The sequence below is a fragment of the Nelumbo nucifera genome, chromosome 7 (assembly GCF_055504915.1).
Source record: "Nelumbo nucifera cultivar China Antique chromosome 7, China Antique-T2T, whole genome shotgun sequence".
Taxonomy (NCBI): domain Eukaryota; kingdom Viridiplantae; phylum Streptophyta; class Magnoliopsida; order Proteales; family Nelumbonaceae; genus Nelumbo; species Nelumbo nucifera.
Window position 1 is genome coordinate 7,434,472 of NC_142655.1, and position 144,179 is coordinate 7,578,650.

Below are 144,179 nucleotides of genomic sequence, written 5' to 3' on the forward strand. Positions count from 1 at the left end.
TCACTTACAAGGGAGGTGTTTTAGTTTTGGGTTTATTCTTTTGGAGCTGCTCAGAGGTAAGGGTATATATTATGATATTTACAAGAGTGTCTTGGCATATTTGATCTTGTCAATGCTTCAAATAAAGAAAGAGGAGGGGAAACAAGTTTTTTGATCCATTCATCTATGACAAGTAAATTAAAATAGCAAGAAAACATTAAGGTTAGCTATGTTTGGTTTGAAGGAAAAGATAGAAAAAAAGAAAGGAAAAGCAAGGAAATCAATACAAGGTTTATAAAGATAATTTCCTACCTTTTCCTTCAAAACATAGACTAAGGGTCTTGAATCTTGATCAGGTTTGCTTGAATGAATCACCTAAAGTGAGGAGGCCTTCAGCTGAGCATATATCATCTTGGCCTGATGAGATTGATCTCACTGTGACTGGCCTATGAAGTGAAGTAGAATAATTCTTGAGAGCTGCTAGAATAATGGACAACAGTGTGGTTTTCAGCTTTCTCTTGGACATTCTGCAATGGCTCTGATATTAGATGGGGATTTGGTTTAAATACTTCTGAATTCTAATACAACCAAAGTTACATGTGCCAATCAGCAATCGACACGTGGCCACCTCGAAGGGTAACCTCATCTTTTTATAGAGTATTTGCAATATTTTACCCTTCGTCTTAATCCCTTGGGCTCAGTTTCGAATGAGTACAAATGCAAATTTATAATGTAAAACCTTATATATTTTGTATGTATTTGCACCCTACAAATTTACATTTACACGGGCATTATGATCGTGGCCAACCACTCAGAATCATTAAATGCTAGAGTAATGTTCAGCCATGTATCCCCCGCTTTAATAAAGCTAGCATTCAATTTGACCATTGTAAAGCCATTACAAGATGTCCTTCATGGCACCATTAATAAGGCCTCTTGATATGAGAGTAGTGTGGGACCCTCATCCAATTCACCTTGAAAGTTCCCAATTTACCCATTTTGCCATCTTTGCTAACATCAACTTCTATATTCTTTAATCATAATAGCTTTGTTAATTTCCTAAAAAGAGAAATCTAAGGAAGGCATAGAAATTAAAATAAAACCCCACATTTCAAAAATCTGCAAGTCTTATATTTAGACCCCGCTCACATTTCGGTAAATTACTTATTCGGGTAAATGCACTTACTCAGGTAATTGTTTTTCAAGAAGGATTTACCCGGATAAGTATATATTCTCATGTTCTTTTTATTTCCTATGTAAATAAGGTAATGATCATTTTATTCATAAAAATCCATTGTTACAATGGGCATTTTTGTTCCTTTCAAGTGTTGGAAACTTTCCCCCACGGTGGGAAAGTTATTTACACCTAAGAGATGGAGGGTAAGTGATACCTAAGAAAATAAACTTTCCTTGATCCCCACATAAATCTGAAAAAAGAACATGGAATTTTTGGTCAATGGGATTTTGATTCCCATTGACCAACTTTCCCCCCTCTCAAAACCCATAAAAAGAACACCCCCTTAATATTAGTTTTCGTCTGCATTGCAATTGTTGTGCCTCTCAAACATGTATAAAATAAAGATTTTGAAATTCTCCTAATATTGTAATTGTCAATAATTGTCACAGTTGTATAAACTTTGCTAACTTTGCTTTTTTATTGGTTACAGTTACATAAACTTCATTTTTTTAGTACCATTATGTTTTTTTTTTGTTACTTTGTTCAGCTCTTTAATTAGATCATTTCTTCAGCTGGATCATATAAATTTATACCATCCTCTCTCAATTAACCAGCTTCAAATCTCAGTATAGGATGCTGATTGTGATTTATCAGTCTTCAACAATTTCCAACATGCCTTTGGTGAATTGATACTTTTGTAGCCAAGCAAAGTTATGGATCATGTGGGTAAGCGTGGGTAAGGTTCTTATGGATAGGAGATCCCAAATGGCTTGCCACTGATTGTTGTGTTGAGCTAAGATCTCCTACAGTCCTACCCATTAAGGCTATGTTTGGTTTGAAGGAAAAGATAAAGAAAGGAAGGAAAATATAGAGAAACTTATATAAAATTTTTAAAAATTTTCTTACATTTCCCTTCTTTTCCCTACTTTTTCCTTCAAACCAAACACAGCCCAACTGTTCCCACATCCCCGACCCACTTGACACTAGACCGGCATTTGGAAACAGTTTGTGGATAGATCCCGAGTGTATGCATTACGTTCGGCATCTTGTGTTTTTCAGTTTCTTGGGCCTAGGCCTTATGATAGACTGGGCATTGGGCTGGGCCCGTTATTTTGGGTCTTTTGGTTATATGGTTTCTTTCGTTTGGTTGTTGTTTGTGCCGCCCCTCTGGCGTGTACAAAACTTGTACAAAGTTCATATGCATTTGCAGTGACCACGCTACCAGGATCATTGATTTTTTTTTTAGGCGTTGCATAGGACCTAGGTAATGACCATGACAAATTAACATTTCTTTAAATGGAATTAAGATAAGCCTGATGTTGTGATGCATGCAACCATAGATCTGCAATTCTGGGTCTGCGTTGCATGAATGTACACCGACGCATGCATAATAAAAGAATATAACTATAATTTTAATAGTAAAAATGAGCTATGACATACGAGTGGGTGAACCCTGTGCAGCTGTGCTTGGTCATACACCTGTGAAAGTGTGAATTATATTATAAATGAAAATAATAAAATGATAAAAAACCAATAAAATGTTAAGAAAAATACAAAAATATGGACATGTCTCTAATATTAAATTATATATTAATTATATTTGAACAAAATAAATACGATAAATGAGAATTATTGTTATTAATGTCTGATTAGCCAGTTTCAACTTGGAGGTTCAAGACATTGGGTTACACTTGCATGCATAGATGATCAGTCATTACATTAATAGGGATCACAATTTTTCTCATCCCCGACGGGGACCCAATTTTCCAGATCTGATGGGGCCAAGGATGGGAATGGGGATTGAGGTCTCCGCCCCCGATTATATATATATATATATATATTAAATGCTATTTATATTAAATATACTATTACATTATTTATATTATATATATGTATACCAAAACATATTTAAAATATTATTTATAATTTAAAATTTTTATTATTTAAAAAAAATACTATTATCTGAAAATATTTCGGAGATTCGGGTCCCCACAGGAAACCCATCCTTGTTGGGAATCAGAGATGGAGGATAAACTTTATCCCTGATTAAAATCGAGGACAGAGATGAAGGTTAATTTAAGAATTAGAGACGAGCCCCACCCTGAACCCGCACCATTGCCATTCCTATATACGAATGAGCAATTAAGTGCAGATAGAAACAAAGTTCAAAAATGTCATCATGCATGCATCGGGTAATACTTACTTATCGTATTAATGGGTCATCATCGATACACTAAATAATAGAGCTTTGGGAATTTGACCTATTTCAGGGGCTACACAGGCCTAAGAAACCTATATTTGAAAAAAAAAATAATATGTATACCATTCCATTTTGTTTAGTACCACTTTCATTAATCTATTTCTGAAAAAAAAAATTATGTATACCATTCCATTCTGTTTAATTCTGTTTAATACCACTTCCATTATTAAACTATGAATGTTTAAATAATTTCTTATTACGTTTATCATCCATCATATTTTTATGCAAGAGTTTTATTTATTTATTTATGGTATTCAGGTAGTATCTAATTATCTATTCTATATAAGAGAAATTGACATTAAAAAGCGTTCACTAAGTCATTAATGGCATCGTGACATTTCTAGCTAAAACATTATGTACCCATGTAATATGATAATCACATCTAACTATATTAAATTTGGTTGCACTGGCTCCATATACAATATTCTTTATAAGGAGTGGGAAGGGGAGAAATTGTTTCCCTAGAATTTTATCATAAATTAACTTATTAACCATAAGATTGAATTTTGAGGGCGCCCACCGCAAATAGTCAGCTTGCTTCAAACTCATGAAAAGCAGCTTATTCAACACCAATCACGAGTGACTTTGATGCAAATACAAGGCTCTAAAAAAGGCAAAAGACTAAGACCTTTAGTTCTTCTATAAATTAAACAACCATCGCAATGGGAATTTTGAGGGAGCTAACCTCTAAGTCTCTCTTTATACTTTTCTTAAGTCAGACATTTGGTGAGCTTGACCTCGATCCTTTTACCCCACCCATTTGACATTTCTAGGAACACAAGGTCTGTTTGATTGGTAGTTAGAATTGGAATCCTTTAAACAGTGTTTTTGAATTGTTATTGACTTGAACAGTCGGACCATTCGGCCAGAACCATTTAGGCAACTGGTGCCATTTCACCCTCAACCTAGTCTTTTAGCTAAAAACCATTGATCACTGGTCAGCGATCCGTTGACTTTAGTGGTCGAACTGTCCACTCATTCGACCCATTCAACGGTTTTGACTATTTTTTGTTGTAATTATTTATTTTATTTTTTCAATTGGAATGGGCCATTCGTTCGAATTAGATAGTTGAACCATTGACCAGAACGATTCTAGTTCTGGGTCGGTTTTAAACCCTGCCTTTAGAATTGGAATCAGAATGGTCTATTCTTTCCATTTGTTTGGTCTGGACGAGAATCAGAATTGGAATCGGCTAAAATGGAATTCTCATAAAGGAGAGGGAGGAACCATTTCTTCAAATGGGGAATGCTATTCCACCAAACCAAACTGTTGGAATTGGAACCCTTATTCCTATAAATTAAATGGACCCATACTATTTATAATGCATTTGTTGCGTGTGTTCTTTTTCTAATATTCCTTGTCATGCAAGGAGGCTATCTGCGTATGTGCTTTTGTAAGAACTGTTAAAAGAATACCTCACTGATGCTTCAGCCAAGTTTTGTTTGATATTGGTGGAAAGTAGGCTTCTGGTTGCCTTCAGAATCTTTACGTTACATGCTTGAGGCTAAAGGTCAAACCCAAGACAAGGGCCCGTTTGGAAGGGCTTGTTAGTGGATCTTCCTAGTGTGGAAACTGTGGATCTTACTTTCCATGGGCTCGAAATATGCTATCTTCAATGAAGTATAACTAGGATGCCAAGCTTCCTTGGTCCAAAGATTCAAACCATGAAGCAGCACATGGTAACAAACGTTTGTTATACATGTCATGATCAAAGATCATGGAAAAGAAACAAAGTAGCTGATTCTTCATCGTCTCTTTTCTTTTATTTATTTATTTATCTTTTATTCTATTGGTTTTTTTTCAGTGGCCTCTGTAATAATTAATAACACGATTTAGAACTGACTCAAAACTGATTAAGGGAATGGATTTCGAGCAGTCCTAAAATGAAGACGCCGATGATTCGGTAGATGAGATGGTCATTTGACATCCCTCAAAAAATGGAGGCACAGGATCAAAGGTATGGTTAATGGACCTCTTGTGCACCATGCTCCATCTCTGCCCCTTAACCCCTCTATGCCATGATTTATAAGTCCACATATTTTCAATGTTCAGCCATAATATATGTGGTCATTCATTTCCCGTACTTACATGTTATCATTTATGGGAGATGTTTCCAATGTGTGGTTATAGTGTCTTATAGATAGTAGATCTGCACGCACGTGCCAAAAATAACCAACACATAGACAACCATAAAGGTTGAAAGCCCATGAAAACCAAATTTTGGATCTTATTCTGACTTTGAAACAAATCCCTTTCCTTGACCCCGATCCCTATCAGGGATAAAAATGATCCTCAATCCTGGATCCCCAACAAAGACAGATTTCTCAATAAGGAGTCAAATCCTTGACATTTTTAAATTACTTTTTTAAAAAAATAAATTACTTAAAATTAGATTTTTTTAAATATAAAAATATTTAAATATTTAAATATATTTTAATACTATAATATAAACACTATTATATACTATTTGCCGAGAACATTGCCATCCCTAATCTAAAAAAATTAATCGTCCTAATTAGCCATGAGGATTCCCAAACAGATCCTTAAGATCATTGCTTGGATTGGGCGCAGGTCAACCCTGAACTGAAGGCCCCTAAAACAACTTACGATGTGGATCTCCTTAGTCCTTACGAGACGGGTCTGACCCGGCCGTTATTAAATTTCCATGTATCTCCGATGTCATACATATCTGATATCCCACTTCCCAATTTAAATTGCGTCTACGAGTTTCAATGCTTTATAGGTAAGGGACAGTGGATCCGAACTTCGGAGCTGTCAATTCAATGAATCGAGAGTCTGACTCAGAATCCTTGCCGCTAACTCGGTATATCACGAACGCATGTATCTGAATCCAACGGTTCACGTGTTATGAGAAAACAGAATGAATGTATGTTTGTGTACAACATCATTTCGCCCTACCGTCTCCTTTTGACTTTTTCCTCTTCAAATATCGCTGCTACATAAACTTTTATCAGTAGGATCAGAATCTTTGCCTTGTTTTTCATAGATAGAGACCCAAAAGGAAAGCTCTGCTGTCTTCCCACGTGTCATATGGACCCCACTATCATTCTTCAGGCAACCTTCCTTGATTGTCGGAAAACCAGAATCCAACCTAACCCTCCCTGAACCTACCCTCCTCGTAGGGGACAGTCACAGCTGTCTTTCCTAGATATGAGACGTTAGATTAGAATCTTTCATTTTGTGTTTTGGTGGAATGGACGGAGAACCCAAGGATGGGAATATAAAAGATTCTAGTTCAATGGGTTACATATGAGAACTCTCAACGTGGCTATAGAATATTGTTTACTCTATCAAATCTTTAGACAAAAAGATTCCAATCCGACGGCGCTGTGTTAGCCTGTTGACTCCAAGACGAAGACCTAACCCGAAAAACCAACAGGAACCCAAAGAAACCCAACTGGCAACTGCGCGCGTGCTTTTTGTAGTTCGCAATTTCTTCTCTTCTTCTCTCACTGTTTTCTTCGCCCTCCAACCACCGAAGTAACAACACCTCCAAACGCAGTCTCTCTCTCTCTCTCAAACTCTGTTTGGGCGAGTGAGAATAACAGCGATACCACCAATCGAACGAGACGGCCATGGCGATCTCCGCCACGCTCAATCCGGCACGCTCTGTTGGTTTCCCCAAGCTCAATAACCACCGTTCATCCTATGGTTCTCCTTTCACTACCCCCCGCATCGCTGCCACTGCCACCAATGCAGCCGTCTCCGGCTTCCCGTTGACGTGGCAGGTGAAACAGAGTCGGAAGCCTATGGTTTTAGTTTTCTCGGGCGGTAACGGTGGCAATGGTGGAAATGGCGGGAACTGCAGTGGTGGTGGCGGAGGAGGTGGTGGTCATGGTGAAGGAGGAGATTCCGGCGACAAGAACAAGACGGAGGCGATTTTGGCGCTAGCAGAGATTGGGAGGCCTTTGGATAGTATTCCGTCGGATCTGGCTTCGGCGATTGAGGCTGGAAGGATTCCTGGAGAGATCGTTTTTCGCTACTTTGATCTGGAGAAGTCACCGGTATTTCGGTGGTTGCTTCAGTTTGGGGGGTTTAAGGAACGGTTGTTGGCTGATGATCTTTTCTTGGCTAAGGTCACCATGGAGTGCGGCGTTGGCATTTTCACTAAGGCTGGTGTTCTTCTTCTGCTAGATTCCTTATTTCTATGTTTTTTTAATAAACTGGTTGGTTGATCATAAATGCTTACCATATGGGTTCCTTTAAATAATCTTGTGAACCAGTAATGCGTCTAATGTAGTGGCTGTTTTATGGGTCATCCTGTACGAATGGTAATTTCTTAATTTGGAAGTAGATTTCTGAAGCTTCTTTCTTCTTCTTGGTTTTGAAAGTTTAGCTTTTCAATGAAAGTACTATTTTGAGCTTCTAACTGGTTCATTCTTATAAGGGGGATGCTTGTGCTGACAGAAGTCTTGGAGTCAAATTGTAATGGGGAAAATCAGATTAGGCTGAGCTTGTTTTCATGCAAAAATGGATTAAACTAAGGTTTCGGCTTTAGAAGAGGCATAAAAGTAATTGCAATTTTTACAAATTGAGAACTTTTCAGCCTATTTAAATTAACAAATGGAGCCTTAAGGAACTGGAAAATTGAGTTGCTTGTTGAATCTGATAATAAATGGAATAATGTAATGAAACTGGTGGTGGGGTCAAATGTTCTATGCTTTGGGGTACTAGTATTTGATTACCAAGAATGTATGTGGGGTATCCTTGAATTTTCTGAAATATTTTTCATTTATGGACAGTTCTTTAACTTCAATTGCACCCGGGTACCAATAAGAGTAGGTTCTTTGTTTTAGGAAATATAATTGCAATGCATGAAATATGTGAAATATGTCAGGCTTATGTACTTGGTTGCATTTGGTTTTCTATTATTTTCTGTGGTCAAGATTATCGACTGTTGTTTGTGGAATCCCAATGAAGGATTTCTATTTATACCATGAAGATGTTCTTGTCCTGACTGCAACTTGGATACTATTACAGAAGGAGAATGAAACTTGCAACCATCTTAAGCTGATACCAGAAAAATAGCCTTTTTTTAATAAAGTGGCAAATATATGATGCTTGTATATCCATTTTCACACTTATAATAGGCTTAGGCTTTCAGTAAGTGGGAATTGAAGCAACTATTGCCATATTATTGATGATTTTGCTATCCTGTATATATGTTCTTATGTAGGTTTCAAAAAAAGTTCTTATGTATTGATAAATCTTCATTGCTGAAATAGGCAATGGAAAGAATGTTTTACAATTTAATTTGGTCAACAGGCTTCTGAAAAAAAGGTCAACTTGCTAGGTAGAATTTTGAGTATAGTGTTGAGCATGCTTTGTTGTTATAGTGTTTCATCAGTCTTCACTTCTTCCAAAGTTGACCTGTGAAACTGATGCCTCCTATTCATAAGTATTCTCAATAGTGTTTATTGAACAACTTATTTTTTTTCCTTGTCACTATTTGTTTATTGGTCTAAATTTAAGTTTAAAATATGTAATTTTAACTGATGAGAATGAAAATTTCCGGTGAATGAGCTTAGCCTTGTGTTGTTGCTTGAATGTCATTTCTTTTGGATGCTTTGTTGCTTAATTGTGAAGTTATTTTGGACTAAATTATGTCTTGAAGACACCTAATCATTTTCTTTTCAACTTAGATTTTATGTTTATTGGTTTTCAAGCATGGACTTTTGCTCGCTGACTGATATGCTCCAGTTTTTTGGTAATAAAATAAAAATTATTAATAGACAAAAAAGAAAGGATACAAGGAAGCCTGGAAGGTGAAAAAGAGAAAAAACAAAACAAAACAAAAGTCCAAATCCACCAACCCTATCTGACATGACCACAAACAAACTGAGAAAAGGAAAAAAAAAACAACTCACCACCCAAGACTGGCTCAAAGCAAGAGAGATACCTCCAAACCAGAATTTGAAAATGCACCTATAACCCTAGTCCTTAAAAAGAGCCAATGAGTCAAAGAAGCCATCAAAACCTAAAAAACCAGACCAAGAACTCTCTTCTTCCTTAGAATCCTCCAAGGTTTCAATAGCCTCTTGTGTGGTCCAATCCCACAAAGACTCCTTTTCAATCTAGCAAAACGTCTTGGTGCTTACTCTTCTTTCTAAATCTTCTAACTGCAAAAGAGTTCTCCCTAACCTTCATATAGATAGCTATCCAATTCCATATAGTTGGGACAAGGCTTAGATGATGATGACTTTCATAAGGATTAGTATATTTATAGTCTTATGGGCCATTACTTGGTGTAGGTTAGGACCATATCCAGTCTACCCCTCCCAAGACCCCTGATAGCTGGGTGCTGGGACCAACATTGGATAATGGCCTTTGTCACTTGTTAAGCTTAGCTTTATGTACCTTTTATGAGGTTGACTGTGCCATAATTATTTTGCTCTAAAATGTAAGCCTATTAATGCATTTTATTAATTAGTTTTCTGTTATCATTTTGTGTTCTTTGTTTGACTTCTTTTTTTACTGGTATTTTATTCTTAAAGTTCCTCCAATTATAAAATCATAATCTGTTTGAGTTATGACTCCAGACTGCTGCAGAGTATGACCGACGTAGAGAGAATTTTATGAAGGAGTTGGATTTTGTCTTAGCTGATGTGGTATGCCCTTTTCTTAACAGGAAAATGAATTCTTAATTTAAAATTTGTTTGGTTATGTTTATGCTGGACTTTGTTGGACACTTGAAAAGTTCTTACAGGAATATTATTATGCTTGTATAGCAGAGGACATATATAAGTTTATTAAATTAATTTAGAGGGGTAGGTCCTGTATTAGAAGAATGTCTATTACAATAACCCGACTTCCACAAGGAAGTGTGTGAAATAGGTTAATTTTCTTGGATGACAATTTACTTGTCTGCTTTCATTGGTAGAATAGATAATTGATTGTATTAGATGCCTGTGTTTTCTTCTTCTTCTTTGTTTTTTTTTTTTTTTTTTTGAGAAAAAGTTAACCAGATTTGATTAGAAAAAAACGGAAGTACATGAGCAGAAGTACTACACAGAGGAAAGAGAACTCAAACGGCAGAAAAGAAAAATTACAAGGGGGGAAGCCTGTGTTTTCTAGTTCTCTATTTATTCCCTTACATCAATAGGTCTTTCACATTTGTACCCTTAATACAAAAATCTACTTCTATAGTTATTACCTCATTGAATATTACCACAGTGTCAGATTCTGGTTATTTTGGTCCTTTGCAGTTTAAAACGTCAAAATATGATTGTCTTTTTGTTTATATAAAAAAATGTGGATCACTTGTATGTAAGAGTGTCAATCAGACAAGTGTGCTCTCATTGAGTAAGCCATGGGGGTCCTACCATGTTTCTCATTCATTTGAGTGAAGATAGAAAAGATTCAAAATATTTTTGTTGCCTGACTTTCTTTTTTTTTTTTTTTCAAGCTAATGAGTAATAAACACTGTAAAGTGACCATAGCTTACTTAGTAAGAGTGCTCATGATATGGTTATCTATATGTAATGGAATTTGGGAATATAAGAATATGTAGGTAGATTTTTGGCTATGTATTTGGGATTCTATAAAGGGCTGATTTGGTTTTAAGGAATTGAAATTTGGTGACTGAAGTGTAGGGGTGGATTATATGGAACCTTGGGGTGGGAAATTGGGGATGAAGGAAAAAAAGAAAAAATTGGCAAAGAAGAGGAAGATGTATACATCGCCTTACCATTAATTGGAAATCTCAATATATTGATTAGAACATGACTTTATTCATCAATTTAACTCTGAATAACCAAGAAAGTACATAAAGAAGGTTTAATTAAAATAAATTTTGTGAAAACCCCAATCCTGTCTCTAGTAAAGTGGCTATAGCTTCTGAAAATTGCAAATCACATGGAATATGCGAGATCTTAGTTTTGTTAATTGGTTATGGAATAACATTTTTAATGATACCAAACATCACAATGATGAGACAAAATTTGACCCCCTAACTGCGGAAGCAAAAAATTATGGAACATTGGAACTGTAATTGGGAAAAGGAGTTGACAAACAGAGTGTACATGGTGCAGCCTTGCTGGCATGATTAACCTAATGACTTGGAGGTATAAATACAGAATCTGAAAAAATAATGGGGAATAAATACAAATAGTCCAAAACATACAGATTTGTATGCATACAAAAAGCCCTTATCTTGATAATTGTTCTGGGTTTTGTTCATTAGTTGAAATGATATTTTCTGAACTGATTTATTTGTTAATATTATTGATAAAAAACTGGTTTATTTATCTAGCTAATGCAATTTGTTTCTTAGTTTATGGCCATAATTGCAGATTTTATGCTTGTCTGGCTTCCTGCTCCCACAGTTTCTCTTCGGCCACCTCTTTCAGTCAGTGCTGGATCTATTGCTAAGTTCTTCCACAGCTGTCCTGATAATGCCTTTCAGGTTACTGTTTATTTATACAGATATCATTGAATTAGTTTTTTTTTTTTTTTTTTTTTTTTTTTGGGGGGGGGAGTAAGTCATTGAATTAGTAGCTGTTTCTTATACAGTTACTTGATATTGGAATCATGTCTGCAGGTTGCATTGGCTGGAACATCCTATTCATTTTTACAGAGAATAGGAGCCATAATGGTATTGTTGATATATACTTTACTGATTTCTTTTTGAAAAATGTATTAATTGAATTAAATCACAGATATTTAAAATATCATTTCCAAATGCATCGTCTTAACTTGTGGTATTGGATCTTTTGTGCAGCGTAATGGAGCCAAGCTTTTTGCAGTTGGAACCGGCGCATCTCTGGTATATCAGTTTTCTTAGGAGACCCTTTGATTTAGATTAAACCTTTTATGTGGTTTTAACCTCTGGAAACTGATATATTCTTCTGTGAGGCTTTTATCCTTTGTCCTATTAATTTTTTTTACTGTTGACTTTTCATAATGTTTTTAAGTTTTGAAGCATATTAGCTTGTAAAAACGGAAACATAAGGATCAGTTTGGAATGAGTACAAATACAAATATGTAGGATACAAAACTTAGTATTTTGTATGTATTTACACTGTACATATTTATATTGTTTCTGTATTGAGACTAAAGAATGCGGAGAAGGAAAATAGGATAGGAATATAAATTTTGTTTTAGCTTTTGTATTTTTTACTGGTATTTGATCAGGATTTTTTTTTATCAGCATTGATCAGGAAATTGTATTAGAGAAGAAAAGTGAAGTATGAAACAAAAAGAAAGGATGAGGGCATATCAGACCTTCTTGAATTCAATTTGCAGATGACACAATTCTATTTTGTGAAGGAGGGGACATCAATAGGATTAGAAACCTGAAGCTCACCATACAACTCTTCAAGCAAATGTCAAAACCTTAGAGTAAATTTTGAGAAGAGTTGTATAATTGGAGTCAATATGGGCGAGGTGGAGGTTTGTGAATGTGGAAACATTCTGGGGTGTGTAGTTTCCAATTGGCCCTTAAACTACCTTGGTTTACCATTGGGAGATAATCCTCAGAAAGGTGAATTTTGGGCCCCTGTTGTGGAGAGGTTCGAAAAAAGACTCGCCAACTGGAAGAAGAATTATTTATCTCTTGGTGGGAGGATCACTTTGATAAGGTCTACTCTTGCCAACCTTCCTGTCTATTTCCTTTCAGTTTTTAAGATTCCGGCTAAGGTGGCTAGTAGGCTGGAAAAACTAATGAGAGACTTTCTTTTAGAGCCAGGAGCGGAGAAGGACCATAGGGTCAGATGGGATGTGGTATGTAGATGCAAGAAGGATGGGGGTTTAGGAATTGGGAATATAAGGGTTAGGAACTTAACACTGTTGGGGAAATGGCTGTGGAGATTCTCATTGGAGAAAGAAAGACTGTTGGTTAAGATAGTGGAAAGTATACATGGGCTGGCAGGCAATGGATGGGACTCTGGGATCTTAGCAAGGACTACAAGAGCTTCTCCTTGGAAAGCTATTCAAGCCATCTTTCCCTTGTTCTATCCTTGGGTCAGGTATGAATTACACTCAAGTAACCTCATTAAATTTTGGGAATATGTATGGTTGGGAACTCTTCTTTGAAAGATCAATTTCCAAGCTTCTTTGCTATCTCTACCCTTAAAAATGAACCAATTTCCTCCTTTCTCATTCCTTCTAATTCTCCTTCTGGGTTCGGTTGGAATTTGAACTTGAGAAGAGATGTCAGGGACACAGAGTTAGCCTGCATTTCAACCTTATTATCCATTCTGGAAGGGATCTTCATTGAGCCATCGAAGTCAGATAGTAGAATATGGACACTCACTCCCTCGGGCTCCCATTCCTGTGCCTCTTTCTTCAAGGCCCTTCTATCCCCTTCTCCTGTTGGAATGTCGTTTCCTGTTAAAGAAGTATGGTGTCAACCTATTCCTCCAAAGGTTGGGTGCTTCTGTTGGGAAGCCTTTCTGGAAAGAGTTAATACAGGGGATCTACTTCAAAGAAAAGACCCAATAGTTGCTTGTTTCCTCACTGGTGTGTTCTTTGTAAATTTGATGGTGAGTCTGGATATCACTTATTAATTTCTTGCTAGTTTGTTAAAGTCATTTGGGAATGGTTTACTTCTCTGTTTGGTTGCAGGTGGACTCCCCCTTCGGATGTGCAAAGCTTATTTACTTCCATCTAACGGGTTAACTGAAAGGGCCAAAATCATGTGGAGATGTGGTAGGGCTGCAGTGTGTTGGACTGTTTGGGAGGAGAGAAATTTAAGGGTATTTTCTGCTGAGGAGAGAAGCCTGGAAGTAATTCTGGAAACTATCCACATTAGGGTGATTCACTGGTTAAAAACTTTGGAGCTGTTTGCAGTGTTCTCAGTTGATGAGATGGCCAGAAAGTGGAAGGAGATTGTGAAGTTAAGCTCAATCAGGAAGACCTCAAATTCCTGTTGGACACCTCCACCTCAGGGATTTACCAAACTGAATTTTGATGGCAGCAGCATGGGTAATCCAGGGCCCTCCGGAGTTGGGGGAGTAATAAGGGATGAAAATGGGAACCTGCTAACTATGTATTTTGATCCAATTGGGGTGGGTGATTCTCTGAGGGCTGAGATCCTAGGAGCTCTTGAAGGGATTCAAAAGGCCAAGGAAATGAACTGTAAAAAACTGATCATAGAAGGAGATTCTGAAATTGTATTAAATTGGCTAAAAGAGGACAGTTCTACACTCTGGAAATACAGCAACGAAAAGAGGAAATTCAAATGGCTCACCAAGGATATTGAAATCCATTGTACATGGATAGTGAGAAGTGCTAATGCACTGGCAGATGGTCTAGCTAGGCAAGGGGTGAACAGAAACTCAATGTTTTGGGCTGTTTTGTAATTGTTTCATGAATTCGGGTTTATAGGGTATCTGGAGGTTAAGATTTTTTAGCTCCTTATCTTGTAATTTAGCTTTTCCTTCTTATTAATAAAATTCACTGTTACTGAAAAATAAAAAAAAGGCAATCCTCCCCCCCCAAAGAAACATACCAGTCACTAGCCTATTTTTTGGGGGTGAAGATGGAGGGGGGACACGAATACAGCTCTTGTCTGTGAAGTCCCTCTCCTGCAAATGAATCCATAATAGCATTTATTCTTTTTCTTTTGGATGATTATCATAGAATTAGGAGCAATGACAAAATCTTGGGGTGATAAGATTGAGAACATGGGTTCAAATCTTTGGGGGAGCCACTTCTGCAAAAGAATGCCTAAGGTTAGATATGTATCCAGTCCACCTCTCCTTGGTTCATATTTGTTGGCATTTCTTTATGGTTATGTTGTTAGGGTGTTCTTTGTGGAACCAATATTTAGAAAAAGTCCTTTGAATGTTTTCTGTTTTGTATTAAGGCCTAAGTTCCATGTTTCTGTTGCTTTTAATATATTCTAAGGTATTTTTGATGTGTGTGTTTGTGTTGTTGAGGCTTCATCCAATTACTATTCTACCTACATTAGATTCTCAAGTTAACTTCTTTGGACATGATCAGGATTTTATTCATGGGGAAAGTATATTGTTTCTAAAGTGAGTGATTAATGCTTCTCTATTACACATGGCTGTAACTTTCTGTGCATTTCTGATATTTGAGATTGATACAATTCCCTTAATCTTATCTATAATTATTTTGTTCTTTAAAGCACTTTGACTTACAAAGTTCAACCCTTTTTATTTATCTTTCCCAATTTTAGATCATTTTGACATCATAAAAAGGTATTTAAGGCTCGAATTGTGTAAATGCAAGTACATGATGAAAGTTGAATATTTTTCTTCCAGGTTGGTACAGGTGTAACCAATGCCTTGATAAATGCAAGAAAGACTGTTGACAAGTCTTTTGCTGATGAAGCTGAGGATGTCCCTTTATTATCAACCAGTGTTGCCTATGGTGTTTATATGGCCGTTTCTAGCAACCTTAGGTATGAAGAATGCCATTGTGTTTGCTTTGTTTTATCTATGCTATGTCATCTTGCAATCCTTATTTTCAGTTTTCCTTCATCTGTAGTTAGAGCTTTTGCCAATCATTTATCATTCTATGTGGCCTTGTTCTAGAAACCTCGTATTCTTGCTGTATGGGTAGCAATTTCATCCAGGATCACAATGTGATATGATTCACATATAAGATTGGGTAAAAAGGAACATTAATTGGTGGATTTTTTCAGTGTATTATTAGAAATGATTGTAAACTTGTAAGGGGATATATTTCCTGCCTTGAAGACTGTCCATGTACATCCAGAGAGGCATAGGCAAATATATAATTTAGCTGCACCTGGATGTGGATATGCATCAGGTACAGATTATGATCTAACACAATTGGACTTGATTCCAAAGCTAATGGTCCTAGGACATAGCTATGACAGACTCCTAGCTGAAGGTGGCTGGTTTAAAGCCTGCCAGAAGCAGGCACTATATGTATGGGTACATATTCATCACGTGACATAAGAATGGTCTGGGTTCCAGGAAATGCTCAGTTATAATGGATTTGTGGTTGATTCCTTTGTAGTTGTAGTTTATAGAGCTGATTATATATACATTTTTTGTTCAACAGGTACCAAGTACTGGCTGGTGTTATTGAACAACGGATTTTGGAACCCTTGTTACACCACCACAAGCTTTTACTGAGTGCAATCTGCTTTGCAGTCCGGACAGGCAACACATACTTGGGGTCTTTGATGTAAGAAAATCTTACTTCTGAAATTTCATCACAACCGATTTGAGGCTCTTTTTTGCAGTTTCTCACTAACAGAGATGCTTTGTTTGAACAGGTGGGTGGACTATGCCCGTTGGGTAGGAATTCAAAAAGTCCGCGAGTAAAACACAGATCAGAGGATTGCATTGTTTGCATTATTTCTTAGATTTTCTCTCTTTTTCCTTTTCAAGTGGACACCAATTTTTGCTGAAATTTCATGAGATCAAGGGAATGGTTGATCTTTCGTGTGTCTGGCTTTGAGCATATTTTTTGTTGCATAAATTAGCTGTTTCTTGTAGTATTAGCATCCATAAAAGGTCATGCCTGTGTTGTGAAAGTGGGGGGAGCTTGTGTTGCGGCCTTCACATTTTGACTACCGAAAAACAAATATTTTTCATTTTGATAGTTGGTTCTAATTATTTCTATTGACCCCCCCCCCCCAAAAAAAAAAAATAAAAGTAGTATTTATATATATATATATATATATTTCAGTTGTTTCCTGTTACCCCCAAAAATACGCTAGCATCTACCTGGCGTGCAAGTGCAATTATGCTGACATTTTTTGGTCGTGAATGAAACTAGACAGCTGAAGAATTAACTGCACTGCCAAGTATCAGACATAAGAAAAGAGATGGAAAATCAATGTGGGTACAGAACCACACTTTCAATCCATATATCATTCATTTCTTTTAAGAAGAGTAAGAATTAGCAAAAACTAAAACCAGCCAAGGAGTTGGATAGGACAGTCTTTTGGGTATCCATATTAGACTTTTCCTTCTTGAAGACGAATTGGACAATCGCACAACTCACTTCTCACTTTTCCAATGAGGGTTTCTTATTTCCGCTGATGGCAATGGGCTAATGGGCATTGGCATAAATAAGCACGTTTCTGTTTCTGGGTTACATAGGATAGGGGGTGTTCGGTACATGAGTTGTGTGTAGCCCACCAGCACCAGGGTTGGGGTTGGGGGGGTTAAGGGGATGATGGGGCCGATGGGCTGCTCCCCTGGCAAGGCAGGCTCTCTTGTGCTACTGAGCTCATGCGCTGTACCCTGTCACTAACCCCAATGATATGATTCAAGTTCAATATGAATCTGACACATAAGATTCAATTCAAATCCACATCCATTTGAAGCCAAACAGAATGTGCTAAAGGCATATTTCTCATTATTGAAACTTTTTCCTAGGATTTACGTAGTATAAATTGACATCAAGGGGCTTGTTTGCCTTGTGAACACCTCAAATAAACGAGTTACATGTGACAGCTCAAACTAGAGAAATATATTAATTATTGGGATAACTTTTATTAGAAAGAAGGAACCTAAAGCAAATTTTAATTTTAAAACTAGCGGGGACCCATGCAATAATGAAAGATAAATAATAGAAAGGGTCATTTACTAAAATACCCTTATAGTTTCATAGATTTACTAAAATCTACCTTATAGTTAGTATTTTACTAAAATACCACTTATAATTTGCAACGTATTTAATCAATCTTCCATTAGATGATAGTGGAAAATGACAATGTTGACACTAATGTTCATTTAAATAAATTTAATCAAAAGAAAATAGAAATAAAAATACCATTCCTACCCTTAATAAGACACGGGCAACCACTCTATTGGCTATATTTGGCCAATTTTGTTTTCTGTATAAAAAAGTGTTAAATGTATTTTTGGAATAAAAAATCATGGGCCTAATGGCAAAACAAACAATCCTTAATGAAATGTTGACTAAGTAAATAAGTTGTAAAATATATGAGATGTTTTAGTAAAATGAAAACTATAAGGTAGGTTTAAGTAAATATATAAAACTATAAGGTGTGTTCTAGTAAATGACCCTAATAGAAACACATAAGAGTATACAATTGTTTTATATTTTCAACTTTTTAAATAATTTATAACTATTCATATTTTATATACTACTTTTAATAATTTTTTTATAATACAAAAATAACAATAATTGATTTCAGTTAGGTTTATTCATCAAACTAATGAAACTAACCAACCCAATCAACTCGACCCGAGTCGGTCGGTTTTCTAGTATTTTAGGTCAGCTTTGGTTCAAAAATTTTCCAATTTGACCAAGTTGGATCAGTTTCACTTTGGCCATTTGTAAACCGACAAAAATCGAACAACCTAACCATGGATATATATAATATTTTATATTTTAAATATAATTTTTAATATAAAAAAGTGAGAAATTTCCTATATTTCTTGGTCTAAAATGTTTTATTTCATAAATCTAATTTTTAAATTTACTTTTTAATAATTGTATTATAATTTTTAAAAATAAATTTAATTTTTCAGTTTAAATCTTTTGAACTGACTGACCTTTTGTGAAAACCAACCCAAACCGATACAACTTGAGTGGATTGGTTTTCACAAAAAGGTCAGTCAATTTTAGCTGACCAACTCCCCAACATGACCAGGTCAATTTGGTTGGCCAAATAGCCTATGGCCGGACCAAACCAACTCATGAACACCCATAATTGTAGCTAAACTAATAGTCTTACCTCTGATAAATAACAATAGTTTAATCTTCAATAATTATTGAAAATTTATAGCGAAAATACACAATTATTGAAAATATATTAGTAATGAAAACATACAATAATTTCAAAAATATAATAAGTACTAAAAATATATTAACTTAGTCAATAAATAGTATAATCTCAAATAATAGTTTAATCTCTAATAAATATTAATTAAGCAATGAGTTATAACAGAAATACAATAAGTACAATAAATTAAATTAAAAAAATTCAATAATAGTAGTTTAATCTCCAATATTTATTGAAAATTTTCTGTTAAATAAGAAAACAAAATAATTATACATAATCATTGAAAATACATCTATCACAAAAAACAATAAATAATTACTGAAATACAATGAATATTAATTTTAATATATATATAATTATATAATAAATACATATTAAGAGTTTAAAATTATTATTAGTAAATGTTAATTTATTTGAAAGCTATTTTCTCGAATTATTACTTGATACAATAGAACATAGTTATTTAGAATATTATGTAAAAATATTAAATTATTATTAATTACAATATTATCTTATAATTATTTTTCTACTTTTCAGAATTTTTTTAAATTTATTACATAATTTCTTTTTTAACTATTTAAAATCTAGTTATGTTAAATATTTTGTTATTTAAATAAAATAATTTGTAAAATATTTAAATTTTAAAATATTAATTATTTATTGAATTTAATTATCCATAAAATCATAATTTATACTATTATTACATAATTTCATTATTAATTTTGTATTAATATTTTAGATTTTAAATATAATTTTTAATATGAAAAAGTGAAAAAATTCCCATATTTCTTAGTTTAAAATGTTTTATTTCATAAATCTAATTTTTAAATTTATTTTTAATAATTGCACTGGAATTTTTAAAATTAAATTTAATTTTTAAGTTTAAATCTTTTGAACTGACTGACTTTTTGTGAAAGCCGACCCAAATCGATACAACTTGAGTGGGTCGATTTTCACAAAAAGGTTAGTCGGTTTCATCTAACCAACTCCCCAACTTGACCAGGTCAATTTGGTTGGCCAAATAGCTCACGACCAGACTGAACCAACTCATGAACACTCATAACTTTAGCTAAATTAATAGTCTTATCTCTGATAAATAACAATAGTTTAATCTCCAATAATTATTGAAAATTTAAGTGAAAATACACAACTATTGAAAATATATTGGTAATGAAAAAATACAAAAATTACAAAAATAAATAAGTACTAAAAATATATTAACTTAGTCAATGAATAGTTTAATTTCTAATAACTATTAATTAATCAATAAGTTATAACAAAAATACAATAAATTAAATTTAAAAATTTCAATAATAGTAGTTTAATCTCCAATTATTATTGAACTTTTTTGTTAAATAACAAAACAAAATAAATTTATACATAATCATTGAAAATACATCTATAACGAAAACAATAAATAATTACTGAAATACATTAAATATTAATTTTAATATATATAATTATATAATAAATACAAATTAAGAGTTGAAAATTATTTGTAATAAATATTAATTTTTTTAAAGTTATTTTGTCCAATTATTACTTGATATAAGTGAAATTAGTTATTTACAATATTATGTTATAATTAATTTTCTACTTTTTAGATTTTTTAAATTTATTACATAATTCCTTTATTTTAACTATTTAAAATCTAGTTATGATAAATATTTAAATAATCTATAAACTATTTAAAAATTTTTGTTATTTAAATTTTATTTATTTAAGGATATTTCATTATATTAAATATTTGAAAAACATTTAAATTGATAATCCAAAAAAACATAATTTAAATTGTTAGTACATAATTTTGTGATATATTTTGTAAAAATATAAAATTATTTTTTGTATTTTTAATAAATATTTTAAAGATATTATATAATTTTGTTAGAATATTTAAATAATTCTTAACTTTTTTAATCTAAACTTTTGATGAGGGCGGATTTGGCAACAACTAGGTGACACCCAAAACCACTTTGGCAACAACTTGCCTTAGCCAAGTTGATGGTGTTCCACCTAGCGGCCTAGCACGGGCGTGACTTGGCACAGGCGCGACTTGGCAACCTAGCCCTGGCACGACCTGGTAGCCTGGCACAGGCACGAGTTGGCAGCCTGGCACAGGCACGAGTTGGCAGCCTGGCACAGGCACGAGTTGGAAGCTTGGCACAGGCACGAGCTAGCAGCTTGGCATTGGCGCGACCTGGCTCTGGCGCGACCTGACAGCCTGGAACAGGCGCGACCGGGCGGCCTGGCCTAGGCGCCGACCTGAAGGCCTAGCCTAGGCGCGACCTGGCACAGGGGCTGACCTAGCGACCTGTGAGACGTGCTCACTGACAAATTTGGCATGCATATCCTAACACTCCCACGATCCTTGGAAGTTGGGCCACATGCCGAACGATCCGGAGGGTGGTCAACGTGCATGGCGGTTACCTCCAGGTATCTCGAACCACTTTGACGACCTCGCAGAAATCTTGGATATGGTGCGTGAAGCCCACGCCAAACAATGCCTATAAAAAGGCACCAACCCCAGAGGCAAGTAAGCAAGTAAGCAAATTCTAGCTCTCATACTTTGTGATTTTTAGCTCGTAGTCTACTATGAGAGTATTGATTTAAGCATCGGAGCGACCTCGCCGAGTTAGCCACCCCGGGTCCTCTGACATTTGGTTCCTTGCAGGTCTCTAAAGAGTAACGAAGCTCATCAATCCAGCTCGCCGCCAAGCAGCTCGGCACTTGGTCAGCTTGGCACCTCCCAGGCAGCTCGACTCCTCATAGGTAGCTCGCCACCAGGCAGCTCGTCCCTAGGCAGCTTGCCACCAGGTAGCTCCACTTCGACCTGAGTCATCGGCCACTTGGAAGCAGACCAAATGACAAGGAACTTAGCACAAAAAGTCGATCCATCAATTGGCGCTGTCTGTGGGAAACACTACAAAAAACTAAGTTCTCATCATCTAAAAGGCTAAGTCCTCAACTTTTAGAAACTAAAGCTCTCACTTTATAGTTTCCATTTTTTATGAACTCAAAGATTGCAGGAAGTTGATGGCCAACAGACTAAGCAACTCTACCAACTTTATTTCAACTCATATAAAACCTCAGCAGTCCTCTTCGCGAGGTACCCTCTACAAAGATGAGCTCTACGTGGCTTTCACGGGAGTAGGTGGCCAACAGACTGCATGGACACCCTTGCCGGTCGAGCCTTCCAAGGCTCTCGTGCGAGTTGGTGAGTGGGTAACCGACGTCACTAACGAGGCTGATGCAAGACAATCGTTGCTCTACGGCGCCGACTTGGCGGCCCAGACGCGGCCTGGCACAGGTGCGGCCTGGCATAGGCACGACCTGGCATAGGCACGAGTTGGTAGCCTGGCCCTGGCGCGACCTGGCGGCTTGGCCCAGGCGCCGACCTGGCGGCCTGGCCCAGGCGCGAACTGGCAAAATGATAAAAGACTTCCTCACCATATAAGACCCAATCGCCTTTTCGGCATGGGCAAAATCAAAGATCAAGGAGAGTGGAGTACGAGTCACTCCCAGAGCCTAAGGGCTAAAATACCACATAAGACCCAACCGCCTCTTCAACATGGGCAAGATCAAGGAGAGTGAACTACGAGTCGCTCCCAGAGCCTAAGGGCCAAAATACCGAACTAGCGAAGACCTCCTCGCCATATAAGACCCAGTCGCCTTTTCGGCATGAGAAAAATCAAGGAGCGGACAGTGAGTCGCTCCTAGAGCCTAAGGATTTGAATCGACGCTTACGAGCTCATCGAATTATTCATTCCAGGCAAAAAGGAGAAATCTATTCCCTTCGCTGAGTTACTTTCGGCTCGGGAGTGGGGGGGCAAATGATGAGGGCGGATTTGGCCCTCCAACGATATTGTGACACATGGCCCCTTAGAACAACTAGGTGACACTCGGAACCACTTTGGCAACAACTTGCCTTAGCCAAGTTGATGGTGTCCCACCCGGCGGCTTAGCATAGGCGCGACCTAGCATAGGTGCGACCTTGCGGCCTAGCCCTAGCACAACCTGGCAGCCTGGCACAGGCACAAGCTGGCAGCCTGGCACTGGCGCGACCTGGCGGCCTGGCATAGGCGCCAATTGATGTATCAATTTTTGGTGATGTATCAATTTTTTGGGTAAGTACCTTGTCATTTGGTCTACTTCCAAGTGGCCGATGACTCAGGCCGAAGTGGAGTTGCCTGGTGGCGAGCTGCCTGGTGGTGAGCTGTCTAGTGCCGAGTTGCCTGGCAGCGAGCTGGATTGATGAGCTTCGTTGCTCTTTAGAGACCTACAAGGAACCAAATGTCAGAGGACCCGGGGTGGCTAACCCAGCGAGGTCACTCCGATGCTTAAGTCAGTACTCTTATAGTAGAATGTGTGCCAGGCCGCCAGGTGGGACACCATCAACTTGGCTAAGGCAAGTTGTTGCCAAAGTGGTTCCAGTTGTCACCTAGTTGTTCTGAGGTGTCATGTGTCACAATATCATTGGAGGGCCAAATCCACCCTCATCAACTTTCTTTAGATAGATATAGATAAAAAGTAGGGAGAGGATAAATAGGAATTAGAGATAATTTAGGAGATAAACTCTCTACTAAATTAGAGATAATTTTGGAGAAAGTTGGGGGGTAGTTTAGGAGAAATTTTAGGAGAAGAGATTATTTAGGTTCTTAGAAAGTGCAACTCATTGGTTGTTTCAAAAATGACATGGAATAAAAAAAGGAAATAAAAAGGAAAAATTTTTTTGACCACTTTGTTTTATATATATATTAAGAAATAATTCTTAGTCTGCCTTGGACCTGGCTTTGGGCCTAAAACTGAGTCTGATATTAAAAAGCGGAAACTCGACCTATGATCAATGGCCCAATCCAGTTATTTTGTATTTATAGTGTTTGAGCCTAGCTTTGTGACAAAGTAGTAATTAGGGTTGTCAATTGGACTGGATTTGGTCTAATCCAATCCAGTCCAATGCAAGTCCGTTACAAATGGACCAGGTCCAATCCAATCCAATGAATATTTTGGATAATTTTGGATCAATCCAATTCAATGTCTGGACCATCCAATCTGTCCAAATTTGTTTTAATTTAGATTAATTCTAATCCATTGACACCTATATTCCTATCTTCTATCAATGGATCAGATATTGGCTCAATCCAACCCAATCCAATATAAATTCATTATGGATGGAATAGGTCCAGTCCAATCCAATAAATATTTTGGATCATTAAGTCTGCACTGGTCCAATTCAATTGATTTTGGTTTGGATGGGGTCCAATCCGAAACCGGTCCATTGACATCCCTAGTAGTAACTAGTTTCTTGGGCTCACATCAACCCGGCCCATCTACACCCAGTTTCAACTAGATTGAGCTAATAAATTAGGTTATTTCTTTCTATTACTTTCTTAAATCCTAACATTTCCTAGTCATTTTTTCCCTTGTCTCCGTTCGTTTCAACTGGATTGAGTTAATAAATATGCTTTTTTTTCTCATTTTACAAGGAAATTTATGCATTCATTTCCATTTACAATGCAATAAATTAGAAAGGGTAGAAAGGAGCAGAAATAATATCTGACCTTATTTCAACCGACAAACTTTTACACCCATTTTATAGAAAAACGAATCGAACCACAGGAATTCTCTGTGTGTTCAAAAGTTGCGTGTTTATGTCTGAGAGAGAGAGAGAGAGAGCGCTCATTTTTATATAACAATGGCCATAATCTCTACATCCTATTCCCAATATTTGACTCAAAATGTCACCTCCCATGACTAATTTCTACCCAATGACATATCCACATGAAATGCCCATTACTTTGGTAGACAACATCATCCCTCCCACCAACCATGTAACCAGTCTTGACTTCAGAAAAGAGCCGTGCTTGACTGGTTGTCTCCTCAGTCCTCACCAAACATGTATGTAACATATTCTATATAAATAGTTCTTTACCATCAAAGATTAAATAGAAGAAAAGAAAAACTTTCTTCTACTTGGGGCTTGCTTGAGAATGTTGATTTCACTCTAATTGAATAATTTATTGCTTTGTCTCTTAGTGGATAAAGTAATTAAATAATAAAATATTAAAAAAAAAACTCATTCACTAGAATAAAAATAAAAAGCTATACATCTTTCTGTTCATCAACTTTATCTCAAAAGTTAGATTGAGTACTAAATTGTCAAATATTTTAATATTTAATTATTTTATCCACTAAATAAGTCATTCCATTCAGAATTATCATTATTGATAATGGAAATGGGTAAAAGTACAAAAAAAGAAGAATTAATATCTAATCCATTACTCATTAAATGAGTCTTCAATGGTTTAACCAGTTGGGTATTGAGTTATTGATTGAATCAACAATTTTCATTTTGCAAGCAAGTGGCTTAGACTTTAGAGGCTAAATGACCCCAAAAACCTGATTGGATGATGGATCAACTGGTCCAACTGGGCGATTCAGTAGGTGTTTGGTACCGTACCGTGGTTGTTTTCAGTGATGTATTTTCTACTGGAAACAGCAGTGCAATACCTCACTAGAAACGGCCACAAAACAGTTTGGCAATGTCGCTGCCATGTAGGATAGCATGCAATGGTTCACCTATATTGGAGAGATGTTAAAAAGGTTACATTGGCATTTGACAATGTTGTTATCATGCCACATCATCATTGCGAGAAACACTAGCTTTTTGCTTGAAATACCTTTTTAATGTTTCAAGTGGTTATGAGTTACACTGATGTCTAGTTATTTCTGTTTTCGCTCGTTTCTCACTTAAAAAACATTCTAACAATTAACAAATAGGTTTTTTGGCCGTTGAAGCACAATATCCTATGTGGCACCCATTAAAATTTGAAAACATTACTTTTTTTTTTTTATAAAAAAAAACATTAATTTTATGACAGTAATGGGACCTTGTGACTGGACCATTTGAAACAGATGAAACAGCCCCAAGTAGTGACTTCTACGGTATAAATATTCAACAATAAGGGCCTATTTAGCGTGTCTTTCCATGTATTTTTTTGGCTGTTTACAAGTCGGGAAGACCGAAAATCGGTCTATTCTCATTTAGCATACAAAAGATCTAGCTGCCAAAAAATGCAGTGCCGAAAAGATGTGCAAAGCCCATTTTGGGTTTGAAGCTTCTCGCATCTTTCACGTTTTAATCTCATGCGGAAAGACCCGAATTGATGCACGAAAAGATGCACGTTTGTCAAACGGTCTTTGGGCTGCTCAGATCTTATGTCAAAAGCTCAATATGTCTATTGGCTGTCAGAGCTACAAGAAGATCTTCTCAAAAAGACTTGCCAAATAGGCCATAAATTAATAACCATTCGACTTCCGTAACAGTGGTACCATACAATTTAACCTTTTTCCCTCGGTTTAATTTGATGGTTGAATCTTTGATGCCGGAAAGGTACTATACCGGAGGACACTTGCTGTCACCGCTTTCGGTGGACAAGAGCCCCACTTTTGCTGGAACACCACGGGGGACGAGGAACCGGAAACGATGGCCAAGATCCTGTAGGTGGGCCGTGGGCCGTAGGGCACCCAAACCTTTGGGCTTAAGCGACGCCCTTCTCCATTTTGTCCTCTTTTGTCCGGCTTTGATTGTCAATGGTCCAGAGCCCATACCGAGGCAGCTATAGATTTGATACAAGTAAAACTTTTTTGTACACATTATAAAACTTAGGGTCCCATAGTCGGAATCGGAATCTGAATTGGAATCAAAATTCCTTGAGAATCGAAATGTTCCTACCCCCATAGTCTGTTTTGGTTCAAACAGGAATTAGAATTAGAATTGGAATAAGTTTCTAAAAGTTTTATAATGATGATAGTGTATAATATGTTTCTAAAAGTTTTACAATTTTTTTATATTTTTATGTCTATAAAATTATTCTTATTTGTTACACTTATTATGGTTTATTAATATAGAGATATACCTAGATGTTTTCTATATAATGTATATATTTTTTGTATACTTTTGTGTTTTTATTGTTTTAAAATAAAATCTTTATTATTTAATTATAACTTCACAAGTTAATACATTTGACCTGAAATGTTGAATTGATCTACCATCAAATAAGAAAACAATTTCACTTTTTAGTTAATTTTGAATTTTGTATTTTATTTATATCATCAATAAAAAGTTAAAAAAATTATTGTTTATCGTGTCTAACTTTTAATATGATTAATATAAAATATTAGATATGCATCCAAATGTTTTCTATTGAGTTTCTACTTTTTCATATTTTTTGTATTTTTATCTTTTTTTTTCTGATTTTTATTGTTTAAGCATGAAATCAATGATTGACACATACCATCCAAAAGGTTGAATTGTTAACCTACCACCAATAAAATAATTTCATTTTTAGTTTGGTTTTAAATTTTAAATTTTATTTCTAACATCAATAAAGAAATTATTATTTATCACACTTATTTTTTTAATATGATTAATATAAAAATATTAGATAGGTGCCTAAATGTTATTTACAAATTTTTGTATCATTACATAATGTTTTTTGTGTGCTTTTTTATATTTTTCCATTTTTATTTAATTATGATATTAAAGGTTGGCATATTTAACTCAAAAGGTTGAATTGAAATGTTGACTTGCCACCACAAAAATAATTTTTACTTTTGGATTGCTTTCCATGAATAAGAATAATTATTATTTATCATACTTATTTTTGCTTTAATAAGAGTGTGTGTGTGTGTGTATATATATATATGTGTGTGTGTGTGTACCCGGTTTTTCTACATTTGTTATTTGTTTATATTTTAAAGTTTTTATTTAATTATGACATCATGGATTAGCCCACTTGACTCAGATGACTGAATTGCTTATTCACCAACGATGATGGAAAAATAGTTCCATTTTGGGATAAATTTAAAAAAAAACATGCATTTATATCGTTAAAAGCATTGCATATAAATCTAATTGACAAAATTTATATTTTTTATTTTGTGAAAATAATATCTTAAATATAGGATTCAATAAAGGAATGGGAGTTAATAATACAACTTAATGAGAGGAAATTTAATGAAAAGAAATTTAGTTCATATTACATTTTGTGCCCTCACAATTAGAGAGGAATTAAATTAAAAAAATAAGGGTATTATAATACAAAAGCTCTACACCATTATTCACACTTTTAATAATAGTATAAAGGCATTAAATGAAGATGTAAAATAACAATTTTAACTTATATTATTTTCCAATTCAAACTTTAGAGAGGGGCATTTGTGGTCCAATAAAAATTTCAAAAGTCAAAGACCACCTATTCAATATATATATATATATATAGATTTTTGGCTATCTATGTAACTATGCTGTCAGATTTTTAATTTGACATAAAATGAGGTTCATGATCAAAATGATCCCGATCGAACGACCGGAATCAGTTTCAACTTCAGGTCTTAAGATGAAGGGGTAATTAATGTTGGATTTGAATTTTTTGGTTCTCCCTACATTTATGGTTTGATGTGAAATGAGGTTCAATATCAAAATAACTCCGACCGAACAATCGAAATTGGTTCTGACTTCGGGTCTTAAGATGAAGGAGTAAACGGTGTTGGATTCGAATGATCTTGGTGTCATTGGATTTGGATTTTTGGGTTCTATGTGCCTATGGTCTTAGATTTATGATTTGATGTGAAATGAGATTCAATATCAAAATAACTTTGATCGGACGATTGGAATTGGTTCTAACTTCGAGTCTTAGGATAACAGGATGAACAGTGTCGGATTTGGGTGATATTGGTGTCATTGGATTTGGATTTTTGGGATCTATTGGTTTTGGATTTCTGATTTAACATGAAATGAGGTTTAGGATGAAGATGACTCCGATTGGACAATCGGAATCGACTCTGGATTTAGGTCTTAAGATGAAGAGGTAAATGGTGTCGGATTTCAATGATTAGGGTGTTGTTTGATTTGGATTTTAGGCTCTATGTACCTATGGTGTCAAATTTCTGATTTGACATGAACTGAGGTGTCAGGATCAAGATGATCTCAATCGGACGATCGGAATCGATTTTGGCTTCGTGTCTTAGGATGAAGGGGTAAATAGTGTCAAATTCGGGTGATCTTGGTGTCGTTGGATTTGGATTTATGGGATATACATATGTTTTTGGATTTCTGATTTGACATGAAATGAGGTTTAGGATCAAAATGACTCCGATCGGACGATCGGAATTGGTTCCGATTTTGGGTCTTAAGATGAAGGGGTAAACGATGTCAGATTCAAGTGATCTTAGTGTTATTGGATTTGGATTTTTTGCTCTACGTACTTATGGTCTCGGATTTCTGAGGCCCTAACTTTTGTAAAATTTCAAAAATGCCCCCAGGTCAGTTGAGAGGTTAGCTAAAGCATGCTTGAAGCTCAAAGTGTTGCAAAATAACTGAATGACATAAAAATGGGGTGTCTAATTTATGATTTTATTTAGCTTTAAATTTTTTGTTCATAAAAAATATTAAAAATTGCAATTTGAGGCAAAAAGGGGTTTTGACAAAAATAACTGGATATGGAACATTGGGATGCACAAATATCAAAAAATTACCCAAAATAAAAAAAATCACCACAGTCGGACATCGAAATGCAAAGTTAGGCCTCCCAAAGTTTGCATACATGGTTAATATGCAACCCGCGGCCCAATCACCGGGTCGAATGGGGCAATGGTCCAACTATATAGGTTGGATGTTTTTTTTATCAAGTCAATGGTTTTTAACCTCTCTTCGGATTTACTCAAACTGAACCCAGAATCTTGATTGAGTGATGGTTTGGGCAGTTAAACCGGCTAGTCAATGGCAAATTGAAAACATTGGCCATCACTATTTAAATAATCCATGATGAGAAGGATTAACAACTTAACATTACCTTTCTTCCACTCTTACTAATTTCATTTTATTGAATGAATGTGCATTTCTTTTTATTTTCTCCATCAACCTATTCTCATTTTTGAAGACAACCTTGAAAGGATTTTATTAAGTTTTGTCCTTTCTCTGAGTTTAAAATCCTATATGGATATAGACTGTTTCGTGTGAGTTGTAAGAACAAAACTAATAATCTTCTCAAAACTCATAAACAACTGCAGTAAAGGTTGTAGAACTAAAATAACAGGCTTCATTCTATTATTCTCTCCAAGTGTCCAAATTACAAAAAAGGAGGAGGGGGAGAAGTAATAGGTATAAACATTCGCTGCTTTGCACCTAATCATTTGCAGTTGCCAATTGCAGTGACAACAATTCTTCTTCCTGGATGGTCCGAATGTGATAATCAGATCGACGGTAGGAAGCACAGAGCAGTGTGTACCCGCGTTCAACGACATCATCATTGAACATGCCTTCGCTCTGATCAACCTCGCCGCTCACCAGTCGAGTCAAACACGTCATGCACGCACCAAGCTTACAGTTATGTGGGACGGTCAAGCTGGAGTCTAGTGCCTTGGCGAGGATAGTTTCATCTAGGTCTACATCAATGGTTGTCTTGGCACGAGCATCGTGCTCGATTGTCACCTTGTAAGACCGAACTACAGTAGACAAGGAGTGGCCGACTGGTCCAAGACGGTGTGGCTTGAAGCTGAAGGCAAAGCGATTGGTCGGTCGGTACTTGTGTGCCAGTGCTGGAGAAGTGCAGAGATGATGTGTCGCCATGGTTTTTTGAGCAGGGAGGAGGGTTAGTAAGCGGAGGTTCTCTCTCTAGGTGGTCAGGGGGATATGCGGTTTAGGAGAAGACAAGGTTTTTTTTTGTAGCTGTATTAGAGTTGAGGGGGTAAAAATTGATCGATTCATGCTTTTGATTCTGCTACTACCCCTTACTAGGTTATAGCTGTTGTTAGTTGCAAGGGGTAATTAAATGTTTCTTCCTAGGCTTCATATACTAAAGCGACCAGCCTCAACTTATTATATCAATTATAAAGAAAAAAGTAATGTCAACTATATTTATTAACTGGCTGTTTTTTAAACAAAACCAAAATTCTGTTCTATTCATTCTTTAATTGTATTAATTAATGTGCAATATTTTATCAAATTATAGTTACATGTATACCCTTCAAAGACCTCAAAATATAGGGATAAAACTGTCCAATAAAAATTCTAAAAGCCAGTATATTTCATTCACATTTTTATAAATAATATAAACATAGATAAATAAGTATTTCCCAGGAAAAACTTACCAAAATACGAATGAAGCATTAATTGCATTGAAGTTTTATTGGATCAGACCTAATAACTAATAAACCCGCTTAATAACAGGATCAGTTACTGGTCTTATTCTATTGATTGGGATTTGGGTCGCCCGACCCACGTGAAATATGAGATAGAGATAGACAGAATAGTCATCGAAATCAATGGCTGGGGTGGTATTGATCAAGTAAAATTACTATAGTCAAAATTAAATGCTGAAGAAGTTGCATCAATCATGATTAATCATTAATATAGTTTTCAATTACACTAAACTCATAAAAGTAAACATTTTCGCTAGCTCCTAACTGTTGAAGGATATGCAGCCATACAGTTGGTTCGGGTTCGGGTTCAGCATCAATTTATTGGGTCAAGTGGCACTTGATCCCATTAAGGACCACTGACCACCCTTACCCTTTCATGCACCACCAACCATGCTTCACAGGGTTGTCGTGAGTTACTCTTACATTCATCATCTCGTGGGAAATTAGTTTGTTTGGTTAATGTCCTGCTCCAGAAATTCAAAATGAGTTTTGTGTTAAAAGTGATTCCTTTTTAAAGCTAAACTTTATAGATAAAAAAAATCAACTTTTAGAATGAATTTTGAGCCCAAAAATGAATTAGTTCAAGCAATTTTCATATAAATCAAAAACTCAAAAGTTATTTTTAAAACAGATTATTCCTCTGCAAATTTGCAAAAACACAGAAATGATAAGGTTAATTCTCTAAAAACATGCCAAAATCTAGTGAACTAACAATCTAACACCTCCCAACTATAGAAACTGAAGCTGAAACCAACATGAATGAGCAACATTGAAGGATTTTCTCACAATTTTCTTTTTCCTTAAGATCCTTTGGGCCGCGTTTGCTACAAAAAAGGGGTGGTAAGCATAAATTTTTCTCAACCCCCTCTAACCCCATTTGACATTTGATGAGGAAAAGTTCTTTGAGAAATTTCTTAAGAATTTCCCCTCTGTTTGTCTTTTACTTTCAAGTTGGACTATGATAATACCGACTGTTGAGATCAGATCTTCGACTGTTGGACTATGATAATACCATCATATTCATCCAACAGTCGACTGGATGCAAGGTTTTATCAACTCCAAGATCAGATCTTCGACTGTTGAGATCAAACTTCTCAGTGCATATTATATGATATATCAAAATTTGAGTCCAAATATAAATTAGGGGGGCTTTTTATTTTTAAAGCACACCCCTTTTAAAATGTCCTTAGTGAAAAACTCAGATTCACTGTACGCAGCAAGAAAGCAACATTTTGTGTTGCTCCAACCAATCACATGGGGATTGCCAAAGTAAGATCACAAGGTAGAGAAAGCAGACCAAGTTATTTTCTGCAAATGGTCTTAGTCAGGACAGCCAATTGCAGTGCAGGGACCATAGAGAAGGAGGTTTCTTTAGTCTGATAGCTAGCAAAGCTCAAGCGATGCCATTTTACATTTTTACTTAATTTAGCTTTGAATATAAGCCTAACATGATGAGAGAATAAGATCGAATTCATCCCGCTTTTAGTTATGCCTCTATGAGGTGAATCTGTTTAGGGACCGACAATTGCTTTAATCCACAAGAATTACTGCCAGCATATTAGAAAAACTTTTTATATCTTTTCTATAATTTCTGATACTTTCTGTAGTTTCTTATTATATATATTAGTTTCTATGTAAATTTTGTTATTTCATATCCATCAGACCCATTTGCATTAAAATAAATGGAATTGGATTCCCTTTCCATCGAATTTGAATCTATTTGGATCCGGACTATATGTAACCGACATGCATTGGATCGGGTCAAATACCTACACCCGGTCCATTGACAGCCTTACTTTTGACAAAAATGCTTCCAAAATTGCATTTGTGAAGACAAATGTAATCACGAATCAATAAAACAATAACCAACATTCCATTGGTGATATAGAAGCTATTCATCTATATCACCATCCAACTTTGATCTTTTAAGGTCATTTGTTTATCATATATATTAATAATAATATATAACACATTAAAATATAATTTAATGTTAAAAATATATAATATATAATATATAAAAATACATATAATATGTTAAAAGTATATATAATTATATATTGGGGTTTTTACTGTTCAGTCCACCCTAATAAATCTTAGTTCCACCGTATAATTGGGGTAGGTGCCAGTTCGGAATTGATGCAAATACATAAATGGGTATTGGTGTTATAGATGGAGGTATTTGAAATTTTGAATTGTTATAGGTCTGCAGTTGAATTCAAAATTCTGAGATGGAGTGCAGTCTACTTATCCCTTATAGATTTTGTTAAGTGTATACAATAATATTGCATTTTAACAAGTCCCATGTGTACTTTCGAGCTTGAGTCTCATATTCATGGCTTATGGGATATATACCTAGTCATAGCATTCCGTACCCATGGTTATGGATATGAATACAATACTCCTTGTATCGGAAGTATTATATTGATACTTTAAACCCTTCATTTTATACAATATAAGAATATCACCGAAGATTCGTAGAATCACTTAATCACATCAACTTTCTTTTTAAACCATATGGTTGAGTTAAAAAACTATCACCCGTGATGTTCAAAACATAGGGATTTTGCTGAGGACCATATTGGATAGTATAGACCATGTTGAAAACCTTGCTGCCAGCACTAGTACCAAATAAAACTAGTGCTCTTTTCTCAGAAAACAGCCTATATGACAGCATCGGTTCCAAATAAAAAATAAACACCGCTTGTTTCAGAAAACAATGCAATATTCCCAACACCAATGCCAAACACCTAGTGAATCTGTCCTTACCCAATATACGACGCTCCTACCAATACTAGTCTGGAGAAGGATAGGTGCACACAGCTATATTCTTGTATATACAAAGAAGCTATTTCCAAGACTTAAATCTTGATGATCTAAATTATAATGGAGCAATCCAATATTAATAGTTAGGCCAAGGCCCACCCTCTATTTAAATAATAAGTAAATAAATAAATAATATTGATGGACTAAATAGATACCTCCATCTAAAACGAATTAACAAAAAACTCAATTTGCAAAATTTTTCTATTTTCCAGCTTGGTGCTAGGAACAAAAAGGTAAATGTAGGACCTACCTATTCTCTTTGACCACATTTTGGCTTTATGGTATTATGTTTGACCATGTTCTCGCTTTTGGCTTAACAAGATTCAAGAAAGAAAGTATAACAATTACATATCACCAAACACCTTTTGTTTGGTGTTTGGTGAAAGAAAGAAAGTATAACAATTAAATCATTTCTTATTTTTGTCTTCATTCTTTTAGGCTTTAACCCCTTGAACTTACAACACATTTCTGGTAGATGTTTTACTTTTAACCATCTTTTATAGGTTGTGTTTGATAGCATTGATGTTTCTACGTAAAAAGCATCAAATTTAATATTATTTTAGTCCCACACATTCATTTCATCAATTTGTATTGATCAAAGCTCCAAAACTTTAAAGGTAGAAATAGCAATAGTATCAAACACAGCACAATCCATTAAAAAAATGGGAGCGGTAATCTCAAAGACAAAGTATGAAAAAAGTACAAAGAAATCTTGAGAGGAAAAATAAATGTGTAGAGGAATAGCTGTAATTAACTCCAATTGAGGAGGGCGGCGAATTGGCCAAATTCCTACAAGCTTAGGGCGTAGGTTTAAATGGTTGGTCCAAGATTCAAAATATCGTTAAGTATAGTTTGTATTGGCCAATATGTATCATATCAGGCCTTCTCGATACATCTCTATAGGGGTATATTAAGTCAGACCATAATTCAGAGTGTAGTCAAGACTTGAATTGATCATTCTGAACTAATTTTAAAAAAAGAGCATTGACAAAGGACGATAGGTCGGTAGGGTGTATCGACCTGTATCGATACTTAGAACCTTTGGTCAATGAGTACTGAATTTCCCATCTAGTTAAAAGTAGGGGTGATTTCAAACTGAGCCAAATTATCTATATAGTTATTAGTTATTCGAGCTCGACTCGTCAAGATAGTATTAGGGCTTGATTCGAGTTAGAGACTTAAACTCGAGTTTGACTCGAATCAAAAGTTCATAAGTTCGAGTTCGACTGTGAGTCAAATGCTTTATAAAAGTAAAAATTCTATATAAAAAATTATTATTTTTATATTTAAAAAATTAATAATTATAATAATCAGTTATTATTATTATTATATAAAAAAATAAAATATAATATATATATGTATATATGTGAATATGTATGCATGTATGTTTGTAGAAGCTTGATTAAAGTTGTAATTCTCATGAACCAAGCTTTATTAGGTCTGACCTAGACTCGAAGCTCGATTTAAACCCAATCAAACTCAAATAACTCGTAAAAAACTCAGCTAGCTGTCACTCTTATGAAAGCGTTGATATTTTTTTTTTTACAACTGAACCGAAACCGATGGGGTCCGATCCATGAATCTAGCGCCAAGTAGTCCATGAATCGAGCACTAACAAATTATTAAACATAGAGCCAATGCAGCCATACAGTTGGCTGGAATATGGGGGCCCACCATCCATTATATAAATTATTAGTCCATATAAAAAATGATTTTTCAACTGAGAAAATAAAAAAGACAGTACATTGTTGGTCAGAGAGGCCTCAAATGACCAACAAAAGTATTTTCTTGGAATTATATATCTGTAATTATGAATTTGGCCTGATCTACCAAATGGGCCTAGTGGGACCTCAACCTCTGCAATGTGAATCACATGGCAAGTTACAGTTAGCTTAGACCCCATTTACCGGTTCTGTGACTCTGTGACTTTGCCCATTCTTTAATCAACTTACTATTTTTATATTATTTGTCATCACTTCTGTACATATGGGCCCTACGTATCAGAATGATTGATCCCAGTACCGTCCGGTTCATGTAGAGAATTGGACACCCATATCCTGTCCAATTGTGAGCAGGCAGGATTCCGACGGATATGTTTGGTTAGATTAAAATTATGATATTAATAGAAAGTTTACGGAAGCTTCCCTCAACCTGGCCTGATCCTCCTCGATCTGTAGATTTAATTTACTAAAATACACCTAGTAATTATAATTAAATCATTATTTGAAGGCATATGAATTTATGCATTATGTGCTGTTAAATTTAATACTATTTTTTACATGTTTCAATTAAATAATTGAAAATTTTTATATTTATTTATATTATTTTGCTTATTTATTTTTTATATATAACAAGAAATTAAATATAAATTTTGGACCCAATTTGATTTGTCCACCTTCAAATACGAACAAAACAAGGTTGTGAGAGTTTTATATTTTCATATGCACAAAGGGTTTAGATTTTGAAAATCCGGCTTTTATGAATTTTGGAAAAGATACAGGTTGAAAGGTGGAGAGGGAGAAAAGGTCTAAACTTTATAAATTCCTCCCTAAACCCTTTGCCTTCTCTGCCTTGGATTAATCATATTTGTGTATGGAGCCTCTGAACAAACAAAATGGCTGTGAACATGTGAAATGTGAAATATAGGAGCAAGAATTAATTGAACACGATGACTATTTAGTAAGCTGTAAAATCAATAATGCTCCATGTCAGTAAAAAATATAAGAAACCTGCACTTACGATTTAGAACTATAGTGATAAGTACTGCTTTTTTTTTAAGCTAGTATTACGTCCAATGAAACATATATAATTATAATTGCCACTCCCGATCTCCTGCACTTCTTAACTATACCTATTCATGGGCTGAGTTCAGGTTTGTCTTTTTTCAAAATTCTAATAGACTGAACACGTCTATTCTTCACTATATGCTCTTTTCCCTATATGATCATTCAGTGTGTGACAAGTATCCCACCATAATATATTTTTTTCTGGACCTCAATATCTAAACACGTGCAAGGGACACTCGTCACAAATCAAACGCAAGTGCAAAAGATCCGGGCCCCATTAATCACATGGGAAATTACTGAAGACTAATTGAATTCCCGTATGCAGTCGCACTGTAGCCCGAAGAGAAAAAGGAGTGGGTTTGGTGGGGTTGGGGGTGTTTCAAGTTAATTTAAAGGGTGTTTAGTTCTGTTTGGGTTTATTCAATAAATGTTTTTTTACGGTGCTACATACGTGTTATTTCAGCATTTTCTCTTTCTATCAAAATTGAAAAAAATGAATTTTGGTTTTTGTGCACGCCAGCCGTTTATAAAAATTATTTTTTTAAAGTTTCTACAAATGAGCAGACATTTTTTCACTGTTACACTGATGGGGAGCCTAGTTGTAATAAACGATTATAATTATTGCATTTCTTGGTTTTACTAGCAAATAAGAGGATGTTTGGAATCGTGGCCATTTTTTAAGAAAATGGTGCCATGTTGGATCTACACAAGTGTTTCAACAAATGCCCATATATCTCATTGTTTGGTTCAGCCAATTATTAAAAAATCGGGCATGCCTTGAAAATCGGGACCCTACTGATGCATGAAACACCAAATTCATCGGTGAACCGTTTCCCTCAACGGTTGACTGATGTGTATCCCATGTGGTGCTTACCTATCAGCACATACATGAAAAACGGTGATGAAAATCACCTTACCAAAAAAACTGTGTTGCTTACTGCCTACGTGGTAGAAGCTTTTTTTTTTTTTTTGTGAAAAACGAGTCTTGGAAGCGTAGGCATTTTTTCTTGAAAATTGGTCCCAAAAACGCCCACACTTCCAAACACCATGTAAATACAAATGTTTATTCAATAAATATAAACGGAACCAAACACATACTTAACACAGTTCTATTCTTACATTAAAACATCATCAGTTCATCACGATGGGAGGTGACCCTTTAGACCTTTCTATTCTATTTCTCATCCTACCATGCGTATATCTGCTTAGTATTTAAACACAAGGGATGAACATCACTTAATGTTGAGTTATAAGTCACTATAGTCTGTTGCACCTCTCATTCTGCCATACATTATTCATACATGAATCCCAACACTAAATTCCAAGAAAGCAAATTAACATGAGAAAGAATCACTCTCAAAGTATTGGTACAATCAAAATGCCATAACCTTTCTATCAGATGTTTCAATTGGTTCACAATTGAAATTAGAATTGAAATCAAAATCCTTTGGAATGGTCTATTTCCGTTACCTGTTTGGATTAGAATTGATTGAAATGGATTCTAGCTCATTTTCGGGAGAGGGAGTTGATTAAAAATGAAAATGGGATTTCAATTTCACCTAATCAAATAGTCAGAACTTGGAATTAAAATGAACAATTCCGATTTCAATTCCAAACCCCTATTCCCACAAACCAAACGGACCTTTAATTCTCTTTATTTTTCCAAAATTGGCTAGGGAGTTTGTCTTAGGCCTGCCTATCCCCCTCGGTGACTTGCTGATACGATACATATAAATTGATAGGTTACGAAATATGGATTCTTGCTCACAAGAACCTTTGAAACCAATCCTTTGTCTGCTTTATCTTTCTGTCTCTCCAACCCCACCTCTCCATCTAAAGTTAGAAGAAAGAAAAAGAAAAATTGATCAATGTTGTCCTTTTGTTCTGGCCCACCAATTGGAACATATATTGACACGTGTTGCCCACTATTTGGATACTATTCTTCCACGTGGTATCTACTATTTGCGTCGGTGCCTTGTGTTTTAGTATGGGCAGATTTGATCATCATCACAAATTTGTGAGCAGAGCACCTCAATCCAAACTGTAAGTCACAATTGACATCTCACAAAACACCAAAGATTGTTAGGCCAGCTGAGAATGTTTTCTCTCTGGAAGATCTTCTACTCTTCTACTCTCTCTCTCCTTTCCAAGGTATCCACAATTCACTCATCAATAATAATAAATGAATAGCTACATCAATGGACCACCACCTCTATAGACTAGAGTTGGGGAAATGTGAACATCACGTCTCTGACCAATAATGTTGCAATGTTGTATGGACCAGTCTACTTGGCATGAATTTTGAATCATATGTAGTACTTGAGGTTGTCAATCAATTCCCTTCTGGCTTCTACAGCCTACAATTTTCCACGAGCAACTTTTTTTCATTTCATTGCTTTCCCAACTCCTTAATTTAGAGAGAGAAGGCCAGACTGACTTCAACCTTTTTTAGAAGAAAGAGATCTGTTTTGGGAGTAACAAAGCAGTTTTGTATTGTTCCAAAATCCAAACTTCCAATTCATTAAAATCCTTGTAGAACAAGCAAAACCCAACTTATAATTAGCAATTCAGTTGGGTCTGGGTCTGGGTCTGGATCTGTTTGGCAGTTTTGTTGCTAAAAAGCAAAAGCCAAACCCATCAAAGGAATGGAGGAAAGAAGGCGGAAATTACCACCTTTTCTTTTAACGGGGGCTAAAGATGAGCACATGGGCATTAGTCAATGAGGTTACTACTCCCTAAGCTTAGTTGCCTCACATTCCCTCCATGACTCCCCCCCTCTTTCCCTCCCTTTCTCTCTCCGGGGGAAAGAAAAAAAAAAAAATTCTTCACTCTAGAAAGTAGAAACAAACGCCGAATCCAACCTTCTTCATCTCTCATTTTCTGCCTTTCACGCTCCTCGATACCCATTAACAACTCATTAATGAAGAGAATAATCTGGATATACAATATACAATCCAAAGAGTCCTTAGGTAGACCACAAGAATGGTCTACTATAGACTTCCGGATTGTGGGACCCACTAACTCATGGTCATGGGCATTTCAATCATGCTCTAAATCACCCAACCTTGCTGATCTCTGGTGTAAAAGAACTTCTTAAATGGGACCCATTACCACAAAAAAAGGAAAAAAAAAAAAAAAACTCGGCAGACTGGGTGAGTTGACTCGTTGAGTTGGCTCTCTCGAGCTTACATACTAACAATTTTTCAATGAACAGAGAAAATAAAGCAGCAGCCAAGTGTGAGGAGCGAAAAGAATGTCTTATTCCAATTAAAAAGAAATAAAAACCCAGAAAAGACATTATCTGTTCTATAGAATTATTTGATCAAAGTATAATTTGTTTTTATTGTAATTGACAGTCTCTATAAACAGAACTGGTAACAGATGAACAGAATTCTTTGAGAAGAATGGAATAGATATTGGTATTACTATTACCGTGATGAACAATTGAATGAGGCGACGGGGTGGATGGGGAGGTAAAAGAATTTGATTTTCGACTTACGAGTGTAGTCGAATCGGGGATGGACTCGGTTGCAGTGACTATCTCTATGTTCTTCATCCATAACAACCCGTTCTGAACGAGTTGATTCAAGAGCCCTGACTCGGAGATGGAGTTCTTGCTCTTGTGCTGCATTGAAGTTTTAGCTATCTCCGTCAACATCGCATTTGATAACCGTCGGACACCTCGAGTTCCGCCCATTATTACTGCTGCCGTCAATGGCTTCTGATTATGAGATTGAGTTTTCTCCGAGTCCTTCCGGCCGTGCTTTCCGTGCGGATTTTCTGTCGCTGTTGTCGATGATAAGTACACTGATTCAGAGTTCCGGTTCCTGACTCGGGAAAGCGCGTCGCCGAGTATCAATACGTTCTTGACGTCGACCAACATAAGGTGCTTGAAGTTCCGCCGGACTCGGCCCAGTAGCATCGGATAACAAGCCCACCTCCTCAATGCCATTGGCACATGGTCTAAGAAGAACCCGGCTAGCGAGCCCTCCGGGTCAAGCTCCGCGGCTTCGAAAGCCACCACCGATCCCCAACTCAACTCGTTCAACTCATCTCCGCCGCCACCTCCTGGATTGCTGTAATTCGCATGATTTCGCCGCCCCCACAATGGCTCCCCCACCTTCTTCTCCTTCTTGTCCGATTTCGCAAACTGGGTTACATCAAAACCCACCAACTTCCCGGTAGTCGAACTAGTATTATTGTCTCTGCAATGGCGGACGAGTTTCAAGAACGAATCGTTTTCTTCCCGAATTACAGAAGAAAAATTCGAAGAAATGCCAAGTGGGGAAGCTAAAGCGGAAGAAGGGAAGATAAGCGCGACATCTGATCTCGCAGTGAGACCAGATCGATGCAGACTTCTCATAAACAAGCGAAGCTCGTCATCCGTAACGTCCTCCTTAGTATGAGCCACAACAAGATCACTCATTGCTCTGGTTCCTCTCCTAAACAGAGTTCCCATTCCTTGCAGAGCAGCCGAAGAATCCGAAACGAATTTAGATTTCTGATGACGAGCTTCCCTCTTCCAAATAGAAGCAAACCACGAAGAAGAGGAGGAAGGCCGCTTGTTCTTGCTCTTATAATTTTGGTAGCCTTTGGAATTCTCGGCGAGCCATCTTCTGGGTAGTCTGGTCTTGGATGGAGATAGAGAATTAATGGCGTTAGTTTTGGGTTGAGTGGGTTCGAAAGTGCAGAGAGTGAAGACGAGGAGTGTAAAGAAGACTATAAGAGCACAAATGGACATTGTTGATTGAGCTTTGCTGAGGAGGAGGTTATTACTACCATATCTGATAGAACCAGTAGATTTGAAGGATGAAGAAGGTGAAGAAGAAGAGGAGGAGGAGGAAGAAGAAGAAGAGGTGAGCAGTTTTTTCTTCTTGTCGATGTATTTGTCGTGGTCGTGGCCATTCTCGTCGTCTGGAAAGAACACCAAGAGAAGACCCAAACCCCAGCTTTCGCTGCTGCTCTTGGCCTTGGCAGAGATGCCCATCTCTCTCTCTCTCTCTATCTGTTGTTCATTCGCTGTGTTCTATCTTTTATGAGTTGTGAGAGAGTGACAGAAATGTCTTTGCTTGTTTGGGCTCTGCTTTATTTCTACCATGAAGAGTAAAAATGGTAGTTTTGTTGAAGGGCTATCACAGAAACAGACAGAGCAGAGCACAGAAAGGAAAGAGCGTTGATACAAATTTGAGAAAGTAGTAAGACGTCGAGTAATAAGTGTAGAAGATTAATGCTTGGAGCTTGAAAGGGAAACATCAAACTAGGCACACGCACATTAACGAGGTAAGTATAAGGGATTAACTGATTTGATGTGGGGGGCATGATAGTTGCAATTTGCAAACCCTTTATGATGCATACAAGTGTCAGCCATCCAGTTGCTTGATTTATCAAGTAATGGATCCCACCAATGTAATTTGTTAATTGGGTGCCATGGGTCTCCAAGATTGGTAAATAGGTTGGCTGATCTTATTAACCATCCAAAGTAGAAATATTTGGATGCTGTGAAGTTTCCAGGGTTCATCATGGGTTGATTTTAGTGGAAATGATCATACTGCATACTGGTGTGGACTGTGGAGTGTGGAGCCATTTGGGTTTTGTGGGTCCAGATGTGCCATTTCAATGGTAGAAATGAAAGGAGGACGGATGGGCCATGGCCCATGGGTCAGTTCTGTCCTGTTCCGTAAGCACAGAGATGGGCTCATTAAATTGGGAAGGCTGAAAGAAACAGCTAGCCACGTGGTCTGAAACTGAAAGGTTTTACTACACTGGAACTCTGGAAGTGAAGGTCTTTTTCCCAACTCTGGCTTTATGAACTTACCTACCACATTATAGAATGATCAACTACTCTCTTTTCCCATCATAATTCACAACATCCTTACACGTGGCAAAATTGGTAGGTCATCCACGTGGGACCTATTACTGGATGGATGAAGGTTATATAGAGTAATGAATCTGATGAGTGATTATGAGGGAAATCTCTCCCTTTAATAAGCCCTCGAAATCCTACACTTGTGGGTTAGTTTAGGGAAGAGTGTATTATTTATTGCAAAATAAGCAGAATACATTTGCCAGATGGTTTACAGTTTCTGTTGCCGTTATCGAGATTTGCGGTTTTAAGATTCCGAAAGGGAATTCATGACCTGATCCGAGTTGACCCAGTTGACACCAAAAGTCGTGATTATTCCTCTTAATTCATTTTAAATTCATTGTTAATCACTAGTTTTAATCAAGGTTACAGATGCGCTCTTCCTCTCTCTCTCTCTCTCTCTCATTAATGGATTGTAAGTGCATTGATAAAAGGAATTACTATTAAATGGGTCCGATTTAAGAGATTGCCGACATGATCATCTGCAGCTTCCTACAGCTAAGATGGTTAAAGTTAGTTTGTGTTGAGGTGGGGCTCGTTCAATGGTGAATTTCAGACCATATGTAGAACACGACTTTAGCTCACTCAGCCAAATGCCCATGTTGCCTGGAAGCATTTACTGAGAATTGAAAACTTTATCTGGCAAAATGTTCAGAGAAATATTGAGTGGTTTGCTTAGATTTTAGTGAAATATAAAAAGAAATAATTTACCTACAGCTAACTGGTTAGACGTTCAGTCATGATCATGGTGAATTCAGATTGAAAATTTTAATCTGGCAGAAGTTTCAGAGAAAAACTACCTGCAGCAGCTAAGATAGACGATAAAAGTAGTCTATTTTGAGGTGGGGCTTATTGTTCAGTGGTGAATTCATATCATCTGTAAAGTGTAAGCACATGAGCTCGCTGACCCAACTGCCCATTGCCTGGAAGCATTTACTGAGTCTGAGTCTGAGAATTGAAAAACCTATCTGGCAAAAGTTAGAGATATGTGGACTTGTGGAGAGATATATGTACTTACATTTGAGTGAAATTGTAAGAAATAGTTTACCTAGAGCTGAGATGGTTAAATAAATTAGTCTATTTTTTTTTTGGTGGGGAACTGGGGATCGTTCAGTGGTGAGTCTAGAATGATCCACATGAGCTATGAGCTCACTCAACCAGATGCCCGTGTTGCTTTCAAGCATTCAATGAGAATTGAAAAACTTGGCAAAAATGTCAGACAATTGTGGGAATCTTTACTTAAATTTGATTCTTACTGATGGTGGCTCCGTTGGTCGAATCTCTGACTCGTTGTAGTTGAGACCTGAGATCAAATTTCACTGCCCCGAGGATCGGGGGTTAAGGGGATGGAGGATGAAGCTAAAGTTTGATAAAGTGATTGTAAGCACGGTGGATTTCATGGTCGCAGTGGTCAAGCTCTGAAGGTACAGGAATAGTGGTGGAGGTCTCAGTGATCAGATAGAGAGAGGGTCTCCCCCAATCAAATGGGTATGGTGCCCCTAATTATATTACTTCCTTTAGTTATTTGATTAACCAATATTATAAAATATTCTTTGGAGGTAATATTAGCACAATTGGCTAGGGGTAACCACTAGATCAAATGTCTAACTCGGCCACTCGCTATATTGAGTTGGACCAATTTGGTTTGACACGTACGGGTTCACGCTGGACCAACCAAGCCTAATCGTATCCGTTGTCTTACACTGATAATTTTGGTAGTTTGGTATTATCAATTGTTGCTTCTATCCAAGGTTCAAAGAAATCCTTATCTATCAGCTCATATTGGCTTATATGTATTGTATCAGGCCTTTCCTGATATGCCCTTACAGGGGTTGTATCAGGTCAGGGCCTGGTTCAGAGGGTAGCCGGGACTTAAATCGGCTCTTCTGAACCAAAAAAAAAAAAGTAAAAGCTTAAAAAAAAGGACCGATACTAGCTGGTATGTCCTATTGATGTATCTGTCAATATCGATACTTTGAATCTTGCTTCTACCTTAAATGCTTTGGGTTAATTAATACAAATATGTCAGACAAATATTTTTTCTACCGCAATTCAGTTTGGAAGAAATACAAATACAAACATGTACAATACAAATACATATAAAATAATACAAAATACAAGATTTTGTACTCTACATATTTGTATTTGTATTCCTAAATCGAACCACCTTAAATATTTGCCATGTGACGATTCAATTGCAAGTTAGAGACATGTATTTTTCCCGTTGAAGTAATTCTCATATGCAATGTAAGAATATATATTTGCAAACCAATTTGTATTGATCAACTCAAAAAGTTTTAAATAAAAACAACAATGATACCAAACCTTTATAATTTTTGTGTTGTGTTTATTTCGAGTATTGTTAGGAGCTGTAAGATAGAGTCACGTCCCACACGTCTTGATCTATGTATGGTGCATGGATAATCATTATATTTAGAAGTAAGGATCTGATAGGCATACTTAGTGAACACACTAAGGGTCCGTTTGTTATGTCTTTTTTGGAAGATCTTTTGGTAGGTCTGACGGTCAAAAGACACATTGAGCTTTTATATGAAGATCTGAACAGCTCGAAGCAGGTTTGGTAGATGCGCGTCTTTCAGTGTGAGAATAAAATGCGAAAGACATGAAAAGTTTCATTTGGAGCTTCCCGAAATCAGCCCAAAATGAGTTTTTTGTATCTTTTCGACATTCCGTCTTTTGGTGGCTAAATTTTCTGTGCACCAAACAGAAATAGACCAAAAATTGGTTTTCCTAACTTGTAAGTAATCGAAAGACCATGCGAAAAGACATAGCAAACAGGCCCTAAATAAGCACACATATGATCAATGTGCAACAGTACCTGTCCCACAACCATGCTTAGGTCATTACATGGGTGGGCTTTGAAAGCATAGACTGCATAGTTATAGGAAAGGTGCTGCATACTAATTGTGTGCTCTTACTAATGTGCTCACCAAGTGTGCATAAGGCTCAATTTGGAAAGAGCACAAATAAATAAATACAAATATATAACATGCAAATGCATATAAAATAATACAAAATACAAGGCTTTTGCATTCTACATATTTCTATCTGTACAAACCTAAAATGACTGTAATACTATTGCTTATTCTACTCTCACCCATTTGTATTTGTATTGATCAATCCAAAACATTTAAGGTATAAACAACGATAGAACCAAACACACCTTTAGCCCATAATGATGATGTAATCTAAGCCCTGTTTCAGAGTACTTATTCAAATAAATAATTATTTTAGGCCAGGACCACATTAAGAGGCACTTTATGTGCATTTGGTGAAAAAAACCAAGTGCATATTCCTTAAAATAAGCCCATTTTCAAGAAACTAAAATTTTGGGCTTATTTTTAAGCCTTATTCAATAAGCCCTTATTTTTAAGCCTTATTCAATGCCGGCCACGTCATTTAAAAAAAATAACTATATTACCCCAGTTTAAAATAAGAGCTTTTTCAGAAAACACTTATGAATGCTTATTAGGATAAGCAATTATTTATCAAATAAGCACTTCCAAACAAGGCCTAAATCAGCTTTATAAGGGGGCTCCTCACCATCATTCTCTGCCCTGCCTAGTCTGTCCACTGCTTGATTATCTTCCTAATATATGTGAGTTTATTTCCTCAGTTCAGATTTACTACCCACGAGAACATTATCGATCCAAACACAATTTCTCCATCTTCATTGCTGCCCCAGTCCTTATTGTTGAGATAGTCTATCATGATCTTTGAATCTCCTTCTATCCATACTCTACTTGCTTGTAGAGACCTTAATTGCTGCTTAAGGTCTAGTAATCCAAGTAATCCAAGCCTCCACAATGTTGATGATGCAATTTCCTAACCTATTTACATTTGCAATTGAGGCTCAGTTTGGAAAGAGTATAAATACAAATATGTGCAATGTAAATACATACAAAATATAAGGTTTTGCACTCTACATATTTGTATTTATAATCCTTCCGATCTGAGCCTGATAATTTTGCCTTTTTTTTTATCTCTAGCAATGCAACAGCCATTCTATTTCCCAAAGCATTAAAGTTTATTTTCATGTCATGCCTAGTGGTTTCCATTTGACCCATTTTTGCTTGTTGTCTAACTCAACTCTGCCCATTCTTCGTTTTAAGTCTCTTGCTTTCTACATCATCTGTTCCATGTTTTGGATTTTATTACTAATAGAATGTCCACCAATGTGAATGTCTTTGTTTTCTAACACAACTATGTCAGTAATAATGGTTTTTTTTTAGAAAATAAAATCATTCACTTTCTCATTTCTGTTTTTCCATATTACTCGTACAGTAAGAAAATTAATTCCTCCTACAATCTGTTATTTCCACATGTTTGTTCTCAAGTGATTCAGATTATTTTGTCTGGATCTGGCCACGGACAGGATTGACCTACTAACATCTATATCTGTTTTGTTAATAGGAAATCTCTGAAAATGTTAAAGTTTTTGCTTATTAGTTATCAGTCTCATTTCTGTGGGTAATCTCCCACCGAGAAGGAACCACAAAAATATTTTAATTTTTGGGTAACAGTTAATTTTTCCTAATTCCCATTTGTCTCTTTGAGAGCTCAAACCCCATCATTGAGTTGAATGTCGATTTCACTGTAAATTGTCCCTTTGGGTCAGGGCCATCCCTTCAAAAACCTCATTTTAAGGCTCTTGCTCTGTGGTTAGGGCACATCCCCAATAAAGAGGCAAGTATTTCTTAGAAAAATGGAAAACCCCATCTACATTCACTATTGGTGCTTTTACTCATCCCAATCACCACCTCATAGGGAAACCTTCCACTGACTTTTCATTCCAATTGGTTAACATATATATGTCATTGACTACCTTCTAGCAGGTTAATTACTTTTCTTCCTAAATTGAAAAGTTGCAATAATCCAAAGCTTCCTCTCATTCTTCTATCTTTGGCCATGTTGCCTTTCCTACCTGAAGCAACCTCAATGCAGATTTCTTGGAAAAGACATATAAAAAACCCTTAAACTTCCTCTAAGTCTTCTATAAATATTGAGACCTCCCCTCATCTTTCTGAAAAATTATTTATTGACATGATAAAACAAAACCCACTTCTAACTAAGGTTCAACATATTGATGCATATCATACAATATGAATCAAATCGTTCCAATGTCCTGTCGATATATGAAACCATTGAAACGCATCCATTGTATATATCGGTAACGCATCGTGTGTGTGTGTATGTGTATATATAATTATCGGTATAATTCTATAATTCTTCGTGGGATGGTAATTGAAGACTAATTAATTCACTTGGTAAGATCTCTGATTCATTGTAGCATAGACCTGGGATCAACTGCGACCAAGGTTGCGAGCTTAAAATGACAGAGATGTACTACCCCCATTGTATAGGAAAGGAAACTCACCAATAAATTTACCAGTACAATGCACTTTAATGTAATCAATTTGATACACACAATAACCACAAGGGTGGTGGTTGTTATTTATGCCGAAAGGCAATTCTTCATTGAATACAAGAAACAGATAGAAAACTTATAGAACCCAAAACTCAATCCAATTTCCAATAAGACCGATCAAAACATACCAAAACTAACTAGAGATCACCACCAAAAAAAGTAACAATCTAAATAATATGAGCCTCTGCAATTTTCCTCCACAAAGAAACCAAACGAAACCATAATCCTTCGACCACAAGGGTTAATTGACCATGTATTAGCTCTGACAATTCACATCAATCCTATAAACTTTTGCCCGAAGCACATTAACCATCTAAATTTTCAATCACAAGGCTTTCTTTCATGAGACAAAAGAAGAGCTTATTCGGGCATGTGGCTAAGTTTTCCCGCCTGAAATCGATCCATAAATAATGTTTGAACAGAAGAATTCCTGGTGTCATTTGGATTACAAAACGGCAAGTTGTCTTCCTTGGATCTGTGAGCTTTCCCGGGAGACCATGGAATCTTCAACATGTTTTGGGTCCGAAAGGAATTTCTAGGGTTCCTCGCTCAGTCCTTTACCCATGAGGCAAGTTCCAAGGCAAAAAAAAAAAAGATCTTGCCACGTGTTAAAAGCAAATCTTTTATTACAATTAAAAAAAAAAAAAACTTTGGAGAGAACCCCTTTTCTGATGGACGGTTTGGATCTGCCCTAAGATTCCTTTACATGGCAAAAGTAGAGGGGACCGTCTAGAGAAGCCACCCTAATTCCTCCATGCTCCATCCCATCCTTGCTAATACTGTGGCGATGACAGATTGACAAATGACAATGATACTTGCTTTGGCCACTATCAATGATCTCTGTTACAGGGTCCCACCCTGTGATGGGCTATCTCTGAATTGTACTAAACGAACGATTGTAGTAATCTGATCAAGAACTTTTTGGAGGGTGAGAGACAGAGCAATCTGCTACTGTATAACTCAGACTTTACTTACCACGTCCAAAAAGCCAATCAAAGGGTTTATGGATTACTTCACCATCATGTCTACGTGTACGGTTCTTGGCCTTTTGCATCACTACGGTTTTGACCGTTGAAAATAGAGTGCATTTTTACAACTGTGTGTGTGTGGGTGCTGGGTGGACAATGACCATTGACAAATTGTGCTTGCTTCTTCTAGAGAGTAGAGAGACTAAAGGCCAATTAAGAGACCCTACATTGGGACAAAACCGGGTCTATCTTGTACAACGTTGAACGGCCGCACGAGTTATGTATGCTTCCTCTACCTAACCTAACGAGGACAGAAACAGATGGGCCCCCATGTGAATGGAAGATCCACTGTCTCGTAATGGCACGTCATTCATGTGTGGAGGAGCAGGAAGGGGGAACCCACTAAAGTGATCTCCATTATTTATCAGGTTCAGTTCATTGTTGGATTTGGTTCATGATGGATTCGCAGTATGTGATTCATTGATTTGTTAGTCGGCAGCCGAAGGTTTGTTCTCTCAAGTCTCAATGTGCCAGTCTCATCAGTTGGTTTGATATTATTATGACCTTATTGATTCTTTAAATATATGTAGGGTCTGTATTGTACAACAGCAAACATAATCCCAGAAAATATTGTCCTTAGGGTGTTAGTTTGTATGTAAAATGGCTGCTTTCTAACAAGTAACAAGTCGGTGGTAATTTTAGGAAAATTCTTCTAATTTTTCATGAGTCCTTTTTTTCAAACATAAGCTAGACAGCATCTCCCTTGATTTTACATGCAATAAAATGCAGCTGATGTAGCACTTTTTTTTTTTTTTTTGAAAAATCTATGATGCTGGAAAGATATGATTTTGGAAAGGCTTGGTTACCACTTTTATGATGTCAGTTGATTGATTTTTCTATATCATATTTTTCCAGCATCATAATCAAACCCAAACGGCCGAACCCCTTTTTTTTTATTTTTTGGAAAACAAAATCATATATGTAATCAATTCCAGCGTGGAGGTCTTCCATCTCCCTTTACCTGCTCAACTTCATGGCCCCTTTTGTTTCAATTCAATGCAGGAAGGATGGAAGAATTTTCGGGTGTAAATGTTTCAACTATATTTTCACCCCTGTTAAAATTTCTTTAGAAGCCACACCCCTGTTACAATTGAAACAAAAGTCTTCCAGCCTTTTACAATTTTACAACAAAAGAGATGCAGTCAATGTTGTCAGACTTTGGACTGAATGAAATGGAAAAATCTCACCCAGAATGCTTACCGGGTCACTGGTGTATCAGTTCAATCCCGGGTCTGATCCGCATCTGACAACAGCAAAAGCAGCCCATAGAGAAAACAGGCTCAATTTGGCATGAAATGGGATTCACTCGAACCAGACGGCCATGAAACTCTACCATATTGTTTGCATTAGAAGATCATCTACTACAGAATCCTCAGAAGTTTTGTGACTTTTGGTCTTTGGTTAAGGGCATAAGACATGAGTGGCCTGTGGCTGGTTTAAACAATGACAGACTAGAATTATTGCAAGTTTCATAGCGCGAGTCTGAACTGGCTTTCAATTTCAGCATACCCAGAAACTGTCAGTGCACCACAAAAGGCACATTTGATAAGAAATAAGAATAATTGACTGAATACAATGGATGCCAATGGCCTTAATATGTTGTATGGTTATAAATACATTTTGTCATGTAACTAGTTCAGATCTACTTGCCGTTTACAAACTACAACTGTCTAAACTAGTAAACACTGACCTAATACAAAGATATTAGCCACAGAAAAGGTGACTGAACCGACGATGGAATCATACAATCTCATCTCTGCACCCCAACCTCTCCAGTGTCTTGGGTTGGAGGTTAAGAGAAAGTGTTATACTGTTTTCTTTGACCTACTCCTACATACAATTACTCTACAAATAGATTTAACCAGAGAAGATTTTAAATTACCTCTCCTGGTACCACAAGACAGAGACATTCATCCACAAAGAATGTGAAAATGATACTCTAATGAAACCTCCCTCACTCACCGACATTATCTCAATCTCAATATATGCATTTCTATATGTGTATCTTGTGTATGCATGCATGATGTATTAGCAGTTACGAATTATGATAACTCCTTGGGACCATCGAATGACTGGGTCTTTCTCAAATTCCAGTGGAGGTCCTCGTGTATGCTGCGCAAGAAATCATGGGTGGAATTAACCTGGCATGCCGTCGGCACAGGCCAAGGTGCCATGCTGCAGACAAGCGCATCTCCAGCTGCCAACTGTTTTCTGTCCTTGCCATCAAATGATACCCAGGCATGTCCCCTACTGTTGAATGGTACTTGCACTCGCACTGTTACATTCTCTGGTAATATGAGAGGCCTAAAGGACAATGAATGTGGACAAATTGGGGTAAAGAGGATTCCAGGAACCTGCATCACAACAAAATTAGAATCTCATTCGTAGTACAGATGAGATGGTTACATAACAACCATACAAGTTCATAGCCATAGAAATAAAACAATTATTTTTTGTTATCTTAACAAATAATTATAACTGAATTTGTTGGCTACAAAAAATTATATGAACCGTATGGATCTACAAAATGAGTCAAACGATCCATTGGAACTTCACAGGCAATTAGTTGTAGACTGTAACCCTGTTCCACTATTCCTTTTTTATTTAATGTCATATCAACTGTGCTTAAGATGTTACACCTTATTCTCACAGCCTTTTCCTCGTCTTTTTCAGTTTTCAACGTGCACCAAATCATCCTTTCTCCAGGTTCCATTTTCAATCTTTGTTGCATGTGACAAAATCATTTTAGTTAACAGTCCCATGATTTGTCAATTTCAACATAATGGAAAACCTTCAATGTTATTGATTTCTAACTGTATTCATTTGGTTATGCTAGTCATCCTTTGCAGCATCCTCAGCTCTATGATGGTATTTCTACACGGTCCAATGTTCTAGTCCATAAAGCAATGCATGTCTTTTGGTGATGAAGAAAGCAGATATTCAAAAGAATTTTTCTGAAATTTGTTTTTCCCTTTTATGTGTTTCTGGTATCAAAGGCACTTCTGTAACTTTGTGTCTGGGGTCTGGCCACGCATAAAGCACAACTCTAAATATACGTCCTCTATTCTGTTGCCGGTCAACTAGTTACTAAAGATTACAGCTAACCCTTGGACATGAGCCTCTTGTTTCCATCCCGTTTCAAATGGTAAATGTGAAATCCATGAGAAACTTAGTTGATTCAGAATAAATAGATGCACACATTAACATAATTCAATGAGCCAAACTACAATACAACCATATGTAGTATGGTTCATGGATTGATACATTTTTTTTTTTTTTTTTAGTTAAAATGTCGATACCTTTTTATGTAGCCAATCATAACACTGGACAAGGCTTAATGGGTTGAGTTGAGTATTTTGGGAGCATGCTAGGTAATGAAAATTCTGGAACACAAACTGAATTCTAAAGCTAACTTGCAGAAGTTGTTTTCCACTTCATGCTAACCCAAAGTAATACTGGATGCATTACAGAATTCATTTATATGGAGAAAGAAATACTATTTTTATGCGTAAAAAGAAATAGTATTTGAAACTTTGTAGAAGTAGGCAATACCTCTAACCTAAAAATAACAATATTAGAAGAGTAATAAGAGTAACAAGTCAGTGTCTGAACATGCCTGTGGGTGTACCATTGATCCACCAGCTGCCAATGAGTATGCAGTACTTCCAGATGTTGTTGATAAGATCAACCCGTCCCCTTGCACACATGTTACAAAGGAGTTGTCACAATAGCATTCCAGGTTTGTGAGATAGGATGAAATCCCACGGTCAATTGTAACCTCATTCAAGGCAAGAATAGGTTCCTCAGTCTCCAATTCATCTTTGGCAGCATCTCGGATAACATGACACTGCAATCGGTGGCGTAAAGTGATGCTAATTGGTCCCTTTATTATTGCATCAAGGTACTCCTGGTAATGTTCACTTTCTGAAGGCTATTTAAGACAACTTTGGATGTCATTGATATCAATAATCTATAAAAGATTCTACATATTCTACATCATGGACACATAATCAAATTAAGCACTTGATAACTTATGCAAGATGGAATATCTGGACCATGTCTCCCAATTAAGTGTATGAATTTTGTTTTCTCATATAGAGTATTAGATGCATGATAACAGTATTACATGTTTGTGACAAGGGATGAAATCCATCTTTGGCCACTTATATATATATATATATATATATATATATATATATGTAATTCCAAAAGTCAAGTAAAATGTCATTTACATGACTGAACAGCTTAAATCCCTCGTGCATAATGAAATATCTGAATCTTCTCTTCTCAATTAAATGATTAAGCTGTGTTGCCTAATCTAGAACATCTGGTGCATGGTGCATATTCAGGAAGTTGGAAAGTCAGCAATGGCTCTTTCTACTTGGTGTTCATGATGTAGAGAAAATAGAGTGGGATTCTAGGAATTTGTAATTTTGTCAAATAAGTTTGCGCTATTAGAAGCATGCTCGGAGGTATATAAAAGGTGCATGGAAGATCTTGAAATGTGACTAGAATTAATAAATGACAATATGGCTTTAGGTTTTAGTTCCTTTGAGAACTCTTTGGTTCCTTGAATTAGAACCCTGTAACTTCCAGGTCTATTCCCTTTTTTTCCTATAATAAACTTAGGATTCAATCATGATTGAACCAGTCTTACCACTTTTCTTATTTTTAAAGTGAGAATAGCTTCCCGAGTCCATGAAGTTCACTACAACATGATCATTGATGTGAAATGCAACAAGCTAAAAACATTTTATGATAATGTGTGGACTAGTAAGAATTTTTAGATATAGAAAGCAAATAACATGAATAGAGAAATCACATATTTAACAAGATAGTCATCAATCCCATTATAACTTTCAAACCAGAAACTATTTTGACTGGAAAATGATGGTTTCAAACAAAGATGGAGGATACGGAATGGAGTCATAAAGCCCAAAGACCCTAGGGAAAATGGGACAAGAGGAGGAACTGGCCCTTTGAATATTGATGCAGCCTACAAATAAGAAACAGATTGTAAATGGAAGTCAATTTTAATGATGAAATTTTTTTCTTGAAGAAATAACAAGGGCAGGCACAAATTCATTTTCACAATAATCACTAAGAAACATGTGATAGAAAAAGTTTATCACATTCCATAAAGTATATCCACAAAAATGCAAGTCCTGTCGCACTAGATGAATTACTTTTTCAATCAGTTGAAAAAAAAAACAGCTGAGAAACTGGTAGGGGTTTAGATAATCAAGTATTTTCCTTGAGCACCAAACCATCACAACAAATACTTGCATTTCATTATTATGGAAAGTAGATGGAATGAAAATTCGCAATCTTTCCAATGCTAAAAACAAAGCAACATAAAGATAGATCAAGTCGAAGTTCAATCTTCTGACTAATGGCATATAGCAAAGCTTTTTGTGTTGGGAGGAGGTATGATAACATAGGAAGTAATAAATGTCTGTGTTGTATTTGCAGTCATATCCATGTATATGCTAAAGGAGGTTTTGAGTGCAGAACCAAGTTTTGCTTTGGTTTTAAAACAATCACTTTTTATCAATAATAGAAATTAATAATGAAAACGGTTTAGTAATCAGGCATTTGCAGATTGTATCCTAAACAAGACGGATCAATCCTAAGCCTAAAATGCTCAAACGGTTCTCTCCTATATTGTATTTATGGCTTACATCATATTAAGTGACGTATTGTCATTTTTGAATTGTTAATGAAAATAAGGGGCACCAAGGTGTATATTTTTCCTTTTTCCCTCCTTCCCTCTGCTTTTGATGCTGCTAACTTTATTCTTGGTAGCAGATAGGATAATTATGGAGCATATTTAGGGGAAAGACAATGACTAATGAAATGCAAATATGACCTGCTAATCTGACCTCATAATACAGCTGCTGAACATACAGTTGACATCTATGGTCAAGGTACCCTAGAATCACTAAATCTATAAGTATCTTGAAGTGCAAAACCATATATCTTTCCTTGGTTTTGTTTTGTCTTCTTTTTCTTTTCCTTTATTTTAGGGTGATGTTCTCTAATAATGATGGACTGTTTAGGTGGTCTTGAGTTCATTCAATTAGATTATGAAGCAAAAGAAGGACATTTTATTGACTTGATGCTAGTAGGCAATTTATTTTTTTCTTTTCCTCTCTAGGTAGATCCAGTAAAGTTGGACATAGTTTATCCTCAAAAACAAATGTCAACAGTTTCATTTAGATTGGAATGTTGCATACATGGAGAACCCATAGATTTTTTTATGTACATATTTACTTCTTGCCTAGTGAAGATAATTCTTGAGAAACATATCAATTATGGTTGATGTGTTACAGGCAATGGCCCTTTTGGCTTCTAGTGAAGTGCTGGTTGATGGCCTGCGAAAGGAAGTTTAGTAGATGCCTGTCTAATGGAGGAAAATAGAGGTTTAGAAGGGCTGGACCTTGTCTGACAAATGCATTCGTGGATTTTTTATCAAAAATATTCTATTCCCAAGGACGGTTAGAAGGGCTGGACCTTGCTTCATGACATAGACTGCAGCATGAATATACCAATTGAGATAAGAAATTTTTCCTTTTTCAGACTTTTGTAAAACTGTAAAAGTTATCAACTGACTATTATCCAACATTTAGGTGGATGTGGAAAGGAGTGGACAATTTCCAGATGTTCAAGACATCCAGTGAGGTCAAAGAAGAGCAATTAAATAAAATTGATATCTGCCCACCCAAGATCAACCTAGTAGGTCCCAAAATGGAAATATCCTTTTCTGAAAAAGGTAAGGTAAAATATCCAAAATTTTTACATGGAGATCTTCTATCAATTGCAACACTTCTGAAAATTTTAAATTGCCACCAATGAGATAGAATTCTATGTAAAAGCAGCATTCAGAAGCAAAAAGAATGAATAATCTTAATTTCCAAAAAAAGAGCCATTTCACTCCAAACTAATATGAAGTACAGAATACGTAAATTTTAAGATCCGAAAAAATAGAAGGTACATACCCAATTAAGATCTGGAAAAAATATAAGGAACATACCCAAAGAACAGTTCCATCCCCACCAAGAGTTACAACAAGATCAACTTTTGTGTGTAGATGTAGTATTTCCTCATCTGCAAGATAAAGCAACACAAATTGGAAACTTATAAATGGAAAAACCATGAGCAGACTATAATCCCAAGTGACACTTGTCGATCCAGATTAAACATCAAGTAATGCCAACATTGCATACACCCTATTATTACAAAAAGACTGCAACTGGATCTTTGCCTACAAAGAAGATATAGAGGAAAATAATGCAAATAAAGGAAAACTAAGTGGTCAGAGGACTAAATCTGATAGGACAATTAACCTAGGCACTAAATGTAGAAAGGAGAAGTGTTATGTGCACTTTTCAAAATTGTCAATGACAAAGATAATGTATCTTGAATGGAAAAAGCTTAGATTGTTATTGAATGATTAGTCTTGGTGTTCTCCTTGACAATTGGTCATGTTGAAGATACCAGTTTGGATGTCAGAATTTACTTACAAAGTGGTGAGGTCAATGGTTTTAATAATGAGGTAGAAATTCTTAATTCTTGGCGTGCCTGAGTAGATGCTGAAATCATTTTGGGGGTAGTGATTTAAAAATAAAGAATATAGGGCATGACCTAATAAAGAGGTCTCAAATGCTTTGCATAATGATGATGTTGAAGATGGAGATGGTAAGGAGGGGGAGGAAAATGAAGAATTTGCTCCTATTGATTTTTCAGGGTCGAGAAGATAATGGACCACAATAAGGTCGTTGAAAAAGAAATAAGGTATGAAGTTTGTTCTTAGGAGGAGAGGAGTTTTCCAAAAGAGCATGTATAGAGTTGGAAGAGGAAAGAATGAAGGATGTTAAATCCTTCAATTCTGTGACTAACTAGTAGTTAGGTGGTGGGGTGAGAAAGTGGAGCTATTGAACTAAGATAGGTATGTATAATTGTTGGGTAGGACTTCTTTTAGGAATTTTTACTAGGAAGATAGCTCTGATAGGGGATTGAAGGGATTGTGTTGTGCTATGATCAGGTAATTTCTTATCACCTGTTGCATCTCTACCTTTTTGTTTTAATGTAATTTTCTATTTACAAAAATGATAAGTCTTAGTGCTGACCATTTTCCCATGTCTGTACAAAACTGTAGGAGGAATCGTCTAATAGAAGTTCATTTCTCACTCGTGGTTCCACTAAAACATCTATGTTCTTCTGATGTTTCAGCCATCTGTGAAGATAAAGAGAAAAGTGAGACCAAAAGTAAAATACTATGCAAGCATTGGCTTCGAAGTTACAACGCTGTAGAGATACACATACACCAGTACAGACACATATGCATATATGCATGTATGTTTGTTTGTAATAAATTGAAAATAAATATATGCATGTATTCTTGCATATGTATATATATGGCAAACAAATATGCATGTGCCACACTAAATCTGTATGTATTTTTATGCGTACTACAATAAGCTCTGATTAATATTTCTTAACATCAAGAAGAAAACAGTAGAACAGTATTACAACGGGGACCTTGTTAATTTATACTGATATTAGAAAAAATAAAATAACAGCACACTGTGAGAACAACAAAACGTAAACAAATAATATGTATTTACAGAAAATCAGCCAATGTGAGAACAACAAAACTAGCATGCAAATTCCTCATCAAAGAGGGAAAAAGTTTAGCCCTATTTTTTTTCAGCTGAATCTAGGAAGCTATTCCGCTTTTTTTTTTAATAATACCAAGAAGACTTTGGGACCAGATTCTAGCAACCAAGAAAAAAAAAACAACTCTGGCTGCGTTTGGAATCAGTGTAAAATGTCATCGGTGTAAAAGTACACTAGTGACGTTTTACACTGAACCATGAAAGTGACCGTTGCTTTTTCAAAAACACAATGGGTGAAGAGTCTAAAGTTTTACATCAATAAAATCGATGTAAAACTTTACGTTGGATAGGTTTTACATCGATTATCAACGTAAAACTCCACTCCATCCAAATGTACGCAAAACTGAACCAGAGTGGAGTTTTACGTCAATCATGATTACACTCTCCTTCCAAACACGGACAAAATCAAACCAGTGTAAAGTTTTACACCGATTCCAAACGCAGCCTCTAGAACATCAAAAACTGATAGTTCAGTACAACCACACCTGACCATTTCTGCACAAAGAACTTGAACAGAGATTGAATTTGGCTTGGTCAAAATAAGCACTTTCTGTGGAGGCGATTCCCACCTCAAGGAAATCTGAAAATGAAAAGGAGTTCTCCATTAGATAACTTAGAGAAGGATCCAAAAAAACAAGAATTGCAGTACCATTAACAGCAGTTGTATGAGCACATAATGAACAAATAGTGGCAAACACTTTCATATTGAGTGGACAAAATTTTGGAAATAAGAATCACAAATTTTGCACATACATCATGAGCCTGCTAAAATGTAAATGTAGACAAATAGACACAGTGTAAATTGAAGAAATATTACCTGTTTACTGCTTCGCTCTGCAGTTGTTATATTCCCTCTTTCAAAAGAGACAATGTCATGCTTGTGCTGGCCATTTTTCTCACCATTGCATCCCCAAGAAAGTCTAAAAGATGCCTATTTCATGTAGAAATATGCTCAGTTACAGTTTTAACTGTACCTAAGAAAGCAACAATGCAACTGCATATACATGACTTGGAAGTTGTCCATAGGAGCAAAAGAGAGATGGTTTTAAAAAAAAAAAGAACCCTGCGAACTATGCATTTTTCCTTTTCTCTTTTTCTGGGGGTTGGCAATGTCAATATCAAAAGTATTTAATTAAAAAGTAAGAAAAAGAAAATAGGCATAAACTGTCCAATGAAGTCTGTCTAATATCCTATTCGTCCAATGAAGTCTGTCTAATATCCTATTTGTCCTTCATTATCAAATACAGGCCCTACAGGGTGGTGAATAGATCTTAACCACATGTCATTGTAGATCAAAATATCAGGTGGTTGAGAGGAACCTGTTGCTCTGAAAAAACAATGAAGCGCAGGCTCAATATTAAAGGAAAACCCAGATAGCAAATGAGTACCAATCAAGCAGCTACTCATTCACATCAAGAATGGCATTGTAAGTTGGGAAGTATCTTGAGAAATATTGATATCAAGGTGACTGAGATGTTAAACAAATGGCTTGACAGAGTGATTTCTACCCCTTTATATGGTCTTCATCATTATGTTTCAAAATACCTCCCCATAAAAAACATAAGTCGTTACCCTTGGTTCATTTACCAAAAAAAAAAACTAGTTCCAAGATTGCTTTCATTAACATAACACTTGAACCTAGGAGATACTAATGATATAAAGAAAATAACCATTTAAGAATTGCAAAGGAAAATTTATTGAAATCTATGCATCAAAACAATGAATGCTATAGATAAGCGCAAGCCCATCTCTACAAGAAAAAAAAAAAAACAATTGGTTGCAGACCTGATACGCTTCCCCCAAAATGAAGCACAGTCCCCAACCCCTAGCAATTCTTAAATGATCTCATGAATACACTTTCAAGGAAGATACTCCAGACAACTAAAAAAAATTAAAAGAAAAAAACATATCAACACACACTATTGAACAACTGGTCATAAAAAACAAGCAAAATAAATTTCAAGGTAGACAGAAATAGATACAATTTCATGATGTCACTTTGGAATGAAAGAGGTAGTCAGAAGTGCAGGACCAGAAGGAAAACAGAACGGTCTTACCTTTCTCATGATTTTATTGTGAAACACCTTTGAATCAAAATCTATTTCTCCATCCCTAAGAATATGTTGGGAGCAGATTCCATGTTTCCCACAAAACTTTTCATTATTTGTCCTATCACTCTCAGTATCATGATGATCTCCAAATGAAAGTTCTGCATCCAAAGAAGATATCTTAGTTAAAAAAAGGCCGTCATAAACACATAGGCAAATATACATACATCTCGGATTCTGGATAGGAAAATGAGATATCAATACCTTTTTCAGTAATAAGATATCAATTACTTAAGATATAATATTTCTATAAATTTTGGTATCCAAAATTCAAGCATTTATTATTACTTTACAATCATATTTATGACAAATTGGCAGAGGCTTTGCCATTTTGATGGGTATGCAAGATGCAACATTCCTAACAGATGCATAACGTCAATACAAAGAAGAGGAAGATATCCATCATGTGGAGCTTCCTCTTTTACTCTCTGCCTTTGGTGAACCCATGGGAGATTAGAGAAGTATTGCTTCATGATAGAAGTGTCTCAAAGGTTAGAAGTCATGCTACCTTTCCCAGTTTGCTGGGCTTTACGCAAGGAATGAAAAAGAATTTACAGGAACAGGATTATGGAAGACCTCTTCCTATTCATAGATGTGAGCAATTTCCTGTATGATTGGGCCCAAGTTCTCAAATATTGAAAAAGGATCATTTCTTGATTCTTTTTAGTTTAACATAGTTTCTTTGCATTGTTACTTCTTCCATATAAAGTAAATCAATCTTATAATTTTTTTCTCATAATTACTGAAGGGGTTTCTGTAATTTAGAAGGAAATATATAAAATTGGGAATTGAAAAGTTAACCACAATGATATTATTTGTTTATTTTCAGCATTAGAGAGAAGAACATAAAAATTACTTGAAATTTGCAGGTTCATATGAAGGAAAAATTGTAACTAATGAATGCATGTATTTTGACCAGAACAAACCTCTGAATTCCTTACTAAGATTCCTTGTCCTCTCTAATTCATATTTACGCTTCCATTCAGCTGCCTCAGCTTGAGCAGAAGCTTTTCCTTCTGCTACCCGTCTTAATGCCTTTGCAACAGCTAAAAATGAACATAAAAGCATTAAGGTAGATGCCAGATTTGTGCTACATCTAAGAATACAAAATAATACTAATACTAATACTAATACTAATACTAATACAAATAATAATAACAACAATAATAATAATGTGTTCATCTAAAAATCTTACTTCTCAAAGCCTCGGAGAACTCAAAAAGGTGGTCATCAATTCCCTTGACAGATGACTGTTGAAGGAATTCCATCATTACTTTTTCTGAATCCAAGGAAGAAAGTGGATCCTTAAAACCATTCTCTGGATGCACGAATGTCCCACTGGAACTCCCCTGTCCAAGGAAGGCCTATTATTGACAAATTTGAAGCACAATATAAAATTGCATGACATGAAACAAGATTGTTATACAAGTTGAAACAATATATTATCCCTTTTCTTTTGGAATGGATTAACTTCAGGATTGAAGCCTGTTTTGTCCTACAATTAATTGATAGTGTGATGAATCACTTGGCAGACATCCAAATGAATGCCCTGTAGTTCCTATTGATATTATGGAGACAACTCGATTAGTATCCATTTATGTTAGCTAATCCTCTAGCAGATTCTTTATCTAGGAGGATTGGAGGAGCTAGCTTTACAGGTGTATCCTATTCCCGTGAAGTGGTGAACGAGCACTTTGTATGTATCTATGCCACTATCATTTTAGGTTTGCCTCTCTTGAGGTCAAGTAATTGACTGTGCTTTTTGTTTTTGGTAAGGTAGGTTGTACCTTTTCCCTCTTTCTCTGATGGAAATATGGAATCATTATCAGCATATGTCTTAACATGTAGACATGGCTATGGGTCGTTTTTCTTCTCTCTGTAATATTTCACAATTCAATTACATGCTAACTCCACCAAACATATACTTATGTTTCCCTGTAGGATCATTACGAGACAACCCGAGGAAATTCCCAGAATTTGTTTGATTTCAGAAAAGAGTTGAAACGAAATTACAAATTCCAATCCTCCTTAGTATATGGAAGGTCATAGTATGTAAGACATATTTTTCTCGAAGATATCCACCTTCACCATTCAACTTAATTTGCCTGACCAATAATCCAAATTGGTGTCCCCAGTCTCGTTAAATGGTAAGCTCCTCAGCTCAACCTACTATCTGCTTTAGCTCTCAAAAAATTATTACTTATAAGGCAAGCTATACAAACAACAAAACCAGTATGCCAGCAAATGAACCGATGCATCAATCCAAATGAACCCAAACCATTGCTAAAGAACAGAGTTACATATAAATTGTTATAACTTAACCTCAGTTAACCAAAACCTGTTCAAACACCATAATTAACAAATCTAGGAAGGTCACACCCAAAGAAAAAAACAATTCTGGCAAGAATTTGATATACAAACCGAGATTTTAAACACGAAATCGATCCTAAACAGAAATAGGACAAAATATCCAGGTTGCATTGAAAATTTAAATAAACAAAATTGAAATTGCAGATCATACATTTGAAGTGAGCTCGCTTGGAGACATAGCGAAGTTGCAGGGAGAGAGGGAGGGAGAGAGGGAGCTCATAAGCCTTTAAGTACCGTCTCAGATTAATATGAGGTAGTCAGGTAGGTATTTATAGTTGGAATTTAACGAAATTGGGGGTTGATTCATGGGGGGAGGGAGGAAGATGGGAGGTTGGTGGAGAAGGGGATATTTGGAATTAAATTTCTGTTTCAATTAAATGCTCTGTTATAGATGAAGGATGGGTAGTAGAAGAGGTGGGGTCAGGACTCGGGGAAAAGCGAGGGAATGGGTGGGTCCCGGTCTTATGCGCGTGGCGACCAAGCGGGAGGCGTGGATTTCTGATACGTCACATGCATGCGCACTCGGTCAACGGACCAAAACCGGAATTCGTCATAACACCGTCCACACAGCCTCTTGAAACTGTGCATTGAGAATATCTCCGCACTTATTATATTTCTTCATGGAAGATATTCCCAATGCACGGCTGAAAAAGAAGTGAGGACGAAATCCGAATGCTTAACGGGCCTACCTCAGCACTTGTTTGTTCATTCAACTCGTCAAGTCCTGATTTCTTACCGCCAAAAAGTTACCAACGACGAGTCTTCCACTTTTGAACGATTCGGTCTACAAACAGAGACGTTGGCATGGATAGATAGGCCCTTCATGCGATGAGCGCTTTTCAACCGTCAATTTGCCATCATTTTGTTGAACGAATGTTTTACTTCTTTCGAGGCCCACCGAACATGGCCAAATGAGGGATTGATGCCAAGTGCCCGCTAGCCTAGAACTAAGACCAGTGGCCATCTTCTGAAAATATTTGGTGGGTATTCATGCACTATCTCGGTGACAGGGACAGGTTTATCCAAACAGGCAAAGACGGCCGGGCTGGGTTTTCTGGTCCATAGTTGCCCTATCATCCTGTTTCTTTACAAGGACGCCTTCCGTCCATACAAAAATCTTTCCCACATCCCTACACAATGCATTACCGCCGTGTATTGAGAATATCTTACCAAATGACATTTCCAATGAATGCCTGCAGCTTCTTGTGAGTATGAGATGGGAACTATTTGTGAGTAGGAGATACAAGCTTATAGCCCAGATGGTCATTTGACGTCCTCCTAAATATGGAGTTAAAAGATCAAACCCTAAAGATTTTTTCTGATGGATTAATGGACCTTATGTGCATCCTTTTAAACACTATAGCAATAGATCAAGAACATTTTTCATAAATGAGAATACAAGTATGAATGATGTGCGGTTGTAGTGTTTTCAAGTTAACATCTGCGTCCTACACTACATTCCAACCGTGTATTGAAAATATTTCTCAATGACAAGTATGAGAAATATTCTCAATACACGCTGAGATATGCATGTGGGCACCTATTGGGGGCACTCCCAGCTGTGATCTCAGTGTCTTGTGTGTATCAAATCCAAACTCCATCAGAGGACCCATAGAGTTCTAAGTGGTGATCAACCCAAATGTAAAAAGCTCCACAGCCTCCACCCAATAGAATCCGACTTCAGTCAGTCAGAGTAAAGCTTGTTCGAACAATTTTTACAGTTTTACATTGGGAATATCTCCCTATTTATGTATTTTACTTTATGCGAAGATATTTCCAAAGCAAGGTTACAAGAAGCTGTTGGAACATGGGCTTGCTCTGACTGAAGCCAAACTCCACCCAACGTCCCAATTCCCACCCTCTGAATTAAATTAAATTAAAGAACAGAAATGAAAAGATATTGGCTGTTTGGTTGAGGTATGGAGCTCTGGACCCTAACAAATTTATTAGATTAAATTTGATCACTACTGTAGTGAAGGTATACCTGTCATGCCTACCTTAGGGCACATGCAATGCATGGAAGTAGATATTAGTCTCTAGAATAATAAATGAAGCTGGTCGCTGATTGAACAAAAAACACCTACAAGCTTGCTTGTACAGTTACCTGCTGAGGACCTTTTTGATAGCAGTTGAAGTAATTGAACTGAATGGCTCATTGCTTTTTAATAATTAAGGAACAAGTTATAACTCAAATCTGAAGTTGGGTTGATTTCTGTATAATGTTATCCAAGGTTTTTTAAATCAAACCGGATAATAAACCATTCAGGGTTCAGTTCCCGGGTTGAACAGTCCAATCATTTAAATCAAATAAACGGCCCGTTCTGATAAAAAAATGAAAAATGATTAAAAACTGGTGAATGGTTTAAATGGTTTGACTGTTCAAGTCAACGATTTACTGACCAAATCAACAGTTTTTGGCCAAAATGACAGTTCTGGGATAAAACGGAATCGATCAAGCGACTGATTCCCAATTTTTTAGGTCGGACCGTCCAGTCCAATCCAGTTTTAAAAATCATGATATTATCCATTAAAAGACAAAACAATAATTCATTCAGTTCAGTCATGTCTGCCATTATTGGGTTAGCAATAACCAGAAGGATTCATTTAGTTCCTTGTATCATTTTCTTATCAAAGGCCCAGTTTATTGAGACTATATTTATTGCCCTTGTCCACCTAGCCAGATCAAATTAATGTGGCAGTTGCTATTTTTTTGAGAAACAAAATTTTATTCATATTGGTGAACACCCACTAATGAACAGTAGCCTTTTGGTTGACAGGGATCCCACCACTATTGAATATTGCTTCAAGCTCCTCAGTGTTCAAACAGAATATTTACAACTAGAGAACAATGTTCTTGTTCCCTTATGGTGAGCTTCAACTCCTAGATTGGGTTTTTTCTCTTTTAGGGTTTAAGCTAGATGTCAATTGTTTTGTGTGTGTAGAGAGAGCCAAAATTTTAGGAAGAAAATGTGCACCAAGAAATAGTCAAGATAAGGAAAAGGTATGAAGTTTGATTCTCATTTGATTTTTCTTATTATTCTTCTTGAAAGTTGATGGTATAGTGTGGAAATTGATTTGAAAGTAAATTTGTTTGACTTGTTTTTCGTTTTATATAATAGAAGAATACAAGTAAAATATATGTTTCAACCTCATTTGACTTGCTTTTTTACTTATATAGAAATAAAAAACATATATGCTAAAATAGGATTAAATTGCTTAAGCTAAAAAAAAATGGATTAAACCCCAAATTGGTTCGTCAGGGCCTTAGATATTTGACTTGTCTGAAACCTCATGTTATGTTTGATTTTTCACCCTAAACTTGGCTAGCCCGGTTGATTTGCACCTTCATCGTCAATACATATCATCAGTCGATTCTTGAAACTAATTAATTTATCATTAATCGATTCTTGTGACCCATTCTCAAGTCTCAATGACAACCAACATCTGGCAAGGGTTTTATATATATTCATGTATGAGAAAAATTTTGGGTAACAAGAGTTCTTAAATACTTGGCTTGATAGAAAAAAATAAAGAAATAGAAAATTGAGGAAAAATACTTAATAAATTTTGTAAAATTCCTTAAACTTTCAATCAACTTTCCTTTTTCTCTTTTTCTATAAAACTAATCACACCCTTTTTATGTCTTCACTGTTTTGCTTTATATGGCTGTGCAGTATCATTTATGTTGAATCAGTGTTAGGTCTATGCCCCTTCCCTCCTTCCAAAGAAAATATAAACAATGAGTCTTCATCTTCTACGTGGGTTATTAATGTATTCATGGGTAAGTGCTCAGACAAATTCCCCCACTCCCAAGAAAATAATACTCTTCCTGCAACTTCCATTCTTTTTAGTATATAAAAAAATAAAAATTTAATGTGCCTACTTAGGGGTTAAAAAATTGAAAAAAAAAAAAAAAGCTTGCCCATACCCATACCCATACCCATAATTTATGACAGAATCCGAGTTCTCATTATTCAAATGACTATCACTTATGATATGTTTGGTTTAATAGAAAATAAGAGACAAAGGGAAAGTTGTTAAGGAATTGTTAAGAACTTTCCCTCAATTACTTTATATTTCTCTCCTAGTTTTTTTATCAAATCAAGCATAGCATTAGTCAATGTTTTCCACAGATCAAGGTGGTTGGTCAGAGGATAGAGAAAAGAAAATGAACAAGTAGAGAAGTCAAATTGTAATGAACAACGTATCATCACCATGGTCCTCTTAAAGACTTTGACCTTGTTATCTTTCATATGCGTTCACATGTATTATAAATATTGCTTTAGAGTGTAGCTAAAGTTTCATGTATAGGAGGTCACTTATTATGTGAATGTGCTTGTTATATGTTGTTCATAACTGTGAGTGCAGTTTCTATTGAACATTTTTTTATTGCTTTCAGATCATCTATTGATTTCTTTAGGCAAAACAAGGGAAAAAATAGATCTCACGGATAACTCATAAAGGGGTTCAATTGAATTGAATATCCGAAATTGGATTGGATCAAAACCCAATCGATTGATAGCCTTACTTGTTATTTATTGGAGAAAAAAGTAGAGACACGATTTGGTTGGAGGTTGTATGGGTTTTGGGCCCATTAAAATTTTGACAAAATTCCAACCCTAACCCACAAAAGTTTCATCCCTAGGAAATAGTGTCTGTGTTCTTTGCATGCATGACATGTGGTTTGTGGGCAACAATGCATGGGTCATACAAATCGAATTGGTATCTTCCCCTCACACAGGGCGCTTCACACTGTCCTCACAGGCACATTTCACCATGCATTGAGAACACCTCCTGTGAATAAAAATGTATAAGTACGGGAGATATCCCTAATGCATGGTGGGATGTGTCTGTGAGGTCGGTGTGAGGAGCAGATCCGGTCTCTTACTAACCAGTAGGGGTGAAATTATTTGAACAGACTTGGGTTGGCTTTTTGTTAAAATTTGAATGGGCCTGGGTGCAACTTGTGCAGGCTTGGTTAGAGCTTTTCGTTAAATTTTGAAAGGGTCTGGGCCCTTGATACAGTGTAAAATTTTCAAGTAGAGTACTTGATTGAAATTATCACTTTGGATGATATACTGTTGGTTGTGTTTTATTTGTTTGCATGTGGGTTTTCATGTCAACCTTAGTTTCTTTTCCTATCTAATGCCAGTATTTTTTGCATGTCAAATTGAAACAAGGAATTGAAATGTTGAACATTTTCAAGAATTATGAAATTGATGTGACCATCCTGCATGATTTCGATTTTTACGAGGATCACCAGTAAGCCATGCAGGAAAGGAAGAAACAGTAGGCCAGCTTGATGGTTGTTCCTGCTGTTGGTGGCAATGAGCACTGAAATCCAATCTCAATATCTAGTGATTTCATAAAACAGATGACCAAGAACTTTGCTCAAGCTGTTAGGTTGGAAGAAAGTGGTAAAGAAGACTTGATAACAGAGAAGGGTGACTTTGTTGTTGCTGCAGCTGTGGGTGCTGGAGTTAAATCTGAAGCTGTGTTACATTACTCAAGAAGATTTTTTTTAAATGCCTTGTATTTTTTTATATGTCTATTGGATATTGTATTTAAGCAATTTCTTTTGGATTTTATAATAATTAATAATTTAATCAATAGTTTTTTATTTCTAATTTGCATTTTTTTATTTAAATTGATTTTTATTTATTATCTGCCATGAGATGGTACTAAAAAATGTTGAAATCAAATTGATATAAATAATAAAAAAAAACAAAGCCAACGGTCATATAGCCGCCTTAGATATAAAAAAAGACCTAAGGTGGCGGTCTAGAGAGTTCTAAGCCGGCGGTCCGAACTGCCACCTAAAAACGTTAGTAACAGTTTGACCGACCTAAGGCGGTTCAAAGAGTTTTAAGCCGGCGGTCCAAACCGCCACCTAAAAACAGAAACAACAGTTTGACTGACCCAAGGCGGCGGTCCAAAGAGTTCTAAGGCGGCGGTCCAGACCACCACCTAAAAAACAGAAACAACAGTTTGATTGACCTAAGGCGGCAGTCTAGAGAGTTCTAAGCCAACGGTCCGAACCGCCACCAAAAAACATTAGTAACAGTTTGAGCGACCTAAGGCAGCGCTCTAAAGGGTTATAAGCCAGCAGTCTAGACCGCCACCTTTATTAAATCTGATCCGGTGGTTCTGACATACCACCGCTTTAGGAATGACTGAACCACGGTGGTCTTTTCAGACTAACGTGGCGGTTTTGACCTAAGCTGGCAGTGGTTTGGGGGGCGGACTTAGGACCGCCACCTTAATTCTAAGGCAGCGGTCTAAAGGGCTAAGCCTGTGGTCTTACGACCAGGGCCTTTGACCGTTTTTCTTGTAGTGCCACAACCAAATCAATGTATCGTATTCTATCATTTGCTAAATAAAAATTGAATAGGTTCTTTTAGAACCGACCATCTCGAGTCGAGTCGATCCAGTTTCATTGTTTAGTTGTTGGCTTTTTTTTAATGCAAAAAAAATAATAATAATAAATAACGCCCCCACATCAATCTTGCATATGAATTGCGATATTGCTGGGATTGATGGGCACATGCACTCAACGGATAACATGGGAATAGTCCATATTTGAAAAGATTATCTAGAGCCTTAAATACTCTAAATGCATGTTAGAAATCATTTGGCTAGTTTTGAGGGTGATGAGGTAATTAAGAGTGTCAATGGACTGGTTTTGGATTGGACCCCTTCTAGTCCAAAATCAATTTGGATGGACCAAAACAAGACATATTGAATTGGATCAATCCAGTCCAAAATACTTATTAGATTGGATTGGACCTGGTCCATCCGTAATAAATTTATATTGGATTGGGCTGAGTTAAGCCAATATCTGGTCCATTGATATAAGATAAGAATATAGGTATCAATGGACTGGATTTTGGTTGAAAGCAATCTAAATTAAAATAAATTAGAACAGATTGGACGGTCCAGACATTGAATTGGACTGGTCCAAAATATTTATTGGATTGGATTGGTCCTGGTCTATTTGTAATGGATTCACATTGAATTGGATCGGATTGGACCAAGTCCAGTCCAATTGACACCCCTAGAGGTAACCCATCGATGATGGGGCTGCGTGGTGCAGTAGCGTAACTCCAATAGTCCAACCCCAGTTTAGGAACTCTTTTTCTAAAAGTAAAAGAAATGCAAAACGTAGATCAAAGATGTATGAAAAATCTAAGATAAAAAACCAGGTGTGGGCACCTGCTCTGTTCTTGGAACTTCTTTTGATAGGTTGAGTTCGATCAGGGTACTGCCAGCTTCAATAGGTTTCAGGTTTGAGTTCAAGGTACCGCTGGCTTTAGAAGCATTAAATTGGTGCTTTCTCGAAGAATTAAATTGGTGCTTTCTCATTTAATCTCATAGAATCAAAGTGAATTTGTGGGGAATAGATATATTGGTCAAATTTTAATTGCTCATGAGAGTGTGGATGATATGAAGACAAGTTGAAAACCTGTACTGTATAAACTGGATTCGGAGATGGCTTATGATATGGCTGATTAATCTTTTTCAATGTAGATAATGGAGTGTTTTGGCTTTGGGGATAAATGGTGTAAGTTGACACTAGGCTGTATTGAAATATGTCATTATTTAATTTTGGTGAATGGGACAGCGGTTGATCACGTTTTATCAATTAGAGGAATCAAGCAAGGAGGCCCCCTTTCCCCTTTCTTGTCCACCACAATTATGGAAGTATTGGACAGACTTAAAGTGAAAGCATAGACTCTAAAAATTTGGTGAGGGGATGGAGGGTTAGGAGGGATATGATACATGTCACTCATTTTACAGTTTGTTGATGATATAATTCTTTTATGTGAGGGTGATTGATGTTATGTGGATTAAAAATTTGAAATGGGTGGTTCAACTTAAAAAAAATATATATATCAAACTTAAAAGTTAATTTTGATAAGAATTATGTGGTTGGATTAACATGGATGAGGGGAAGATGAGAGGGAGAGCTTTCAAAATGGACATTGAAATATCTAGGTTGGCCTCTAAGTAGGGATGCAAATAGGGCTGTTCATAAGAAGGCCCAATCCGACCAATTTGGACCGACCCAACCTGAGTCGGCGGGGTTTTCATCAACACCGGTCGGTTTTGGGTTGTACAAGTTCATAAACCGATGGTTCGGGTCGGTTTTGGTTTTCTTGTGTGAAAACCAAAACCGACCCGAACCGAACCGACTTAGTTCCTACTTGACTAAAAACTGAAATATCTGAAAATATATATTCCAATATCTATATCTAAAAAATATATATTATGAAATATGTCAGATATATATTTCAATATATTTGTATGTATATTTTTGTTTATATATATATATTTTTTCTAAAATACATATTTCAGTTTTAAATATATTTCCAGAAAACTAGGTGGCCATGGGGTGCATGGATGAACTTAGAGCCGAAACTAACCCAACCCGACAGATCGACCAGGTCGGTTTTGCTTAACACTGGGTCGGTTAAGGTTTCCATCTTAGGTAACCCGACCAGGTTGGGTCGGTTGGAAAAACCTTAGTAAACCGACCCAACCCGACCCGTGAATAGCCCTAGATGCAAATAGATCGGATCAAATTTGAATAAGGAAATATCCGAATCTGATCTGACACTGTTCATGGCGGATCCGATTCTATCGGATCTTATCATCTTCGATTTGAATTTGAATCCTATCAATAAGTTGAATAGATGGATTTAATCCGATCCAACTTGTTTTATTTAAAAATTAACAAATTATTATAAGAAAAATAAAATATACCAATTTAAATAAATAAAACACAAAAAATACAAGTATTTTTTTAATTATTTTCGTCATATATATACATGTTTTTATAAAAGAATAAGTAATATAACAAATTTATAAAAATACAATATAAATAATATATTTATAAATAAATAAATAACATATATATGTATATTATATATATAAATAAATGTATAACATATATACAGTATTTTGAAAAACTATATTTTATTAACAGTTGATGAAGGGGAATTTGGCCCGACCTCGCAATCACCCGACACGTGGCAAAAACAAGCAACTCGGGACAGTAGAGCGCCTGAAGCGAGCACCGAAAGCAAGTCCAAGCTCACCACTAAGCCCGAACTCCACCAGACCGCTCTAAAAGGAGCCCGAGCTCCCTACGGGGAGTCCGAGCTCCCTACTAAGAACCCAAGCTCCCTACTGAGAACCCGAGCTCCCTGCGAGGAGCACGAACTATATTGGGCCCCAAGCCTCACAAAGCTGTGACCCGAGCTGGCCCATGGCAGCTCGGAACACTCCCCAAACCGAACTCAAGACACCTCGCTCGCCACTCCAACACCTCGCTTCCGAAACACCAGGCTGACCTAACGTACCAGACACCAAGGACGTCCGTATCCAAGGGCGACGCACCTGACTGATTTGGGATCTGACGCCTGACAGCCGCACTTCAAACGGCCTCCTGCTACCGCCACTTGCCACCGTCGTTACTAGCCGCAAAGACGGCTCCGACAAAAGGAGTAGTGGCGGTTCTGTCCGGCCAGAGGAAATGACATCCGAACTGGCAGGAGTTCAGAAGTAATCATGCCCGATCTGACGGAAGCCTAGAAATGAGTGCGCGAGGTGGTTATAAAAGGCTCCTACCCCCCAGGAACGAGGTATGCTAACTTCTGCGCTATCTGGTCTATCTTGCCTTTGAAAGACTCTAACTTGAGCTTCGGAGCCCTTACGTCGGGTACTCCCCGGAGCTTCTCTTCTCCCCCTGTTTCAGGTCCCTGCCACCCAGTTCAGAGGCAAGATCGTTGACAGCTAAGATCGGCCGAATTGTGCTTCATCAATTGGCGCCGTCTGTGGGAACGCTTCAAAAGGCCTCCCTCCAAAACTCTCATACCCCTCCCTTCTTCTTTGAAAAACTCAATACTCATGGCCTCTTCCAGCAACGCCGGACGCGGCACAGAGACAAACACCACCGGGGAACAGCCTCAAGTTCCCGTGGTGTGTGTTGGGCAGTTCACCATCCCCCTCTCGGTGGACGGAATTCCCAATCTGAATACGCCACAAGCAGTGGCGCCTATAAACCTACCTACCGCAAACATCCCCTTTCCTCTCCCCATCGAGACTACCTTCACTGAACCAACCGCCGTCCCCCTAGCAGCTAGCCAAAATCGGTTGGACGACCTAATGCAGTGCATGTGGGCAATGCAAGCCCAGATGCAACAATTCCAGCAACACCAGCTTCACCAGCACCAAGTGTTGCACAACCTCTCCCAGTATCACTATCAGCAGTAGTTCCCCCAACTGCCATCGAACAAACCACTACTTCCACCTCGCCACCCTGCTCTGAAGCCGGTCAAGGCCTCTCCGTAGGAGGGGCGCCTCCACCAAGGAAAGGCCTCCAGGCCCCAGAACCCCCCAAATAGCCAGGCCTCGTCCCCGGGCCGGAGAGAAAGAAAAGTCATCCCCGCCTCGCAGCTCGCAGGCGGATCGGGAACCTCGCCCGCGAGATCGGCACCTCGGGGCTCCAAACCGGAGTTCCCACTCGCGGAAAACCAATTCGGCGCACTGGCAACAGCGGACTACCAGCACTCCGGGCCCATCGAGCTCGGCAACACAGAGGCCAGCAGCGCCAGTACAAGGTCCACTCAGCAGCGAAGGCGCCGTCGAGGTCGACGAACCGCCACCCACGTCCTGTCAGAGCTCAGAGGCAAAGGCGAGACGAGCTCGGACAAGGTAGGAGTTGCCCCGGTTCTCTCAGTTCCTTCCTCCTTCGCGTCAGAACTCCTGGAAGTCCCCTTGCCTAGAGATTTCAAGCTCCCACCTCTAGACAAGTATGACGGGTCCTTCGACCCCAACGACCACGTTGACGCTTTCCAGTCCCAAATGCACCTCGCCAGAGCCAGCGAATCATGCATGTGCGTGGCTTTCACCACCACCCTCAAGGGGGTAGCCCGCACTTGGTACAGGAACCTGGCCCCCGGGTCGATAAAGTGTTGGGCTCAGTTCGTGCAGGTCTTCACTGCACACTTTGTCACCAGCAAACGGTGCCCCAGAGCAGAGGAAAGCATCTTCGGGGTAGTCCAAAGGGAAGGAGAACCCACACGGGGCTACATCAAACGATTCAATGAAGCATGCTTACAGATACCGCGGTTAGACCCCGCGGTGCAACTCGCCGCAGCAAAAAGAGGGGTGACGCACAAAGAGTTCAAATGGCACATGGTAGCTAACCAGCCCGCGACCGTGGCCGAGTTCCTCAAGCTCGCAGACAAGTTCATGAGGACGGAGGAGGAAATCAACCAACAAACCGAGGGCGGAAACGAGAAGAAAAAGAGGGATGGCGAGCCCTCTAACCCAGCCGACCGAAAAAACCCGGCCCGGGACCCAAAACCGAACCAGTCATTCCGAGCTCCCCTGCTAGTTCGGACGGATTACACGCCACTGAACACGAGGCGGACCGAGATCTTAATGACGATCAAGGATGCCCCGTACATGAAATGGCCACCTCGCCTAAAAGGAAATCCGAATCAAAGAAACAAGAATTTGTATTGTAGTTTCCACAGGGACCACGGTCACAGTACCGAGCAGTGCAATAACCTCTGAGACGAAATAGAGGGGCTCATCCGTCGCGGATACTTAAGAAACTTTGTACAGCACAACAATAATAGCAATAAAGCGGATCGGCCAGGCGAGCATGAAAAGGACGCCCCCGAATCTAGCAGCAGGCCTGTCGAACCGTTGCAGCGACAGCCCACGGTAGAGAGGCCAATCCGGGGAGCCATCCATGTAATTGTGGGAGGTTCGGTGGTAGCGGGGTGTACATCGGCGGCAGCTCAGACTTCAGTTCGCGAAGCGGTCCTCCAGGAGCAGAACCCTCCAAAAAGGCCAAAGACCGAAGAGCCAATCCTCTTCACGGAAGACGATGCGCGAGGAGTTCGCTACCCCCACGATGACGCACTTGTCATTAAACTAAGGATCAGTGACTTCGAGGTTAGACGCGTACTCGTAGATTCAGGCAGCTCGACGGACATCCTCTTCAAATCAGCGTTTGATCGGCTACAGCTGCCGAGGAGCGAACTAAAGCCCGCTAACACTCCCCTGGTGGGCTTCAGCGGAGAGGAAGTCAGGCCCCTTGGAAAAATAACAGTGCCTGTGGAAGTCAGCACGTGGCCTTGTGCGGTCAGACTCAACCACGACTTCCTGGTGGTCGCGACCCCCTCCCCATACAATGCCATAATAGGGCGGCCAATCACGCATATCCTGCGGGCGGTGGTTTCCACCTACTATTTGGCCATGAAGTTCCCTACGGACTTCGGTGTGGGGGTAGCGCGGGGCGACTAGCTCGAGTCCTGCAAGTGCTACGTTGCCGCCCTAAAGGGAAAGACCAAGGCGGCCGGCGACCTCGATCTAGAGCGGTCCGCGGAACAAGGCGAAGAACGAGCCTCGCCCACAGAAGAAACAGTCGCGATCCCAACCTCGCCTACGGACCCAGCTCGCGCACTCCAGATTGGTGCTTCCGTCAAAGAACCCCTACGGACCAAACTAGTAAGTTTTTTACTCCAAAATTTAGATGTTTTTGCATGGTCCGCGGCCGATATGCCTAGTATTGACCCTAGTCTTATAACTCACAAACTTAACATTGACCCTTTAGTCAGACCCGTTAGACAGAAGAAACGGAACTTAGCCCCAAAGCACTGGAAGGCGGTCGACGAGGAAGTCGAGAAGCTCCTCGCGGCAGACTTCATAACGGAAGTCCATTACCCGAACTGGGTGGCCAACCCTGTGCTGGTGAAAAAGGCGAACGGCAAGTGGCGCATGTGCGTCGACTACACCGACCTGAACCGAGCTTGCCCGAAAGACTGCTTCCCCCTTCCTAGGATCGACCGCCTAATGGACGCGACCTCGGGACATGAATTGCTAAGCTTCCTGGATGCCTACTCAGGCTACAACCAAATCCGGATACCAGTCCGACGAGGAAAAAACCAACTTCATAACCGAGTTCGGTCTATACTGTTACAAGGTCATGCCCTTCGGGTTAAAAAATGCCGGGGCAACCTTCCAAAGACTTGTAAATAGGCTGTTTCGGCCCCTGATTGGCACAAAGATAGAGTGTTATGTAGACGACATGGTCGTCAAGACACGGTTTTCACAAGAATTAATAAAAGACTTGGACTCTGTCTTCCAAATCCTGCGTCAGTTTAGCATGAAATTGAACCCCAACAAATGTGTCTTTGGCGTCACCTCAGGCAAATTCCTAGGCTACGTTGTCAATCGACGCGGTATCGAGGCCAACTCGGACAAGATAAAAGCCATCCTAGATATGAGGCCACCTCGGAAAATAAAAGAAGTTCAGAGGCTAAACGGCCGCATAGCCGCTCTAAGTCGCTTCATGTCCAAGTCGGCAGATCGCTGCCTACCCTTCTTCAAAGCAATCAAAGGCAAAGGGTTCGAGTGGACCCAAGACTGTCAGCTCGCGTTTGACGAGCTAAAAGGTTACCTCGCCAGTGTGCCGACCTTAGCTCGGCCCGAGGAAGGCGAAGTCTTAGAACTGTACCTCTCGGCTAGCGATGAGGTGGTCAGCTCGGTGCTAGTAAAGGAGGCAGACCGGGTCCAGCGACCCATATATTATGTTAGTAAATCTTGCAGGGAGCAGAGACAAGGTACCCGCAGATAGAAAAGCTAGCGTATGCACTGGTGATAGCAGCACGGAAACTCCGCCCGTACTTCCAGGCTCACACCGTCATCGTCCTGATCGACAAACCTTTGAGACAAGTTTTACTCAAACTCGAGGTTTCCGGCCGACTGACGAAGTGGGCCATCGAACTCAGCGAGTACGATCTCCAGTACAAGCCAATAACTGCCATTAAGGCCCAAGCCTTGGCAGATTTTATCGCAGAATGCACGTTTAGCCTCGAAGCCCCTGAGCCGGTCGAGCCCGAGATCCCCAGTTCGGGCGAACTCGGAGCTCCCAAGCCAAACGAGTCTGAGCCCCGTGAAGTAGCAGCCAGTGTGGCATCCCTCCTAGTTAGACCAAGCGCGAACTGGGATGAGGAGCCCTGGATCCTTCACGTAGATGGCTCCTCGAACCAACAAGGCAGCGGGGCTGGAATAGTGCTACGCGGCCCGAGCAGAACAAAGCTGGAATACGCACTACGCTTTGAGTTCGCGGCATCCAACAACGAGGCGGAGTACGAGGCACTGATAGCCGGGCTAAACCTAGCGCACAAGGTTGGAGCAAAGCACATGGTTATCTGCAGTGATTCCCAGCTCGTGGTCAACCAAGTTACAGGCGAATACGAAGCGCGCGAGCTCACAATGATTGCATATCTAGCAAAAGTAAAGGAGGCTCTGCTCAGCTTCCAGTCACACTTCATCAAGCAAATCCCGAGGTCAAAGAACGCTGAGGCCGACACCCTGTCCCGACTAGCTAGCACGAGCCACAACGCAAGGAGAACCGTGTACGTAGAGGACTTACCTCGGCCCAGCATTCTCAGTGGGGCAGAAGAGGTCGCTCCCGTCACTGAAGCAGAGCCGAGCTGGATCAACCCACTCGCGAGCTTCCTGCTAGACTGAACCCTCCCCGCGGACCGCAATGCAGCCAAGAGGGTGCAGCGCCAGGCAGCCAAATACGTCATGATAGATGAACGGTTGTACCGACGATCCTACACGCTCCCCTACCTGCGATGCTTGCGCCCAGCCAAAGCCGAGTTGGTACTCCGCGACACCCATGAAGGCTTGTGCGATGGACACCTGGGGGGCAGAGCCCTCGCCCAAAAAGCACTTCGACAAGGATACTACTGGCCAACGATGAAGACAGAGGCAATCGAGCTCGTCAGAAAATGCGACAAGTGTCAGAAGCATGCCAACATCCACCATCAGCCCGCTGCCGACCTCAAATACCTCACCAGCCCATGGCCCTTCGCCCAATGGAGCATTGACCTCCTGGGGCCATTCCCACCAGCGACAGGCGGGAGAAAATTCCTAGTGGTGGCAGTAGATTACTTCACAAAGTGGATAGAAGCTGAACCCCTGGCAATAGTTACAGCCCGAAACATACAGAACTTCTTTTGGAAGAACATTGTATGTCGCTTCGGGCTACCTCGGGTACTGATCTCCGACAACGGCAAACAGTTCGAAGATATCAAGTTCCAAGAATGGTGCGAAAGTATGGGAATTAGTCAGAACTTCACGTCGGTCGCACACCCACAGGCAAATGGCCAAACAAAAGTAATGAACAGAGCCATCCTCCGCGGATTGAAAGCACGATTAGACCGAGCCAAAGGTTTGTGGGCAGACGAATTACCAAGTGTTCTATGGGATCACCGAACCACGGAAAAAACCGCCACAGGAGAGACCCCCTTTAACCTCACCTATGGCACCGAGGCGGTGATCCCGGCGGAAATCGAAGTGCCTACGTTGCGACTAGAAGCGTACGACGAACAGACAAACGAGGGCGAGTTACGCACCAACCTTGAAGTGAGAGACCTCGCACACATCCGAACTGCGGCCTACCAACAAAAGGTAGCTCGGTATTATAACATGCGAGTAAAGAAGAGGAACTTCCGCATCGGCGACCTGGTTCTCCGTAAGGTCATGGTGCCCGAACCCGACGTAGGGAAACTTGGACCAAACTAGGAAGGACCGTACAGAGTAAAGAAAGCACTCGGTGGGGGAGCATACGAGCTCGAAACCCTAGAAGGAAAACAAGTACCCCGAGCATGGAACGTCGTCAACTTAAGAAGATACTACCTATAAACCACCAAGGCAAGTACCTCGAAGCCTAGGTAGAAAACGAACCGAAGGACCGAAATGGTCAGTTCGGCAAAAAATGCAGCTCGAAGACAGGACAACCGGCACTTGAACAAAAAGCCATTTCATTTCAGATAAAGGTGTTGGAAAACGAATTGAAGGATCGAAATGGTCAGTTCGGCAAAAAACGCAGCTCGAAGACAGGACAACCAGCACTTAAACAAAAAAGCCATTTCATTTCAGATAAAGGTGTACAAAAAAAAGCCATTTTACAAGCCAGGGGCTACTTCATCATTATCAGAAGCCACTTTGACAACACCCGAAGGACCTGCCTCCCCCTCGGAGTCCGGTTCGGCATCCGCAGCATTAGCCATCTCTTGAGTAATGCGCAAAGTGGATATGGCGCTGGTATCGAGCTCGGGGTACGTATTCCGGATCATCCACCGACTTAGCTTGAAACCCCTCCTGTAGGAGTCCACCATCAGATCATCGAAATCCGGCGAAGCAATATAATCACTGACAGCTTTCTTCTTCGCGTCTTCAATGCCTTGAGAGAAGATCTGAGTCCTCTCCCTGATATCCTCCTGAAGATACTCGACCTGGTGCTGCAGGTCCAGCTTCAATTCTGCCATATGCTTCACCACCACTCCCATGGCCTCGGCATCTCTCTGAGACCTCGCCTGCCTAGAGCGAGGCGAGCAGTAGCCTCAGCAGCACGAGCAGCCTCCTCGGCAGTTCGAGCAGCCTCCTCGGCAGCTCGCGCCTGCCTCGAGCATCTCTCCACCTGGTTCGCTAACGCGTGAATAGAAGAGTTCACCTATCAAAGGGAGACGGGATCAAAGGAACGAATAGAAGAATAAAGGCCGAAGAACTCTAAAGAAGGAAGCACTTACCACCATAGCGTGAGTAACGGCACGGCAGGCCACTTGGTGCAGAGGGAGCTTGGTCCATGCCGCCACTTCCTCGGGAAACATCGCCTCCTTACTCCGTTGAAGAGCATGAACAAGCGACAGCACAATCCTGAAGTCCCCCGGGGCCTCCGAGCCCGACGGCCCAGCTCGCGTATGGGCAGACTCGGAGTAAGCGGGAGCCCCTATGTGTGTGGTTTCGGCATAAGGAGCCCCCGCCGGCTCCTGCATAGGAGGAACCATCTCGGGCTCCATAGACTGATCCTCCATCGGATAGTCCAGCACCTCGGGCTCCGCACCCTGGGGTGGCTCGGCGCGAGCTCGCTTAGCCACCCGTTTTCTCCTCTTCATGCCCTGGAACAAGTGCCCACCTCGGGTCCCTCGAGAGTCCATCGTACCTGCGAGAAGGAGTTCGACATCAGTAAGACACGTAAAAGAAGAGCAAGACAGGATCGCTAGGGAAAGAACCTACCTGAACTCAGGCCCGCAACAATAAGCTTGGCCTCCGTCAGATACCGTTGACACTCCAGCCCAAGCCGCGCCCATTGCCGGAGGCCCTTCGCCGTCTCCTTATCGAGTGTGACGCCGGAGTCGGGAGCGGCCATCCCCCAGCCGGTCTGAAACGGCCACCCCAGCGCACTTCGCACCCCGAAATAGTCCCGCTTCCACGCCGGGACCTTATTAGGGAGTCCGTGTAAGAGCTTGAAGCCTGGGCGAGGAGACAGGTAGTATGCCCGCCTACGCCCAGGAAGGGGACCCGCTTGCTTTTTCAGCATTAAAATAGAGGAGAAAATCTCCAGATCCAAAGGAAAGTTCTCGTCACAAAATAAGGAGATCGTCCCCACTAAATTCCTAATGGAGTTCGGGTGAAGCTGGCCGACCGTCACACCGAAGTGGTTTAGAACCTCGACGAGAAGAGGATGAAAGGGCAGTCGCAGCCCCGCAGCGAGCTGTTCCCGGAAAATCATGGGAGGTGGACGCCGACCTACCCGAAGCACCTCGGCCTATAGGTTCAACCCCTTCCTCAGGACCTACATCGGGCTCACTTGAACTATCGGGGGACGCAAATTGGTTCGTAGAACCTATATCAGACCCGCTTGAACAGTCTGAACCCTCCGAACTAGACATCAGAGAATGGAACGGGATTCCAAAAGCACTCACCCGGGAAGAAGACTGAAGAAGACCACGAAAGCTCGAACAGGCAAGGAACCTGGGACGCGAGCTGAAGAGCCTGGACGCGAACTGAAACTTAGGCGCGAGCTCAAGAGGTAAAACAGTAGCAAGGACGCCCCCCCCCCCCCGCGCGCTATTTATATCCACAGCGGCCGGAAAGCGTCGGCCCAGAACGAAGCCAATCCAACGGCCCATAGCCGCGCTAAGCCGCACGTCTTTCCGAAATTGACGAGGTGTCGCGCACGTCTCCTCGCAATAAAAGCGTCTACAGCACAACTCTCGAACGACTGCCATCACGTCTCCCAAACACGCGCCCTTTTTTGAAAATCAAATTAAAGCGAGCGCCCTCAGCACGGACCAAAACACTCCTGCTACCTTACGAACTCCCCGCGCCAAGACGGGACCCTTGTCGCAGGGAGTGGGGGGCAATTGATGAAGGGGAATTTGGCCCGACCTCGCAATCACCCGACACGTGGCAAAAACAAGCAACTCGGGACAGTAGAGCGCCCGAAGCGAGCACCGAAAGCAAGTCCAAGCTCACCACTAAGCCCGAACTCCACCAGACCGCTCTAAAAGGAGCTCGAGCTCCCTACGGGGAGTCCGAGCTCCCTACTAAGAACCCGAGCTCCCTACTGAGAACCTGAGCTCCCTGCGAGGAGCACGAACTATATTGGGCCCCAAGCCTCACAAAGCTGTGACCCGAGCTGGCCCATGGCAGCTCGGAACACTCCCCAAACCGAACTCAAGACACCTCGCTCGCCACTCCAACACTTCGCTTCCGAAACACCAGGCTGACCTAACGTACTTGACACCAAGGACGTCCGTATCCAAGGGCGATGCACCTGACTGATTTGGGATCTGACGCCTGACAGCCGCACTTCAAACGGCCTCCTGCTACCGCCACTTGCCACCGTCGTTACTAGCCGCAGAGACGGCTCCGACAAAAGGAGCAGTGGCGGTTCTGTCTGGCCAGAGGAAATGACATCCGAACTGGCAGGAGTTCAGAAGTAATCATGCCCGATCTGACAGAAGCTTGGAAATGAGTGTGCGAGGTGGTTATAAAGGGCTCCTACCCCCCAGGAACGAGGTATGCTAACTTCTGCGCTATCTGGTCTATCTTGCCTTTGAAAGACTTTAACTTGAGCTTCGGAGCCCCTTACGCCGGGTACTCCCCGGAGCTTCTCTTCTCCCCCTGTTTCAGGTCCCTGCCACCTAGTTCAGAGGCAAGATCGTTGACAGCTAAGATCGGCCGGATTGTGCTTCATCAATTAGGGAGCACTACCAGGCAGTTCGCCACCAGGTAGTTCGCCACCAGGCAATTCGCCACCAGGCAGTTCACCACCAGGCAGCTCGCCACCGGGTAGCTCGCCACCGGGCAGTTCGCCATCAGGCAGTTCGCCACCAGGGAGCACCACTAGGCAGTTCGCCACCAGGCAGTTCACCACCAGGCAGTTCGCTACCAGGCAGTTCGCCCCCAGGCAGTTCGCCACCAGGTAGCTCGCCACCAGGTAGTTCGCCACCAGGCAGTTCGCCACCAGGGAGCACTACCAGGCAGTTCGCCATCAGGCAGTTCGCCACCAGACCGCCATCAAGCAGTTCGTCACCAAGTAGTTCTCCCGTAGGGAGTTCGCCACCAAGTAGCTCATCACCAAGGCACGTCACCACCGGGTCAAACAACGAGGTACTTAGCCAAAAAATTTATACATCACAAAAAATGGTACGTGACAAAAAACGGTTACATCAATTGGCGCCGTCTGTGGGAAACACTACGAAAAGCTAAGTTCTCATCCTACAAAAGCTAAGTTCTCATCTTACCAAAGCTAAGTCCTCACTTTTTTTGAAGCTATCACTTTATAGTTTACATTTTTTATGAACTCAAAAACTATGGAGGGGGCTAACAGACTAAGTAGCTCTACCAACCTTACTTTCAATTCAAATAATGCCTCATCAGTCCTCTCCGCAAGGTCCCCCCTACAAAGATGAGCTCTTCGTGGCTTCCGCGGGAGTTGACGGCCAACAGACTACATAGGCACCCTTACCGGTCGAGCCTTCCAAGGCTCCCGTGTGAGCTGGCAACCTAAAGTTAATAGTGCTGCCCCTGAAGGTCGAGCTCCTAGTAGCTTCTTGTAGGAGTGGGTGACCGGCCTTACGAAGCTGATGCAACTCAATCATAGCTCGACACCTCACAGGCAAAGCCTACGGGCCACATTACTGCTTAAGACCCGGTCGCCTCTCCGGCACGGGCAAAAGTCAAAAATGAGTAGAGTACGAGTCACTCCCAAAGCTTGCGGGCCACACTATCGCTAAATATCCAGTTGCTTTCTCAGCAGGAACAAAATCAGCAAAAGTGAACTATAAGTTGCCCCAAAGCCTAAGGGCTACACTACTGAACTGGCGGAGACCCCCTCGTCTTACTGGCAGCTCCCAAAGCCTAAGGAATTGGATCAAAACTTACTAGCTCGTCAACTTACGGGCCAAAAGAAATCTACTCCCTTCGCTGAGTTACTCTCTGCTCGGGAGTGGGGGGCAATTGATGAGGGCAGATTTGGCCCTCCAGTGAAATTGCGACACGTGGCACCTCGTGACAACTAGGCAAGCACCCAGGCAACAACTTACCAAGTTGGTCTCCCCCCCGGGCACCGGTCTGGCTGGCCTAGCGCGACCTGCTCGCGGCCCACGGGCAGCCTGCACGCGGCCTGGCGCGGCCTGCGCGCGACCTGCGCGGCCTGGCGCGGCCTGCGCGACCTGGCAATCTGGCCCGGACAGAGGCGCCGACCTGACAACCTGACCCGGACACAGGTGCCGACCTGACAACCTGACCCAGACACAGGCGCCGACCTGACAACCTGACCCGGACACAGGCGCCGGCCTGGCAACCTGGCCCGGACATCAACCCGCCGACTGACACAGGCGCCGACCTGGCAACCTGGCCCGGACACCGACCCGCCGACAGACACAGGTGCCGGCCTGGCAACCTAGCCCGGACACCGACCCGCCGACTGACAGGCGCCAACCTGACAACCTAGCCCATGCGCCGACCTGGCCACCTGGCACAAGCGCCAGCCTGACAACCTCGAGGAGTTCATCACCGTACCCCGGTTCTGACGAGATATGACGTCTTACCATTTGAAGGCTTTTCACCCACCTAACCCGCGAGGGCACCACTATATAAGGACTCCGACCCCCAAAGCCAGAAGGGAGAAAAAAAGGATGGTAACCCCCGCTCTCTAGCTCTCTCATTTCTCTCTAAGCCCTCTGTAATCAGAATGCTAACTTAGGCATCGGAGAGTCCTCGCTGGGAAAATACCCTCGGGTCCTCTGATTCAGTTCTCGCAGGTCCCTCAGCTCCCGCCGTCTACAAAGGAGAGAAAATCACCTCACGCGGAGGGTAGTCGGGTTGCACTGCACCAGGGAGCTCCACCATCCTCTGAGTTGCAGACCGCCTAGGAGCAAGTCAAGTGACGAGTTCGCCATCCGGCAGTTCGCCACCAGGCAGTTCGCCACCAGGCAGTTCGCCCCCAGGCAGTTCGCCACCAGGTAGTTCGCCCCCAGGCAGTTCGCCACCAGGCAGTTCGCCCCCAGGCAGTTCGCCACCAGGCAGTTCGCCACCAGGCAGTTCGCCACCAGGCAGTTCGCCACCAGGTAGCTCGCCACCAGGTAGTTCGCCACTGGGCAGTTCGCCACCAAGGAGCACTACCAGGCAGTTCGCCATCAGGCAGTTCGCCACCAGACCGCCATCAAGCAGTTCGCCACCAAATAGTTCTCCCGCAGGGAGTTCGCCACCAAGTAGCTCATCACCAAGGCACGTCACCACCGGGTCAAACAACGAGGTACTTAGCCAAAAAATTTATACATCACAAAAAATGGTACGTGACCAAAAACGGTTACATCAACAATATTTTATCAACAGTTTTTAAATACTATATTTATTAAAAGTATTTTATTTTAATTACAATATTTTATTAACAGTATTAATTACAGTATTTATAAATTAACAGTGTTAATTACAATATTTTATTTAATCAATAAATACACTATTTTGAAAAATACAGTATTTCTATAATTTAATTTATTACAGTACTATAAAAACATACTATATTTATTAATTAATAGTATTAATTACAGTATTTATAAATTAACAATATCAATTACAGTATTTTGAAAACATACTATATTTATTAATGAACAGTATTAATTACAACATTTAATTAACAATATTAATTAAAGTATTTATAAGTTAATAGTATTAATTAATTATTTATAGTATTTTATGAATTAACAGTATGTTATGTATAATAAATATATGCAATTTTATATCCATAAAAATATAATAATAATAATAATAATAATAATAATAATAATAATAATAATAATAATAATAATAATAATAATAATAATAATAATCATAATAATAGTAATAATAATAATAATAATAATAGTAATAATAATAATAATAATAATAATAATAATAATAATAATAATAATAATAATAATAATAATTAACAGTATTAGAAAAGTGCAGTTCATTTAATTAATGTTAAATGTAATTTAATTACTATTAATTAATTTTAAATTACTGTTAACTAAATACAGTATATGTTAAATTAATTGTAGTATATTTGTATTTAGTTAATTAAAGTTTAATTTTAAATGTAGTATAATATTAATATGTTTAATTACATTATTTCAAAAAATACTATATTTATTAATTAACAGTATTTTAAGTATACAGTATTAATTTAATTAACAGTATTTAAATACTAAATTTATTAACAGTATTTTATAAATACAATATTTTTAATAATTACAGTATTTTATAAATACAATTTTATATCCATAATTAACAGTCGCCAGTGATAGCAGTCCGGTTTCTATCATGGCAGAGTCCAAAATACCTGAGAGATTCGGTGATGGCTGTTAATCACCGCCGGTTGGAAAGGGAGAGAGTGAGAGTGACTGGTGACTGATGACGGCAGAGTCCAGTGAGTCTCGAGCAGGAAGTGGAAAGGAACTAATGGAAGCTAACGGCATGAATGATAGACTCCGTTTAATTCATTTCGCACGTATTAAACCAACGTACGAATTAAAAGACGCGTGGCGCATCCTTATCTTGCACGAACGGTGCGCGTATACTGTGTGCCTGGACTGAAGCTTGAAGCCGAACGGGGTGTAGAGAGTTCGCACGAGTCTAGATAATGTACGAATTGAGGACGCGCGTGGCGCATCCTCGCAGTGTGCGAACGGTTTCAGCACTGGCTTTGCACCGACAGAAGCCGAACCCAATTCATTTAAGTCGCATAGAGACTACCGTTAGAACTAAAAAGCGCAATTAGAAAATTCAAAACCCAAATACCATTTCCATTATTCCATACCTACAATCTCTCTCTCTCTCTTTCTCTCGCTCGCTCGCTAGTTTTTAATTGTGACTTCGGTCTCTGTTGCTACCTCCGCGAGTCGATCTTTTGGTGCTGAAGGCTTGTTCCACCCGAAGATGCTCAGAGTATTGAGCTTGATAATCTGAAAACCTGTGAGTCTTTTTCTTTTTTCCTTTCTTTTATTCATGATTTTTTTTTCTATAGTTCCAATTAATTTTGGTGAAAACATTCCAAATTAGTATAATGTAATTAAAGTTATGTTTTCCTTCTTGCATTAAAGTTTCCTTTGTGCCTCCAACCTCGAACAAATATAGGGCATTTGGTTTTGGTTGCGGCGCTAGTCTAAGCAGAGGCCCAGAAGGCCAGAACCCAAGAAACTTAGTTGTCTTCGTCTTTCCTTTTTTTTTCGCTTTTTTATTCATCAAATCTTGTTGGTTTTTGAGTTGTCTGTGGTCATCGTATAGAGTTCTTGGGTTTGGAGACAAGAATCTAGGATCTGGAGGAAACGTCTATATGGATTTCCAATAGGTTTTCAATTCCAAAGTAGATTTCAAGCGGACGAAGACATTGTTGCAGAGGCTTTGCAACAAACGCGGCGCTCTCGTTGAGTTAAATTTCAATTTGGCTTTCAGATTCAGACATTTAGTCTCACCATAACGTATGAAATTCTATTGATAAAAAAATAACGTATGAAATTCTGTAAGAAAATTAATATTAGATGTTGGGTTTTGGAGATGCAAAGATTGATTGGTCTTGATGGGGCTTTTCTTTCAGACAAGTAACGAGTAGATAGAGGATTTTGCAATTTCTGATTTGGGTTAGAGAAAAGGTTGAAAATAGCAATTTGATGCTTGTCTTTATGATTTCGATATTCATATCCAGTGATATTATTGGTTTTGAGATTTATTTTGTAGTTGGCTACTTTTGTCTGAGACTCTGAGTTAAGATATAATCAATGCTTTGATTGGTGTTTAGGAGTAGCTGGTAAGGAATGAGTTATAACAAAGGATTTATAGAGAATTGAACTGCCAAAGTGGGTCTAGAGATTGGAAAAATTTGTTGGTTCTATTTGTTTTTTCTTTTTAAGTGTGTTGTCTGTTTCAAAATGTTGCGGTGGACGTTAGTGGATCATGGTTTTCTTTGCAAAAGTCTTTTTAGTATGGGAGGAAACCTAATGAGAAATGGGAAGTGTTGACTTTTTATGCTTCTCCCAATTGTTGCCAGTGCACGAGGCTATTTCCAAGATTTGAACCATGGTCACCCAAGTCGCAACCAAGCAACCCAACCATTGCACCAACACCCAGCCTCGTTAACATAAAAGGTATATTATTTAAACAATTTCTCCAATTGCAACCTCTTACTCAAAGAGGGAATCTGTGATAATATGATATGAAGCATATCAGTCTTCCTCTGCTCCTTTCTCATCTCTTCTTGTTTGCAATTGATTTCTACCAAAATCTCAATTAATGTAGTGTGATTTGATGTAGCAAGGCTTTAGGTTCTTGCATCAAGATTTCTTTTGTACTTCCAAGCTTAAAAGACAGGCTGCTAGTCGCTTTTTTGATGTTATAACTTTTATACAAGAGTTTCTTAGTATTGACTTGCCTAATAATTTAGTTCTTTCTATTAGATTTTTTTTAAAGGTCACCTCTATTCATTTCATTAATGTAAGCAAATATGTACAATAAGGATCCAAGAACAGGGGTAAACAAAATCCCTAGGAAAAAGCAATTACAAACTGAGCCCAGTACAATTGCTCCCTATATACCCCGTGCTTAGCTAAAGAATCAGCCAGCTCATTTGCATCCTTTGGAACCCATTGAAATAGTACTGTCATTTTTTTCTTTTCTTTTCTTTTTTTGATAGGTAACTTTAGAGAAATTTTATTATGAAATAGAGAATGTGTGTGTGTATATATACATATATACAAGCACCCAAAAGAGATACACAACTAAACAGAGAATATATATACACATCTCACCACTTGAATGGAATTTAGATAGACTGATCTCGTAAATATCCTGTTTTTTCTTTTCCCCTATACTTCTGTTGGATCATGGTGGCATTATTGATAGTGCTTTTACTTGACTAATTTTTCTGGACTAACCTTATTTTTTTCTGGATCAACCTATCGATGCTCTGATACAAACAACTGAGACAGATAAAGGAAATGGAGATAAGACTTCATTTCCAAAAATTCCAGCTGCATATATGGGTACTGATTTCATGTTATATGCTTATATCATGGTTCTATATCTAGTTTTAGAAGTTAAATTTCATTTCTCAAGACTTATTTCTTGCTAAATTTAATTAAATATCTTAAACATACAGTTCTTTTGTAGTACAATCTGTTAAAACATACCATTTTGTATGTTTTAAAAGTTTTAATTATAGAGTACATCTAGAAAGAGTCTAGTTTTAGTGCTTTTGAACTTGAAGGGGTTTTGCTTTGATCCCAAATGATTTAATGACATGTAAAAAGTAAGAACCACTTGACCTGATGCTGAGATGCTTTTCCATTTCACTTAAAAGATTTTTATCATTTAAAAATAAAAAATATATCATTTCTTCTTTTTAAGATGGGACTTAACTGAAATCTGAAATGTAAAACCTTCACTACCCTCTTTTGGAAACAATACCCAAAATAGAGCCAATGATGGCAAGTTCACACCAAACTAATAACCAGTAACCAGAGCCAACAAACCAAAACTGATTTCCTCTTGGTTAACGGTGGAGTTAAAATTTCTTAGGTGGGTTTCAGTGAGGTTTTCCCTTGATTTTAACACCTCAGGCAGAAACCAGTCAAGTTATCTTGAATTTTTGTTCTCATCAAAGACTGTAAGCCCGTAACTCCTGAAGAATTTTAAATTCCATTACCACACAAATACAACATCATCAACCGAAGCCATGGCAAAAGTTCATTAATGGAAATTCAGCAACCACAACAGTCAAAATTTTGGAATTGAAGCCACATGAGTTCATGTAGAATTTCAGAGGAGAGCCATTTCTCCTACATAGTGCTGGCATTTACTTGCAATCTTTTCTTTCTTTGTTGCTTACATGCTTTTTTTGTGCTTTTCCATACCTTCACAATATGTCATTATCTTTGGTTCTGATTTACTAGTTTTCGTAGTAAAGGTTTCAATACAGTCATTTTGAAAAGGAGATATGTGGGAATGGGGAGAATACTTCAACAAGGTGGGAGCTACCACAAAAGTTTCTTCTCTGTTTTTCTATTCCATTATCACAAATCTCTTTGGTCCCCTCTAGTTTCTCCTCTGCATTGCTTGTATTCTATTGTCCTTACGAGTATATCTCTTCCAAGTGACAAACTTTCCTGAGTTCTCTTCTATTGTCTCCTTACCCTAGGAAGCTTGAAGGAGTTCGTTTGAGCTACAATGGGCTCTTGATTAGAAATCCTGACACTCATTGAAATAGATGATGGTGGTGGTGGTTTGGAGAATATGGAGGGAAATTTAAGGGTTCTAGAAAGAGTTAGAACTGGTTATCTGACTTTATTTTCTGTTTTAACAGCAGAAAGTAAAATAGGAAAGATAAACAAGAAGCATTGGAGAAGAGAAGGTTGCTGGTTAATCACTTTTAACATGGTAGCATTTGAACCTGGACTTGAAGAAAAATCACTTATACAAGTGCACTGGATTCGGAGTGATGTATAAGTGATCATGCAATACATGTTGTTGAATCTTAGTAAGTATTTTGTTTGACATTGGTATGATAGGCATATACTAGGGGTGCAACTTCGGTACCCAAACTGATGATTTTACACTGGTTTGGGCTTAGGTCCATTCAAAATGTAAATTAGCATATATTGCATGGTCACTTATACAAGTTTCGAACTTAGCATATAAAACTGTGAGTATGATGGACAAGATAGTGGTGCATATGGAGTCTTATATGATAAGAGAATACCACTTCGATTCAAAGGAAAATTTTGTAAAATGAGCAATGTTATATGGAGTAATGTTGGGAAGTCAAGACAACATGTTCAAAAATGAGTGTGGTGGGAGTGTAAACATTGAGATGGATAAGAGGGAACACTAGAAAATATAAGGTTAGAAGTCAGCTTTTTTGAATTAATCTAGGAGTATTTCAATACATGCTTTTTTGAATTACAAAATCTGTAAGAAGTGATTTGTTACAAGTTCTAGAGGCTAGAAGAGCCATGGATAAAGACATGGGTTGTAGTAGAGAGAAAGGGTCCATAATTTTTCTATATATGGCATTGAACAAAATGGAATGGCAACTTAGGATTAATGTAGCTAACTCCAATAGGATTTGTTTTTTAATTCTAGGGTTTCTAGTTGCTTTCTATATTTGTAAGAAATGTGTATTCCTTGGTAGAATATTCAAATAGGAAAAGAATAAAACAACTCTGGAAGTTTATCAATTTCGCTAGCTACTAAAAAGCTTTCGCTAGCTAGCTTCATATTATGTAATTCTTTGTCTTAGTTGTCAGTGTTTTTATCATTAGTCGATTGTTTGTTTCTCCAATCGTTTTGCATCTCTGAGTACATTAGTCATTTAGGCTCCGTTTGGCATTAATTCTAGGGATTCTCATTCTCAGAATCCTTTCATTTGAAAAGAATGGATTCTGAGAATCTTCATCACGAGAATCGCCAAATGTGTTTGGCACAGTCATCTATTTCTTGTTTCTCAAAACTACAATCACATTCGACAACAACCAATTTCTTGGAATCAATTCTCTAGATGATTGAAGCTACATTGTACTCAATTGCGTTTAAATCAATGTCAAATACATATAAAAAAGGAGAGAAGTCACATGTTCATGTCCAAGCATCCCCTTTCTGGTTGAGGCCTGTACAACCATGTCCAAGGGTCCCTTTGATGCTCACTACGTATATAATGGCAATTTGTAATTGTCTCCTTACACAACTCAGTCCAATATGACATCTCTGGAAGCACCAACACAATTGGATCAATGAAAAACTTTCATCATGTTTTAACATATTCAACAAGCCATGAGTGAGATTTCTTCTAGCAGATAGTCCATAGGTTTCTAAGGCTACTGCCCAACTTCAGACTTGGAGTTGAATGAGATAGCAGCCCTCTTATCAAAGGTTGAACTTAGAAAACAAAGAGTTGAAGGAGATATCAACTCTCTTATCCAATCTCCAAGGCCGCTACGCAACCTCGGGTGTTCTAGAGAAAATGTTTTGGAAGTGGAAAATTAATGCTTCTGTTATCTACTTTTTCACAAGACAGACTTTCAAACAAAATGAAAACAATTGAAGCCACAAATAGTTATAATGAAAATAGTTGAAATCACTCTCCATCACCATAAACAACAAAGATCTCCAACAACAAGGTCAAGAAAATAGAGACAAACATATTTAATACTAGAGCCTTTGTTGAGTCCAAACAATAATTACCCAAAATTGACTTGATGAGTTCCTAATTACAAGGGCTTAATTTTCTAAAATATTCAAGAATCTTTGCTTATTAAGAATTTGATAAGCACGATAGATCCATGCTTTTCAATTAGTGTGGAATACAATGATTGGAAGATTTTATAATAGTTCTCTTAACAATTTAATAGAAAGTTCAATGATATAATAAATTTATGTGTCAATACATATCAATAAGAGCTTGTAAATGAACATATAATAAACTTTTTGGATCGGACCAGTGACCCGTACACAACAAAACTTAAATACATAACAATAAGAGCATTCTCAACTTGAACATCTTCAATATATCCAACGATTTCATATCAGAGCATATAATAAACTTAGCTGTCAAATTCCAAATCCATTCAAGTTGTTTCTTGGTTATTTGGTTAAGGTGTGATTAACCGTTTTTTATTATTAAAATTTGAAATCATAAATACGTATAGGTATCCGTTGCAATACCCTAATGGTCCCCCAAATATAGAAGAAATTTCATTGCAAGTCTTTGATTTATAGTTGTGCATGGTTTGTGGAAAGATTTTGGTGGGATGGGAAAGGGGAAATGAGTGGAAATTTTTTCATGTTCCATTGTTTGGTTGCAAAAGGGAAAATAGTGGGAAAATCAACCCTAGTAAAATTTATTAATTTATTATTGAAAAATTTTATAATTATTTAATGTTGATAATTTTCTAATCAATTATTTATTAAGAATTAATATGTTCAAATTTATTTTATTAACATTTAATATGAATTAATTAATAATATTATTTTTACTATTAATTATTTAGAATTTTTATTATTTAATCATATTATTGAATCACAAACTAGATTTATAATAAAATCCTTATTTATTTATTCATTAATTACTTAATTAAATATTAGTTTTTTTGTTAATTAGTAACTAATAATACTTTTTATTATTTAGTAATTCATTCTTAATTAGATATTAATTATTTAAAATCCATAATTAGTTAGTTAATTAACATTTTACATTTTGTTAGTTTATAAGTTATTAGTAATATTATATTTTATTAATTTCCATGAATTAATTCATAAATTTAATATTTTAATATTATTAATTCATAATATACAAAATTAATTTTCATCGATAAATTACTTAGTTTAATTACTTTTAATAAAATTATTAAATATTTGTTGTTATTTCTAAGTTAACTGATAATAAAAATTATTTTTTGAATTTTTACTATTCTACGTTTTATAATTAATATTTTATTTTCTTAATACTTATGACTTAATTAATAATTTTAATATTTCATTTCAAAAAATAATTATTTATGAAATATTTATTGATTAATTTTTCATTATTTTCTATTTTATCTTATTTATGAATTTTTTTCTTCAATTATTTTATTAATATGCTATTAAATATCTAATATTTTTTGGTTTATTAATCTAATAATAATTAATAATTTAAGTAATTATTAATAATAATTAATTATAAAATTATTTCATGAAAATAATTATAAGTAAAACATTAATAATTAATTAATTAATAAAACTTGGGTTGATTTTCCCACTATTTACCCTTTTGCAACCAAAATATGGAACATGAAAATTTCCACCGGTTTTCCCTTTTTCTATCTCATCCCACCCAAATCTTCTTGCAAACCAAACATGGCCTTAAGTCAAAGACTTGCAATGAAATTTTATTCTATATTTGGGGGACCATTAGGATATTGCAATGCATACCTATATGTATTTTATTATTTCAAATTTTAATAATAAAAAATGGTTAATCACACCTTGACCAGTTAACCAAATGAACAACTTGAATGGATTTGGAATTTGACAGCTAAGTTTATTATATGCTCTGATATGAAATCGTTGGATATATTGAAGATGTTTAAGTTGTGAATGCGCTTATTGTTATGTATTGAAGTTTTGTTGTGTACGTTGGGTCACTGGTCTGATCCAAAAAGCTTATCATTGACAAGCTCTTATTCATATGTATTGACAATTAAGTTTATTAAATGTTCATTGAACTTTCTATTAAATTGTTAAGAGAACTATTTTAAAATCTTCCAATCATTGTATTCCACACTAATTGAAAAGCATGGATCTATCATGCTTATCAAATTCTTAATAAGCAAAGATTTTTTAATATCTTAGAAAATTAGGCCCTTGTAACTAATAACTCATCAACTCGATTCTGGGTAATTATTGTTTGGACTCAACAAAGGCTCTAGTATTAAAAATGTTTGTATCAATTTTTTTTGGCCTTGTTGTTGGAGATCTTTATGGTGATGGAGAGTGAGTTCAACTATTTTCATTATAACTAACTACTTGTGGCTTCAGTTGTTTTTGTTTTGTCTGTAAGTTTGTCTTTTGAAAAAAATAGACAAGAAAAGCATTTATTTTCCACTTCCAAATCATTTTCTCTACAACACCCGATGTTGCGCAACGGCCTTGGAGATTGGATAAGAGAGTTGCTATCTCCTTCAACTCCCAGTTTTCTAAGTTCAACCTTGGATAGGAGGGTTGCTATCTCCTTCTACTCCCAGTCTGAGGTTGGGCAGCAACCTTAGAAACCTATGGACTATCCTCTAGAAGAAATCTCACCCGTGGCTTGTTGAATATGTTAAAACATGATGAAAGCTTGGTCCAATTTTGTTGGTGCTTCAAGAGATGTCATATCGGACTGAGTTGTGTTTGGAGACAACTACTAATTGCCATTATATACATAGTGAGCATTAAAGGGACCCTTGGACATGGTTGTAGAGGCATCAACCATAAGGGGACGCCAAAGAAAAGTATATCTATAGAACTGGAGAGAGAATGAATGACCTAAATTGTACCCAATAACACATTGAAAGGTTGCTTGTGATTTTAATATGGCAATGATACAGAGTGTCATAGGGATGATTTTAAACTTGCCCTTTAGACAAAGGCAGAGAAGAAAAACCATAGATTCGAAGTTTTATGTTATATTACTCAAGTGTGCTGGTGTCTAACTGTTCAATATTTTTCAAAATGCTTTTGGAGATTTATAAGGACATGTTGTGTTCCTGGGATCCTTTTCCAATCCAGCATTTTCTTGCCCACCATATATTACATATCTCAACTGAACTTAAGAGATCTTTGTCGCAAGTATATGGAATTGGCTACATGAATCCTTTTTCATCATTCCTCTCTCTCTCTGTATTAATTTGCTTGTTTGCATGATTTGGTGCATGAGTGTGACTATATGTATCTAAGTTTAGTCTGTATTGAAAGTGTTGATAAGTGGTTCTTAATCTGTGGCTAGTGTCATGTGTAATATGCTGAACTAAGGAAAAATTTTCAGTTGATGGAAGGAACATGAGTTCTGAAACAACCATCACGAAAGGCAAAGGGGGCCTTGGCTACTGGAAAGCTCTTGGCGACATTACCAACATATCATGTCTTCAACAGGAGACATCGTCAAAGAAGACTCATCCAAAGGAGGAGTTCAATATAGCCGAGGAAGCATTTTTACATGACCACAGAAAATGTATACAGAAGTAAGCAGCAGCAGTGGACCATTATTTTTTGGACACATTTCTTTTAGATCCTGATCATTACATGACTCTGACACGTTAGTATTTATGGACGAGTGCTAGTAAATGAGTTTGTGCACATTTTAGTCTAAAATGATCAATTCTCTCTCTTTTTTAGTTTCAATCAGTGTCCATCTTATCACCATTAATGCTCACCTAGTATTATTATTTAACCCTGAAAGCTGACATATATCATACAATACAGTAAGATACATATTTAATGCATTCAACCATGCTTGGAGAGTTGACATGGCAATGTTGGACATGCATTTTCATGGGTTCCACCTTATCTATGGGGTGAAGATAACTAAGAGTTGCATAAACTTGCTTACTAACATTCTCTTATTAGAATAGCAAATATTTTGGTGTTTCCACATGAACAAGTCTTTGACCATGTAAACTATTCACTTGCATATTTAATTTCTCCTGCTATATTCATGAAGCCTAAACAATCTGAGGTTTAGTATCTTTAAACGGATTCTGGAAGTTTTTACATTTTTTCTTTCATTATCCTGTACTTTTATATTTCTAAGCTCCATGCTAAGTAATAAACTTTTTTTTTTTTTTGCAGACTATGTTGAATAATCCTCCTAGGTTACTGGAATTGGAGCCGGAGTTAGAATTGCCAGGCCTGCATTACCTGTCTGGTTGGATTCTCCAATTCAATGGGGCAATTTGAGCATGTCGAATTTATACTAAAGCCATATGATGATATCAGTGTTGGTTCTCCTAGGTTTTTCTAAAAATTTCTGTGTGGCATGCCATAGTGGTGTCTCAATCATGGAAGGTTATGAGCTCAGCTACCTCTTCAAATTTCAGCCATAGCAGATATTAACTGAACAATCTCTTTTGCCTTGTCATGAATCGTGCATGACACTTGTAAATTCTTCAGGTTGGCATAAATCTGGGAATGATGTGCTTTGAATCCTGCATTTTCTGGTGATCATGTTAGGGCATTGGAGATCTGCATGAATTGCTTGTTTGGGTAGGTTCTTAGATCAGAAAACAGTTAGGCTAATGATTTGGTCAGAGCAGGATTTTCAAAGACAAACTTATGTTGGGTTGAACCTGGACCGGGGGAATCAATGTAAAGGAAATAGTGTAAAAAGAAGGGTGTGATCAACTTTTTGCTGCTTTGTTCACTGTATGGTCATCTTTTGTACATTTGGAGATTTTGCTTTTTGTAAATAAAAATGTGAATTATTTTGCTTATAAAAAATTAGATGGACTATTTTAGTTGTGCTATTCAGTCAGAAACCCAGACATATGTTGGATTCTGATTACTCTTTATGTGTCCATGAAATTCTGGCTGAGAACAGACCTAGTGAGTGATATCAATGCCTATGCCATCTCTGAACATTTTTATATAAATTTGTAAATTGTAGTTTTTTTTTTGTATATAAAAAACAAAGACTTGTCGTCTTTTACTTCTATTTTATTTTCTTATATTAGTAAAGATTCTTGTGAGTGGTGTAAAAGATTCGTCTCTTTTTCCTCCTAAGGCCATTCAGGTCCCCATGATCCCTCTTCCCTAAAAGCAGTCCATCTCTTTTTTGCCCTGTGTCACATTGAAAGATAATAGTAATTTCCTAAACTTGTATCTCCACAAACCATTTCCTAAACTTGAATTTTCATACCACCTGCAACATGCTAATTCAAGCAAATTCTGGGAGTTCTTAGAGGAACCAGACAAATTTATTTATTTTTATCAATCAATTAAAGATTACTTATTTTGAGTAGAAGGCAATATTACATTGCAAACTTGTGATTTTTGAACATTCATTAGATCAATTTCTCTCATTTGTGATTTGTCAATTTTGAATTTCCCTTCATACCTAGATGGGACATGATGCAGATATATCTGACGATTCTGATCCATTAAAGATCTGAAACTTTGGCATTTATTTGCACTAAAAAGAAATATTAACAAGGCAATAACAACACTCATGTTGCGGAGGCAACTTTATGTTAGTGAATGTGAATGATAAAAATAATCCGAAATAATATTTTTCACTTCACTGGGAAGGATAGAGGCAATTGGTTAGTGAATGTGAATGATATAAAGAATCATTTTCTAACAAAATTTGCATATAAATTCAAAGGAGTGAATTTTAAATGTGATTAGTTAGATTTTAAATGTTAATACATGTAATAAGTCACAGGTACATGATTTTTATTATTTGAGAATCAGTATAAAGAGATGCATTGGCATAAAGATAAATTAATAGTTATATTTAAGAAAATTTCTTTTATTTAATCCAACTGAAGCAAAGCAATTACTTGTCCAAAGGCATATGGTACAGCTGAAACATTCCAATTACTACTCCCTCTCTATGAAAGTTGTCATTCCAATGGCCACAAATGGCTAAAAAGGTTGTTATTATGCATCCCAAGGAGCAAAAGTAGAAGCATAAATAGATCCCATTGCATTTGTCGACACAAATTTCGTTTCAAATTTGGAGCACAAAAATTAACGAAGACAAATAACAGAAATTTATTTATTTTCAAAAATGTAAGTGGGATACAAATTCTTTTTTTTTTTTATTTGGAAAATAAAACCCTCTGATTCTCTTGTCACGAACACGACCCAAACTTGTATTTATGTCTTGTCACGGATATGATCCGAAAATCTTGACAACTTGTAGTTTTAGAAAGAACTTGCAATGATCAATTGTATGCGAACAAGATAGGAGAATTTTTTTCAGTTGTAGTAATTTGATGAAGCTTTCGATTGCAGCAACTCAAAGACCCAAATTCTTCAGCTGATGTGGCACGGAGCTATAGCGGTTTTGAAGCTTCAATGGTTGGGGAGCCAAAATTCTGATTCTTCTTCCCTTGATCTTGGTACAGCCCATTTCTTCTTCTTCTTTGTCAAAAGCAACGAAAGCAAAATAGAAGAATTGGATAGCCGAAAGGGAAAATAAAATGATTTCAGTTGAGCATGCCTCTTGACATGCACATAGCTAATATCATTTAACTTGAAACTTTAATAACAGTGTGGGAGCTAGACTTCTTTCAAATTCTTCTGTCTTCTCTTTCCCTTCTCTTATTTATTTATTTATTTATTTTTTATCTTCTCTTTTCTGTTAAAAAAACCTGCTCTCCTCCTCCAAGGGGTCGTTCTTCTCATCCCATCTCCCCTTTTATAATGACTTGGGTTCATTTGAAGAACTCGTCCAACTCCGTTCAAATGAATTCAAAATCTTATATGAAAGGAAAGTCAATCCTTCACATTCGTGGCTTCTTTTCAATTGCATTTAATTTAAAGGGGAACCCACCATATTAACTTGGGATGTCCTATCCAATTATATTAATATGATCATCTCCACCAAATTTGGGTTAATCCAATCAACATTGATTGGTGGGCCTTGCTAAAGAAGCCACTTGGCAAGGGGTTTATCCCACACATATAAGGACTTTCACTAATCTGATTGGGCTAGTCCTCATTAGCCAACCATGTTTCCATTTCTATAGACCCATCACTTAATGTGTGATTGTCATTCAATTAGGTCCCACTTGAGTAAATCCCTCAAATTGATTTGAGTGAACCCTCAAATTTGGCATGATTTGAGAGAATCTTTCTCATCGCCAACTTTACAATATTTTGTCACTTTCTTCCTATCATGCCAAGGTGAGATAATTGGGTGTCACATAAAAGGTAATTTATTCAGCCATGATTTTTCTTAATTAATTTGGGTGTAATTATAACCATTTAAATGCCTCCCACCCCCACCCCTACACGTTCGATTAATATTGGGCTTTAATTTCTTGGGCCAATACTTTAGAGGCCCCTATATTGTATCTCACATCTTTTGTTATTATTCTTTTTCTTAGTGGTCCCAACAACTTTCTCAGTAGGCCCAACAAGTCATTTCCATTCAATTTCAGTAAGTTGAAATTTATATACCAACAACATTATATTCGAGTCGGTTCACGAGCCTCACGACTCACGAGTCAAGTTCCAGTAGATTCGAGCTTGATTCGTTTAATAATCGAGCCATTGAATTGGGCTCGAGATTAGTTGAAATCGAGCTAAGCCGAGCTCGAGCAGCTGGTGAAAAGTTCGGCTCGTTGGCACCCCTAAGTACAAGCTAAAGCTATCCAGACTAAATTAACATCCATAGAAGAATGGTTAGAAATATACACACCTTGACAACCAAACATGATTCGTGTAAACATTTAAAAACAACTGGTTCAAATTTTCATCCATCCTAGAACCGGTTCATATTTTAGTGTAAAATTGAATTTACACCTAAAATAAAACCGATTCATATTTTTTATCAGTGTAAAATTTAATTTACACCTAAAACAAAACAGCCTTAGAGTTTTTCATGTCTTTATGTGTTTATTCTATTTCATCCTGGGAATATTTAATTATTGTTTACCGTAGTATTTCTTCTCCAAGAGGGATTGATGATAATGTATACATGAGAAGTCCAAATTCCACCCCATTTCTGCACTAATTCCAAATTTTGTAGGTCACCCCAACCATTCGGGATTTCCTAATCACTTTTTCTATCCACTCACTACCTATCGTAAATTGGAGCCACACATCTTTATTATAAATTGAGAGATGTGTGATTGCAATTCACGATGGATAGGGAGTGAGTAGGAAATCTGGGCTCCACCCCGACTACTCGCTTGTGTTTAAACTTCAAAGTTGAAAATGAAAATTTGAAAGAGAGTAAAGAGAGGGGACAATATTTACGATTTTAATGAAAGTTTCATATTGAGACGAAATTGTATATAGTTTTACTTTTCAGACTGCAATCTTGAATTGATTATTTGAGAACACTATGTGACTGTCATCCTTTTAACCGGCATTGCATGACTTTTATGTCTTTGTAGTTTGTAATTATTTGGGGAGCTTGTTTGATTGGACGACTTGACTTTGCAATCAAAATTAATATGGTAGAAGAAATTATACCTAAACAAAGAATATGGTAAAAATTGGGTCGAACAAATATAATAAGGAAAAGAATAAGCTAAATACGTATTAGTGTTCAATAGAAAAATAAGAAACAAAGCAATAATAAACATCATTAACAGAGTAAGAGAATAGAAAAAAGAAAAAAAAAACTATTGTAACCTTCAGTAGCTAAAAAAAAAAACCTGAGATGACTTGAAACAGAGCAATAATAAACATCAAACATCAAACCGGAAGATCTGAACAATGAGTTCTCAACAATAAATCAAAAATCAAAAACTAAATATAATCACAATTATTGCAGATTTGGAACAAACCAAAAATAAAAAAATAACATTAATGAGTTCCCAACAACAATAAAACGGAAGATATGCTTCCTAACATAACACCAGAGAGTTCCCAACTACAAAAAACGGAAGTTCTATTATAAACACAACAAAAACTGCTTGATATGATGAGTTCCAACATTAAAATGAGAGATTTGATGCTAAGATATAGAACAATGGTGAGATGGCACCGGAGATGCCAGATCTGGTGTTGGGATCTGAAGGGGGAATTCGCTCAACAAAAGAAGACGACGGTGAGACGAAGGGGGAACTCATAAAACGAACAAAGACAAAAACAATACCAAAAAGAACGAAAATCTCAAAGGGATGCCAGATTTAAGCTAAAGGAAATCGTCAGAGATGGCGTCGGAGAGATGACTATTGGATGACGTGTAGGAAGAACATGACTACCTTCAAGGTGCTCTCGATAATATTTTCTCACAAATGGCCAAATTTTCTTTTCCCACCGGGGTCTCATCACTTTGGTGCGACCCCACGTATCGATTATTGGGAACCCGCATCCCACTTCTTTCTCTCTCAATCCTAGCTTTTCTTTCAAAACAAACATATGGAAAATAGAATATTCTTTAAAGATGCTTCCCATCCCATCTTTTTCTCAGAAACCAAACGGACCATAGTGATTAAAAGATCAAGAGAAATCTGACATTATTGGACAAACACAACCTAATTAAGATAACAAATTTTAAGGAGGCCGCTAGGAATGTAATCGGTTCAGACTTGGATTGGATGTAGCAAAATCCGCATATCATCTGATTACTGAGAACTTGCTTCCAAATCCACCCGAAATCTGAATGGATTTAAAATTTTGGATTCGAATTTGTATCCTATTGGATTTGGATTTAATTCGACTCTGCTTTAACTTTTCTAAAATAATAGAAAAACTAAAATTTTATTTATTTTTCAAATTTTATATATGATTAATTTTATAATTTTAAATATAATTATATAAAATTTATACATTAAAATTAATAAATATTATAGTATACCATAATTCAAATTTTATTAAGGTTGAATGGGTCAACTCTGAATCCAATCCAATTATTAATCAAATATAAATTATAACATCCTAATTCGATTCGATTACAAAAATACATGATCAAAATAATCGTATCGAATATCGAATTGGAACTCGAATTTTTGGTTATCATCATTGATAGGACTAGTGGTCACCCCTCCACCTAGAAAAGTTTGGGGCTAAAAAAACAACCTAAGATACGAGATTTTTTCCTTATGACAAGAAACCCCCAAACCCTAATATTAATAAAATAATAAAATATTATTAAATTAATAATAATAAATAAAGAAAGTATTTATTAAATAATAATAAACTAATTTATAAAAATTAAGAACAGTAACATATTAATTAACTAATAAGAAAATAATAATAAAATTTAATAAAATATAACAATAAATATATTATTCAAATAATAGTAATAATATATTGATATATTAATAAAATATTCATAAATTAATGATAAATAATAAGATATTAATTATTAAAATACTAATAAAATACTAATTATATATTCATAAAATATTAATAAAAATAACCATAAAATAATAATACAAAATTGAAAATTTTCAATCAGTTCCAATTCCAACTCCAAATGAACCAAACAACAACAATTAGAATCCTATTCTATTCTGATTCCTAATTGAACCAAACAGGTGTCAAGAATAAGTGATTCCAAGTTTGATTACTAGGGTGGATTTCAATTCTAATTTCAATCATGCCTACAAGGCAAACGGACCCTTAGTGATTAAAAGATCAAAGAGAAATCTGAAATTGTTGGATTTGGTTAATCGACAATTCCCGTTCAGTTTTGGTTAACCTTTTGAAAAAAAATGGCAGTTAACCGAACCAACCAGTATATGTATAGTAATATATATTATATTATATTATATTATATTATATATATATATATATATTTTAAATTGAATACCCTTTTCTAATCTTCCTCTCTTCAAATCGAATTATCCTAAACGCCTTTCCCTTTCTCTCTCACTAAAAGTTCTCTGTCTCTCATCTCTCTTCTTCCCCAGACCGACTTATGGCCTCCAAGTCTCCGACTAGCGTCCTCCATTCTCCAACCGACAGCCTTCGAGTTCTCAGTCTCTCATCTCTCTTCTTCTTCCCCAACGGGAAAAAATCCCAGACCGACCGACTGGCGGCCTCTCAGTTCTCACTTCTCACTTAGTCTCTCATCCCTCTCAGTTTCCACTCTCTCAGTCTCTCATCTCTCTTCATCTTCCCCAATAGGAAAAAGCAGGCCATCTGTCGGTCTCTCTTCGTCTTCCCTTTTTTTTTTTTAATTTTTGAGTGCATAAAAAAACTAACAAACTAAACCATAATTAACCCGTCCACTGGTTAACCGGTTGCATAGGTTTGGTTTTAGTTCGGATACTTAAAAACCAAACAGGTCGATTTGGTTCAAAAAAATAACCCCACGGTTCAAGTTCGAATTGTGAGCACCCCTAGAGGTGGCTACCCTTCCTAGAAAAAGTTTGAGGCTAAAAAAAGAAAAGAAAAACTAGGATATATAACATATTCATTCCTTCTTCATCAGCTCTACTGTAATACAAAAAACTTAAACCTTACGCACTCAAAATTAAAAATTAGAAAAAGGAATTTTATTAGCAGATAATTTTCTTGAAAATAATAATAGGGATTATAGATGATAAGGGCAACTTTTGGGCCCTAATATCAATAAATGTAATACTTTTAATAAAATTTCAAAAATAGATTATATTTTTAAAAATAATATCAATTAAAGGCAAAAACATTGTTCTTTTTCTTCCTCTTGCAATAGTTACTTGTTTTCAGAGATGGGTTCATCACCTGGTAATAAACCTATTCAACAAGTTCATCATACAAGCCATAAAAAGGCATGAACTCATACCACAAAGAATAGTCATTGGTTCGGTTTAGAAAAGCAGCTTGGAAGATGTCAATGCAGAAACCTGTAAAACTTGTTTTGCTCTCCTTATGTTCCACCTTCACGGACTTCTGGAAAGAAGTTTTGCCGGGGACACCGATTCTCATCAGTTCACCATTAAAAGGAAATCCCTAACCAAGTGGAGCTCGTTGTAGTCCTCCCGGCCAATTTATGGGACCAAAATGACCAATCAAGCATTCCATGGTTCTAAGAATATGACCACCACCGCTTTTCTCTCCGAGGTTCTCAAAGAAACCAATGTCATCCGACCAAAAGTTGTGCTCTTTGTAACTCTTTCCAAACATTGGCGAGATTGATAATTCTCCGTCTGTGAATCGAATTTCTCCACTTAAACCATTGAAATCAGTTGATAGTACTTTCTCTAATAACACTCTTGAAGTACTACTTTACTAGTTGATTTCTCTATCATTGCCTGTGTTAGTGTAGAAATGGTATCGTGTGCTCGGAGAGCATAAATTCCAAGTTCAAAGTAATCTTCTTCTAGATATCCTGGTCGAAATTTTCTTTTGAGTTCACTGTAAAATTCTTTGAACAACAGGTTGTTGTCTGAGAAATGGGTCTTGATTCCCAAAACTCCTTGCATGGAGGAGATGATAGAAGAGTTAACGCAATCAAGGACACTAGTAACAACATCTATAATTATCCAAACGAACTCTTTTTTCAAAGTCTGACTTTTGAAAAAGTAGATAAGAGAATCATTCATTTTCCACTTCCAAATCATTTTCTCTAGCACACCCGCTGTTGTGTAGTGGCCTTGGAGACTGGATAAGAGAGTTGTTATCTCTTTCAACTCCTAGTTTTCTAAGTTCAACCTTGGATAAGAGGCCTGATATCTCCTTCAACTCCTATTCCGAGGTTACGCAGCTGCCTTAGAAACCTATGGACTATCCTCTAAAAGAAATCTCACTCATGGCTTGTTGAATATGTTAAAACATGATGAAAGCTTTTCATTGGTCCAATTTTGTTGGTGCTTCAAGAGATGTCATATCGGATTGAGTTGTGTATGGAGACAACTAGTAAAACTCATTATATACCTAGTGAGCATCAAAGGGACCCTTGGACATGGTTGTAGAGTCCTCAACCATAAGCAGACGCTGAAGAAAAGTATATCTATAGAACTGGAGAGAGAATGAATGGCCTAAGTTGCACTCAATAACACATTGGACGGTTGCTTGTGATTTTAATATGGCAATGATACAAAGTGTCGTAGGGATGATTTTAAATTTTCCCTTTAGACAAAGGCAAAGAAGAACAACCATAAATTCTGAAATTTTATGTAATATTACTCAAGTATGCCGGTCTCTAACTGTTCAATATTTTCCAAAATGCTTTTGGAGATTTATAAGAAGGACATGTTGTGTTCCTAGGATCCTTTTCCAATCCAGCATTCTTGCCAACCATATATTACATATCTCAACTGAACTCAAGAGATCTTTGTTGCAAGTATGTGGAATTGGCTACATGAGTCCTTTTTCATCATTCCTCTCTCTCTCTCTCTGTATTTTCCTGTTTGCAAGATTCAGTGTATTAGTGTGACTATATGTATCTAAGTTTAGTCTGTATTGGAAGTGTTGATAAATAGTTCTTAATATGTGAATAGTGTCATGCATAATATTCTAACTAAGACAAAATTTTCAATTAACATAGATTTCATTTTCATCTTCACTGAAGTTTTACTCTTTCATCACCCAAAAACAGCAATCAGTCTCAAACCTTTCCAAGGTAAACTAAGTTCCTTCATAGTTATTGTTGGGGAAAAATGGGGTCACTATAACTTTGGAGGAGAAGCTCTGAGGCGCGTCTGAAGACACTGTCTTTAGAACGTTATTTGCCCCCACTCAGTTTTATTGAGTTTGTTGTTGGGTTACAAGCAAATTCGTTCCCAGGTTACAACAGAGCCTTGGGCGAGAATCTGCAACCAGCAAAGTTGAAGAGTCTCCAAAGAAATGTGAGACTGTAGCAGATTGGACTAAGAGAGAGAGAGAGAGAGAGAGTGAGTGAATTTCGAAATTGTGTGATTTGGAGTTTGATTCATGCTCCTTAAATAATTTGTGAAGATGTATGAAGAAAAGGTAGGTGCTGGTTTAGAGAAGGCACCTTGAACAGTCACAATTTCAAACATTGTGACTGTTTAAAAAGTAGTTAACAGTTGGTGACTGTTAACTTTGAATTGTGCCTCTTGATCACACCTGATCGAATCGTGACCATTGATCTCATCAACGGTGATCAACGGTCATCAACGCACCAAAACCAGAGCCGTCCATCGCGAGCCACGCAGGTGCAAGCAAAGTGCGCCTCTAAAGCGCCTTATTGCGCTGCACACACGTGCGCGCGTGTTACGCGGTATCGAATCCCCATACTCTCCTCTACTAATTCTAAGGAGTGTAAATCAGCTCCTATTGAAAAACTAAAAACAAAACATAATTTTCCAATGTGGGACAAGTTCAAAACTGGGTTTTTGTAAGAGAAAAACTGATTTTTCAACCAAGTGTGTAAGTGCAATTTCTCATGTAATTGACCAATCAAACCCATTGGATTTAATCTCTTATGAGATTAAAATCCAACAATCCCCTACATTGATTGATCAATTACATAGTTCTCTCTCAATCCAAACTACTATGACACAGTTATGCATACAAAAGGTGTTTATCAACTTAAACCTCTTGTTAGTATAGTTATCTCAGAGCCTTGTCAAAGTTATTGGTGGTAAGACCTTAAACCAATTACTCTCAAGACAGACTGGAGACACCTATACACACAAAAATGTCTAGTCTCTGCAAGAGTTTCAAGTTTTTCTCAGTACTGTTATGGTCATGTGCTTCTTTCCTGGTTTCATGAACAATCCTGAGAGCAAACCCAAACCCTCATGAGAAACGACACCACTTCTATATTCACATAGGTGAAATTCCACTATGTGCTCCGTTATTTGACACATTTTAGAACTTCATTAAGAGTTTATCTCAACCTCTCATCATAACGGACAACATTGTTTATGTTGTGATGGGAAATTTCTCAATGTCAGTGCCAACAATCACATTGTTGTAACTTGTTGTTACCCATTAAACCCAATACTGATGGTTTTTCAGTTCAGGTTGGGTTACCATTACAGGTGACTAAGTAAAGGGTTTTAATCACATTTCTTTGGTTGTCATTCTTATCAATTCTCTAGCTAAACCCTTGGTAAGAGGATCAGCCAAGTTTTTACTTGACCTCACATAGGTTATAATGATGACTCCATCTTGAATTAGTTGCCTAACAAATTCATGTCTCTGACTTATATGGCTGGACTTACCATTGTAGATACCACTGTAGGCCCTTGACAGAGTTGCCTCACTATCACAGTAAATGGAAATTGGAGGCATAGGACTAGGCCAAAGTTTTATATCCAATAATAAATTCCTAATCCATTCAGCCTCTTTTCTAGTAGCCGCTAAGGCTATGAATTCAGATTCCATGGTCGAGTGAGATATACAAGTTTGTCTTTTGGATGCCCAAGAGATTGCACCCCCACCAAGGACGAAAATCCATCCAGATGTGGACTTGTTATCTCCATTACCTGTAATCCAACTTGCATCAGTGTACCCTTCTAGTACAGTTGGATAATCACAATAAAATAAGCCAAGTTCCAAGGTTCTCTTGAGATACCCAAGAACTCTCCCAATTGCCTTCCAGTGTTCTGCACCGGGATTATTTGTAAACCGACTGAGTTTACTTACTGCAAATGCAATATCAGGTCTGGTACAAAGCATAGCATATATCAAGCTCCCTACTGCACTAGAATACTCAAGTTGTGCAATTACTCTACCAGTATTTTCTACTAGCTTTATACTAGAATCATATGGCGTGCTATATTCTTTAGACCCTAAATGCTTAAATTTCTCAAGTACTTTCTCAATATAATGTGATTGGCTTAATGCATAGCCCCTACTATGTTTTTTAACTTTTATTCCCAAGATGGTATCTACTTCTCATAAATCTTTCATCTTGAAGACAGAGGATAAGTAGTTTTTAGTTTCATTTATGCCAACCATATTTGTACCCACAATAAGCATATCATCAACATAAAGACACACAATTACTCCATAATTTTCAGTGAATTTTGAGTAGATGCATCTATCAGCACTATTATGTTTAAAATCAAAAGTTAGGATGCAAGAATCAAATTTCTCATGCCACTGTTTAGGTGCTTGTTTTAATCCATATAGTGATTTAACCAGTTTACAGACTTTCTTCTCATTTCCAGGAAGAACAAATCCTTTTGGTTGTTCCATATAAACCTCTTCATTTAAATCACCATTTAAGAAAGCGGTTTTAACATCCATTTGGTGAACAGATAAGTGATAAATGGATGCTAATGCTATGAGTGTTCTAATGGAAGTTGTTCTAGCCACTGGTGCATAGGTGTTAAAGTAATCAATCCCTTCCTTTTGACTAAATCCTTTGGCTACCAATCTAGCCTTAAAAGTTTGTATAGTTCCATTAGTGTTGTATTTTCTTCTTGATGAAGGGAAATTTGGCCCGACCTCGCGATCGCCCGACACGTGGCAAAGGCAAGCAGCTCGGGACAGTAGAGCGCCCGAAGCGAACATCGGAAGCAAGTCCAAGCTCACTACCGAGCCCGAACTCCAGACCGCTGTACTGAGTCCGAGCTCCCTGTTAAGAGCAAGCTCCCTGTTAAGGGTCCGAGCTCCCTAAAGTAAGAACCCGAGCTCCCTAAGTCCGAGCTCCCTACTAGGAGCCCGTGCTCCCTGTTAAGAGCGAGCTCCCTGTTAAGGGTCCGAGCTCCCTGTTAAGGGTCCGAACTCCCTAAAGAACCCGAGCTCCCTAAGTCCGAGTTCCCTACTAGGAGCCCGAGCTCCCTGTTAAGAGCGAGCTCCCTACTGAGAACCCGAGCTCCCTGCAAGAAGCACGAGCTATACTGGGCCCCAAGCCTCACAAAGCTGACCCGAGCTGGCCCATGGCAGCTCGGAACACTCCAAACCGAACTCAAGACACCTCGCTCGCCACTCCAACACTTCACTTCCGAAACACCAGGCCGACCAAACATACCCGACACCAAGGACGTCTGTATCCAAGGGTGACGCGCCTGACTGATTTGGGATCTGACGCCTGACAGCCGCAATTCAAACGGCTTCCTGCTACCGCCACCTGCAACCGTCGTCACTAGCCGCAAAGACGGCTCCGACAAAAGGGACAGTGGCGGTTCTGCCCGGCCAGAGGAAATGACATCCGAACTGGCAGGAGTTCAGAAGTAATCATGCCCGACCTGACGGAAGCCTGGAAGTGAGTGCGCGAGGTGGTTATAAAAGGCTTCTACCCCCCAGGAACGAGGTATGCTAACTTTCGTGCTATCTGGTTTATCTTGCCTTTGAAGGATTCTAACTTGAGCTTCGGAGCCCTTACGCTGGGTTCTCCCCGGAGCTTCTCTTCTCCCTCCGTTTCAGGTCCCTGTTACTCAGTTCAGAGGCAAGATCATCGACAGCTAAGACTGGCCAGATTGTGCATCATCAATTGGCGCCGTCTGTGGGAAAGCTTTAAAAGGCCTCCCTCCAAAACTTTCATACCCTTTTCTTCTTCTCTGAGAAACTCAATACTCATGGCCTCATCCAGCAACGCCGGACGCGGCACAGAGACAAACACCACCGGGGAACAGCCCCAAGTTCCCGTGGTGTGTGTTGGGCAGTTCACCATCCCCCTCTCGGTGGATGGAATCCCCAATCTGACTACGCCACAAGCAGTGGCGCCTGTAAGCCTACCTTCCGCAAACATCCCCTTCCCTCTTCCCATCGAGACTACCTTCACTGAACCAACCGCCGTCCCCCTGGCAGCTAGCCAAAATCGGTTGGACGACTTAATGCAGTGCATGCGGGCAATGCAAGCCCAGATGTAGCAGTTCCAGCAACACCAGCTTCACCAGCACCAAGTGTTGCACAACCTCTCCCAATACCACTATCAACAGCAGTTCCCCCAACTGACACCAAACCAACCACTACTTCCACCTCGCCACCCTGCCCCGAAGCCAGTCAAGGCCTCTCCGCAAGATGGGCGCCTCCACCAAGGAAAGGCCTCTAGGCCCCAGAATCCCCCAAACAGCCAGGCCTCGTCCCCAAGCCGGAGAGAAAGAAAAGTCATCCCCGCCTCGCGGCTCGCAGGCGGATCAGGAACCTCACCCGCAAGGTCGGCACCTCGGGTCTCCAAACCGGAGTCCCCACTGGTGGAAAACCGATTCGGCGCACTGGCAGCAGCGGACTACCAGCACTCCGAGCCCATCGAGCTCGGCAACACGGAGGCCAGCAGCGCCAGTACAAGGCCCACTCAGCAGTGAAGGCGCCGTCGAAGTCGACGAACCGCCACCCGCGTCTTATCCGAGCTCAGAGGCAAAGGCGAGACGAGCTCGGACGAGGTAGGAGTCGCCCCGATTCTCTCAGTTCCTTCCCCCCTCGCCTCAGAACTCCTGGCAGTCCCCTTGCCCAGAGATTTCAAGTTCCCGCCCCTAGACAAGTATGACGGGTCCTTCGACCCCAACGACCACGTGGACGCTTTCCAGTCCCAAATGCACCTCGCCAGAGCCAGCGAATCATGCATGTGCGTGGCCTTCGCCACCACCCTCAAGGGGGTAGCCCGCACTTGGTACAGGAACCTGGCCCCCGGATCGATAAAGTGTTGGGCTCAGTTCGTGCAGGTCTTCACTGCACACTTTGTCACCAGCAAACGGTGCCCCAGAGCAGAGGAAAGCATCTTCGCGGTAGTCCAGAGGGAAGGAGAACCCATACGGGGCTACATCAAGCGATTCAATGAGGCATGCTTACAGATACCGCGGTTAGACCCCGCGGTGCAGCTCGCCGCAGCAAAAAGAGGGGTGACGCACAAGGAGTTCAAATGGCACATGGTAGCCAACCAGCCCGCGACCGTGGCCGAGTTCCTCAAGCTCGCAGACAAGTTCATGAGAACGGAGGAGGAAATCAACCAGCGAACCGAGGGCAGAAACGAGAAAAGAAAGAGGGACGGCGAGCCCTCTAGCTCGGCTGATCGAAGAAACCCGGCCCGGGACCCAAAACCGAACCAGTCGTTCCGAGCTCCCCTGCCAGTTCGGACGGATTACACGCCCCTGAACACGAGGCGGACCGAGATCCTAATGACGATCAAGGACGCCCCATACGTGAAATGGCCACCTCGCCTAAAGGGAAATCCGAACGAAAGAAACAAGAATTTGTATTGTAGTTTCCATAGGGACCACGGTCACAGTACCGAGCAGTGCAATAACCTCCGAGACGAGATAGAGGGGCTCATCCGTCGCGGATACTTAAGAAACTTTGTACAGCACAACAATAATAGCAATAAAGCGATGTCAGAATGGATTAGTTCTATAAGTTGAGAATTTCTCTTAACACTAGGGAAAGGTTTCTTAGCCATTTTAGATTTTACACATATTTCACATTTTTCAGTTGATTCATTACTGTAAGCAATTATACCAAGTTTGCTCATGTTCTTTATGGATTTAAAATTCAAGTGTGCTAATTTATCATGCCATAAAGAGAAAGAATCAACAATATAAGCATAAACTTTTCCTTCATTAATACTTAATTTGAACATACCATTACAACCATATCCCTTTCCAACAAACATCCCATTCTTGGATAGGATTAGTTTGTCGGATTCAAAGACAACTTTGAATCCCCTCTTACAAACAAGATTTACTGAGACCAAGATTTTTCTAATGTTAGGAACATGGAGAACATTCAGGAGAGTCAGTGTCTTTCCGGAGGTAAAGTTCAACTCTATGCTGCCTCTTCCAGCAACTTTGGCACATGTTTGGTTTCCCATCTGTACCTCTTGGCCATCAGTCACTTTTTCATATGTCTTGAACAAGGACTTGTCCTTGCAAATATGGACTGTGGCGCCTGAATCAAACCACCATCCAGAAGACAATTCTGCCATGTTGACTTCAGTAATCATGGCCACGAGATTGTCTTCTACCATGTTTGCAGACTTGGTTTCGCCTTTCTAATGTCGGCAGACTCGGGCATAATGCCCCTTATTTCCACAAACATAGTAGAATCCTTTCTTATTGTTGCTCTTCTTGAAATTCTCAACCTTCTTCTTTACTTGCAATGCAGGGTTAGTCTTCTTCGATCCGTTTTCCACAAAATTGACCTTAGAGTTCAGCATACCGGTCAGGGTCTTATCCCTACTGTCTCTAATTCGAGACTCTTCTTCAATACGAATGTGTTACTGAATTTGCTCCAAGGTAAGTTCTTCAGCCTTGTGCAGAAGATGCGAAGATGCGAATAAAACTAGAAATAATTTCCTTAGACAAAAAGAGAATAATAATACCCTCAGGCTCCATCAGCTGCTGACCCATGAGCTTGAATAAGTTAAGTTGATGGAAAGGATAAGGACTAGAAATTAACCCTTTTTCATCATCTTCTTCTTCTTTGTGAGAAAGAGAATCAAACTAAAAATTGCGAGCCAGAAATATTAAGCTTACCATCTGTTCTGAATAATGTTCTCAAGTCTCAACCTTTGGTGGTTGACACCTATGGTATATTTTTAGTGCTTTTTTTAATCTCTAGGACCCAAGCAAAGTGTATGACAACATCTCTGTTTTTATCTTTGAAGGATAAGATTCTAAAGAGTTTAATATGAAGGTAAAACTCAGGGGTATGACTTTCTTCTTTCAATGATATCACTTGCTGCATTAGATCTTTGGGATTTAGTTTCTTTCACAATGTCACGAGCTAATGTCTGGCCTGCACCTTTACCTTCACGCCACTGTGATATACTGATAGGAGCCTTCTTTTTAGTGATTCCATAACCTTCGACACGGATGACCTGATTGTTGTCAAAAGTAGCTGGGTAAAAAGTTCTCTCAGTCTCCAGCTGAAGATTTATTCTATACCAGGACAAGATCCATGTTGAATTGTTGATAAGCCTTGGCCTTCAGAATTATGAGAACAATTTCTACAAAGGCTTTCCAACAGACCTTGCCTCTGATAATAGATAGGCAACTGGGAGGAGATTTTCTTTTAGTTTGCCTTTCCAGCAGTTGTAAATATTTTATATATCAAATTAGAAATAGGAGAAGCCATGCAGGAAAGGAAGAAACAGTAGGCCAGCTTGATGGTTGTTCCTGCTGTTGGTGGCAATGAGCACTGAAATCCAATCTCAATATCTAGTGATTTCATAAAACAGATGACCAAGAACTTTGCTCAAGCTGTTAGGTTGGAAGAAAGTGGTAAAGAAGACTTGATAACAGAGAAGGGTGGCTTTGTTGTTGTTGCAGCTGTGGGTGCTGGAGTTAAATCTGAACGTGTGTTACATTACTCAAGAAGATTTTTTTTAAATGCCTTGTATTTTTTTATATGTCTATTGGATATTGTATTTAAGCAATTTCTTTTGGATTTTATAATAATTAATAATTTAATCAATAGTTTTTTATTTTTAATTTGCATTTTTTTATTTAAATTGATTTTTATTTATTATCTGCCATGAGATCTATATTAAACAGGTACTAAAAAATGTTGAAATCAAATTGATATAAATAATAAAAAAAACAAAGCCAACGGTCATATAGCCGCCGCCTTAGATATAAAAAAAGACCTAAGGTGGCGGTCTAGAGAGTTCTAAGCCGGCGGTCCGAACTGCCACCTAAAAACGTTAGTAACAGGTTGACCGACCTAAGGTGGCGGTTCAAAGAGTTTTAAGCCAGTGGTCCAGACCGCCACCTAAAAACAGAAACAACAGTTTGACTGACCCAAGGCGGCGGTCCAGACCCAAGGCGGCGGTCCAAAGAATTCTGATATACCACCGCTTTAGGAATGACTGAACCACGGCAGTCTTTTCAGACTAACGTGGCGGTCTTGACCTAAGCCGGCAGTGGTTTAGGGGGCGAAGTTAGGACCGCCACCTTAATTCTGAGGCAGCGGTCTAAAGGGCTAAGCCTGTGGTCTTACGACCACCACCTTTGACCGTTTTTCTTGTAGTGCCACAACCAAATCAATGTATCGTATTCTATCATTTGCTAAATAAAAATTGAATAGGTTCTTTTAGAACCGACCATCTTGAGTCGAGTCGATCCAGTTTCATTGTTTAGTTGTTGGCTTTTTTTTAATGCAAAAAAAAAAATAATAATATGGGAATAGTCCATATTTGAAAAGATTATCTAGAGCCTTAAATACTCTAAATGCATGTTAGAAATCATTTGGCTAGTTTTGAGGGTGATGAGGTAATTAAGGGTGTCAATGGACCGGTTTTGGATTGGACCCCTTCTAGTCCAAAATCAATTTGGATGGACCAACAAGACATATTGAATTGGATCAATCCGTAATAAATTGGTGCGCGTATACTGCGTGCCTGGACTGAAGCTTGAAGCCGAACGGGGTAATGAGAGTTCGCACGAGTCTAGATAATGTACGAATTGAGGACGCGCGTGGCGCATCCTCGCAGTGTGCGAACGGTTTCAGCACTGGCTTTGCACCGACAGAAGCCGAACCCAATTCATTTAAGTCGCATAGAGACTACCGTTAGAACTAAAAAGCGCAATTAGAAAATTCAAAACCCAAATACCATTTCCATTATTCCATACCTACAATCTCTCTCTCTCTCTCTCGCTAGTTTTTAATCGTGACTTCGGTCTCTGTTGCTACCTCCGCGAGTCGATCTTTTGGTGCTGAAGGCTTGTTCCACCCGAAGATGCTCAGAGAGTATTGAGCTTGATAATCTGAAAACCTGTGAGTCTTTTTCTCCTTTCTTTTATTCAAGATTTTTTTTTCTATAGTTCCAATTAATTTTGGTGAAAACATTCTAAATTAGTATAATGTAATTAAAGTTATGTTTTCGTTCTTGCATTAAAGTTTCCTTTGTGCCTCCAACCTCGAACAAATTTAGGGCATTTGGTTTTGGTTGCGGCGCTAGTCTAAGCAGAGGCCCAGAAGGCCAGAACCTAAGAAACTTAGTTGTCTTCGTCTTTCCTTTTTTTTTCGCTTTTTTATTCATCAAATCTTGTTGGTTTTTGAATTGTCTGTGGTCATCGTATAGAGTTCTTGGGTTTGGAGACAAGAATCTAGGATCTGGAGGAAACGTCTATATGGATTTCCAATAGGTTTTCAATTCCAAAGTAGATTTCAAGCGGACGAAGACATTGTTGCAGAGGCTTAGCAACAAACGCGGCGCTCTCGTTGAGTTAAATTTCAATTTGGCTTTCAGATTCAGACATTGAGTCTCACCATAACGTATGAAATTCTATTGATAAAAAAATAACGTCTGAAATTCTGTAAGAAAATTAATATTTGATGTTGGGTTTTGGAGATGCAAAGATTGATTGGTCTTGATGGGGCTTTTCTTTCAGACAAGTAACGAGTAGATAGAGGATTTTGCAATTTCTGATTTGGGTTAGAGAAAAGGTTGAAAATAGCAATTTGATGCTTGTCTTTATGATTCCGATATTCATATCCAGTGATATTATTGGTTTTGAGATTTATTTTGTAGTTGGCTACTTTTGTCTGAGACTCTGAGTTAAGATATAGTCAATGCTTTGATTGGTGTTTAGGAGTAGCTGGTAAGGAATGAGTTATAACAAAGGATTTATAGAGAATTGAACTGCCAAAGTGGGTCTAGAGATTGGAAAAATTTGTTGGTTCTATTTGTTTTTTCTTTTCAAGTGTGTTGTCTGTTTCAAAATGTTGGGGTGGACGCTAGTGGATCATGGTTTTCTTTGCAAAAGTCTTTTTAGTATGGGAGGAAACTTAATGAGAAATGGGAAGTGTTGACTTTTTATGCTTCTCCCAATTGTTGCCAGTGCATGAGGCTATTTCCAAGATTTGAACCATGGTCACCCAAGTTGCAACGAAGCAACCCAACCATTGCACCAACATCCAGCCTCGTTAACATAAAAGTATATTATTTAAACAATTTATCCAATTGCAACCTCTTACTCAAAGAGGGAATCTGTGATAATATGATATGAAGCATATCAGTCTTCCTCTGCTCCTTTCTCATCTCTTCTTCTTTGTAATTGATTTCTACCAAAATCTCAATTAATGTAGTGTGATTTGATGTAGCAAGGCATTAGGTTCTTGCATCAAGATTTCTTTTGTACTTCCAAGTTTAAAAGACAGGCTGCTAGTCGCTTTTTTGATGTAATAACTTTTATACAAGAGTTTCTTAGTATTGACTTGCCTAATAATTTAGTTCTTTCCATTAGATTTTTTTTAAAGGTCACCTCTATTCATTTCATTAATGTAAGCATGTAAGCAAATATGTACAATAAGGATCCAAGAACAGGGGTAAACAAAATCCCTAGGAAAAAGCAATTACAAACTGAGCCCAGTACAATTGCTCCCTATATACCCCGTGCTTAGCTAAAGAATCAGCCAGCTCATTTGCATCCTTTGGAACCCATTGAAATAGTACTGTCATTTTTTTCTTTTCTTTTTTTTTTTTTTGATTGGTAGCGCTAGAGAAATTTTATTATGAAATAGAGAATGTGTGTGTGTATATATATATACATATATACAAGCACCCAAAAGAGATACACAACTAAACAGAGAATATATATACACATCTCACCACTTGAATGGAATTTAGATAGACTGATCTCGTAAATATCCTGTTTTTTCTTTTCCCCTATACTTCTATTGGATCATGGTGGCATTATTGATAGTGCTTTTACTTGACTAATTTTTCTGGACTAACCTTATTTTTTTCTGGATCAACCTATTGATGCTCTGATACAAACAACCGAGACAGATAAAGGAAATGGAGATAAGACTTCATTTCCAAAAATTCCAGCTGCATATATGGGTACTGATTTCATGTTATATGCTTATATCATGGTTCTATATCTAGTTTTAGAAGTTAAATTTCATTTCTCAAGACTTATTTCTTGCTAAATTTAATTAAATATCTTAAACATACAGTTCTTTTGTAGTACAATCTGTTAAAACATACCATTTTGTATGTTTTAAAAGTTTTAATTACAGAGTACATCTAGAAAGAGTCTAGTTTTAGTGCTTTTGAACTTGATGGGGTTTTGCTTTGATCCCAAATGATTTAATGACATGTAAAAAGTAAGAACCACTTGACCTGATGCTGAGATGCTTTTCCATTTCACTTAAAAGATTTTTATGATTTAAAAATTAAAAATATATCATTTCTTCTTTTTAAGATGGGACTTAACTGAAATCTGAAATGTAAAACCTTCACTACCCTTTTTTGGAAAGAATACCCAAAATAGAGCCAATGATGGCAAGTTCACACCAAACTAATAACCAGTAACCAGAGCCAACAAACCAAAACTGATTTCCTCTTGGTTAACAGTGGAGTTAAAATTTCTTAGGTGGGTTTCAGTGAGGTTTTCCCTTGATTTTAACCCCTCAGGCAGAAACCAGTCAAGTTATCTTGAATTTTGGTTCTCATCAAAGACTGTAAGCCCGTTAACTCCTGAAGAATTTTAAATTCCATTACCACACAAATACAACATCATCTACTGAAGCCATGGTAAAAGTTCATTAATGGAAATTCAGCAACCACAACAGTCAAATTTTGGAATTGAAGCCAAATGAGTTCATGTAGAATTTCAGAGGAGAGCCATTTCTCCTACATAGTGCAGGCTTTTACTTGCAATCTTTTCTTTCTTTGTTGCTTACATGCTTTTTTTATGCTTTTCCATACCTTCACAATTTGTCATTTTCTTTGGTTCTGATTTACTAGTTTTCGTAGTAAAGGTTTCAATACAGTCATTTTGAAAAGGAGATATGTGGGAATGGGGAGAATACTTCAACAAGGTGGGATCTACCACAAAAGTTTCTTCTCTGTTTTTCTATTCCATTATCACAAATCTCTTTGGTCCCCTCTAGTTTCTCCTCTGCCTTGCTTGTATTCTCTTGTCCTTATGAGTATATCTCTTCCAAGTGACAAACTTTCCTGAGTTCTCTTCTATTGTTTCCTTACCCTACGAAGCTTGAAGGGGTTGGTTTGAGCTACAATGGGCTCTTGATTAGAAATCCTGACACTCATTGAAATAGATGATGGTGGTGGTGGTTTGGAGAATATGGAGGGAAATTTAAGGGTTCTAGAAAGAGTTAGAACTGGTTATCTAACTTTATTTTCCGTTTTTAACAGCAGAAAGTAAAATAGGAAAGATAAACGAGAAGCATTGGAGAAGAGAAGGTTGCTGGTTAATCACTTTTAACATGGTAGCATTTGAATTGGACTTGAAGAAAAATCACTTATACAAGTGCATTGGATTCGGAGTGATGTATAAGTGATCATGCAATACATGTTGTTGAATCTTAGTAAGTATTTTGTTTGACATTGGTATGATAGGCATATACTAGGGGTGCAACTTCGGTACCCAAACTGATGATTTTACACTGGTTTGGGCTTAGGTCCATTCAAAATGTAACTTAGCATATATTGCATTGTCACTTATACAAGTTCCAAACTTAGCATATAAAAATGTGAGAGTATGATGGACAAGATAGTGGTGCATATGGAGTCTTATATGATAAGAGAATACCACTTCGATTCAAAGGAAAATTTTGTAAAATGAACAATGTTATATGGAGTAATGTTGGGAAGTCTAGACAACATGTTCAAAAATGAGTGTGGTGGGAATGTAAACATTGAGATGGATAAGAGGGAAAACTAGAAAATATAAGGTTAGAAATCTGCTTTTTTGAATTAATCTAGGAGTTTCAACAGGTAATAAAATGAGGGAAAGTAGAATAAGAAGGTTTGTTATGTGCAAAGGAGACCATCTACAAAATCTGTAAGAAGTGATTTGTTACAAGTTCTAGAGGCTAGAAGAGCCATGGATAAAGACATGGGTTGTAGTAGAGAGAAATCATTTTAGGGTCCATAATTTATCTATATATGGCATTGAACAAAATGGAATGGCAACATAGGATTAATGTAGCGGACTCCAATAGGATTTGTTTTCTAATTCTAGGGTTTCTAGTTGCTTTCTATATTTGTAAGAAATGTGTATTCCTTGGTAGAATATTCAAATAGGAAAAAAATAAAACAACTCTGAAAGTTTATCAATTTAGCTAGCTAGCTTCATATTATGCAATTCTTTATGTCTTAGTTGTCAGTGTTTTTATCATTTGTCGATTGTTTGTTTCTCCAATCGTTTTGCATCTCTGAGTGCATTAGTCATTTAGGCTCCGTTTGGCATTAATTCTAGGGATTCTCATTCTCAGAATCCTTTCATTTGAAAAGAATGGATTTTGAGAATCTTCATCCCGAGAATCGCCAAATGTGTTTGGCACAGTCATCATTTTCTTGTTTCTCAAAACTAGAATCACATTCGACAACAACCAATTTCTTGGAATCAATTCTCTAGATGACTAAAGCTACATTGTACTCAATTGCGTCTAAATCATTGTCAAATACATATAAAAAATGAGAGAAGTCACATGTTCATGTCCAAGCATCCTTTTTTGGTTGAGGCCTGTACAACCATGTCCAAGGGTCCCTTTGATGCTCACTACGTATATAATGGCAATTAGTAATTGTCTCCCTTACACAACTCAGTCCGATATGACATCTCTGGAAGCACCAACACAATTGGACCAATGAAAAACTTTCATCATGTTTTAACATATTCAACAAGCCATGAGTGAGATTTCTTCTAGCGGATAGTCCATAGGTTTCTAAGGCTACTGCCCAACTTCAGACTTGGAGTTGAATGAGATAGCAGCCCTCTTATCCAAGGTTAAACTTAAAAAACAAAGAGTTGAAGGTTGAAATCGTTGGATATCAACTCTCTTATCCAATCTCCAAGGCCACTACGCAACCTCGGGTGTTCTATAGAAAATGTTTTGGAAGTGGAAAATTAATGCTTCTGTTATCTACTTTTTCACAAAACAGACTTTCAAACAAAATGAAAACAATTGAAGCCACAAGTAGTTATAATGAAAACAGTTGAAATCACTCTCCATCACCATAAACAACAAAGATCTCCAACAACAAGGTCAAGAAAATAGAGACAAACATATTTAATACTAGAGCCTTTGTTGAGTCAAACAATAATTACCCAAAATTGACTTGATGAGTTCCTAGTTACAAGGGCCTAATTTTCTAAAATATTGAAGAATCTTTGCTTATTAAGAATTTGATAAGCATGATAGATCCATGCTTTTCGTTTAGTGTGGAATACAATGATTGTAAGATTTTATAATAGTTTTCTTAACAATTTAATAGAAAGTTCAATGATATAATAAACTTAAGTGTCAATACATATCAATAAGAGTTTGTCAATGAATATATAATAAGCTTTTTGGATCGGACCAGTGACCCAACGTACACAACAAAAATACATAACAATAAGAGCATTCACAACTTGAACATCTTCAATATATCCAACGATTTCATATCAGAGCATATAATAAACTTAGCTGTCAAATTCCAAATCCATTCAAGTTGTTTACTTGGTTAACTGGTTAAGGTGTGATTAACCATTTTTTATTATTAAAATTTGAAATCATGAATACTTATAGGTATCCGTTGCAATACTCTAATGGTCCCCCAAATATAGAAGAAATTTCATTGCAAGTCTTTGATTTATAGTTGTGCATGGTTTGTGGAATGATTTTGGTGGGATGGGAAAGGGGAAATGGGTGGAAATTTTTTCATGTTCCATTGTTTGGTTGCAAAAGGGAAAATAGTGGGAAAATCAACCCTAGTAACATTTATTAATTTATTATTGAAAAATTTTATAATTATTTAACGTTGATAATTTCTAATCAGTTATTTATTAAGAATTAATATGTTCAAATTTATTTTATTAACATTTAATTTGAATTAATTAATAATCTTATTTTTACTATTATTTATTTAGAATTTTTATTATTTAATCATATTATTGAATCACAAACTAGATTTATAATAAAGTCCTTATTTATTTATTCATTAATTACTTAGTCAATTAAATATTAGTTTTTTTGTTAATTAGTAACTAAGAATACTTTTGATTATTTAGTAATTCATTCTTAATTAGATATTAATTATTTAAAATCCATAATTAGTTAGTTAATTATTTTAATTAATTAAAATTTTACATTTTGTTAGTTTATAAGTTATTAGTAATATTATATTTTATTAATTTCCATGACTTAATTCATAAATTTTATATTTTAATATTATTAATTCATAATGTACAAAATTATTTTCATCGATAAATTACTTAGTTTAATTACTTTTAATAAAATTATTAATTATTAAATACTTTGTTGTTATTTCTAAGTTAATTGATAATATAAATTATTTTTTGAATTTTTACTATTCTACGTTTTATAATTAATATTTTATTTTCTTAATACTTATGACTTAATTAATAATTTTAATGTTTAATTGCAAAAAATAATTATTTATGAAATTTTTATTGATTAATTTTTCATTAATCTTATTTATGAATTTTTTCTTCAATTATTTTATTAATATGTTATTAAATATCTAATATTTTTTTGGTTTCTGAATCTAATAATAATTAATAATTTAATTAATTATTAATAATAATTATCTATAATTTTATTTCATGAAAATATTTATAAGTAAAACATTACTAATTATTTAATTAATAAAGCTTGGGTTGATTTTCCCACTATTTACCCTTTTGCAACCAAAAAATGGAACATGAAAATTTCCACCGGTTTTCCCTTTTTCTATCTCATCCCACCCAAATCTTCTTGCAAACCAAACATGGTCTTAAATCAAAGACTTGCAATGAAATTTTATTCTTTATTTGGGGGACCATTAGGATACTGCAATGCATAACTATAAGTATTTTATGATTTCAAATTTTTATAATAAAAAATGCTTAATCACACCTTGACCTGTTAACCAAATGAACAATTTGAATGGATTTGGAATTTGACAGCTAAGTTTATTATATGCTCTGATATGAAATCGTTGGATATATTGAAGATGTTTAAGTTGTGAATGCGCTTATTGTTATGTATTGAAGTTTTGTTGTGTATGTTGGGTCACTGGTCGATCCAAAAAGCTTATCATTGAGAAGCTCTTATTCATATGTATTGACAATTAGGTTTATTAAATGTTCATTGAACTTTCTATTAAATTGTTAAGAGAACTATTTTAAAATCTTCCAATCGTTGTATTCCACACTAATTGAAAAGCATGGATCTATCATGCTTATCAAATTCTTAATAAACAAAGATTTTTGAATATCTTAGAAAATTAGACCCTTGTAACTAATAACTCATCAAGTCGATTTTGGGTAATTATTGTTTGGACTCAACAAAGGCTCTAGTATTAAATATGTTTGTATCAATTTTTTTTGGCCTTGTTGTTGGAGATCTTTGTGCTGATGGAGAGTGAGTTCAAGTATTTTCATTATAACTAACTACTTGTGGCTTCAGTTGTTTTTGTTTTGTCTGTAAGTTTGTCTTTTGAAAAAATAGACAAGAGAAGCATTTATTTTCCACTTCCAAATCATTTTCTCTAGAACACCCGAGGTTGCGCAACGGCCTTGGAGATTGGATAAGAGAGTTGTTATCTCCTTCAACTCCCAGTTTTCTAATTTCAACCTTGGATAAGAGGGCTGCTATCTCCTTCTACTCCCAGTCCGAGGTTGGGCAGCAACCTTAGAAACCTATGGACTATCCTCTAGAAGAAATCTCACCCGTGGCTTGTTGAATATGTTAAAACATGATGAAAGATTTTCATTGGTCCAATTTTGTTGGTGCTTCAAGAGATGTCGTATCGGACTGAGTTGTGTATGGAGACAACTACTAATTGCCATTATATACATAGTGAGCATTAAAGGGACCCTTGGACATGGTTGTAGAGGTGTCAACCATAAGGGGACGCCGAAGAAAAGTATATCTATAGAACTGGAGAGAGAATGAATGGCCTAAATTGTACCCAATAACACATTGAAAGGTTGCTTGTGATTTTAATATGACAATGATACAGAGTTTCATAGGGATGATTTTAAACTTGCCCTTTAGACAAAGGCAGAGAAGAAAAACCATAAATTCTAAGTTTTATGTTATATTACACAAGTATGCTGGTGTCTAACTGTTCAATATTTTTCAAAATGCTTTTGGATATTTATAAGAAGGACATGTTGTGTTCCTGGGATCCTTTTCCAATCCAGCATTTTCTTGCCCACCATATATTACATATCTCAACTGAACTTAAGAGATCTTTGTTGCAAGTATATGGAATTGGCTACATGAATCCTTTTTCGTCATTCCTCTCTCTCTCTCTCTCTCTCTCTCTGTATTAATTTGCTTGTTTGCATGATTTGGTGCATGAGTGTGACTATATGTATCTAAGTTTAGTCTGTATTGGAAGTGTTGATAAGTGGTTCTTAATCTGTGACTAGTGTCATGCGTAATATGCTGAACTAAGGAAAAAATTTCAGTTGATGGAAGGAACATGAGTTCTGAAACAACCATCAAGAAAGGCAAAGGGGGCCTTGGCTACAGGAAAGGAGACATCGTCAAAGAAGACTCATCCAAAGGAGTTCAATATAGCCGAGGAAGAATTTTTACACGACCACGGAAAATGTATACAGAAGTAAGCAGCAGCAATGGACCGTTATTTTTTGGACACATTTCTTTTAGATCCTGATCATTACATGACTCTGACACGTTAGTATTTATGGACGAGTGCTAGTAAATGAGTTTGTGCACATTTTAGTCTAAAATGATCAATTCTCTCTCTTTTTTAGTTTCAATCAGTGTCCATCTTATCACCATTAATGCTCACCTAGTATTATTATGTAACCCTGAAAGCTGACATATATCATACAATACAGTAAGATACATATTTAATGCATTCAACCATGCTTGGAGAGTTGACATGGCAATGTTGGACATGCATTTTCATGGGTTCCACCTTATCTATGGGGTGAAGATAACTAAGAGTTGCATAAACTTGCTTACTAACATTCTCTTATTAGAATAGCAAATATTTTGGGGTTTCCACATGAACAAGTCTTTGACCATGTAAACTATTCACTTGCATATTTAATTTCTCCTGCTATATTCATGAAGCCTAAACAATCAGAGGTTTAGTATCCTTAAACGGATTCTGGAAGTTTTTACATTTTTTCTTTCATTATCCTGTACTTTTATATTTCTAAGCTCCATGCTAAGTAATAAACTGTATTTTTTTTCTTTGCAGACTATGTTAAATAATCCTCCTAGGTTACTGGAATTGGAGCCGGAGTTAGAATTGCCAGGCCTGCATTACCTGTCTGGTTGGATTCTCCAATTCAATGGGGCAATTTGAGCATGTCGAATTTAGACTAAAGCCATATGATGATATCAGTGTTGGTTCTCCTAGGTTGCTCTAAGAATTTCTGTGTGGCATGCCATAGTGGTGAATCATGGAAGGTTATGAGCTCACCTACCTCTTCAAATTTCAGCCATAGCAGATATTAACTGAACAATCTCTTTTGCCTTGTCATGAACCGTGCATGACACTTGAGCATTTAGAGTAGAAGCCAATCCTTCAGTGTTGTGTAAATTCTTCAGGTTGGCATAAATATGGGAATGATGTGCTTTGGATCCTGCATTTTCTGGTGATCATGTTAGGGCATTGGGGATCTGCATGAATTGCTTGTTTGGGTAGGTTCTTAGATCAGAAAACAGTTAGGCAGATGATTTGGTCAGAGCAGAATTTTCAAAGACAAACTTATGTTGGGTTGAACCTGGACCGGGGGAATCAATGTAAAGGAAATAGTGTAAAAAGAAGGGTGTGATCAACATTTTGCTGCTTTGTTCACTGTATGGTCATCTTTTGTACATTTGGTGATTTTGCTTTTTGTAAATAAAAATGTGAATTATTTTGCTTATAAAAAATTAGATGGACTATTTTAGTTGTGCTATTCAGTCAGAAACCCAGACATATGTTGGATTCTGATTGCTCTTTATGTGTATGTGTCCATGAAATTCTGGCTGAGAACAGACCTAGTGAGTAGAAGGCAATATTACATTGCAAACTTGTGATTTTTGAACATTCATTAGATCAATTTCTCTCATTTGTGATTTGTCAATTTTGAATTTCCTTTCATACCTAGATGAGACATGATGCTGATATATCTGACGATTCTGATCCATTAAAGATCTGAAACTTTGGCATTTATTTGCACTAAAAAGAAATATTAACAAGGCAATAACAACACTCATGTTGCGGAGGCAACTAGGTATAGGCAACTTTATGTTAGTCTAATCCATTTTGCATGAATCGTTTTTCCCCTCTTTTGTATTTCATACAACCTTTTGGCTGCATTTGGTTGTGGTGCAAATCTGAACTAGATACAAATTTTGCACCTGGTTCAATTTTGCATCTACTTGTTTGTAATATAATTTACATTCCTACTTGACACAAAATTTGTAATTTTTGTCTCACTAGATCCAAGCAAATATCACAACATTGAAATCTTGAAAATAAGCAAGTAGCAGCACATTAGATCGAAGCAAGGTGCCTTGCCCTTGCCTAAGAAAGCCTAAGAAAGCAATACAAGAAAACCGTTTAAGTTTGAAGTAATGTATGTGGAACAATTGTAAGAAACTATGCAATATTGGACTAAAACCAACAATGAATCAAGAGGAATGCAATTTATTTAAAATCAAGAAGGGTTATTTTAAAAATTAAAAATGGAATAATTGAAAATATTGTGGAAAAAAAAGAAAATTATTTAACCAAGTTCAAAAAAAAATTATAGAAATCCTAAAAATAGGGAATTTGGTCAAAACAAGATGACTCTTCGTAGACAATTAAATGTTTCTTTATTAAGAGAGGAGGCATTAAGGGCTCAAAAATCCAATGTGAAATAAATTGAGTTAAACACTGTGATAAAAACAAAAGATATTTTCATATTGGTACAATGATAAAAATAAACCGAAATAATATTTTTCACTTCACTAGCAAGGATAGAGGCAATTGGTTAGTGAATATGAATGATATAAAGAATCATTTTCTTACAAAATTTGCATATAAATTCAAAGGAGTGAAAGTGAAAATATAGATGGAATCCTGAATTCCTTTAATCAATCGGTGGTTAAGGAGTAAAATGAGGACTTAGTAATGCACAAATGATGAAGCTTAGGAAGCTCTCAACTCTACGGGAGATCTTAAAGCCTCTAGCCCTAATGGACTAAATGTATTTTTCTATAAAAAGTACTAGCAAGCAACCTGTGTGATGCATGTGATTAGTTAGGTTTTAAATGTTAATACATGTAATAAGTCACAGGTACATGATTTTTATTAATTGAGAATCAGTATAAAGAGATGCATTGGCATAAAGATAAATTAATAGTTATATTTAGGAAAATTTCTTTTATTTAATCCAACTGAAGCAAAGCAATTACTTGTCCAAAGGCATATGGTACGACTGAAACATTCCAATTACTACTCCCTCTCTATGAAAGTTGTCATTCCAATGGCCACAAATGGCTAAAAGGGTTGTTATTATGAAAGTTGTCATTTATTTTCAAAAATGTAAATGGGATACAAATTCTTTTTTTAATTTAGCAAATAAAACCCTCTAATTCTCTTGTCACGAACACGACCCAAACTTGTATTTATGTCTTGTCACGGACATGATCCGAAAAGCTTGACAACTTGTGGTTTTAGAAAGAACTTGCAATGATCAATTGTATGCAAACAAGATGGGAGAATTTTTTTCAGTAGTAGTAATTCGGTGAAGGTTTCGATTGCAGCAACTCAAAGACCCAAATTCTTCAGCTAATGTGGCACAGAGCTATAGCGGTTTTGAAGCTTCAATGGTTGGGGAGCCAAAATTCTGATTCTTCTTCCCTTGATCTTGGTACAGCCCATTTCTTCTTCTTCTTTGTCAAAAGCAACGAAAGCAAAAGAGAAGAATTGGATAGCCGAAGGGGAAAATAAAATGATTTCAGTTGAGCATGCCTCTTGACATGCACATAGCTAATATCAATTAACTTGAAACTTTAATAACAGTGTGGGAGCTAGACTTCTTTCAAATTCTTCTGTCTTCTCTTTCCCTTCTCTTATTTATTTATTTATTTATTTTTTATCTTCTCTTTTCTGTTAAAAAAACCTGCTCTCCTCCTCCAAGGGGGTCGTTCTTCTCATCCCATCTCCCCTTTTATAATGAGTTGAGTTCATTTGAAGAGCTCGCCCAACTCCATTTAAATGAATTCAAAATCTTATATGAAAGGAAAGTCAATCCTTCACATTGGTGGCTTCCTTTCAATTGCATTTAATTTAGAGGGTGGCCCACCATATTAACTTGGGATGTCCTATCCAATTATATTAATATGATCATCTCCAACAAATTTGGGTTAATCCAATCAACATTGATTGGTGGGCCTTGCTAAAGAAGCCACTTGGCAAGGGTTGATCCCACACATATAAGGACTTTCACTAATCCGATTGGGCTAGTCCTCATTAGCCAACCATGTTTCCATTTCTATAGACCCATCACTTAATGTGTGATTGTCATTTATTTAGGTCCCACTTGAGTAAATCCCTCGAATTGATTTGAGTGAACCCTCAAATTTGGCATGATTTGAGAAATCTTTCTCATTGCCAACTTTACAATATTTTGTCACTTTCTTCCTATCATGCCAAGGTGAGATAATTGGGTGTCACATAAAGCCATGATTTTTCTTAATTAATTTGGGTGTAATTATAACCATTTAAATGCCCCCCACCCCCACCCCCTACACGTTCGATTAATATTGGGCTTCAATTTCTTGGGAAAATACGTTAAAGGCCCCTATATTGTATCTCACATCTTTTTTTATTATTCTTTTTTTTAGTGGTCACAACAACTTTCTCAGTAGGCCCAACAAGTCCTTTCCATTCAATTTCAGTAAGTTGAAATTTATATACAAACAACATTATATTCGAATCGGCTCACGAGCTTCACAAATCACGAGTCAAGCTTCAGTAGGATCGAGCTTGGTTCGTTTAATAATCGAGCCACTGAATTGGGCTCGAGCTCAGTTGAAACCGAGCTGAGCCGAACTCAAGCAGCTGGTGAAAAGCTCGGCTCGTTGGCACCCTTAAGTACAAGCTAAAGCTATCCAGACTAAATTAACATCCATAGAAGAATGGTTGGAAATATACACACCTTGACAACCAAACATGATTCGTGTAAACATTTAAAAACAACCGGTTCGAATTTTCATCCATCATAGAACCGGTTCATATTTTAGTGTAAAATTGAATTTACACTTAAAATAAAACCGATTCATATTTTCTATCAGTGTAAAATTGAATTTACACCTAAAACAAACACAACCTTAGTGTTTTTCATGTATTTAAGTTTTTATTCTATTTTATCCTGGGAATATTTAATTATTGTTTACGTAGTATGTCTTCTCCAACACGGATTGATGATAATGTATACATGAGAAGTCCAAATTCCACCCCAATTCTGCACTAATTCCAAATTTTGTAGGTCACCCCAACCATTCGGGATTTCCTACTCACTTTTCCTATCCACTCACTACCTATCGTAAATTGGAGCCACACATCTTTATTATAAATTGAGAGATGTGTGATTGCAATTTACGATGGATAGGGAGTGAGTAGGAAATCTGGGCTCCACCCCGACTGCTCGCTTGTGTTTAAACTTCAAAGTTGAAAATGAAAAATTGAAAGAGAGTAAAGAGAGGGGACAGTATTTACCATGTTAATGAATCTATTAATCTAAAGTTTTATATTGAGACGAAATTGTATAGTCTTACTTTTCAGACTGCAATCTTGAATTGATTATTTGAGAACACTATGTGACTGTCATCCCTTTAACCGGCATTGCATGACTTTTATGTCTTTGTAGTTTGTAATTATTTGGGGAGCTTGTTTGATTGGATGACTTGACTTCGCAATCAAAATCAATCGTTACATGGTCTGTATTTCCAGTTAATAAGTTACTGACGAGAGAAAAATAAAAATATGGTTTTAGGGTTCGTATTTTAGGAATACGTGCCTAGCATAGGAACAAAAATGGCTCATTTTAATTTCTATTATTTGTTTGGCAGGAATGGGATTTTGATTTCTATTCTTGGCGGAAAGGGATTCCCCCATAACGAGGAATGGCCATTCTAGGCCCCCCTAAGGATTTGGGATTCCCATTCCAGTGTCTCTCAAGAAGTAAAGAGCTCGTGGCAAGAAAACCCTCAAACCCTAATATTAATAAAATAATAAAATATTATTAAATTAACAATAACAAACAAAGATATTAATTCTTAAATATAATAATAATAATAATAATAATAATAATAATAAGTATAAATAAAATATTAATACAACATAATTAAAATAATAATAAATTAATTTTAGAATAAAAAACAAAAATAATAGTGTATTAACAAACTAATAGGAAAATATAACAAAATAATAATTCATTCATTAAAATAATAATAAAATAGTATTAATGTAATAAGAAAAAAGTAATATATTAATAAAATATTTAGCAATTAATGATAAATACTAAGATATTGATTATTAAATATTAATAAAACAATAATAACAAAGTATTAATAAAGTAGTAATTGTATATATTCATAAAATAATATGAACAAAAATAACAATAAAATAATAATACAAATTTGAAAATTTTTAATTGATTCCAATTACAACTCCAATTGAGCTAAACAACAACAATCAGAATCCAATTCCGATTCTAATTCCTAATTAAACCAAACAGGTGTAGAAAATAAGTGATTCGGATTCTGATTCCTAGGGAATCTGATTCCAATTCCTATCCTGTCTGCAAACTAAATAGATCCTTTCCGTTTGGTTACTGAGAAAGGATGGGATGGGATGAGAAAGGATGTGATGGGAAGAGAAATTTTTTTTCTCAATTTTGTCACCTGTGTTTGGTTGCTGAGACCATTTATCTTGCTAAATTTGTTTTCCAGTGTTTGATTGAAGAGAAAAATTTACAGGATTGTTAGATCCATCCCAATTTGACAAATCCATGCATTCTTACAATACTTGTTTTGGGGACGACGTGACACAATTTGAATAATGAAACATGTGAGGTTGAAGAAACCAAAATCTTGGTTTCTGGAGAAGAAAGTATACATATTTCTTGCTCTTCTCAGTTTCATTTCGAGTTATTGGCACCTTAATCTTGCATTCTTATCAATATACTACAGCTAAAAACCAAAAAATTAATATCTCAAGATGCCTGTAACCATTAAAAACTATCTTACAATTCCACAAAAAAAAGAAAAAACTAGAAAAACCAGAAAATTAATATGGTAAAAGAAATTATACCTAAACAAAGAATATGGTAAAAATTGGGTCGAACAAATATAATAAGGAAAAGAATCAGCTAAAAATGTATTAGTGTTCAATAGAAAAATAAGAAACAGAGCAATAATAAACATCATTAACAGAGTAAGAGAATAGAAAAAAGAAAAAAAAAACTATTGTAACCTTCAGTAGCTCAAAAAAAAAAACATGAGATGACTTGAAACAGAGCAATAATAAACAACAAACATCAAACCGGAAGATCTGAACAATGAGTTCTCAACAATAAATCAAAAATCAAAAACTAAATATAATCACAATTGTTGCAGATTTGGAACAAACCAAAAATAAAAAATAACATTAATGAGTTCCCAGCAGCAATAAAACGGAAGATTTGCTTCCTAACATAACACTAGAGAGTTCCTAACTACAAAAAATGGAAGATCTATTATAAATACAACAAAAAACGCCAGATATGATGAGTTTCAACATTAAAATGAGAGATCTGATGCTAAGATCTAGAACAATGGTGAGATGGCGTCGGAGATGCCAGATCTGGTGTTGGGATCTGATGGGGGAACTCGCTCAACGAAAGAAGACGATGATGAGACGAAGGGGGAACTCATAAAACGAACGAAGACAAACAGTACCAAAAAGAACGAAAATCTCAAAGGGATGCCAGATTTAAGCTAAAAGAAACCGTCGGAGATGGCGCCAGGGAGATGACTATTGGATGACGTGTAGGAAGAACATGACTGTCTTCAAGGTGCTCTCGATAATATTTTCTCACAAATGGCCAAATTTTCTTTTCCCATCAGGGTCTCATCACTTTGGTGCGACCCCGTGTATCGATTTTTCGGAACCCGCATCCCACCTCTTTCTCTCTCAATCCCAGCTTTTCTTTCAAAACAAACATATGGAAAATAGAATATTCTTTAAAGATGCTTCCCATCCCATCTTTTTCTCAGAAACCAAACGGACCATAGTGATTAAAAGATCAAGAGAAATCTGACATTATTGGACAAACACAACCTAATTAAGATAACAAATTTTAAGGAGGCCGCTAGGAATGTAATCGGTTCGGACTTGGATTGGATGTAGCAAAATCCGCATATCATCTGATTACTGAGAACTTGCTTCCAAATCCACCCGAAATCTGAATGGATTTAAAATTTTCGATTCGAATTTGTATCCTATTGGATTCGGATTTAATTCAAATCTGCTTTAACTTTTCTAAAATAATAGAAAAACTAAAATTTTATTTATTTTTCAAATTTTATTTATGATAATTTTTTAATTTTAAATATAATTATATAAAATTTATACCTTAAAATTAATAAATGTTATAGTATACCATAATTCAAATTTTATTAAGGTTGAATGGGTCAAATCCGAATCCAATCCAATTATTAATCAGATATAAATTATAACATCCTAATTCGATTCTATTACAAAAATACATGATCAAAATAATCGTATCGAATATCGGATTGGAACTCGAATTTTTGGTTATCATCATTGATAGGACTAGTGGTCACCCCTCCACCTAGAGAAGTTTGGGGCTAAAAAAACAACCTAAGATACGAGATTTTTTCCTTATGACAAGAAACCCCCAAACCCTAATATTAATAAAATAATAAAATATTATTAAATTAATAATAATAAATAAAGAAAGTATTTATTAAAAAATAATAAACTAATTTATAAAAAAATAAGAATAGTAACATATTAATTAACTAATAAGAAAATAATAATAAAATATAACAATAAATATATTATTCAAATAATAGTAATAATATAATGATATATTAATAAAATATTCAGAAATTAATGATAAATAATAAGATACTAATTATTAAAATACTAATAAAATACTAATTATATATTCATAAAATATTAATAAAAATAACAATAAAATAATAATACAAAATTGAAAAATCTCAATCAGTTCCAATTACAACTCCAAATGAACCAAACAACAACAATAAGAATCCTATTCTATTCTGATTCCTAATTGAACCAAACAGGTGTCAAGAATAAGTGATTCCAAGTTTGATAACTAGGGTGGATTTCAATTCTAATTTCAATCATGCCTACAAGGCAAACGGACCCTTAGTGATTAAAAGATCAAGAGAAATCTGAAATTGTTGAATTTGGTTAATCGACAATTCCGGTTCAGTTTTGGTTAACCTTTTGAAAAAAAATGGCAGTTAACCGAACCGACTAGTATATGTATAGTAATATATATTATATTATATTATATTATATTATATTATACTTTATTTATATATATATATATTTTAAATTGAATACCCTTTTCTAATCTTCCTCTCTTCAAATTGAATTATCCTAAACGCCTTTCCCTTTCTCTCTCACTCACAGTTCTATGTCTCTCATCTCTCTTCTTCTTCCCCAGACCGACCGATGGCCTCCGAGTCTCCAACTAGCGACCTCCATTCTCCAACCGATAGCCTTCGAGTTCTTAGTCTCTCATCTCTCTTCTTCTTCCCCAACGGGAAAAAATCCCAGACCGACCGACTGGCGGCCTCTTAGTTCTCAGTTCTCACTTCTCACTTAGTCTCTCATCTCTCTTAGAATCTCAGTCTCTCATCCCTCTCAGTTCCCACTCTCTCAGTCTCTCATCTCTCTTCGTCTTCCCCAACAGGAAAAAGCAGGCCGTTTGTCGGTCTCTCTTCGTCTTCCCTTTTTTTTTAATTTTTGAGTGCATAAAAAAACTAACAAACTAAACCATAATTAACCGGTCCACTGGTTAACCGGTTGCATAGGTTTGGTTTCAGTTCGGATACTTAAAAAACCGAAAAAGGTCGATTAGGTTCAAAAAAATAACCCCACAGTTCAAGTTCGACTTGTGAGCACCCCTAGAGGTGGCTATCCCTCCTGGAAAAGTTTGAGGCTAAAAAAAGAAAAAAAAACTATGATATATAACATATTCATTCCTTCCTCATCAGCTCTACCGTAATACAAAAAACTTAAACCTTGCGCACTCAAAATTGAAAATTAGAAAAAGGAATTTTATTAGCAGATAATTTTTTTGAAAATAATAATAGGGATTGTAGATGATAAGGGCAACTTTTGGGCCCTAATATCAATAAATATAATACTTTTAATAAAATTTCAACAATAGATTATGTTTTTAAAAATAATAACAATTAAAGGCAAAAACACTGTTCATCTTCTTCCTCTTGCAATAGTTACTTGTTTTCAGAGATGGGTTCATCACCTGGTAATAAACCTATTCAACAAGTTCATCATACAAGCCATAAAAAGGCATGAACTCATACAACAAAGAATAGTCATTGGTTCGGTTTAGAAAAGCAGCTTGGAAGATATCAATGCAGAAACCTGTAAAACTTGTTCTGTTCTCCTTATCTTCCACCTTCACGAACTTCTGGAAAGAAGTTTTGCCTAGGACACCGATTCTCATCAGTTCACCATTAAAAGGAAATCCCCAACCAAGTGGAGCTCGCTGTAGTCCTCCCGGCCAATTTATGGGACCAAAATGACCAATCAAGCATTCCATGGTTCTAAGAATATGACCACCACCGCTTTACACTCCTACCTGATGCAAAATTTGTAATTTTTGTCTCACTAGATCCAAGCAAATATCACAACATTGAGATCTTGAAAATAAGCAAACAGCAGCAAATCGAAGCAAGCAAGATGTCTGCCTTGTCCTTCCCTTGCCTAAGAAAGCAATACAAGAAGTTTGAAGTAAAGTGGAACAATTGTGAGAAGCTATGCAATATTAGGCTGAAATCAACAATGGATCAAGAGGAATGCAATTTATTAAAAAAAAACAATAAGGGCTATTTTAGAAATTAAAAATGATACAAATTCTTTGGAAATATTGTGGAACAAAAAGAAAAAAAAAATATTTAATCAAATTGATGGTGTTCAAAAAGAAATTATAGAAATCCTAAAAATAGGGAATTTGGTAAAAAAGAGATGACTCTTGCTAGGCAATTAAATGCTGCTTTATTAAGAGAGGAGTAGAAGGGCTCAAAAACCCAATGAGAATAAATTGAATTAAACTCAATGATAAAAGCCCCATGTTAGGTTTGATTTTTCACCCTAAACTTGGCTAGCCCGGTTAATTTGCACCCTCATCCCCAATATATATCATCAGTCGATTCTTGAAACTAATTTATCATTCATTGATTCTTGTGACCCGTTCTCAAGTCTCAATAACATCCAACATATGGCAAGGGTTTTATATTCTTGTATGAGAAAAAAATTGGGGAACAAGAGTTCTTAAACACTATGCTCGGTTTGATAGAAGGTAATAGAGAAATAGAAAGTTGATGAAAAGTTGTTAACAAATTTTGTAAAATTCCTTAAACTTTCCATCAGCTTTTCTTTTTTCTCTCTTATCTATATTATATATAATAAAATTGGATGGTTCACATTAGCATGTCTCTCCTTTGAGAGAAGTTATTTATCTATTTTCTCCATTTTTTCAATTTTTTCTTTTTTTTTGTTTTAAAAATATAAAACAGAAACCATTGATTATCTTGATTAGATTAATAAAGTTACACACTATTATAGAGAGAGACATTTGGGTTTTCAAGGCCTCTTATTTTAATGCATATTATTATTACCCATATTGAACATTTCTTGCAAGAAGCTGCAATATTTCCATGTGAGGTCAATTTCCCTGTTGAACTAATCCTGATGGTGGGCCTTGGGCCTTAACCCACTACTTGGCTGAAGCAAGAGACATCCTCTCCTCTTTGAATGCACACTTGGGCTGGGTTTCGAGGGAGCTAAACTCTCTATCCGACAGTCTAGCTAAATCTGGTCCTCACAGGGATTACTTATTTAGTGATATTTTTCTGCCTGTATAACTCTTTGAGTGTTTGATCTCTGTGTACATCTCCTCTTGTGCCTTCCCTTTATTGAATAAAGTTAACTTATTTCAAAAAAAAAGGAAGCGGCAATCTGCAATGTTCTTGTTCATTTTTTACTTTTATCTGTTGTATGTGAATTGAAGTTTTTGCTGTTTTTTGTTTCTTTTTTCTTTTCTTTTGGAGAAAAGTGTCACTGTCAACTTTTATCAAAATAAGAAAAAAGAATTCTTTTTGTAGGGACAAGAGTGCCAAGCACCTCTCTTTAGGGACATAGAATCTCATAACCCATCGGTTGATCTGTGTGTCCAGCTAAATTAAATCTCCATATCCCTCATTATCTGCTTTAGTTCCCTCCAACTGTTTCTATAATGCCATGTAAACAATCCATCCTTTCTTAACTACCCAACTGCTACTTTTAAATGCCCTTCTACTATGAGTTTAGAAATGTTGAGATGGCAAGCTTCAAACCTTGTTAGCACTGCCAGTAACTCTACCCTTGTTGAATTTCCTTGTCCCACTGGTCCTGAGAATAATGCAAAGATGTCACCTTTATCATTTCTAAATGTTCCTCCTATACCCCATCAGTTCAAACCTTTTTTCTTTTCATACTACCATGTTGACTACTGATGAATGTATGCCGACATTCACTGAAACATATATTTTATCTCTGTTTTCCATATCAATTCTTTCCTACTCTGACTTTGACTTCTTGTTCAAGATCCCCAAAGGTCCTGCATGTCCCTCTAGAGAATACTGATGTAGAAATCAGTGGACACTTGAATCAAAGATCCTGTGTGGATGACCACCGGGGATGCACTGGCTGTTCTTTTCTAGACATGGACTGCAGCAGGCATGCAGTTGAGCCAAGAATAGGCATTAAGTTCCCTGCAATTTTAGATAACATTCTAGCCGGGGAAAACTGGCCACTAATGTTTTACTTATCATTTCACATAAAAATTTGCATAAAAATTTTTACCATTATCTGTATGAAACCCAGGACTGTAAATGGATTGGATCAAATTAGATATCCCTATATCTAAATTTGATTAGTTAAAATTTGGATTTGAATCGAATCTTATCTATTGAATTCAAGCTTGGAAATTGAATACCATTAATAAATTCAACTGAAAACAATCAAGCTATTATACTACTATCAAAATGAACTAGAACTGACTTCAATATTGTGTATCATGAATAAAATGACTTGAAAATAATTTTTATGATATTTGAACTATGACTTTGTACTAAGCATTTAACATCACATCTATCCCGTTTTGAAAACCATGACGAATGCATATTAGTTTTATCTAAATATAAGAATATATACTTAAATATTATCGGATCAGATCACAGGGAATAGGATTGGGGTGAATCCATATTGGATCCACTTAAACAGATTGAATTTGGATTGTCTTAATCAGTTCGAATTTGAATATGGGCAAATGGATACCATTTGCAGTCCTAATGAAACTGGAATTTTTAAATGGTGACTCATGTAATAGAAGGTGGATTTTATAAAGCTGTCACCATTTTACAGATGAAACATTTGCTGGTGGTCAATTCTTTCTTTTATTGCATCTATATTCTACCAATTTATTTTGTTTTCCTGGAGAGTTTTGAACATTATTATGCAACCTCCACATGTATCACAGGTCCTTGTTGGGACTGGTTTCAGAACAATGACAATTATCAAAATCAAATCTCTGAAGCTTTATGCATTTGGTTTGTGTGAGTACTCTTGAATTCTGCTTTGATGCTCTTAACTTCTAGTATTGCAATTTACAAATTTTTATACTGGATAACTGGAATAAGGGGTATACATGATTTTCTTTTTTAATTTTATTTAATTATGCAATAACATTTGTTCTCAAATTTCTGTAGAGGCCAACTTACTGGATCCACTTGCAACTTTCAGCCAAACTAGATTCATGGAAGTTGACCCATTCCTCCAATAATCAAATTATTCTTGCTTGCTTTTTCTTGTAGATGTTCACCCTGACTCTGTCTGTGAGGAGCTGGGTCCAAAATATGCTTCCATGTCTGCCAGTGAATTGAACAATAACCAATCAGATTTTTTTGAGGATCTTCTCAGGTATTCTTCATACCTAAAGATATTTTAAAGCACTTTCTGTTCACAATATAACTCATAGTCATTGACTTTTCCAATTGATATCTATTCTCTATGGTTGTAAAATTTATAATTTGAGTCACTCCACACGTAACAAAGACTTCCCTTCTATGAAAGAAAAATCCTATGCTAAATGTGGAGGTCTGCTTCTAACTTGATATGTGAAAGATTTTGTTGAATAAGAGATATCTAATCTCTTCCCATATCATCCACATCACTGCTACCCTCGTGGTGGTCCATAATCTTAACCCAAAGGACTCTTTTGCTGTGTTTGGTTTGATAGAAAATAAGAGAGAGAGAGAGAGAGAAAGTTGAGGGAAGGTTGTTAACCTTGACTCCGTTTTATAATCTATCAAGTGGGTGCTACTAGTTGCAATCATCTATAGTAGCCTGAAGTAAGGCTTTTTTTTTCCCCCGCAATTGAATGAGTAATCTCAGTCTAAATGCAGTAATGTTTCCACAAATAGGTTATCAAAACCAAGCTTTCAAGGCCTGGAAGAGTCCTAGTTACAACATGTTCTTGGGATCGTGAGGGAAAATGCATTGCTGGTGGTATAGGTTATGGCTCCATTCAGGTATTTATTCTTGACATTTTAAAATTTCAACCTTCACTGTTTTATTATAAAGTAGTTTTAAGATCTGTTAATACTTGCAAGTGAAAATTTTGTATCCATGTTGCTTGCTCTTATCTTGCATTGCTCTTAATTTTACTTCTTACATATGGAACCATAAGCCTGGATGGGGAAGCAGGCCAGATATCCATGTTGAAAAAGGACATGAAGATGATATTACTGCACTTAAGTTCTCCAGTGAGGGGCGGACTCTGGTGTCAAGAAACACGGATAGTTCGTTGAAGGTAAAATATATATTTTTAGTTTGTTGGACATCATTAATTCCTTGTTAAAAATTGTTTATGATTTGATTTTGTTACAATTTGAACACTGGCTTACTAGTTTTATTTGTTAAATTCATGGTTAGGTATGGGATTTGCAGCAAATGAAAAAACTTGTTCAAGTCTTTGGAGAGCTCCCTAATCATTATGCCCAAACAAATGTTGCATTTAGTCTTGATGAGTAGCTCATTTTTACTGCAATCTCAGTTGAGAGAGAACACATGTTTTGGTGCAGTTAGGTGATCATCTTTGTCTATATATACTTGAGCTTAACAACTCCTAATGATGAACATGAGTGAAGAGAAATCAAAGTTCTCCTCTCTATAACTATATACATTATCTGATTGAAGTCATGGTAGTTAAGAGGAAGACCCAAGTGGGGTTTTTAATAATTCTCCGGGGAAAACTGAAAAGAGTGAGATCACACTGAACATGGAAGTGGGAAGACAAGAATATATATATATATATATAATAGATGAGGTTGAAATATCACCATAGATGCTTAACTGTTTTTCCTTTCTCATCATCTGCTAATAAATTATTAAGCTATAATTTCCAATACAATAATCCTCTGAGCTTATTGAAAACTTGAAAGACTGTATATACCCATGTTGTAATCTAAAAGGAAAAATGATTAGCTTGAGTAATTAACCCTGTATTTAGGAAGTTGTTGATCAATACACTGAAGACAACTGGAACTTTAGGATAGACCATGATCCCTAGTTGTTTTTAGTTCTGTTGGTTTGTTAAGCTCTAAAGAAGAGAATTATATGTATTCATGGTCTGCGCATGAAAATCATTGCAGATAATCAGATGGGTACAGCTGAGGGCTGCTCAAAAAGAGGCAAGTTGATTAGAAAGCAAAGGGAGTGGAAGGGCTAGATTGACATTTACTCCTTTCAGATGGACGGTTTACCACATGCAGAGCACTTTGATCAGACCCTTTAGATCCTAAATTTGTGGTAGAGAAGTTTGCCTTCTAATCTTCTGATTTCTTTCTTTAATCAGGATTCTTGTTTCAGTAGGGTTTGGAAAAGTCAGAGGGATTCCCAACGAGGCTGGCTAAGAAGTCAAATGAAGAATCCCTCATCACCCCATGTGCCTCATTGGGGCACCAAATCCATATTTAATTTGGAGAAGATGCGAAGAAAACTAGAAATAATTTCCTTAGACAAAAAGAGAATAATAATACCCTCAGGCTCCATCAGCTGCTGACCCATGAGCTTGAATAAGTTAAGTTGATAGAAAGGATAAGGACTAGAAATTAACCCTTTTTCATCATCTTCTTCTTCTTTGTGAGAAAGAGAATCAAACTAAAAATTGCGAGCCAGAAATATTAAGCTTACCATCTGTTCTGAATAATGTTCTCAAGTCTCAACCTTTGGTGGTTGACACCTATGGTATATTTTTAGTGCTTTTTTTAATCTCTAGGACTCAAGCAAAGTGTATGACAACATTTCTGTTTTTATCTTTGAAGGATAAGATTCTAAAGAGTTTAATATGAAGGTAAAACTCAGGGGTATGACTTTCTTCTTTCAATGATATCACTTGCTGCATTAGATCTTTGGGATTTAGTTTCTTTCACAATGTCACGAGCTAATGTCTGGCCTGCACCTTTACCTTCACGCCACTGTGATATACTGATAGGAGCCTTCTTTTTAGTGATTCCATAACCTTCGACACGGATGACCTGATTGTTGTCAAAAGTAGCTGGGTAAAAAGTTCTCTCAGTCTCCAGCTGAAGATTTATTCTATACCAGGACAAGATCCATGTTGAATTGTTGATAAGCCTTGGCCTTCAGAATTATGAGAACAATTTCTACAAAGGCTTTCCAACAGACCTTGCCTCTGATAATAGATAGGCAACTGGGAGGAGATTTTCTTTTAGTTTGCCTTTCCAGCAGTTGTAAATATTTTATATATCAAATTAGAAATAGGAGAAGACAGTGCTAAAGGTCTTTCTCTTATCTAGGGAACCGAGGCATCTCATTCTCAACCATATCCAGAGGTCTGGGTGCAACTTGTGCAGGCTTGGTTAGAGCTTTCGTTAAATTTTGAAAGGGTCTGGGCCCTTGATACAGTGTAAAATTTTTAAGTCGAGTACTTGATTGAAATTATCACTTTGGATGATATAATGTTGGTTGTGTTTTATTTGTTTGCATGTGGGTTTTCATGTCAACCTTAGTTTCTTTTCCTATCTAATACCAGTATTTTTTGCATGTCAAATTGAAACAAGGAATTGAAATGTTGAACATTTTCAAGAATTATGAAATTGATGTGACCATCCTGCATGATTTCGATTTTTACGAGGATCACCAGTAAGCCATGCAGGAAAGGAAGAAACAGTAGGCCAGCTTGATGGTTGTTCCTGCTGTTGGTGGCAATGAGCACTGAAATCCAATCTCAATATCTAGTGATTTCATAAAACAGATGACCAAGAACTTTGCTCAAGCTGTTAGGTTGGAAGAAAGTGGTAAAGAAGACATGATGACAGAGAAGGGTGGCTTTGTTGTTGCTGCAGCTGTGGGTGCTGGAGTTAAATCTGAACATGTGTTACATTACTCAAGAAGATTTTTTTTAAATGCCTTGTATTTTTTTATATGTCTATTGGATATTGTATTTAGGCAATTTCTTTTGGATTTTATAATAATTAATAATTTAATCAATAGTTTTTTTTAATTTTTAATTTGCATTTTTTTTATTTAAATTGATTTTTATTTATTATCTGCCATGAGATCTATATTAAACAGGTACTAAAAAATGTTGAAATCAAATTGATATAAATAATAAAAAAAACAAAGCCAACGGTCATATAGCCGCCGCCTTAGATATAAAAAAAGACCTAAGGTGGCGGTCTAGAGAGTTCTAAGCCGGCGGTCCGAACTGCCACCTAAAAACGTTAGTAACAGTTTGACCGACCTAAGGCAGCGGTTCAAAGAGTTTTAAGCCAGCGGTCCAGACCGCCACCTAAAAACAAAAACAACAGTTTGACTGACCCAAGGCGGCGGTCAAAAGAGTTCTAAGGCGGCGGTCCAGACCACCACCTAAAAGACAGAAACAACAGTTTGACTGACCTAAGGCGGCGGTCTAGAGAGTTCTAAGCCGACGGTCCGAACCGCCACCAAAAAACATTAGTAAATAGTTTGAGCGACCTAAGGCAGCGGTCTAAAGGGTTATAAGCCAGCAGTCTAGACCGCCACCTTTATTAACTCTGAGCCGGAGGTTCTGATATACCACCGCTTTAGGAATGACTGAACCACGACAGTCTTTTCAGACTAACGTGGCGGTCTTGACCTAAGCCGGCAGTGGTTTAGGGGGCGGACTTAGGACCGCCACCTTAATTCTGAGGCAGCGGTCTAAAGGGCTAAGCCTGTGGTCTTACGACCACCGCCTTTGACCGTTTTTCTTGTAGTGCCGCAACCAAATCAATGTATCGTATTCTATCATTTGCTAAATAAAAATTGAATAGGTTCTTTTAGAACTGACCATCTTGAGTCGAGTCGATCCAGTTTCATTGTTTAGTTGTTGGCTTTTTTTTAATGCAAAAAAAAATAATAATAATATGGGAATAGTCCATATTTAAAAAGATTATCTAGAGCCATAAATACTCTAAATGCATGTTAGAAATCATTTGGCTAGTTTTGAGGGTGATGAGGTAATTAAGGGTGTCAATGGACCGGTTTTGGATTGGACCCCTTCTAGTCCAAAATCAATTTGGATGGACCAACAAGACATTGAATTGGATCAATCCAGTCCACAATATTTATAAGATTGGATTGGACCTGGTCCATCCGTAATAAATTTATATTGGATTGGGCTGAGTTAAGTCAATATCTGGTCCATTGATATAAGATAAGAATATAGGTATCAATGGACTGGATTTTGGTTGAAAGCAATCTAAATTAAAACAAATTAGAACAGATTGGACGGTCCAGACATTGAATTGGACTGGTCCAAAATATTTATTGGATTGGATTGGACCTAGTCTATTTGTAATGGATTCACATTGAATTGGATCGGATTGGACCAAGTCCAGTCCAAGACACCCCTAGAGGTAACCCATCGATGATGGGGCTGCGTGGGGCAGTAGCGTAACTCCAATAGTCCAACCCCAGTTTATGAAAGAAATCATAGCTAAGGTGCTTTCTCGAAGAATTAAATTGGTGCTTTCTCATTTAATCTCATAGAATCAAAGTGAATTTGTGGGGAATAGATATATTGGTCAAATTTTAATTGCTCATGAGAGTGTGGATGATATGAAGACAAGTTGAAAATCTGTACTGTATAAACTGGATTTGGAGATGGCTTATGATATGGCTGACTAATCTTTTTCAATGTAGGTAATGGAGTGTTTTGGCTTTGGGGATAAATGGTGTAAGTTGACACTAGACTGTATTGAAATATGTCCTTATTTAATTTTGGTGAATGGGACAGCGGTTGATCACATTTTATCAATTAGAGGAATCAAGCAAGAAGGCCCCCTTTCCCCTTTCTTGTCCACCACAATTATGGAAGTATTGGACAAACTAAAAGTGAAAGCATAGACTCTAAAAATTTGGTGAGGGGATGGAGGGTTAGGAGGGATATGATACATGTCACTCATTTTACAGTTTGTTGATGATATAATTCTTTTATGTGAGGGTGATTGATGTTAGGTGGATTAAAAATTTGAAATGGGTGGTTCAACTTTAAAAAAATATATATCAAACTTAAAAGTTAATTTTGATAAGAACTATGTGGTTGGATTAACATGGATGAGGGGAAGATGAGAGGGAGAGCTAAGATCATAGCTTGTAAGGTTTTCAAAATGGACATTGAAATATCTAGGTTGGCCTCTAAGTAGGGATGCAAATAGATTGGATCAAATTTGAATAAGGGAATATCCGAGTCTGATCTGACACTGTTCATGGCGGATCCGATTCCATCGGATCTTATCGTCTTCGATTTGAATTTGAATCCTACCAATAAGTTGAATCGATGGATTTAATCCGATCCAACTTGTTTTTTTTTTTAAATTAACAAATTATTATAAGAAAAATCGATGGATTTAATCTGACCCAAAGCGGCGGTCCAAAGAGTTCTAAGGCGGCGGTCCAGACCACCACCTAAAAAACAGAAACAACAGTTTGACTGACCTATGGCGGCCGTCTAGAGAGTTCTATGCCGATGGTTCGAACCGTCACCAAAAAACATTAGTAATAGTTTGAGCGACCTAAGGCAGCGGTCTAAAGGGTTATAAGCCAGCAGTCTAGACCGCCACCTTTATTAACTCTGAGCCGGAGGTTCTGATATACCACCGCTTTAGGAATGACTGAACCGCGATAGTCTTTTCAGACTAACGTGGCGGTCTTGACCTAAGCCGGCAGTGGTTTAGGGGGCGGACTTAGGACCGCCACCTTAATTCTGAGGCAGCGGTCTAAAGGGCTAAGCCTGTGGTCTTACGACCACCGCCTTTGACCGTTTTTCTTGTAGTGCCGCAACCAAATCAATGTATCGTATTTTATCATTTGCTAAACAAAAATTGAATAGGTTCTTTTAGAACCGACCATCGAGTCGAGTCGATCCAGTTTGATTGTTTAGTTGTTGGCTTTTTTTTAATGCAAAAATAACAATAATATTAATAAATAACGCCCCCACATCAATCTTGCATATGAATTGCGATATTGCTGGGATTGATGGGCACATGCACTCAACGGATAACATGGGAATAGTCCATATTTGAAAAGATTATCTAGATCCTTAAATACTCTAAATGCATGTTAGAAATCATTTGACTAGTTTTGAGGGTGATGAGGTAATTAAGGGTGTCAATGGACCGGTTTTGGATTGGACCCCTTCTAGTCCAAAATCAATTTGGATGGACCAACAAAACATATTGAATTGGATCAGTCCAGTCCAAAATATTTATTAGATTGGATTGGACCTGGTCCATCCGTAATAAATTTATATTGGATTGGGCTGAGTTAAGCCAATATCTGGTCCATTGATATAAGATATGAATATAGGTATCAATGGACTGGATTTTGGTTGAAAGCAATCTAAATTAAAACAAATTAGAACAGATTGGACGGTCCAGACATTGAATTGGACTGGTCCAAAATATTTATTGGATTGGATTGGACCTGGTCCATTTGTAATGGATTCACATTGAATTGGATCGGATTGGACCAAGTCCAGTCCAATTGACACCCCTAGATGTAACCCATCGATGATGGGGCTGCGTGGTGCAGTAGCATAACTCCAATAGTCCAACCCCAGTTTAGGAACACTTTTTCTAAAAATAAAAGAAATGCAAAACGTAGATCAAAGATGTATGAAAAATCTAAGATAAACAAACCAGGTGTGGGCACCTGCTCTGTTCTTGGAACTTCTTTTGATAGGTTGAGTTCGATCAGGGTACTGCCAGTTTCAGGTTTGAGTTCAAGGTACCGCTGGCTTTAGAAGCATTCATAATCCAAAAGAAAAAAGAAAGAAATCATAGCTAAGGTGCTTTCTCGAAGAATTAAATTGGTGCTTTCTCATTTAATCTCATAGAATCAAAGTGAATTTGTGGGGAATAGATATATTGGTCAAATTTTAATTGCTCATGAGAGTGTGGATGATGTGAAGACAAGTTGAAAATCTGTACTGTATAAACTGGATTTGGAGATGGCTTATGATATGACTGACTAATCTTTTTCAATGTAGGTAATGGAGTGTTTTGGCTTTGGGGATAAATGGTGTAAGTTGACACTAGGCTGTATTGAAATATGTCCTTATTTAATTTTGGTGAATGGGACAGCGGTTGATCACGTTTTATCAATTAGAGGAATCAAGCAAGGAGGCCCCCTTTCCCCTTTCTTGTCCACCACAATTATGGAAGTATTGGACAGACTAAAAGTGAAAGCATAGACTCTAAAAATTTGGTGAGGGGATGGAGGGTTAGGAGGGATATGATACATGTCACTCATTTTACAATTTGTTGATGATATAATTCTTTTATGTGAGGGTGATTGATGTTAGGTGGATTAAAAATTTGAAATGGGTGGTTCAACTTTAAAAAAATATATATCAAACTTAAAAGTTAATTTTGATAAGAACTATGTGGTTGGATTAACATGGATGAGGGGAAGATGAGAGGGAGAGCTAAGATCATAGTTTGTAAGGTTTTCAAAATGGACATTGAAATATCTAGGTTGGCCTCTAAATATGGATGCAAATAGGGTAGTTCATAAGAAGGCCCAACCTGACCAACTTG

The 144,179-nt window shown here is 37.3% G+C and overlaps 3 protein-coding genes, 2 long non-coding RNA genes and 1 pseudogene across 8 annotated transcripts; 3 read left to right on the plus strand and 3 right to left on the minus strand.

Moving 5' to 3' along the window:
* Window positions 1–6,837: 6,837 nt before the first annotated feature.
* Window positions 6,838–16,991, plus strand: LOC104589949 (protein RETICULATA-RELATED 4, chloroplastic-like). Its single transcript, XM_010248430.3, has 8 exons — window positions 6,838–7,550; window positions 9,978–10,046; window positions 11,711–11,842; window positions 11,978–12,031; window positions 12,158–12,202; window positions 15,666–15,805; window positions 16,435–16,560; window positions 16,652–16,991. Exons 1-8 carry the CDS (start codon window positions 7,014–7,016, stop codon window positions 16,698–16,700), a joined length of 1,152 nt encoding a protein of 383 aa, XP_010246732.1. The 5' UTR covers window positions 6,838–7,013; the 3' UTR covers window positions 16,701–16,991.
* Window positions 16,992–30,323: 13,332 nt separating this feature from the next.
* On the minus strand, window positions 30,324–30,767 carry LOC104589968 (ferredoxin C 1, chloroplastic pseudogene; annotated as a pseudogene).
* A 9,419-nt stretch (window positions 30,768–40,186) lies between these two features.
* Window positions 40,187–42,217, minus strand: LOC104589947 (uncharacterized). Its single transcript, XM_010248429.3, has one exon. It carries the CDS (start codon window positions 41,933–41,935, stop codon window positions 40,289–40,291), a length of 1,647 nt encoding a protein of 548 aa, XP_010246731.1. The 5' UTR covers window positions 41,936–42,217; the 3' UTR covers window positions 40,187–40,288.
* Window positions 42,218–50,829: 8,612 nt separating this feature from the next.
* On the minus strand, window positions 50,830–62,819 carry LOC104589946 (NAD(H) kinase 1-like). Its single transcript, XM_010248427.3, has 11 exons — window positions 62,596–62,819; window positions 61,270–61,423; window positions 61,001–61,120; window positions 60,024–60,175; window positions 58,784–58,897; window positions 58,452–58,546; window positions 57,418–57,524; window positions 56,322–56,395; window positions 54,206–54,284; window positions 52,905–53,212; window positions 50,830–51,642 (listed from the first exon to the last, which is right to left on the minus strand). Exons 1-11 carry the CDS (start codon window positions 62,662–62,664, stop codon window positions 51,331–51,333), a joined length of 1,584 nt encoding a protein of 527 aa, XP_010246729.1. The 5' UTR covers window positions 62,665–62,819; the 3' UTR covers window positions 50,830–51,330.
* A 22,682-nt stretch (window positions 62,820–85,501) lies between these two features.
* On the plus strand, window positions 85,502–139,608 carry LOC148790126 (uncharacterized). 3 transcript variants are annotated; one of them, XR_016078304.1, is made up of 3 exons: window positions 85,502–85,781; window positions 86,854–86,950; window positions 94,324–94,366. It is a non-coding gene; the product is annotated as an uncharacterized LOC148790126 (long non-coding RNA). The 3 variants fall into 3 exon arrangements; XR_016078303.1 differs by lacking the exon at window positions 94,324–94,366 and adding an exon at window positions 139,179–139,608 and having other exon boundaries at window positions 85,503–85,781; XR_016078302.1 differs by lacking the exon at window positions 94,324–94,366 and adding an exon at window positions 95,166–95,813 and having other exon boundaries at window positions 85,503–85,781.
* Window positions 113,315–123,825, plus strand: LOC148790127 (uncharacterized). Of its 2 annotated transcripts, none has more exons than XR_016078359.1 (3): window positions 113,315–113,555; window positions 122,180–122,373; window positions 122,983–123,825. It is a non-coding gene; the product is annotated as an uncharacterized LOC148790127 (long non-coding RNA). The 2 variants fall into 2 exon arrangements; XR_016078358.1 differs by having other exon boundaries at window positions 113,330–113,555; window positions 122,219–122,373; window positions 122,983–123,823.
* Window positions 139,609–144,179: the final 4,571 nt, after the last annotated feature.

Excerpts from the sequence above, each read along its gene's own strand:
- LOC104589949 (XM_010248430.3), top strand. The coding sequence starts at position 7,014 with ATGGCGATCTCCGCCACGCTCAATCCGGCACGCTCTGTTGGTTTCCCC. Across the intron at positions 12,203-15,665 it reads TTGGAACCGGCGCATCTCTG|GTTGGTACAGGTGTAACCAA; the intron begins GTATATCAGTTT and ends TTTTTCTTCCAG. Across the intron at positions 15,806-16,434 it reads GCCGTTTCTAGCAACCTTAG|GTACCAAGTACTGGCTGGTG; the intron begins GTATGAAGAATG and ends TTTGTTCAACAG.
- LOC104589947 (XM_010248429.3), bottom strand. The coding sequence starts at position 41,935 with ATGGGCATCTCTGCCAAGGCCAAGAGCAGCAGCGAAAGCTGGGGTTTG.
- LOC104589946 (XM_010248427.3), bottom strand. The coding sequence starts at position 62,664 with ATGAGCTCCCTCTCTCCCTCCCTCTCTCCCTGCAACTTCGCTATGTCT. Across the intron at positions 58,898-60,023 it reads ACAATAAAATCATGAGAAAG|GCATCTTTTAGACTTTCTTG; the intron begins GTAAGACCGTTC and ends TACATGAAATAG. Across the intron at positions 56,396-57,417 it reads TGTACAGACATGGGAAAATG|ATGAGGAAATACTACATCTA; the intron begins GTCAGCACTAAG and ends TTTATCTTGCAG.